This window comes from Pseudorasbora parva, chromosome 1 (assembly GCF_024679245.1).
Source record: "Pseudorasbora parva isolate DD20220531a chromosome 1, ASM2467924v1, whole genome shotgun sequence".
In the NCBI taxonomy this organism is placed as follows: domain Eukaryota; kingdom Metazoa; phylum Chordata; class Actinopteri; order Cypriniformes; family Gobionidae; genus Pseudorasbora; species Pseudorasbora parva.
The window spans coordinates 52,302,404-52,446,582 of record NC_090172.1 but is presented as its reverse complement, the minus strand read 5'-3'; the positions used below and the strand labels follow the sequence as shown (position 1 = coordinate 52,446,582).

Sequence of the window (144,179 nt, the reverse complement as noted above, 5' to 3'; positions counted from 1 at the left end):
TGTGTGACTCCGCCCACTGCCAATTTATCCAATAGTATTTCAACACACTGGGTTGTCAGTTCGCGGAAAACACAGTGTACCGCTGCAATGGAAGCCAGCAATCAAACTGGGTCAGAGATGGCAGGTTCCACTCAACCTAAAAAGCCTTGGCATCCATCTAAAAATCTCTATGAAAGGAAGCATATTAAAACATGGATAAATCAGCCCATAAACTTACATGTTTCCTTACCTTTTAGATAAAATAAATAACCATCTTAGAAGAAAAGGTTCTATCGGCGCTACGTAGTTGGAACCCCTAAAAGGTTCACTGATTTTTCTTACTTAGTATTTTTGTCTCGTTTCTAATTCAAACATCTAAACATTCTTAAAACAAGAAGTATTTACTAGATAAGCAAAAGTAATTGTATATTTTGGGCAAAAAAATCACTCAAAATTAAGAGTTTTTGCTAAGATAAGAAATGCATTTTTTTCTTTGATAAGAAATGCATTTTTTGTTTGCAGTGTTCTATATAGAACCCTTTTAGCATAAAATGTTATACTGAACTATACTTCTATATATAAACTTTTAAGGGTTCCAAATACGTAGCGCCAATAGGAACCTTTTCTTCTAAGAGTGATTGTGATAGTGATTTTGTCGTATCACCCACCCTTTTTTCGCTGCTGGAAAATTCATACATTGTCCATTGTGGTTTTTTTTATAGTATTACATCCAATTTGTGATTATATTTTTAAAAGCTATGACAACCAACAAAGCACACCAAAGCTTGGATTATTAATTCAAACTGAACCAAGTTCAAACTCATGATCAAAAGCTCACAGCAGAACATGAGTCAAAATCATGTTTGTATGCATTATCTGACAATTACTCATCAAGAAAAAACTGATCAAACTCAAAAGTTCTTGTGTTCTCTCAAGACCAAGTTCCCTCAAGCCTATGTGCTTGACTAAAAATATGGAAGCTGTCTGTAAATAAAACATTAGAAATATCAGCTGTCCTCTTCTAGAAAAACAACACTGCCTTTGTAACAGGAACTGCTAAATGAGTCTCTTAGTCATGGAAAAAAGCACAACATGGGGAAGAAAGCAAACAGCAGGACCGTATGAATTAGTGAACGTGGCTTTGAACTTAAATTTAAGCTAGCAGGATGTAGGTTAGTAGGCAAGGCACTACATGCAACTGCGAGATTCTTATGAACTCACAACCAAGAACACTTCTCTCATTTCTGACTATAGCATTTCACTTCATACATGCTTCTGACATAATTAGACAACATCGTAAAGACATTAAAAATGTTTTAAACTGCATTACTAAAAATTTAAAAAGTAACATTTACATTTTGTGTCAGTCAACTACAGTGGCTCATTATCATGATAGAGCAAGTCCCTATAATTCAACTTGTGCCTTGAAGCGAATCTACTGCTGTGTAGACCTGGCACAATTACGTGCCATAAAACGTCAGCTGCAGCCCAGGATCTTGCTTTCCCTCGACTTCAGCGCATACACCTGCAAGAAACCGTCTGGTTTCACAGCTGTGAAATCCTTCAAACAGATTCATTTCTGGTAATCCTAGCCCTTGTTTTCCGTCAACATAATAATTAAATAAATGGAACAAGGACTTTCTCACAGACAATTCAAAATGACTTTGGGTGGGATTCATAACTGGTCTTTATGGGAAAGTTGCCATGTACAATATACTACATTAAAAGTAAAAAAAAATATATTCAAAAAACAACAAAAAAACAACAAACAACCATTCCGCCATGACTTGGCCCTAGAGCGTCTGTGAATTATGATCATGAGGGAATGAAAGCAAAGATAACTAAAATGGAACAGATGTCTCCATCTCATATGACTATCTTAAAGACTTCACTGTGAAACCATTGATGCACAATGGCTGCCTAAACTCCAAACACAGGGGGAAGTAATAAAATAAATCCTGACCAAGCAACCATCAGGAAAATAATGTGATGATGTATCTGGATGGTGTCCAGGACCTAAAGGAATCCACCTCTAACCCACATTTTCTTTGCAGACTTTGCAGTGCTTATAGTCTCTCTTAATACATCTAATAATTGCACCCCTCAATAACATAGCTAAGACATATCATTTATTAAATCACACCAACTTAACAGAAAATCATTTGATTTTTTAAGCAATAAAGCTGCATTTAGTTTAATGTGCACATTTCTGATATTATGAATTGGTATTTTTTCTGCAATTCCATGAACTTTTGAAATGATTCGGTCTCTAGCAATGGCTCAAACTTCCTTCAATGCAAATCTTTTGGATTCTTCTTCAGCAATCGCACACGAGTCACATTACCTGAGGTACAGGTCATGTTTGTAACACAAACAGTGTGAGATGTTAAAGTTTAATACTTACTCCTGGAAGTTTGCCTTTACCATTAAATGTATATGAACATAATAACAAGCTCTTTAAAATCCTAAAACGGTTAAATGTTTAAAAGAGAAGAAATTGAAAGGAAATTCTAAAGTATTTTGACTACTTATTTGACAACTTTTGAACCTGCTTTCTAAGTTAAATGTTACCACGCTCAAGAGCACATCAACGGCTTATTCATGCCTCTCATTACATCACCTAAGAAAAACAGGAGTGAGGGGAAAAAACTACACAAAAACATCTTCAAACGCACAAGAAAAAGAACAGGTACTGTTTGGATAAATTCAAAGCTTTTCTCAGTCTGTAGAAGAAATCCTCCACTTGGAACACAAATGAGACATGTTTAAAACGTTAAGCCCACGGCACTGGTGTAAACCAAACGATACGCTTTTCGAACTCTGCCAACAGTGCTGTCAGCATGTCTCATCACACAATGTGGGTCTGGGGCTCGGGCCAGGTGTGATTTCTGTTCAGTGGAGCTGGAGCAGTCTCACGATGAGAAAAACCATGCTACAATCTTATTACAAAAGATCACAGGTGATTTACAGTGATCCATAACAGCTCGACAGTTTGACAAAAACATTCTCAGTTTCAAGCTCAAATGCATCCTGTGGCTTCAGGATTATTCCCCTTCTTACGACCATGGCCAACAGTTTCAAAGAAAGCTCACGGCAACAAATTGCAAAATGGAATTTTAATGCAAGTCAAAATTACATGTTTAGTTATTTAACATGAATCAAAGTGTTCTGGTAAAGTTCCAAAAAATCCATCAGAAACAGATTTCAAAATAAAACTTCCATGCACAAGCCTATGATTTTCTAGTCCTACCTATTGCTCAATATATAAATCTATGTGGTTTTTAACCCATTTATGGAAACACTAAGCTTGTAAATAGTATAAATAATAATGGCAATTAATAGTTATAAAGACAAATATTCAATGTTGTATTATGAAGCAGACACGCTTGTATACGCTTGCACTAAAACACAGCTTTTTTTGGAAACTTTGAAGCATAGAAACTGGTTTTCAACCACTGTCCTGTGTTAATCATAAAACAGCTTCAATATTGAAAGCATTGTATTTCTCAGCAAGGAGATAACTTTGCAGTTTTTTTAACTTCAGTAAACTAACAAGCTTCACTATTCAATACAGACGCATGCAGGTAATGCACACTCAAAATCTCGCTCTCATAGTTTAAAATCATTAAAATACATTTTACCATGCTACTTTATTTCACTTCAGAATTCTAGATCTAAACAAAACAGCAAACGAAAAAGACAGCCATTTTCCAGTCTATATCGATTATATTCACTGCAAACATCCATGACAGCTTTTAAATTATCCATGTTGGCAAAAAAGCAATGGCTACTCAATGTAAAAATTTAGTTAGGGCATGTAAAACTCGAGGGTCAACCATGGTGCATAGTAAAGTGATCACCAACGAAATCATTTTGGGCAGGGATTAATGTAAACATATAGCCTGACAAGCCAGACCCAATCAAGATGTTTGGTCTGGAAACTCACCATTGACGGGGCTCAATCCGAGGGGCGGGATAAACGGTTATCTTTCAAACTCCCTCTGCACGCGATAGGATAGCGCTACAACCAACCAGAGCAACGTGAAGCGGAGCTCGTTGATAGATTAATGAACCACCGACTCTATACACAATGAGATTGGCCTGACCAGAATTTGGTTTTTACAGCTCAGAACTGTAGAGTTGTAGAGCATTAAAATATTTATGTCCGAGCCGACCCGAGCCCGACAGTTAAAAATGTTTTCCTCATATACTAATGACACATGTAGCTACGTTTGTTTGTGTGGAAAGCCCGCTTTTATTAAGCAACTGTAGGAAGGCATTCTGAAATGTTTACAGACGAGCGCATCAGCGCGCACACGGGGCATCAAACGGCACACAGAGCCCAATCAAATAGCCAACTGAAATTAAATGAACAAAGGTCTGCTAAAAATGGCCCAAGCTAACAGAACAAAACATTAACGTAACACAATTGAAATGCTTATTAAAAATCAAAGTCATCTTACCATTTTTCTCAAACTTTATGGTTAGCTACTAAACTGCAATATGGGATCTATTTACATAATCTATCCATTAAAGTTTAGGCTAATCTAGGTTTTATCCAGAAAAAGGACTGCATCATCAACTGTGGATGGCTTCAAGGCTGTCCTCCTGCCAGCAGCTGAAGTTGCGCTCGCTGCTACTGCTACTGGCTGGAATGACAAGGATGCCGCGGGCAATATGCACGCAAGTGGTGCACGTTGTCATCACGGCGACATAGACAAATTTCCGCATGCAGACGGATGTTAGGGTATTATTTTACATTTATTTAAATCACAAAAAAAAACATTGCATCAAGTTAAACAGGCCCATTGGCTACTTGCATAATAAACATTTTAAATTTAAAAGGTTCAATGCCTTATTGAGCTGACGTGACCGAGCCCGACCCGAACGTCATCTCTAAATATCTGTCCAACCGGCGTGACCCGTCGGGCTCAGGTCAGGTATCCATCCTCTAGTCGTGTCTAAAGTGAGCATGAACAGGCAGGACGGATTTTTTTCAGGGGGGATATAGTCAAAAGATCAGATCTGGGCATTAAGACTTGCCTGGGTGACAAGTCATCATGAATAAGCCATGAACCTTAGTACAGAAGCTGCATTTAAAAAACTGCACACGTGCTGCCTCACAAGACTAAAAATGGCAGCGTTATTAGTTCATCTCGCTAGAGACACAGGACTGAATGCCAGCATGGACCCTGAGGCATTCATTTTCAGCAATTACTAACCGCAGCATATTCAGTGCTCCCTACAAAGTGTGCAGGGATCCATTCATCACCTGGCTTTACAGTACCATCTGGACACAAGGCTGTTTGCATTTTAAAGTGAACCCATTACTGGAGGGTGGACTGTAATATACATCTAAATTAATCATCTAACCTAATGAATTGACTATTGAATGCTATAATGTGCTTTCAATTACTTATTGGGAATGAAAAATTGGATTAGTTTTGTTCAAGAGCAGGACGTTGCAAAAGTGTCTAATCGGAGTAAAACCAGTTGTGCATGTGTTAATAAAAGCATACCTAGATCAGGAAGTGAGGTAGCAGCTCATTCCACACAAGCCTACAGTCAAGGGCCTGTTACAAGTTGAGAATATCAAATGACAACCGGAGAAAGAGGAAGATGTTTTATGCATTCCTTCAGAGAGAGCCAGAGCATTCAGACGTAACATGCAGGAAATTTTCAAAATTCATGACTTCCACAGAATGGGGTATTGAGAGGAAGAAAAGGACAAATCTGCATCTTTACAAATTAGAATCTCATGGTGCAGTGGCAATGTGCTTTAAATGTTCACTTCAGAGTCACATAAACAAAAAGTGTTTGAGAATGACAACCATACCTTATAATTGTACTAACAAATTATCCTGATCATACAACAAAAGCAACACAAACATTATCAATATAACTGAAAAATACTCAGCACAGATGTATTAAATCGATAATTTCATTAAATTAACAGTAAAGACATTTATGTTACAAAAGATTTCTATATAATTAAAATGCTGTTCTTTCTGGTCATTTAAGAATCCTGAAAAAAATGAATCAACGTTTGCACCAAAATATTAGGCAGCACACCAGTTTTCAACACTAAAAATAATAATAAATGTTTTTTGAGCAGCAAATCATCATATTAGAATTATTTCTGAAGAGTCATGTCACACTGAAGACTGGAGTGAAGATGCTGAAAATTCAGCTTTGCATCACAGGAATAAATTACATTTAAAAATATAACCCATTACACAATAAAAAGTTATTTTATATTGCAATAATTCAAAATGTAACCCTATTTACGATCAAATAAATGCCGGATTGTTGAGCCTAAGAGACTTAAAAAAAATGTTTTGAATGGTATTGTATATCAACAGAAAGCTTTATCATCACGAATGACACAACATAAGCCCAAACGAGGAACAAGTTTCTCTGTCAAATCTTAATTTAACAACCAAGCACCCAGACAAAACATTAGGACACTGACAATATCTACAACTTAGAGATGGGATAAAGAAGTTTTACAATCTTTGACTCTCTGTGAGAGGAAAAAACATACAGGACAAGCATGTGCAGTGTGTGACGTGACAGATGATTGTCTAGTCCTGTTCAATTTTCAAAGATTCTGAAATTCAAGTGAATCATTTTTTTTATACAAAATGTCCCTTGTTCAAAGTAGAAATCATGAACTCAAGCCTGATCTTAGAGTGTGAATTTCACGTCTGCAAAGCAGTCATATTAAAAGAAAGAAAGATAAATGTTTCAGCTAAATAATAATTAGATAACAGTCGAGATTTTTACGTCACGCCAAATATGCACATAACCAGCCCATGTTCAGCCAGGCAGTATTAAAGTGGATCTGCACAGCCGAAAACATCAGAACTTCTGCAGGTATTGTGAAGATGAGGACAATATAGTGAAAATGGCAGATTATGGATATAAATGTTATGTTCCAAGCTGTGCAGGGGATGTAAGCACTTTTCATAGCCTTCCCACAGAACAGAGCTGTCAACAGGCATGATTGATGTTTATCTGTAATAGGATACCAAGCACCACTTGAATTCAAAGTTGTTAGTTTGCTCTATACATTTCGTTAACGAAAACAAGACGAAAAATGTTCACTGATGACCTTTTTTCCATGACTAAAGCAAGACAAGATGACACGAATGCCCTTAAACAATTATTGGGCCTCATTCATGAAACTTTCGTAAATATATGAGCAAATTCTAAATAATTTGCACATAAAATGGACCATTACTAAAACTCTCCTCCAGATTCACAAATGCTTCGTATACCACGGATTCATTAGTTAAACGTGTGTATATTAGTGAATTTCAAAAATGTGTAAATAGGATGCGCGTGCATGCTCATTCATAATTAACATAATCCCCGCCCAGGAGTTACAACTGCGAATGACGTGAACAGGAATGCTGTGGATTCTTCTGGACTTCTTTCTCGGGTTTGGCTTCAGGATTTTTCATAAATGTTGAAGAGACTAATTGGCCATATGACTAGCAATAAATATTAAATTATCGTGTGTCCACCAAAGCATGTTTTAGCTAAACACCTAGTGCTCTTCTGAGAACGGCCAGCTGGTGGCGCTTGAAAGCCCTTTGCAAGAGCAGTGTTTTTCCAGCTGAGATACTTTGGTTGCTATGATACAGAATATCCATGGCAGTATGTGTTACTACTAGCATCTCATTTTGAAGAATATTACTGAATTTAAAAATGCAGTAAAAAGCAGTATTTACTTCTCTATTATTGTTGTTCGGTTGGTGTACAAGTGGGATGATTGGTCGGTGCAGTTTTTGTCCCGCCCCTCCTCCAGTGTGATTGGACGGCCTGGTAAAAAATGACAGTGACAAGCACTGCCTATTGCCCAACGTTAAACAGTAAAAAAATGGGCAAATCAACTCTTAAAATATTATTATGGTAGGCCTGCCCTACATGGTGCATCAAAATGTAATGTCATCAGTTTGCCTAAATTAGAACAGAACGTTCAAATGTTTTACGCACCATTTACTCATGGTAGGGAGCAGGTGTAAATTTCTTTCGTACCAACTAACATTTTGAAAATACGAACATTCTTGTGAATCCGAATATTTACGTCAGAACGGCTTTACAAACGATTTACACACAAATTCGTTCTGCTCGTGTTTTAATGAATGTGGCGCATTGTGACTATATAAACGTGCAATATCATTGACAAAAAAAGACGAGACTAAAACGTAGTTAAAAAAAAAAGCTTGAATAAAAATCCCTATTTGGTTTTGTTGGGGGAAAAAGAGGAGCGTTCGTGCTTGCGGTTGCAAGATTTCAGTCATTTAAATCCCCCAATCAGAGCTTTTCTGTTAAAAGAACATATTCAATTCAGTGTTTTACTTAGCACATAGCAGTGTTTTAAAAAATATCAATAATTCGATATGTATCGATACCTGAAACGATACCAATACTCCTTTCTACATTATTGATACACCGATACCAGCTACACTCGCCGAACGGCAGCGAGTTGACACACACCCGCCTCTTCTCATTCACTCTGGTTAACCCTCTGAACACAGCGAACGTGTCAGCGCATTCTGTTGAATTTTTCCTCATGACAGCGTGTAAGTGTTGCATACATAATAGTGTAAATGCACACACATACAGTAATTAAGCCGCCTCTGACAAGTGCAAAAATGCTATTTTTTTTCAGCTTATTAATGGTCAAAAACACTCGATATAATGTCACAATGGCCATCTTGGTGGGTATTAATGTAAACTCAGTCGTAAACAGTACAGTATTTTAATTCCATGTGTGCGGCAGCTCTTAAAGGGACCGCAGCAGATGTTATCCAAACTACAAAAAGACAAACTATCACTTACTGCTCTTCACTGATTAAATTGTGTAACTTTAATGGTTTAAACTTTATTGAATTTATTTATTTTATTGAATTTTTTTGTGCAATTGTTAATAATTTGTTTTAGGCAATTGCATTTTTTGTGCAATTGTTAATAATTTGTTTTTGTTCTTATTTTATTACCATTTACTTAAATTACCGTTCAATTTACCATTTGAAATCAAGCTTCCTTGTGCTGTGTGTAAACTACTGCAATAAAAATTACCCCATCGTACAAGAAATTTAGTAAGCAAATATTTGTGAGATAATTGTAATGGAATTGATTGACGTTTATAAATGGGGAAAAAAGCTTGCAAGTTTTATCCATATAAAGTGATCTCTTTTTGAGGTGAAATATGACCCAATATTCTCTTTGTAAACTCTTTCACCTCATATAGTCTTTGCCGACAAAACTGAAAATAAAGGCAAATCACTAAGCCATGACACCTCTCATTTTAAAAGGAATGCAGATGCACATAAATGAGCAACCCAACCCAAATGAGCCAAACATACAAGAATTACTTGTCTGAACATAACACTTACATTCCCCTGGTTTACAAAGCCATGCTTGCTGGCAATCCGGTTAGCTTCCTGCACTCCCCCTGTGATGTGGACGGCCCATGTGTTGGTGTAAACCTTCTGTCCAATGGATGGCTGTGGCCCAGAGGTCACGAGAATCAGCAGTGTACAGAGCGTCAATGAGGCAAGCTTGAGATCCATTAGACACAATGGAGGGAACCAAGGCAGGAGTTCCTAATGTCACCAAGTCCGTCAGCACAGAGGCCCACTGCTATATCCGTGCTTCCCCAGGCACATGTAGAGACGGAGCCGAGAAAGAGAGATGCACTCAGAATGGTTCAGGAATCACCTGGGGAGGGAACGAGATGAAGATGGAAGATTGCAGAATTAGTCATTTTAGTTGCAGTTCCAAGAGAATAATAATTGAGGATATGAATCACAGATAAGCTTTTATACTATGGAACTGACTAACTAGTTAAAAATTAACAGCACACCTAAAGTTTTGCCATTGGCAGCTAAGTGCAGGGGCTTGATTCCAATCAGTTAAAAGAACAGTCATATTTAATTCAATGCAAATGTAAAAGAGGCTATGAGGAGGAGGTAAAGTTACCGTAAGTCAATTTTATATCAATGTCTACCTGGAACCGCAGACAAAATATCTAGATACTTCTTTCCAAAAACATTTCCAGAGTGCAAACACACTCTAACAGTGAAAATTAAAGGGTGTTCATACTGACAGAGATTTGCAGATATCAAGGCAATTATTTTCAAACTGAGCTGACAATTTGAGGTGACTTGAGCAACAGCTAATTTATGCAACTGTACAGCATAATGTCACATGATCTGCCACTTGATACAGCTGCAGGGCTCCAGACTGCAACCAAATGGTCACATTTTGCAACCCTTTTTTCCTGCTGGTGAAACTAAATTTTAGCCCAACTGATAAGAGCTGCCAAGCAGAACGGAGCAGCGTCTTGTGAGAAGCATAACAGGCGCAGGATTCTGTGTTTTAAACCATATCAGATCAAACAGCGCTGATGTAGAAATGACCAACATTCAGCATGGATTGTAGTAACACCCCATGGCATTGTGGCAGGAAAAGTCAAATGTTGTTTTTGTCTTACATTATTTAACTCAGGGTTCATACAACCTTTTGAGAGTGAAATTCAAGCACTTTTCAAGGGCTTCACAATTTTTTTCAGCACTTCAAAAAGCTCTAACTATTATCCAATTTTAATGTTATTTATGATGTTTGAACTAAAAGTTTAAAGTATAAACACTTTGTGGCAAACAAGCACTTAAAAAAAGAAGAAGACATGAATTAGCTTTCAGGCATGAAAACGGTTCAGGGGTGAAAAAGGTGAGAAGGATATTACCCCTCTAGGGGGGTCCAGGAGCATGCTCCCCCGTAAGAAAAAAATAAATATTCCATATTTTAAAGCATCAATCTGATGCATTTTGAGATGCTTTTTTTTGCCAACACGGAGAGAGCTGGAGAAACTTAACTTCAGCCATGAGTCAAAAATTATAATGGCCTCCTTACTAAGCATTATGCGAGCCATTTCATGCCAGCCTGTCACTGGGTATAACATTTACAGTATATGAGGTGGTAAGGGCACAGCAAATGGCTTAATGAATAACCCCCACAAGAGATGGTGGACATGCTGTAACTTAACTTGTCTACTCTTCCATCATGATTGACAGCCAATACAATGTTATTTAATTCAGATTTTAATACATTTTGTTGGCAAAGATAACAATTTACATTACAGTTTGCAATACTCTCATAACCAGATCAAATTTTTTCTTCTTTGCCTGAACCACAAGTGTATGGCCCGCTTGCGCTATTTTGCCGTAGAAATTTTAAATTTAAGTTTTATTGTTCAGCATTACTTGAGCATTTTATAATTTGCGTGGCTGAATGATGTCTTCCTTTTATCTGAGGGAACATAAATGAAGGAGTATTTTAAGATAATCCATGCGTTCCGTGTGACTATCGAATCCAGAGGATTAAGTTGCGTACAGTTTGGCAAGTCTGTTTATTGATAGAACGGTGGACCACTTTACCTTCTGCCTCATCAGTACCCTCACCTAAAAAACGGTAGCGTTAGCTTATAATTTTACACCGGAGCTTTAGCTAGCTGCACAAATAACAAATTAAGCTAAACACAAATAGCATCTAACATTGGTGCACAAACTATTCATTGAGAAATTGCTAAAGTGTTTGTTTTCCAGCAGATGGTAATCTCCCACTAAACTATGCACATTCATGATTTCACTGAATTAAACTTAGAAATTTAGATATTTAATGTGCATTTTACCTTTTTTTTGCTATTTTAAATAAGTTATTTTACAAAATCACACTGAGTACCCAGATCAGCTGCTTGTGCTTGCATAAAGTTTAAGGTAAAAATAACTGGAATTAATTAGCGTAAATACAAAAATCATATTGTACTATGCAATTAGATAAACTGTTCATTCATTCATCACTTTACCTCTGTCTTTACCCCCTTATTCCTTATCATCCCTGCATCAAAAGGGCTTCTGTCTTTTTGACACTGTGAATTCACCATCAGTCATAAATAATCAGGCAAGTTACAAGCGACCCAAGCAAACTAAAAACCGTTAAACTGATCGCGCGATCTATATCTAACGCACTTAAGCACTCGCTGGGCAGGTTTTTTTTTATATATTTCGAATGAATATAAATAAAATAGTATCAGTAATAAAACCAGAAAAATAACTAATTTTGGCGCCCCTATTCCACGGACCGGACCTGCGACTCGCACTCCCTTCTGGCACGCACTCCTGTTCGCAGTTCACTTAATATAAATATATTTTTACTATAATAAAAATTTATTTGATCTGCATATCAATTCACGCTCAGTGCTTCACAGTAGGGATGGCTCGATACCACAATTTTGGATTCGGTACGGTACCACAATCTAATACCGAAGTACCGATATTAAATCGATACCACAAGGTCTGATATTAGCGCGGGTATATTGCACGCGAATGAGAACAATTATGCAAGTTTTGAGTTTATAAAGTGGGAAATTACCACAAATCTTTCTTAGTAAATGAATCAGCAAAGCTTATCACATCAAATCAGTCATTTGAAAACTTTCTTGTGAGAAATAATTTCAGCAAAAATCTCTCAAAATTAGCAAATTGCTTCTGGTTTCAAAAGACATCGCTCAGTGGCGATTTCTTTAAGACTGCAAGGGAAGCTCGGCTTCCCTTATAATGTCACAAAATTAATGGTCAAATATGTACTATTATATTAACATTGTATTGACTAAAAATGCGTTAGAAAACGTTTATCTCAAAGACGAGTTCGTTTACATATAGCAGGTCGGCTGACTCGATTTCCATCCCATACATTCCCGCAGCGTCACAGTGCATTTCCCTATTGAAGCCCAGCGTCCATTGACTTCAATGGGGCTGCTTTGAACGGTTTTTTTCAGCGCTTCGAAACTAGACGGTCATTGGATAAACGCTGCGATTATGTCCCGCCCACGGACGCTCAGCGTCTCTGGGAGTGAATGGGGAGTGGGCTGGCCCGGACTCCGAGCTTCTGCGTGTTGATTGGAGGGTCTGCATCTCCTTTTGACTGACAGCGATTCTGTACTATAAGGAATCACTGAAGCTATTCGCGCTCAGTCCCATCGCGAATTTCTCAAGTTCATTCGAAATAAAAACTGCTGCAACCTATTTCTTTGATATTTGCTTGGCGAAATTGCTTCATTTTCATCATACATTTCACACAATTATACACCACATTCCTTGTTTCAGTTTTACAGAGTTTAATATTTTTTTAGATCGTTCATTCATTCACAGGGTAAAAGACCATTTTCTTGAAAAGGAACGTAGGGCAGAATTTACTTTTAAATAAATAAGACAATTGGCCGAAAATGAGCTTCCCCTCTCTGACAGACCAGTAACTTAGCCGCCACTGATCGCACTACACTAAAGCAATCTGCATAATCCTATTCAACATTTCACGCTGGTCTCGGGATGGATAACGGAAATCATTTGAACATGCAAGTGATTTTATAGCATTTCGTAATAACAGTTACAGGAGATATGAGCTCATACGACACACACACACACACACACACACACACGCCTGTCACTTAGTCACGCTCGCACATTACACATTAAGTTTCCTTAAACAGTCAAATACACAGAGTTATGTACAAATGTCCGTCTTTAGTGAGTAAGTTATTCACATAAACACAGGCGGTTGTGTCTAACGGGAATATAAATAGTGCAATAGTACGCGTGCAAATATAATGAGATCTAAATGTCATTGGTTGAAACGAACGCTGGAGATTGTGATATTCGATCTTATGTTAGGCTGTGTGTGTGCGTTGATCAGTGTTAAAAGAAAATAAATGTCTAAATGAGATGGTTTGAATGATTCACTGACCTATCGATCTCTTCAGAAGTCTTAAAGTCAGAATAGTGACAGATATGCTTCTTGGCTAGGTTTGATGGTTCTTCATCAGTTTTATAAGCAAAGTCATTACAAATGTCACTTCTACTCCTCTCTTTATTAATTCGTTTTGGGCATCTTGAGTGAGATTCAACTGCTTTATCCATTTTGTTCGTCTATGTTGTTGTCACATTTGCCGGTTGTTTCGGGTCAGTTTGGGTAGCGCGCTGCCATCTAGCGGTGAACTTCAGAACAGCAGCATATACCGAAATGTGCCAAATCATGATATCGTACCGTTTTAAATAAAATATATACCGGTATTTTTCCAGTACCGGTATATCGCGCATCCCTACTTCACAGTTCAATTTCCAATAAACAATCGTAATATTAGCAACTGGTATTAACAAAACAATGAAAAACAATAGTAATTGTATTATTAAAATAACTTTATGATACATTTTCCTCCAGCACCGCCACCAGTAGACCTTCTCAAATGTTAGTCTGCAGCTGGATATCGTAGTCGAGTACGAATGCCCAGGGCCGCGTTATCCTAATGGGCAACATGGTAAATGGTAAATGGACTGCATTTATATAGCGCTTTTAACAGACCCTATGGCCATCCAAAGCGCTTTACATATCGCCTCACATTCACCCATTCACACACCGACGGCGATGTCAGCCATGTAAGGCACCATCCAGCTCGTCGGGAGCAGCTGGGGTTAGGTGTCTTGCTCATGGACACCTCGACACTTGGTCAGATGGAACCGGGGATCGAACCACCAACCTTCTGGTTTGTAGACAATCTACATGAACCACTGAGCCACTGCCGCCCCATGGGCTGCAGCCCAGTGCCCCGAACACCAGGGGGCCCCAGAGACAATTCTCTTTTGCGTTATCCTTTTTTCTTTTTTGGATCGAGGTAATTATGCGTATGCTGAGCATCGTTGTCACACACCCGAATCGAGTGTTGAGAGAGTGTTGACCCCAATTGAGAGAGCATGGGCCCCGCAAAAGCTTAGCCCAGGGCCCCGCAAAGGCTTAAAACGGCCCTGCGAATGCCTATGACTAAGAAACAGTAAATATATTTCTGCAACCTCCAATGATATAGTCACTATTCAACTCCAAGACATAATAAAATTATGCAGAGTCAAATAACACCAGCAATGTCTTGATTGCCCAAAATAAGCCAACAGTTATTTCACAAGGTATTTTTGCTGAAAATGGGGGGGGGAAAGGAAGCTTTCTGACTTTCATAAGTGATGTGCCAAGTCATCATCTTTGCTGGTAAGCCACCAGTAAACCAAAGATTGGAGAGAGCACAGCTGACTTATTCTTCCACAGAAATATTAATCAACATCCATGTTCAGTTATTAAATGCTGTCGTCTCGCTGCAAAACCATCGTCCTGCTTCTCCTCTCTTATGACTAAGCAAACTCTGATGCAAGATTTCTTGTTGACTTGAGGCTCAACTTGCCAGAAACTTAAGCTGTTGCATTAGGGAATAAAACAGCGTATTCAATTCACCCTGCGTTTCGTTTCGCCCATTAATTTGGTAGATAAAAACATTTTTTTACGGAAACCATTTTCAGTGACTGGCAGGATACCCTTGGCTTGCAATTTATTTAATCTTATAAGGGAAAAAAACTTGTTTGTTCTAAACAAGTCTGGTTTGCTTCAGCAGAACTGTATAATGATTCAATGCATGTACTGCAGGTGGTGCGATTCGTGTCCAGCTGACCTGTCCACACTAAGGCTGCGCAATATATCGAAATATTGCAAGTTCGCAACGGCACATGCTATCTGAATGATTGTAATAGGCTACTTCAACATAGTGAAAAGTGTATGTTTAAGGTCGAAGCTGCGACGCGTATAGCAGAGAATAGAATGGGCACACGAATGTTACTTATGTGACTTTCCTGACGTTAAAACAAGTTATTAAACGCAATAACTTGCAAAAAACAACTCCTTGTAGTCTCGTGCTGTCTGACACACACACCCTGAAATGTGTGCACAAGCCATTTCTCAAAAAGCATGATACCTTCAGTTCAGTTTTGTCTACATTACATTTTTTGTTTGTTTACATTGATGTTAAAGTTATATCAGATTTGTGACATTAATTTTTGCTAAAACACCGTTGGCACTTTCAGAAGTTGTAGCGATACTTTCTTTTCCCAGAAAGAATATGAAACACATACATTTTATCAGTTTTTAATTTAAAAAAAATGTAATTTAAATAGATTTTACACACTAATTGCAATATCGTATCACATATTGAATATCACATTATTTAACAAGGTATTGCATATCGCATTTTTCTTCAAAAATCGCACAGCCCTAGTCCACACCCTGAATGGCCTATTTTCATAATCATATTGCTTGTTACACAGACTCATTGGACAAAATGTGTTCTTTTCATCTTTTAAGCTTAAATAAGAGGGTCAATAAAAAATGATGTCCCACTATCTGATAAGAAAACTCACTTTTTTATTCTGTTTGACGTGAAGGGCAAAAAAAAAAAAAAAAAAAAACTGGTGGTGGTATTCCCTTTCAGGACAGAGCTTTAACTCTATTATTTTACCTAACAAACGTGGAGCACATTGCCTTGTTGGTTCAAATGACATGTCATTCTCACCATAACAATGTCAAAAGAATGCAGTTAAGAAGGCTGTGTTAAACTGCACTTCATTGAAGTCCAGAGTCCTGTTCTACCACAAAATGTGCTACTTCCCATCAGGAAATAAATGCTACTGTAAATTCTGAAACACAAGATTTTCCACAACAACTACTTTGGCCATTTCAAATTCACTATGCTGTATAAAACCTTATACTTGTTTTAACCAAACTCAGTGGAAAGATTTTCAATGGAAAGATGCATGTATTAGGAAATCATTCTGCAGTGTTGTTGCTTTTTTTTCTTCAAATTTCAGATTTTGAAAGCACAACACTGAAAAACAATCTAAATGACAGAATTCAGGCTACATAAAGCCTGTAATTGTGTTACGAGTTTAGAAAGACTAATTCAGATTTACTGTAAAGTAAACAGCTTATAGCAGTTTATCACCACAAATCAGTAAACACTGTTTATGAGAACACAAAAATATTGCTACAAATGTTTGACACCCGAGCCAAATAATTGACCTAGTAAGATCAATTTACAACACATGCATAAACAAATTTAGACTACATATTCTAAGACCATCATTTGCAAGCATCAAACAATGCTTCAACAACCCCAAACCTTTTGTTAAAACCATCTGTTATTGGAAAGTAACAAATTAAAATACTTAACAGGAAACATGCAACAACAAAAAAATCTGTTTACACGCAAAACATGGATGGTAAATTACTTTCACTTAGCAATAGACTACAGGTCATGTTACACAATGTTTTTTTATCAGGTGAAGAAAAGAAGATAAAAAAACAATACTCACTTGAACAGTGAACGTGTGTCTAACCCAGATTAAGCAGGCTAAGCTCTGAGCAAGAAGTGCGTAACTTTCCTGACAGCAATTTAAAGCTGTGCCAGCCCTGATCTCAAAGTACACCCACTCATGACATCATAACATGGTTAACACTTAACAGGGAGAGGAAACCGGCTCTGAGACAATTGACAGTAAGTGCGGACCTCTTGGAAAAAAAACTCGAGACAGGATGCAACTTGTGGGACTTTAAGAAGCCCATTTTATCTGAAAATTAATGGGAACTTAAATGTTATCAGGCAGCTGTGCATATGCAATCCATGCTTCATTTCAAAACACAAGTGAATGCGTTTTCCAAAGAAGAGACAAACTTCGTTTCCTGGCAAGCATGTAACTGGGATTGGGTAATGGCTGAAACATTAGTCTCATGAGGAAAAAACTTTTTAGTTCTGAGAATCTGGGCTAATAAAAAATTAAAATACAAAATAAAAAGGAAAACTCTAACTTTAACACACCGTGCACTTAATAACAGCACTTTGATACAAATATTGCTGAATACTCCACCTTACAACAGAACAAAACAGAACACATTGAAAAAAGACAATACAGAGCATTTCCACATTATATGGACACTTAAAATAAGAATTAAACTGAAATATTCATCAAACCATCTGCAAACAAATTATGCTTTTCCCCTGAAATATTTTTCTGAGATTTTTTTGTGATGTGTCAAGGTTTTAGCATCAAAATCAAGTTTTAAACTTGTATTCTTATTTTATTGTCAAAAGCCATGTCATCATCAACAATCACAAAAGACAGTTATAAATTAATAATATAAGAACAGCAGGAAATAAGTAAAAATGACAGCACTATAAGTTGTAAAGCAAGTTTTACACACACACAAAAAACATTGGTATCAACACAAAAAAGCATAAAACAATATGCAGAAATTGTAGGTGTGCAAAACAGATAACAAAATGTTGACTTAAATGTGCTTATATCGTCTGTCCTCGTTTAAATAATAATAAATAAAAAAGGAAACCAAATAAGATCCATATCGCAATGAAATTACGTTGAGTGTGTCTTAAGTGTCCAGAAAACTTTATAGTACGTTTTATTTATAAATGTATTGCAGCTGTGCAAAGTGTAGTTTGCAACAAAAAAAAAAGTAACGTTATATTCAACAGAACGTGATAATAATATCAGACAAAGATAAGCATTCAAATGGTAACGAGTTAGTCATAAAACATTCTTATGCGGTTCACACAAGTTAGTTACTTAACGTTAGTTAAGTTAGTCAGTAAAGTTAGACTAAGGTTACTTACTCTATTACAGAACAAGTCACAGGACTTAGTCACTAAACCACCTTCTTGGTTTTCTTCAAAACTAGTGAATATAACGTTATATCTTACCTCAACAGCATCAGCTTCTAATCTTCCGTTTCCTTGGACACGACGTAAATCCACTAAACCTGTCCACGAACACGACGAAAAGTCCTCGGTGTTTGACTGACGACAAACACAGTCCCAGAAACAAAGCTGAACTCAAGACACCGACGAAGTAGTGTTGTCAAGGGGACAGAATGAAATGTTCTGGCGTCCCGGACTGTCCTAAAGTCCACGCGCACTCATCTACTGTACAATAGGGAAACTTTGCTATAGGTTTGCTCGCTCTGTCGCACGTAACGCGACGCTAAGGCATCACAGAGACCCGGTTCGTCTGAGCCACCTTTGGAATGATACGCCAACATAGTTACGTACGCATGCTAGAACGTTTCAAAACGGCAGAGTGAAGTAAACAAACAAGATATTAAAAAATACACCTCTATCCAGGGACTGGACTAGAGAGATGTCTACGTACTGCTTCTCAGGAAATACGTCACACATATACGCAATGAGATGCGACGTCAGGACGCGTCCACTTGAGCGCGTCATGCGGTAGTTGATTTTCTGAGGCCATCTACTGGAAGCGTATGCGCAGTTCACTTTAAAAACGCGACGTGCTGTGTTGGAAAATATTATACATGAAAAAAAACATGTTATGTGTTCTTTCAAATTCAGAAGCAAAATGTTTGAATATTGAATCCATAAACAAAAATGTGCTAAATGCATAGGCTACTTAACTGTAATATATTCTTGAGATGGAATCGAAATAATTTCATCTTGGAATAGAAAGTAATTCAAAGTTAATTAATAACAATAAAAAATAATTAAATTTTGTTAAACTTTATAGAGAAATTATTTATATTGTAATGTCCTCACTATAGCCTACCAAATTATATGAATCTTGACTGTGTCCAAAGGAAAAAGGAATAAATATGTTGCTTGTTGTTGTTGTTTCCTTTACCATGAAATGTTTCTCTCTCTCTCTCTCTCTCTCTCTCTCTCTCTCTCTCTCTCTCTCTCTCTCTCTCTCTCTCTCTCTCTCTCTCTCTCTCTCTCTCTCTCTCTCTCTCTCTCTCTCTCTCTCTCTCTCTCTCTCTCTCTCTCTCTCTCTCTCCCTCTCTCTCTTATTTATTTATTTATTTTCTAATTAGTTTGAGGATATGTGAATACGTGAATAATATAATAATAGGCTAATAATAATAATAATAATAATAATAATAATAATAATAATAATAATAATAATAATAATAATAATAATATAAAAATGTTTACAATATAAATATTGCTGTCATTTATTCAAAAAATATTAAAAGTTTGCAGGTTTGTGTTTAAACTGTAATTTTTATATATCGTGATTTAACACTGTAAAATTATACAATATTATAATTATACAAACAGTTCACTGGTTAACTTTAATTGAAGGGTAATATAACCTTACATTTAATGTAATTTTACAGTAAAATACTGTTTTTGGAAGTGAAAAAGAGCAAGTCATTGTGTAATTTACAGTAAAAAATTGTATTGACTTGTGAACTGACATTCCCAGAATCTCTTGCGTGACACTTTGATGTACTATTTTCGTTGAAATAACTGTTTGTTTTTTTCTTAGCTTTTCCTATTTTATTTTTCTGATCAGGGTTTTATGTTATATGTAATGTTGTTAAATTACACTCAACTAAAGGATTATTAGGAACACCTGTTCAAATTCTCATTAATGCAATTATATAATCAACCAATCACATGGCAGTTGCTTCAATGCATTTAGGTGTGGTCCTGGTCAAGACAATCTCCTGATCTCCAAACTGAATGTCAGAATGGGAAAGAAAGGTGATTTAAGCAATTTTGAGCGTGGCATGGTTGTTGGTGCCAGACGGGCCGGTCTGAGTATTTCACAATCTGCTCAGTTACTACAAACAACCATTTCTAGGGTTTACAAAGAATGTTGTAAAAAGGGAAAAACATCCAGTATGCGGCAGTCCTGTGGGTGAAAATGCCTTGTTGATGCTAGAGGTCAGAGGAGAATGGGCCGACTGATTCAAGCTGATATAGAAGAGCAACTTTGACTGAAATAACCACTCTTTACAACCGAGCAAAGCATTTGTGAAGCCACAACACTCACAAACTTGAGGTGGATGGGCTACAACAGCAGAGGAACCCACCAGGTACCACTCATCTCCACTACAAATAGGAAAAGGAGGCTACAATTTGCACAACCTTACCAAAATTGGACAGGTGAAGACTGGAAAAATGTTGCCTGGTCTGATGAGTCTCGATTTCTGCTGAGACATTCAGATAGTATAGAGTCAGAATTTGGCGTAAACAGAATGAGAACATGGACCCATCCTGCCTTGTTACCACTGTGCAAGCTGGTGGTGGTGGTGTAATGGTGTGGGGGATGTTTTCTTGGCACACTTTAGGCCCCTTAGTGCCAATTGGGCATCCTTTAAATGCCACGGCCTACCTGAGCATTGTTTCTGACCATGTCCATCCCATGACCACCATGTATCCATCCTCTGATGGCTACTTCCAGCAGGATAATGCACCATGTCTTGTGCTGTCAGGTCAGAATTAGGTCTAAACCTACACTAGCTTGTTAAACATATACCAGTGATCTAGGTGAATGACCTTCTACCCTTTATTGAACAATACAAAATCAATAATCAGCCAATAACCATTTGAATGAATTCATGCTTACCCTCCAGCAGATTCTCTTATGGATGGTTGGTTGACCTTGGCCTTGTAAGATTCACTATAATGCTCTTTCTATTCTTATAGAACTTTATAAGCTGAAGTAAAAACTGAACAGTACTTTGTCTTTATAAAATAAAATAAAACATTTATACAAAAGATAAAAATACTGGTTACACAATACTCAATAGTTATTAGCAAAATTTCAAAAGGTTACAGATTATAATACTTCAGCTTTTCCAATCTCAACAGGGCAGTCTTGTATGAGTGGAAGAATACAAAGGATAATTACCTTATGCAGTTCAAAGCAATAGATGTAAAAATAATTAATTTTCATCTGAGCAATTCAAGTTAAAATTATACAGCAGAGCATTTAGCAAGTATTCGTAGAGATACATTTCTCTACGAAGATACATCAATCAAATCAAAAGATGAACACCCAAGAGTGAAAAGGCATAGGTATATATACACAGTCTGGGTATTTCCAGAGGAACTTAAACTGCTGACTGATTTATTAGTTAAGCTGCTGACTGGCTATCAGTTGATTTTTTATCAATGAGCCAGGTTATCAGGTGATCTTGTCAGAGGTTGCTGGTTTTCTTCATGTTCTTTCTTCCTTTCCGCTTGACGTTCTTTCTCATATGTGTGTGCGTGTAAAAGTCTGCAAGTGTATTTGTAAGTTCACGATACCTTTTATTTATATTTGAATCTTCCCTTACATAATAGATAATAGTATTTCAATAGGTTGGTAAAGTAAGATTATAGTTAATGACAAACGGTTATTTACTGTAAAACTAACTTAAATCTGCACATCTCAACCTGAAATGTTGAAAACCTACCATATTTTTACGGTTAAGTTCTGGCAACCGCAGCTGCTGGGCTTTTTTACAGTGGGGAAGGAAAATAGCCTAACTGGAATATATAATAAACCATAGAGACTGTAAAAAGTAATATTGGCCTACTGATTTTTTTTTGTTTTGTTTTGTTTAATTTTATCTTTCACGTTATGTAATTCACCCTCTATTTAAACCCGAGTGCAGTGTACTGGGATTTCTAGTTTTAAAATAGTGATTTTATTATTTTATCTAATATATTACGATGATAGGACCATGTCAAATGTAGACAGAAATGACTCATAGGCCTACAGTAATCAAATGTTTAAGAAATTCACAGGGCAACTCTAGGAATTTTACATTCTATATTTTATCTTTACAGCTTCCCTAAACAAAATAAGAATATTATGAAATCGTTTTATGTATGAACGTGCAGTGTTATGCAACAAAAAACGTGCATGCGCAGTTCACATTCAAACCCAAGACGTGTTGGATTGTTTTTACGAGAATAGACCACATTGATATTTGATAATCCTTTATTTTAAACGTGATCATCAGACTCTGAGGGGTTTTTTTCCTCCAAAACTTAAAATGTAAATTTTCTTATTAAGCAAAACATCAGTCTTACCACTCCTTGAGAACGAAGAAGCTTTAAAGTTGGAATGCAAATTATGCCTGTAAGTGCTTCCTCTCCCGCGCACCCATCAATTAGATTGGGAGCATCTACCCAAAGCTGACTTAATGATCCAGCTAATGAAGCTCCTGAAGCCCAAACTCATTATGTTCACGTTTCAAAGTGTATATTTCATATTTCCCTTCTTGCTTGCCATAATGGTAATATTCAAACATTGTTGGTTTAATGACCAAAGGGTCAAGCTGTGTTTTATTTGTCAGTAGTCATTGTGAAAGGCAATTTAATGGACTGACGATTCAGTGTAGATGGACAGTTTGTAGCTAACTGTATATTATTATGACTGCATTAGAAACTTGAAATGCGTTTGCCCTTTAACCCAAAAGCTACATTTATGTCTGCAACTATGAAAAAAACACTCATATTAGATTTGTTTGAAAAAAGTCTTGGACATAAACCCCAAATCGATATTTTCTCATATAGTGCACAGAAGAAGAAAAAAATATGGCTTGTTTATTTGTGCATTACTGAAGTGTCTGATGAATCTGTGTACAAAGAACCATGCAAATGACAAAATGATTGGAAAAGTCCTGCATATATCATCAGAGTGAAGTATGTTGTTTTACAGGAAGGACCCATTTTTAAATGAAGCAAACAGATGAATTGTTCACAATAAGACATAACATGCATTGAGAAAATAAGGTACATTTTCATTTGATGCTGACTTTAAATAATGATTAATGTAAAATGTTAGCTTTGTGCTTGAGTTGACATTTAATTATTAATGTAAGAATTGAATAAAGAGAAACAAATAAATATATTTAGGGTATAATCTTTATAACAGAATCCACAATGTACAAACAAAAAGTAATGAACATTTTGTAAAGCTGTTAGCAAACCATAACGATGGAGCCTGGTTCCTGCCTGCAGAGACAAATATATTGCGTAGTAAAATGACAGATTTTTGACAGACCAGACCAACTATATGCAATTAATTCTAACAACAAACATATATTTATTTATGGATTCAAATATCTACATGACATGAGGTAAAGCTCAGATCTCAGATCTAGCAACTTACCTCTGTGCTCAAGCATGAGTTCGCCTTCATACTGGGCCATGCCGAGTGCTTGCCTTTGTTCACTGTCTAATTCTGCCCACTGCTCCTCTGTCACAGCACACGCTTGTTCAGAGCTCAGCCAAGACAGCTGTGTGGCACTGAATACCACCTGAAATAATGAGACACATGTCTGGTGAACAACTGTTGGCAACAATTTGGAGTCTTACTTGCATTGATCTTTGGTTGGAAGCTCTCAGTTTCAGTTAAGTCATCTAAGAAACACAAATGCTCATTAAGGCCAACTACAAATACTGTGTATATATATTTTTTGAACAACTAGTTGCTGGGTTGCTTAACCAACACTAACTCACTAATTAAGTAATTGACTTTAATTGACCTTATTTTTTATACTGTTATCTGAGGTAAACTTATGACATTTGCATTTGTTTTTACATTCCAAATCTGTACAAAATCTGTACACTCTCTCCTGAAACGCTCGGTTTTTATGTGTGTGCCGCACTGAAGACTTGGAAGTAAACGCCCACGGATTGGATAAGATTTGCATATTTTAATGAGCTTCAGCTCCCCTGTCAGTAGATGTGAAAGGTTGTTTTGAAAGCGTGTGGGGAAATGGCAACTGAAACGAATCGCCCACAGGCCTCGAAAAATATCTTTATTAAACAAACACAATGATTTATCTCTCATCCGCCTGCTATTGATTGGAATGTTTTTTTTTATTATTTGGCCTGCCTGATCTGTGGATATAAGCGCGAACTATACACACACACACACACACACACACACACACACACACACACACACACACACACACACACACACACACACACACACACACACACACACACACACAATACATAATCAATAGATGTCAAATGATCTGTAACAATGCAGTACTATTGCATATAAAGAACATCTTATATACCCACTTTAGTGTGTTGCTTCATTTGTGTAACCTCATCCTGTCAGCAAATCCAGTCTCTTGCTTACAAATGAATCCATGGTGAAATTTATGAACAAACGTGCAATGTCTTCCCAACGTGAGCTGGATATTCATGAAAAATAAAGTTCATCCATGCATTGGAATCTGAATGAAGCTTATGCAGCATGTTTATTGCTGCCTTAGAAGTTGGATCCGGTTTAGTTCTGTGTAGACCTATGTCATGTCAGGTACAAGTCAGTGGGTGGGGCTAAAGAATCAGGCTTTGTTCTTATTCTGTTAGAGCGGTGTTTCACCACACAATGACATCAAGGTGTGGCATATTCTGAGATTGATCATTTTGCTGGGCCTGGTGTCTGTAAAAGCTTTTCTTTGACTAACAAGGAAGTTTTCAGCTTTGAAAGTTACAGGATATTCTTTTATTACCATGACCTTTTATATATCAAAATATGCAATTCATGACACCTTTAACTGGATGATGACCTCTACAATTACACTGGTTTGGGATTCACCTGATTCTGTCAACCCTGTTTACACCTGGTATTAAGATGCATACTTATCAATCCGGCCCCAAGTGGACGACATAAAATGGTGTAAATGGGGTCTAAAACATTGAGCTTTTCAACTTTTGACCACCTCCAGAGATAGTCAAAATCGACTTTTGTGTTCGAATGTGGTTGAACTCTCCACCTAAAAAAGCGCCAATGGGAGCACTCATTTTAGCTATTTATGGAAATGTTTGTGCAAATGTATGTGTTGGTTTTATCTGTCCTATTCTATTTATAAGCTTATTATAAGCTCTGCATATAAGCTTAATAAAGCCTGAACCTCATCATCGGTCCATCTGTGGTATTTTTTTAAACTCCATTGTTGATTCAAATATCACACAACTCACTACACGCACTGCAACATCCTTTAAAAAATGGTGGTTGAAATAAAACACTGTGTTGAGTCAACCATTAAAAATGCTGCATGAACTCAACCAATCAGCATCTTTAGCGCCCAAGTCCTACACCCGAAAGTTCCTTAACTTTAAAAACAATACTACCTCATGAGCAGTGACTTTCTGAGGAGGACCCTAGTCTCTGTGGTAAAGTACCACAAGAGTACCACCCCAAAGTCCCCATTTCCTGGTGAAAGGTCCTGCGATGGAAATGGGGCTTATATGTGAAACCATGCATGGCCTAAACTTTTATCTGAATGTATATGTAGCAGGAGTGCTGTAGATAGGAAGAATTGAACTGTCAAACAGGTGCGGCCATGTTTACCATTTTTCCGGCATAATTTTGCAGGCGAAATAAATACAATCATTTTAACAGGAATCCATGTGATTGAGAATTGCGCTTTTTAGATTTCCCAAAGCAGATTTCCCAAAGGGTTCAAGTATGTTGTGTGTATTTGGCACGTTGACCAAGAAAAAGTTGCTTAGTTTGAAAGTGACGCTTGTATGATCTTTGCTTCAAGCAATGCTAAACTATTGACAATAGACAGAAATGAGAAAGACAAATATAGGAATATACATTATATTCTATATATATAAATATACATAAAACATTCTACCTCCTTCAAGTGTTACAATGAACAGAAGGATGCCAAATGAAAGAAAATAAATGAAAGCATAAATATCTGTCACTTACAGCCAATTTTCTTGGAGGTATCAAGGTTATTGCTGTTGGCGTCAGTCCTTCCACTTGCTCTTTTATAAGTGCAGACAATACCATATCTTCCAGCCCAGCTGAGGAGAGAGAATTGGTTTGTCTTATTCTTTTATGAGCCTGCCCACTTTGGCATGTGTATTTTGTCCAATGAACTGATTGTAATTGAATCCACAGTCAGTACCTGCCAAAGTCCCAATCTCAGTAAAGACCTCAGAGCCCCAGCTGCTGACTGGACCAAAGCCCAGAGGATTTGATAGGCGTGACGTCAACGCCTCGATCTGCTGCTCAGAACATGGCAGTACCATCTCCCCCAGAAACAAAGTGGCCACACTAATGGACACAAACACAACTTCAAATAATTTAGGGTGAATCATATTACATTTTGGATTGTGCACATAGATTTGTCCACTGACCTTAGGTTAAAAGGATCTAGACGGGAAATTTCAGAGGAACTGAAGCCACAAAGCAGATGTCCAAGGGAAACAAGCTCCACTACATCAAGTTCTTCAGGCTTCCGTTTAAGTCGCTTCATTATGCCAAGGACAACTGCTCTCATCTGTAAAAAAAAACAAAAACAAAAAACAAGAAAAAACTAAAAGTGAAAGTGAAGTATCTTCCCTGATTACGATATCCGGCTAACCCGTACTGAAAAAAACATACTTTCTTTGCGTTCCACCCATTGAGATCCCCAAGATGGGCCACCACTGTCAGACTAGACAAGTTGACAGCCTGTAGCTCTCTTTCCCCCATTTCAGTCACTATGCAACCCAGTTCCAACACCTGTTCTGGTTTAAGCTGCCTCACTGGTTTATACACCTGTGATAAAGATTATTGTGTGAGAAAAAAACATTTCATAATCATTACGCTTTAGGACAAGCACAAGTGGCTTAACTGGTCTGAGTTCCATCCAAAGTGCTTCACGTTGGTCTGCATCAAGTGTGTCATCCTGACCAATGAACTCAACACATGTTTTCAGCTCCCTCCTCTTCATTCGATTCAGCTGATAGGACCTCCAGGCCGAGGGAAATGTCCCCTTAATGTCTGCGCAGCTTGGGATGGGCCCTAGTAGGAAACAATATATATTTTGCCTTTTCAAAGAGGTCATAAATAACATTTGATGAATTCTGTACCCAACTCACCCCTTCTCATCCACCATCGACCTTTAACGATCCTTTGGGTCAGACTGTTCATCTTTTCTCGTAGTCCTTTCAGGTCTAAACAAGCCTTACCCACGTCACTGTTTTTCCAAAGCCACTGGCTCATCAGAACCTGTTCAACTGTGTCTCTACCTAAATCACCCTTGAAGGAAATGTTTTAAGGTTTAATGTGATCCTGCATCATACTGAGATTTAGTCTATTGGATAGACTTGTTTCCCTTACCAGTGGTAGGGATCTTATCTGCTGAGGTGAAAGGGTGAACAGTAGTCTTCCCACATGCTCAACATCCCCAACTGTCCATGTTTTTGGTTCTCTGTTGCAAATAACAGGGACTGTCAAATTCCCAATACAGATTTGTATTTTGCTTGCAGAACAAGGAACTAAATTTCAGAACATAGAGGTTGTCAGGAAAATAAAAAATGGAACTACTTTTTCTCACCCCAGCATGCTCCTTTCTGTAAGTAAAGCTGATATTTGTCTGAAGGTGTCAGAGGGCAAGCAATACTGTTTTAGCTCCTCCAGTCGTAGTTTCAGAGCCTCTCTATCCATATGAGCCAACACATCCCTGTCCAGGAATGGGAGAAGAGGGCCGAGCAAGTCCATGAAGGCCCCAGTGAGGCCATCTTCAGAGATGCTCTATCAGTGGAGATAAAAGGATGAAAAGAAGAATTTTGATAACAATGTGTATAACTTATGTCTGCACAATTTGATCATTTGGGATATTTTACTTGGCTTACATTACTGTTCCATTGTTTGGGGTCAGTACTTAGAGATATAAATTCTGACATTATAACTCAATCATTGCGAGTTTGCAACTTCTTTTCTCAGATTTGTGAGATGCAACTGCAAATTATAAAGTCCAACTCTAAGGAATGATGATTTTTTTCTTAGAATTGCAAGTATTTCATACAATTCTGTATGTAAACTTACAATTGCGAGAAAAAAAGAAATCACATTTGTGAGATAAAAAATTGCAGTTACCTTGTTAATTGTTTATTCAGTGGTTTAAACAAGCTTCCATACATAAGTGACTCATAAAAACATTTAAAAAAATAATAATATTAATGCTAATCTTTTGAATGGTAGTCAAAAAACAAACAAAAAAACATCCAAACCACATCCATATAATCCAGATATTTTTTGGGGGGAAATATGTTTCTGCATAAAATGGGATTTCAAGTATTATTATTTTTTATAAAATAAAAAAAAAAAAAAAAAAAAACAGTTGTGGGTGAGATCACTTTCATCTGGGTCACTGTGAAACTTTTAAGAAATCTTCCAACTGCATTCAGTTCACTCATGCCAATTTGAACATCTGCAATGATTTCCCTCTTACAAGTACACTGATGGCTTTCTCTGCCAAGGCCGTTTGCTTATGTCGTGGTAGCTGCAGAAAGTCAATAAAGTGTTGCTGAACATGGTCTAGTACACTTATGAATGAGGAGTTAGACAGGTGCTCCATCATCGTCAACCTGTGAGACAAAATACATCAATAAGACCCTGCAAGTTAAAGAAAGAACAAGTGACAATCTGAGTAGTCAACTACTGATCTTACGGTAATGTTGCAGCAAATGAGGGGTCTAAATCATTTATATCAATATCAGGCTGTTTCCGTAGCTCCACCACAATGCATTTCCTCTGTTGAAAGATAACATAAATTTTGTTCATTTTCTCTCCCTTTGCATGTCTATTGCAGACACGCTAATGTTCCTTTTCCTAGTCAGTTGAGTCATATACATTCATAATGAAAAACATTAGAGAGGCCCATTACTTAACGTACCACAAGCAATGTTAAATAATTTGATTATACGGTTATATTACTTACTCAAATTTTACATTAGGACAGCAAAGGCTTTTAATGGTAATGTGTATATTAAAAAGACTGTTTCTCATATTCTTACCAAACCAGGTCTAAGTCCTCCTGGCAATTTAGTGAGGAACTGCAACAATTCTGAGAAGCCCGACTCGTTTACCCATAGCTTCAGCCATTCACAGCTCATGCCACCTGCAATACGACCTAGATCTCTTCAGTGGGAAATAAACGTGATGTTCAGTTACAGATTAGCATGTAAAAAACAAAGGTAAAGTAAAAAGTAAAATATAGCCAGTAAGGCTAGCTGACCAATCAACCATCATAAAGTTTAATAATGCTTGATATCACTTACAGTAGTGACTCTCTTGTGATGTTTACGGTCCGCTGAATCATTTTGAACAGCATTTGAGCCTGTTGTGTCAAATACAACAAGTGAGTCTGAGAAACTGGATCACCCTTAAGGTTGTATCTGATACACTTTTGGCTGAGACAAAGTCTCTTTAAAGTGGGTGATTATTAATTTATATTCCCAGGTAGAGGCTATTGTACCACATTAAGATCCATTTGCTTGATGGCAGTTGAGGGGCTCAGATTATTAATTTACTGAAAGGCTCCTTTGAAGCATGACAAATAATCCACCAAAGAACTTTGAGAATGCTGGCAAGCGCAGTAGAGGGCACTGAATGTAATGTACAATGTGGTACAAAGCCAAAGGTATGAAATTAGGGCTGTACCTGTTGATGAGACCAGGGCATATGCTTATACAGAGATATGTGTTGAAGAACTGTCTCTCCGTTTAGATCTGTCATTAATTTCTTCAAAGAGACGAATGGAAGAAGACACTGCAGTTGCTGTGTTTTTTGTACAGATGTGCGTTCCAGAGCCTTCAAACAAACAGAAAGTTATCATGCACCAACAGATCAAACCAATCTAATGCATAAGCACAAATGGTGAAATGGTGATTGTTTTGTCTAGAGTACAAGCACAAGAAGTTTAAACCTGTTGTAGTGCAAAATGGACCATTGCTCGATGAGCAGGTTTGAGGTCAGACAGCAGTAAACTCCAACACTGACAATCAGGTGCAGACTCGGGTACAACCAGCTTTCTCAAGAAAGAAGGCCCCAGGCCCGGGAACAATGGCTTCAATCTGCAGAGTGTGTTGGCACTGAACTAAACAAGATTGAGACTGTGAACACAAGACTCACTTAAAGTATCATAATGAGACTGGTGTACAGCTTACATTTGTTTCTTCTGCTATTTTGTTCAGTATCTGGAATGCCTGCATTGAAAAAAATGGAAAATATAGGGGAAATGATGTAATGCACTTCCAGTGAAAATATGCAATAGAATTTACTCATGGTTGTGCAAAATTCAGAATTGAGGAAATTGGCTTCTGCCCAGTGGACCCTTTTCACAGAATGTGATGATGTGAAACCTCACACAGGTACTAACATCTAGCTAAGTTAAAACTCAACTATCTAGCAAAAAATCGACTATGACAACTATGAGCACATTATTTGACTGACAGATGCATTTTTATGGACTTCAAAAACAGAGCAACAATCCCTGCCATTATAAAGCTTGGATTAACCAGGACTTTCTTAATATAATTCAACTTTTATTTGTCTGAAAGAAGAATGTCATATACACCTAGGATGACTTGAGGGTGAGTAAATCATAGGCTAATTTTCATTTTTGGGCGAACTATCCCTTTAAGGCAACATTTAATGTGTCTTGAAAAACTTTGCTTGTCAAGTTAAAAATTAATATAATAAATCCGCCTCCTGTTCAGTTGAATTGGAATTTAAAAGGCCTTTTCAATTCAGTTCTGAATTGTGCAGAACACTGCATTCTAATGCTTACCTGTGCAGGTGGGAAACTTGGCATGTCTGGCAGAGTTACCAGATCCAACAACTCATTTGAGGACAACGGGTCCAAAAATGTAGCGCCCATTTGTGGCAGCATACCATGTAATGAGGCCATTGCCGATGCTGATAAGATGCTGGCATTTAAAGATTTAAGGGCCGTTCCAAGCCAATGCGACAGCTGCGGATAAAATAAATCTACATGAATAACTACATGATTAAACATTATTATACAATGCACAAAATCTAAAAAAATATATATAATAATAATTAAAACAGGCTCACTCTGCCACTTCCACTGATGTGACCCTCTGATACACATCGGGCCAGCTGCTGCCACAGGACGGGCGAGAGATTTGATGAAGACAGTAGCTGCTGTAAGTCCTCAGAGTCCAGGTAACACATAAGAACTCCTAACCTGTTGTGATAAACATGGTGTTTTGTCTTGTACATGTTATATATAAACGTTAAATGAAATTGAACTAAATTTGGACCTCATTATGTTGTCACTCGTCAGGTTCTTCCCCCTGCCGAAGACAGTACGAAGTACATGGCGCCCCCTTGTGGCATCTAGACTGCTGTTCCCCAGCATCTCCATCAAGGGGGTGAGCTGTAGGACAAACATTCAGATGTTACTTTCAGCATGTGAAAAGTGGTGGGGGTTGGGTTGAGGAGTGAAGCAGGAGATGTTACTTACTTGTTGAGATGAAAGCTGCTGAAAGTGACTGACTGGGAGATGTGGAAGTAAGGGTAGAACGGACCTGAGGAAGTAGGGAGGCCAAGAAGGGACATCTCCAGCTTCACTGGACTGCAACAGGCGTTTAACGAAGGCTTGTTTTTGTAGAGACTTCATCTCAGAGCTGTGATCACTAATAGCCAACAGTCTGGAGTGATTGAACGAGAGATGAAATCATGATCATATGGAGAATTGAATTGTGATGATATAATTTTGATATGATCCACTTACACACTTTCATTGACCATGAGAGAGGCAGGGAAGGTCATAATGTCAGAAACAGACATATATGGTATAAATTGGGAGAGATCGATGAAAAGCTCTGGTGTGACACGTGGAAACTTGTGAATGAAAGCAGCTGTCATGGTTTCCATGGCCTCTTGTTCTTTTGGAGAAACCTGTGAATGACACCAGTTATATGTACATATACTCCTAAGTTGGAATGCATGATACATTTTTATTATATTGGTTAATTGATACTGTTGGTTAAGTCATACTGTTCCTTATGTTTCAATGCAAAAATTACTATTACGTACTATAAATGTATCAGCCAGAATCATTTTAATTTCAACTGAATCTTATATTACTTTTATTTTAGCCATAACATGAAAATGATTATCAGTATCATCCAGGTCTCACGCTTTTGGTGTAACATCTGAAATTACCTCAATCATGTCAAATGTTTTTGATCACCTGTATAGTTTCGACTTGAAGTTGATCCCAACTCTGATGAACATGGGAAAGGAATCTTTTCACAGCATCTTTTTCTGCCGACAGAACTACACTGCGAATACTCTCTCTGGGCATCTGTAGGTACTCCTTGGAGTGTATAAATGTCAGCATTAGATAATGACAAATTACTTCAGTTTTTTACTAACTAGCTTCAAGAAATTACAGTATGCATAGTGATAAACAATATTGGGTCTGTATTGGCTTTAACTAAAGGGTTTTAAAACTCAGTTATGAGAAAAATGTAAAATAATTATTTAAAAAAAAATAGGTTAAAGGTTTAGTTCACCCAAAAATTACATTTTATCATTAATGACTCACCCTAATGTCGTTCCACACCCGTAAGACCTCCGTTCATCTTCAGAACACAGTTTAAGATATTTTATATCTAGTCAGAGAGCGTATGCAAGTGTAAGCACACTATGCTGTCCATGTCCAAAAAGGGAATAAAAACATCATCAAAGTAGTCCATATGTGTTATCTTTATTCCCTTTCTGGACATAGACAGTATAGTGTGACTACACCTGCATACGCTCCCAGACTAAATATAAAATATATTAAACTGTGTTCTGAAGATGAACGGAGGTCTTATGGTTGTGGAACGACATTAGGGTGAGTCATTAATGACATCAATTGCATTTTTGGGTGTACTAAACCTTTAAACTTGTAACAATTTGTTCTAGTTTTAGCACAATGATAATTTTGGCGTCAACATGTCTTTATATCACACCACAATTAGTAATTTACTAACTTTCTCACATAGGAAAACAGGTTTTACATAAGCATACTTATAGCTAACTTCATATTTAAAAAATGGGGATTATCATATTTAGGGCTCTCTTGTTTCAAAAAGCTTGGCTGGATTGACTAGATCATTTACCATCCGAGATAATGAGTTATACCTGCATTAAAAATCTTAAAGCAGAATAGTTGCCTTCCCTCTGAATAAGATCCCACAGGACAGGCTGCTGGGGAGAAAAGCCTTTGAAACTGAATGCATCAAACTGCGTATGGTAATATAATAATAAATAATATCAGTAATAGCATGGAAAAACTATGCAATTTTTCAATGCATGACATACACTGAAACAGCTTAAAAGATCTTCTTTTAAGGTTGAGTTTTGCTCTCTCTTCAGGAAGACGCCAACAGTGTGAAGTACACTTAAGGATGCCTCTGGCCGTAGAGTGGTCCAGAAGGAAGCATTGTCCTGGAGGCTGGACAGAAGAATGGCCTGACCAAGGCCCTGACGCACCTCACGTTCTCCCTCCTCCAAACCCGCTGAGAGCCCTACCACAAAGTCCAACACTCGAAGCACGTAGCTTACTGTAGCCAACCAACCCGTGCGTTCATCCATTACTCCTTCACATAGAGTAAGCTTATGAATGGCATCTTGCAGAACGGGCAAGGGGTTCACACAAAGTTGAGAGGAGTCAAAGTCATACGGCGCTGGCAGCATGTCAAACAACTTCTGGAGGACGCACTTGGCATCCTGTGTTTCTTCAGAGTTTAAACAGTAGTCTAAGAGTGAAGGCTGCTTTTGAACTAACGTGAGGTACAGTGTGGTGTTTTTGCAAATATAGTCCTTCAAACTAGCTTTACTGCTGCAAAGCTCAAGGGCGGTGGAGTTCATAAATTGTTCTGCCTTCCAGTTCGAGTAATCGCAGGTGTCTTTGGGGGCACCATGAGCGTGATTAGGGACTTTGGAGCAGTACTCCGCCGCCCAGCTCCCATCCTGTGGTATTTGAGATGACTCATTTCCACACAAAGAGGCAATAAGGGCTGTGTTATTGGGCAGAAAACACCTTCTAAAATCATGGGCAGTTAGAGTTTTACTGCTTAGCAGTGCTAAGCAATCCTCTGTGGCATCTGGAGGAGATCCCCCAGAAACATCATTGGAGAGCTGAAGACACAGGTCATCAATACTTGATTGGTTGAGGAAATGGTAATCCCTTGTAGATTCTACCTGAGAAAATTTCACAGAAAAGTGATTCAGGCATTTATTCACACATAACACACATACATTGAGCGCATCAACACAGAAGCGTGTGTGTGCATTATGTGCGTCGCACACTAGAACATCATTGGTCCTCATGCAGCATGTACGTTTGAGCTTCTATGTTTATTATATATGATGTGCAGTGTTGAACACTATTTAGATGTAAATAAAACTAAATTGAATCTGTTCATCATATAAAGCAGTTGTGTCTCTTTACAAGACTTGGAATTAAATCATTAAAAAACCTTTTTGGATCTTCTAAATGTTTAGTTAACTGGGCTTTTGATGGAGGGACAGAAACCTGTCAGGTTTTTATTTAAAATATATCGTAAATTGTGTTTCAAACAATATGAGGATGAGTAAACAATGACATAAACTAAATGTAGCTCAGTATACCTGATGTGTATGTTGCAGCCAGAATGTAGAGTTGGCACACACAGTTCTGTTAAATTCGTGAGTGAAGAATTCGCTGCAAACGTGAACCCAAAGAAAATCTTCCTCTGCTGCCGAGAGGTACCAAGCAGCATCGGAGCAAGTCGCGTGCAGGTCTACCCCAAAATGGTTGACTTCGGGGTCCTGTGAGTCATCATCTCCATCGAAAAGATTACAGTAGAGGAAAACAGTAAAATTTGAGACCCCAGTGAGACCAGGGATAGAGGCATTACAGGCAGCTTCTAGAATCTCTGCTGAGGGTGAGGGGTTTGCATCACTCTGCTCATTGACTTTTGGCTGGGATTGGTGAAGACTAAGCCTTCTAGGTGAGTGCTGAGGTTTCACAGTCTTTGTTTCTGGAGAGGGGCAGGTCATGAAAGACGGCATGCTGGGTAAACCATCTGACCTGAAACCCATCGCTTGAGCGTTCCATGTCAAGTTATGTCTAATTCCCCTACAAAGAGGACAAAAAAAGATAAATGTATAATAATCTTCTTTATACACTTTATACACACAGTGTTTTGCTGATTTGTATGACACTTACCACAATATCAACTGCCTTAGGTCACCTTTACAAAGAAACAAAAGTGAATGGAAAAGTTCAGGGTGAATAGTTTATTGATACAAATCACAGATGATCGCAGAACACTGTTGATTAATTGTGGAAAATGGAGAGCCGGCCACTGTATTATACAATTGGCCTTGATGTAACAGCATAGCTGTGCACATAATACCAGGGGTATACGGTTACCAGCATAAATGAAAGAGGAGATTATACAGGCTATAGGATTTAGAGTAACAAAGATCTGTTTAATGACTAACAATGCCATTGTGATTTCAGTCAGTGTTGTGAGACATTCAGAATTGAATTGAGAATGCCTTTTAAAATCAAATTTCATATCTGACATTTGAATTGAAATATCATAAAGAATGCAGAACAGCATCAAATTTGAATTTAGAAAGTTGGAATTAAAACAAAATAAAAAGATGGCTGCAATTATTTTCTATACAAGCAAAAATGATGCTTGTTAAAGTCTTGCTTGAAAGTTTTGAGGTTTGAAGGCTTATAGGCTTTACAGACAAAACAAGATAGGGAGCTTATGAATATAGATTCATTAGGTCATGCATAAGTTGTATGCATTATAGATTTAAAAATCAAGCAGTACAATACTTGCCTACTGAACATCTTCCATGATGACTGTACTTCGATTCGCCCACCATGATGCTTACATCATCCAGCAGTGCCTTGGTCATATGTGACACTTTTCTTCTCAGATTACCATACACACTGCGGCCAACATTGTGCAGAAATCCACGTCTGAGGTTATCCAAGCCCTGCAGGAGGGCGGGATTGCGCTCTGCAAACTGTACTGCCCTTTCTCCTGCGTTTGACCTTGACAAAGCCTGAAGAAGCAGAGCCTGCATAGAAACAAGGCTCTCTGAATCGGTGCCCGATTTGTTCGACAAGAGCGGCTCCTCACGAAGCACCTCAGGTGGCACGAAGAAGGGTTTAAAACGTCCTGTAGAAAGTGTGGCATCCCTCTGATTGTTTTCCACACTCACAGGGTGTAGACTGACCACAGGTTTCCAGTTCCTGGTCTCCATAAAGCTGATGAGCTGATCAAGCCAGCTCAGGTTGAACGCACAATCATTTCGTCCTTTCAGGACACAGATGAAACCCTGGAGACCTGCAACGGCCTGGCCGTACGTCCCGCTGACCACAGCTTGAAGGACAGTTTCAAACAAAGCGCTGATGGTCTTCCAATTCTGAGCAACAAAAGTCAAGATGGGCTTTTGAGGCTGGCGTTCAGTAAGGGTCAAAATACTCTGTATTAACCCAAGAAGTCCATCCCAATGTGGGCTGCCCCTTAGCGACAGAAACAGATCCTGAAGCCTGAAGGTGGGACGAGGGGGAATTTTCCCGTCCCAAATTCCAAGTGATGTTTCCCTTCCAGTCTGAATAATAGAATAGAGCAGATTCTCCCAAAACTGGTCATCACTAAAAGGTTGCTGATGATCATCTATCTCAGCGCTCATCTCTTGCAGATACATGGAGATGTTATAAAGGAATCCTGACAGTCTGTTTCGATTTAAGGCTTTGTTTAAAGATGGGAGACTCTTGCTTTTCCTTGGCAGGACACCTAGAGACTTGAGACCACCCATAATGCTCCTCACTATGGAATGAATTTGTTGATCCTTTTGTCTTTCTGCTGGTGGCTGTACTCTGTGTGGATTCCATCCTCCGGCCTTCCTCCATATCTCAACAAGCTCTTTCAAAATTCTCTCCTTCTGGTCCTCTTTTTTGCTCGCTAACATGAGAGAACCATTCATATAAGTTAGACTGTGAAACAAATTGAGTCAATGTAGTAACATCAGCCAGAATTGTCTTACCTCCAGCAATGGTTGATACTTGTTCCAGTAAAAGCAAAATCACAACAATTCCCAACTTGCCCATCCTAAGTTCCTTTGCCTCAAGGTATCATGGACAAAGTCATTTTGTTGTCCTTGTAAGACGACATTTATGTTCCTTTAGGAGCTGACAGAGACATTCAGAGAGTAAAGTGTCACAGTGTGGCGTGCACATGAAATCTTAATGACTATCCGCTGTCACTTGGCTAAACTTTCACAAAGAAAAGTTAGCCACTTCAAGTCTAAAATAATAAATAGCAAAACCAATTATTGTCAATTTGTTCTTTTTCAGTTGTGTCTTTAAAATATTTAAATAGTAGGATTAAATGTGGATATTTTGCATGCTATTACAAAACAGACTGAACAAAGGGTTTTGCAATACTTACCCAAATGCATTTTGTCTTAACAAATAAAACATAAAATGGTGACATATCCTATATTTGTAAAACACCATTAGATTTTTTTTAGTACTTACATATGTACAGTTGTGTCTGTTTAGTCCTGTCCGTATCTGTGAAAATAGATTGGATGTGTCTAGGATTGCGAGTGTGAGCCAATTTTTTCTCAGTCTTTCTCTCTATATCCCCCTCTCTCACTTTCTCTCTCAGCATTTGTCACTTTTTGATCCGCTCCCCCTCCCAGTCTTTGAGATTCAATTGGATCCTCAAAAGCTAAAGCTTCATGTTTCAGCAACATCGTCCCATCATGTGCCAGCTGACTGTGTGCTGGAGTGAGAGGCCAGAGGCTCAGGGATGTAATATGAGAAAAGAGAAAGGCCAAGGAACTTTAAGAGGGTATACTCTTGTATCACAAGGCAATTTCATAGTAATTAAGATTAAAGGAGTTACAAAGGTAGGTCATTACTTCGACTGAGGCTAAAATGGCACACAGTAGATATACAATTGATAATGCACACTTGCTGCATAATAAACAATCAGCTGAATAAGATATTTTGATGGTGATATTCCCAAAAATCACTTATTCTTTATAGTGATAATGACACATACTGCCAGTGTTATTTTAGCATTATTTAGTTACTGCTTATTATTAATAGTTTTCATTTTAGTAATTTGATGTTTTTATCCAATTTGATCAACATATTGTTCCCTTTAAAAGCTTATATAAAGCACTTAATCATAATTAAATCCGTATATGCACCCACTTTTATTCCTCAATCTGACATCTCATGAGGTAATTTTCACCTGTGCCAACACTGACATAACACAGTACCCTTGTCCTTATGGGTATTGTTTTTCTTATGTGGCAGCCAGCAGGTCGCCTACAGCTGTCATAAAACAAAAGTGTCCCTAAGCCACCGTCGACACACAATCAGGCCCTTCACTGATGTTTGAAATCATCTCTCTCTTGTCTGAGGTCTGTCTACAGCACCTGAAACCTGAGTGGGTTGAGTGAAAGGCCTAGTACAGCCTCCCCACAAGCCTTTTAATTCTGTGTTGCTGTCGCCTGCAGCGGAACAATAACTTCCTCTTGTATTATTGATGCCTGAGGGAGCGGCGGTCACTCGGCAGCATGGAGCTCAGTTGGCTGCAGGAATATTAAATGAGAAACTTTACTCCTCACGCCTTTGACTAACTCAACTCAAATCGCACACAGCAGTCAGCTTGTTTGTTTGCTCTGACATTCATATGACTAAAACAATGCTCATATATATATATATATATATATATATATATATATATATATATATATATATATATATATATATAATTATATATAATAAGTATTAGTTGCTGGGAATTGAAATAAAAAACTGTTAAAAGAGTTTATAGATCCAAAGTAGACTGACTCAAGACAAGTTAACTTCAGTTTATTCAAGTGTTCTACTAGTATACTTCTCTTAAACTTAGGTTTAAAAAAATAAGATGTAAATTTTACATAATTATTAAACTTAGTTTAGTCTTATTAAACTTACATTGTCTGAAAATGTAGATTAAAATATTGAAACAGATATGTTCCTAATTCTGCGTATCTGAATTTTTGTGTAGGCTAGCCCTAAAAGTGTACATAGGAATTTACTTAAAATCTACTTTACTCTTTAAGTTACAATAAAATGTTTTTTAAAATTAGTTAAAGTACAGTTAAAGGTATATTTAAAATCTCTCTCTCTCTCTCTCTCTCTCTCTCTCTCTCTCTCTCTCTCTCTCTCTCTATATATATATATATAGCTGTAAGTGCACAACTATATATATATATATATATATATATATATATATATATATATATATATATATATATATATATATATATATATAGTTGTGCACTTACAGCTCTTACAGCTGTTACACTTATAGTACACTTTTAAATAATAAAATTGGGTCACTTTAGTCCCAAGCAGTATTAAAATGGTACACTTACAAGCTTGCTACTAGTACACATGGATATTAGTATACTTTCTACATAAAGTATACTCAAAAATATACTTGAACATTGCTTAAGTTTACTTCATAAAATTAACATGAAGAACTTTTTTGTAAGGAAAGTCTATCAACTTAGACTAAATAGAGTACCAAAACATCTTTTAGTCCAATGTGTGACATCCCAGGATGTCCTTCGATAAAGAGTAGGGGTGTAACCCTGGTATCCTGATCAAATTTGCCCATTGGCCTCTGTCCATCATGGCCTCCTAATCCCTATATAATGATTGGCTTAATCATTCCTCTCCACCAATCAGCTGGTGTGTGGTAGGCGTTCTGGTGCAATATGGCTGCCGTTGCATCATCCAGGTGGATGCTGCACACTGGTGGTGGTTGAAGAGACCCCCCCCCCCCCCATATGTAAAGCACTTTGAGTGCTATATAAAAAAAAGCGCTATATAAATGTAATGAATTATTATTACTATTATTATTATTATGTGCAAAATATCAAGTAAATTTGGTCCTGAAATGTATAACTTTTGAGATGGGAGAAAAAAATAAATGTCTATTCCTTTGCAAACAAAGTTTATTGAGGAAACATTTTGCGAGTGAAAGCAAAAGCATTGAAATTATAATTTTCCCTTCACATATCTTATTTTTGTTCCTCAAAATAATGTGTTGTCAGACATAGCAGCACTGGCCGCACTTGCAGTGTTCATTTTAGGCCCTTATATTCATGTCTCTAAATCATATGCCTGGTTGAGACCATTAATTCCTGCTTATCTAAAATAATCCTGTAAAAATCTTGTTCTAAGCATCATTTGTTCCAGTGGGAAAAAATGCTAACAATCCACATTTGCTTAGTAATACACTGTTCCATACGTTTTGTTTGTGAGGTTTCAAGCAAAATAAAGGTCCAACCTGGACACTCAGAAAGAGATCAACTAACTTTTGAAAGTGTCTCATTTGTTTTCTTAAGACTGTCAATACAAAACTTAAATATGTCTTAAATCCACCAAAGTATCCAATGTTCTGTTGGGTTGTTTCAAATAAGCATTACAACATAACACTGCATGGCTACATAACACATAATATGAGAAAAACAAATCATATGCAAATCATCCTGTAACTAAATGTCATTAAACTAAATGGCGGAGCTAAATAGCTATTTTGGCACATTTTGCTTTTTTCAACTCACTGATTGGTGTAATTTTCTGTACAGCATCATAGGTCATGTGTTTTTTCACTGGGAATTCTACTGTTAAATATGATTATTTAAAAAATAAATAAGCTGAAATAATATGGGCTAAAGGTGTTAGAGAGAGCCCCTTTGCATATGGTTGCCAGATTGTACGTTTAGGTAAAACACTGGATATAGGCTATACGGGCTTTTCACAGAAAAGCTCTGATTGGGTTAATTATATGGTGGAAAACGTTACGTTTGCTAGAAGGATCGAACTGTAAGTAACATACATAGCTACCATTATAATTTGTAATGTTTTGTATGGTACTTGGAGTTTCCTATTGTTACTGCAATAGGTTAACTAGCATCTTGCGTTACAATGCTGTCTCTCTAAGAAACTTTCAATTTAATCAGAAATTGTTTGAACAGTCAATAAGTGGATAAATCACTACTTACTGCTTGCAGGAATTAAGTTGTAATTGCCACTTTCTTCAGTTTAAGACGCTGAGCAAAGCTTGATTGAAATGGGCCGAGCAAACGAACGATTTTGAAGGTTGTGGTATCCGAACATCAACCATGACTGTTGACATGTTTTATCTGTGGGAAGAGTATGAAAAGTCCTCACGTGCCATGCACAGCCTGAATCACTTGTGTCCATGAGAGCTGCCGTTTTTGCTGAGTGCCTTGTCTGCAGTCCCGATGATTCGGCTGGGTCAGTTCCGCCTGACAATGAACATGTTTGGGCACATGCAAATGTTGGGGGCGTACATATTAATGATCCCCAGCAATTGCGTCACCGGTGGCATTATGTTGAAAATCACTTATTTTTCTGTGGTGTTTTTAATGCACGAGATTAACATAAGAAGTAGGAAGCAATGGTGTTTGAGACTCACAGTATGTGATGTCCATACTGAACTCTTATTATTTCATCATGATTCTGTTAGGCTGCATAAATTAGATAATTAACCGGAACCAGGAACACTTAACACCCGATGTACTTGTTACATCATAAGAAGAATGGCATCTATGCTGATATTATTCTGTCCGTCTCATCCTTATCCTAAGCCAGAGTTATATACCGTAATCAGACAGATCCAGTCCGTATCCAGCTCAGATGGTGGCCGCCTGCACCTAGACCACAACGCAGCCCTATGTCAGCAGAGAGAGACGTGTCAACTAGACAATCCTCTGCGAAGGCCTCTTCAACACGATATCATCACTGATCCACATGCAGCCAAGACCACAAGAACCAGACAGGTCCTCCGCAAAGACCAGGTCAGCTTCAGCTCCTTACCAGCATGATATCATGAATCTAAGCTTGGTTTCTCCCAAGGTTTTTTTTCTCTATTCTTCTGTCACCTGGAGTTTGGGTTCCTTGCCACTGCACCTCATGGAATGCTTAGGGACATTTAATATGACTGACTGTTGCCTGCTGTTGAATTAGAACTGAACTGAGCTGGACGGTGACATTTTTTCCAGAACTGCTTTATAAATTAAATTAACTAACTTAATAATGATTTTTACTGAATCAAACGGAACTGAATCAACACTGAATTGATTTCAGATGAATAATCTGCCAACTTGACTTGACTAACGTTAGTGAAAAGTCTCAATGCTATGAAACGCTGCTCGGATTTGGGATTATTGTAGGCTATTTAAAATAATAATAAATATTACATCCATCAGTCAATTGGGTAGGAGACGAAAGAGAACTGGCTTTGACAAACAAAACGCAATCAGTAAAGTTCCGCATCTTCTCTATTTTCCTCTGTAAAATAAATGTTAATGGAACAGAGAACACACAGCAACCAACATTGTACATCAATGCTGATATGACTTTTTTTTCAGTCACAAGGCAGTCATGTGCGGTTTAGTCATACCGGGAACCTCAGCTCTATGCCGTGGCGTGCAGGCAAATCACTGACCTTACTAAATACTCTCATGCTGAAGTTACAAATATTTCCACAGGGGGCGCTCGGTGGCACAAAAAAACTAAATTCACTTTTTAAATATCGTCATGTATTATATTCTAAACATGTAAATTAATGATAATTATTGATAATAAATATTAAACTTAACTTGGAGATGTGGATATTTCAGTAGCATTAGACGTTAAGTTTGACGTCGAGTGATTAAATCAACCCGGAAGTAGAGGTCATAAAAACAAGGGGCGGGACGAACAACTGACAAACATGCATTGGCAAATCGTCAGATGTTAACTTGATCAGAATGAACCGCTGAACTATCATGAACATCAAAATCATGGGGTTCATTATTCAAAGACAGCGCTATACGTTAAAATATTTATCTATATTATATTAATCAGAGTTTGGCAGAGGCGCCTGTCCTCTCTTTACTGTTTGTTTACATTTAGTTTAAGATTTATATGATCATTTTGTCGAGATGGATTACCTGCTACAGGTGAAAGTTGGAGCTCTGGTTGGGCTGCTGTTCTTAACTCTATTTTTTGGTTTCATCCCAGCGCGGATGAAATGGTTTCATGTCACTAGTGGAACAGGTAAATAATAATTTAAGTGCTTTGGTGCTGTCATCGATTTTTCACTATCCCACACATGATGTTTTCTTTCATTTGTCGTCTTATCGCGGCACAATATTTATGTGAATGCATTATGAATATTGTGCATCTGTTCACATATGTACAAGTGTGTGTTTATGTATGTATTGCTTATGTATTTTTGTGGAATTTGCTCAGTCTTTATGAATTTGCTCTGCTTTAAAGCAAACACATCAGAGTCAGCTGATGATGAGTTTTTTTTAAAACGTGCATTTCAGTTCACTCAATGTGGAAGTGAAACTGGTGTTTGAAGTCGAACATGCTTAAACAAGCAAAACTGCTACTAAACATGAATTTTGACAGTGATCTATAGTAACCCAAATGGGTTATTATATATATATATATATATATATATATATATATATATATATATATATATATATATATATATATATATATATATATATATATATATACATGGTTATGAGTTGTCAGAATTATAGTTGAGTAAAATGCCATCAACGCTTTGGTTAGTTTGTTTTTAAAGTTGCAGAGCCCCACTTAATCAAATGGCAACAGTTATGCCTAAAACATTAGGTTGTGAGTAAATAAAATGATTAGTAATGATGTGTTTTTAATTATTTCTAGGCTCCTGATTAAAATCCCTTTTGGCGAAACTTGTTTTACTTTGGCTGATAAGCTAAAAGGAGTGATTAGAGAAGGATTACACCATTCATGTCAATCAGCGTCACCATTAATCAATGTAAGGTGACTTTGATTTGTGTTTTTCTTTGTTTCTAGCAATCCACAGAGCTGTGCTGAGTTTTGTAAGCTGCTTTGCAGGAGGGGTCTTCCTGTCCGCATGTTTATTAGACATCATCCCAGACTACCTCTCCGACATTGATGAAGTGCTAAAAAAACAAGGCCTTGATGTGAGCTCACTGAATGTTAAAGTAAATATGTTCCTGTAATTTCCATGTTTCTGATACCAATTCTCCTCATCTTCTAGGGGGGCTTCCCGTGTGCAGAGTTCATCATGGCGTGTGGCTTCTTCACAGTCTTAATCTTAGAAAAAATGGTTCTAAGCTGCACAGAGGACCACAGAAATGAGGAGACCGCTCCTCTTTTAGCTCCGGCGGGTCACGGACATGCCCACGGATCGAACTCTCTGAACGATCTGGAGGGGAGCGGTCACCACATCCATGTGGATTTTCATGCGCACTCATCCTTCCGTGCCTTCATGCTCTTCCTGTCTCTGTCTCTCCACTCTGTGTTTGAGGGTTTGGCCATTGGCTTGCAGACCACGGACACTAAGGTGATTTTATTGAGCTTTGTTTGACAACTCCGTGTTAAGTCACTGTGCTGACCTTGTTAGAAAACTGATAAAATTTGAGGTCCAAAGGTTTATAGTTCGGTTTAGCATCGTGATTTAAAATCATGCTTTTTTTTTTTTTTCTGGCATGTCCTAAGGGTGCTAAAGCACTGTAGTCTTTTTATAAATGTCAAAGGATTAGTTCACCCAAAAATGAAAATTCTGTCATTTACTCATGCTCAAGTTGTTCCAAACCTGTATAAATTTCTATGTGCAGCTCAACACAAAGGAAGATGTTTGGAAGAATGTTTGTAACCAAAGCAGATCTTGGGCCCCATTGACAACCATAGTAGGGGGGGGAAATACTATGGTAGTCAATGGCTGCCGAGATCTGCTTGGTTACAAACATTCTTCCAAACATCTTCCTTTGTGTTCAGTGATGACAGAATTTTCATTATTGGGTAAACTATCCCTTTAAGAAAGCCATGATGAGGGTGAGAAAAAGTATAAAATTGTTTGGAAATATTTAGTCTTTTGAATTTTTGCTTTTAGTAATTGTAAAGTGCATAGAAATTATACTTTACTAAGTCTGCTGACAAAGCAGAATTCCCAAGATATTTAAATTTCTTAATATGAAACAGAATATCCGGAATTGATCTGTATAAATAATGAAAAATAAGAGCGCTTGGTGACATCAGCCAAAAAGGAAAGTGATGAATGTAAAAGAGACAAGTTTCACTTTCTCCACTCCTCTTTCTGCTCAGGTGTTGGAGATCTGCATTGCTATCCTGGTTCACAAGAGCATCATTGTCTTCAGTCTGTCGGTGAAGCTGGTTCAGAGCGCGGTCAAGCCCATGTGGGTGGCGCTCTACGTGACCGTCTTCGCTGTGATGTCTCCTCTTGGCATTGGCATCGGCATTCTAGTGATCGAGGCTCAGCTGGAGGACGGTGCTTTAATACAGGCGGTGTTGGAGGGGCTGGCAGCTGGGACGTTTGTCTATATCACCTTCTTAGAGATCCTTCCCCATGAACTGAACTCCCCTGAGCGGCCACTGCTCAAAGTTTTCTTCCTCCTCTGTGGCTTCTCAGTAATGGCTGGTCTGTGTTTTATAGGCTGAAAGACACTTTTCATTTGTTTTGCCCTCTGGCCAGAAACCTGGAGCCTCGAGGTAATCACACTCAGTCAGAGAAGACTTCCCAAACTGCACATTATTTCAGGAAAAGGAAAGATTCCCTGCTTGTTTTATAGAGGAACTGAGAGTTAGAATTTTTTTTTTTTTTTTTTTTTACAAACTTTTACCAGATCATTTCACAATGAATTTTTAAAAAGTGTTTTAAATGAATTTTATAGTGGGGAAAATGTATTTTGATGACCAGATTTCAGCATCGAAGAACATAGTATCTCGCATGCAAATTGGGACATTTACAAATATTTTTACTTGAACCTGTTTTGCCTTTTTCTACTGGTCAGATTTCATCAGTGAAATTTTCATGCCACTTTAGTGTTTTCCTTTGACTTGCATAACACTATCCATAAAAGCACCAGTTGTCTGAACAAATATGTATACTGAAATACTAATAACATTATGAACATTAACTGTCATTTTTCTGTGTGTGTATATATATGTGTGTGTGTGTGTTGTGTACCATGTACATACTGGTTTTTCACCCTTTATGTGCCACATTTCCACATTTTAAATTTGCTGAGCAGCCAAATGTTTGAACAATTTGCACCCGTGATCATATAAAACATTTTATGAGATACCACAGTAAAATGAGTAAAAATGTGGCGTGTTCATTAAATTACAAAAATATATATATTCCATAATCATAATAAATGTATGATTATGCAGACTATTAAACCTATTTTGCCTTATTAGAAAGAGAAATAACAAACGACATGCATTTTAATGTTTCACATTGAAAAACAAAGGAAAACTGATGCAGGGAATTGGAAAAAATTAGTTCTGTGATTCAACATGCTTTATTTGTAGTAGCAGAAAAGCATACTAGGATCTGAAATATGGTTCAAACATGACTATCTTGCAATACCAGATTCAGCCTCTAGATGTTAGACTAATACACACAATGTCAGTAAAGTATTGACTTGTTTAAAAGTTGAATAACACTATGCAGTATGTATATATTTTTGCAGTATATAATATTTCAGTATGCAAACTGTCATGCAATTAGTTGCAACTTTTGGCAAATTGTACAGAATATATCGAGAACATCCTGCATGAGATATCCCACCATGCAGTGTGCTCGACCTCCCTTTTCCAGTGTGATGAATGAACCCATAATATATACAGCTCTTTTGTGTTTTTATTGAACACAATTTCTTAAAAGTATTTTTTACTGAAATTAAAAATGCAATATTTAATATTCCAGATGATTACTGGACGCCACTCATTATCTCAAATGTTTAGCATAATATGGAATGTATATGGCTGCATAATTCATACTGTTTCACATACTATCTTTTAAATAGTGTAAACTGTGCAGTATAGTATTAAATTCCAAACACAGCCGTGCCATATTCAAAATAAGTGACAGTATTGCTCTATGGGAGAATTTTGTTGGTCTTTATTGTGTATCGTGTTTTAAATTTAACCCACTGGTACTGTTCTGTTCTCAATGAAATGATTGTACTATATTTTAGTATTTTTAGGGGATTTTATTGTACTAAATTATATAAATGCTGTAGTTATAATCCATTTATTAACTTTTTGAGCATGGATCTGTTTATGAAATTTGTAAACGCAGTCATTGTCAGGTAATCAGAGCTGCTAACAGGAGCTCTTGAAGCACTGAAGGGGGTGGGAGGCAGCAGCTCATTTGCATTTAAAGGGACTTATTATTTATATATTATCATTTAATAGAGACTTATTATGCATATTGTAAAAGGGGGCATTATAAGACCCATTTAAGGCTGCTCTGCCTGCTCAAAATTCACAATGCAACATAAAAAGCCAGTCTAAACTATGCCTGCTCTAACCCACTTCAGCCTCTAATATAACAATATGGAGTTCAAATTGTGTAAATGCATTTATGCCAACTCTCAGCAGCATTAAACTCTGCGTAAAGATACCTAATTTCCACTTCAGAAACACATCTGCGATGCGCCACCTTTGCAGTGTAAATTTGGCATTAGAATGTTACAAAAAATGTTTTACAACAAAGTTTACTAAATGAGAATGAAAGAAAATATGCGTAAAACAATGACGTGATTGACTTTTTAATTATAAAGTTGACCTTTTTGCTGCTATTCGGCTGCTATAGTATAAAACCAGTGTAGTGGGCCCAAAAAGTGTTTAAGGAGTCTTAAAATAAATGCCTTTGCATAAGGTATGGCTTATAAATGTCCAATACTTGTTGGGGCCACTGTATCTTTGAAAAGAATTACAAAATAAAATGGTCAGTAACAAAGTCCAGCACTAATGAGTGAATTGCTATGTACTGAGGAGATTTTCTGTAGACAATGACACGGGCTGCCTGGAAGGTCGTTCATTTGTGCCTGTGCAGCAGAGCAGCAGGGTTTTGTGACGGACACATACGAGAACTGTTCCTCAACTGCTCATTATCGGCTTTTTGCTCACATGCCTGAATGGATGGCATCTGTGCAGAGCTGTCGCTTGTCCTAAATTCACCCCGCCGCCATGAAGAAAACCCCATTCACACTGAATCGTTAGTAGGACTGTAATTATGAATGGAACAAGGGCAAGCAGGAGCGCAATTTCGTAAATGGTAGCTAAGTCGTTTCATTTTTTATTACGGCTTATTTTTATTCATAATATATTTTTGTTTGCAAGACCAAAACTTTAATTACAAAAAGTGCTCGCTGCATAATACAGAGGTAACCACATTGAGGATTATAAAGTGTAAAACCCAATGCACTACAAAATGTGTTTAATAATGTTATTGTGAAACTCGGTCAATGGTCACAGGATTAGTGCCTTTCTGATTACAATCCGTCTGTGTGCTTGGTTTGGGCGGCCATAGTTTTAACGGAATCAAGAATTAACTGTTATTTTGTTATAAAAAAATAATTTTATTGAATTTGCACCTTGTACCTGTTGATCTAGTCTAGCCTGGGACTAAATCAAAGAGGAGATTCAAGGCTATAATCCAGATCACCAGAGCTAAGTCTACATTCTTGGGGTAGATGGGATGGTCTCTGAGGATTTGACTTCCATCTTGCTCCTTGAAATGACATTTTAAGCACTAGCTGCATCTGTTGACTACTTCTGGTAGCCTAACCTCAAACACTCTCGTTTTGCTATCCACAATGTTTTTAAATTCACCATGAAATCAAAATTGACGATTCATATTTATTATGCAATATTGCAGTAATTATTATAAATTATTTACGGTATCCGTGCACATCATTATTTTGAAGAAATCATAATCTTTAACCCAAATAGCTTCCCCTCCCTCTTGTAGCTTATGACGTGTTTACTGGTGTGAGCGGGACAACCGCTAGCAAACCACAACATCCAATAATTTCCCTATAGACAAAATAAAGACCCACCTTAAACTTTTTCTTGTTCGAGAAGCCATTTCATATAAGTCACAAAATGGAAGAAAAGGCTATCGCAACTTCAATTTCATGCCGACAATATATAATGTTATATACGTTATATTCGTTTCCAGTTATTTTATCTGTACAAAATTGTTTGTGCTTGATATTGCATAGTGGTATTTTTGTTATCATATAATTTTAATTTATTCAAATTAATCATTAACACACTGGCACATAAATTGTTTTATCTTTTACTGCACTTTGTCATTCTTCTAGTTCCCTTTCGAGAGAGGTTCCTCGTTTTACGTATGGGGAAAAACTCCTTTTCTCGAGAATATGAAGCAAAACTTTATTAATAAAGGTATCCATGTAAAGCGTAGTGCCGCTGTACGGCCATAGCCCAGCGCGAGGAGCGCTCTGATTGGCCGGGCCGCGGCAACTGCAGGAACCTATGGTGAGGCGGCTGAGAGGAACGAACCAATGGGGGGCGTTCCCGAAAGCCTGCCGTAAAAGGTGCTTATATTTGCATACAGGAGGCTATATAAGACCCTGATTCGCCATAGGTGTCAGATTTTATCTCCTTCAGCGACACCTTCGCTTTCCTCCGGAAGAAGCACCGCCGTTGAATAAGCACCAGCGGAACCTGCAGCTGAGGATGACGGATTCCCTCTCCGCCTTCTCTGCCGTTCCAGCTACGCCATCCGGCGCCAGTATCCTTTTATTCTCTCTTCCTTCTAAAAGAGCGTGAGGCGTTGTTGCAAATGCCTCGCATTTCCTGCGGCTCGTGCAGAGCCCCTCTCCTCGCCGGCAACCGTCACATCCTCTGTGTGACATGCCTCGAACGGGACCACGCGCAGCTCGCGCTTTCCAGGGGCGGCTGCCCCGAGTGTGATGTGATGGCGCTGCAGACCCTTCAGGCTCGCCTAGCCACCTTCGACCAGGTCCCCCCTCCTGCCGCTGGGCCACGCCGTAAGAAACGCCGCAACCAGAGGCTGCCAGACCGGTCGGGCGACTGCAAGCCGGATGATTCCCTGCGTGCCTCGCCTTCGCCGGTCCCCTTCACTCAGGAGGAACAGCGCCCCTCTCATGCACCAGCCTGTTCGGTTTCCTTCGGTGGCCTGTCGCCAGAGAAAGACGAGGACAGCCTCTCCACAGCCGCTTCGGGTAGCGAGTGGTCAGTTTCTGTCTCGGAGCCCCCCGCTTCAACGCAGACCGCCACAAGCTCCAAAACCAATGCTGACACAGAGCTTATCCGCCTGCTCTCTAAGGCCGTGGAAGACCTTGGACTCGAGTGGTCCCAGCCTGAAGAGCCAACGCGCAGCAGACTGGACGAGTAGTACCTAGAAAGCCGCTGCCTCTCTTCTCCTCAGAAGCCGTGCCTTTCTTCCCTGAGGAACACGACGAGCTTACTAAATCTTGGAAGTCGCCCTAGATCTGCTCTGCTCGCGCGAGATCCGCCCTCAGCGCTCTCTACAGTCGAGAAAAGCGAGCACTTCTGCTGTTTCGCATGAGCGTGCGTCGATATTTCGGACGGCACACCAGTTAGAAAACACCGACCACTTCAGAGTATAGAGCCGCCTGGTCGTGGGGGCTCTAGCTTCCGCAATAGTGTTCATAACTCTGTCAGAGAGGTTTCCCGATACCAGTTGATGGGCCATATGTGGAGGGCCCATAGTTCGGGACTGGGATGCCAGATCATGCACCATGAAAAAGGAAAAATCATGCACCGAGAAAGAGGAGATGGTCAGGTCTCGCCTCGGCCGGACCCCCATCTCTCCCTCCCGGTCTCCCAGTTCCCTGCACCCAGACGACTGCCGACCTCAATTTGGCAGCCAACGAGCCCGTTGTCAAACGCACTTGCCTGCACACAAACGCCGTTATCACGGGGACCCAAATAAATCTCAAAAAGAGCTTTTTCTCTGTAGTAAATGTGCCCACTTATCAGTCTGCATTCCTGCACTCATATACCCCTCCCACCCATGCTATAAATGTCCCAGCGCCCACTCCACAGTGCACACCGCCACACATAAGCATTACCCCCTCTATGTCACAAGCACAAAATGGCAGCGCTACCGAGTTCCCTCTAGTAGGCGACCCTTATCTGCGCCGGCTCCAGCCACTATCGCTTCGGGCTCAGGCCTGGCAAGCCATGCCCGGTGTATCAAATTGGGTTGTGAACATAGTGAAAAGGGGCTACTCGCTACAGTTCGCTCGCAGGCCCCCGCACTTTCGCGCCGTGGTCGAGACCTCGGTGAAAATCAGCGTCAGTCACGTGCTTCGCACCGAGATTTTCGAAACTGTTAGAGAAGGGTGCGGTGGAGCCCGTTCCCCTATCCCGAAGTAAGTCGGGCTTCTACAGCCGATACTTTCTCTTTCCGAAGAAGGACGGAGGGCTCAGGCCCATCCTAGATCTAAGGCATTTGAACAAAGCTCTAATGTCTCGCTCTTTCAAAATGCTGACGGTGAAACAGATCCTCGCACACATTCGCCCCGGGGACTGGTTTTTCACGATGGATCTGAAAGATGCGTACTTTCACGTTCAGGTAGACCCCACCACAGGCCATTCTTGAGATTCGCCTTTGAGGGGCAGGCTTATCAGTACACGGTCCTGCCCTTCGGGTTATCCCTGGCGCCCCGCACGTTTCCGAAATGTATGGACGCGGCATTAGCCCCGCTCAGGCTGAAAGGGATGCGGGTGCTCAACTACCTCAACAACTGGCTAGTGATAGCCCAGTCTCGAGCACAAATACTAACACACAGATCCTGGCTCCTCAACCACTTAGACTGTTTGGGTCTCAGGATCAATGTTGCCAAGAGCTCGCTGTCCCCCACTCAAAAGATATATTTTCTGGGCATAATTTTAGACTCAAGACTCATGAATGCGCGGCTAACGACACAGCGCGTGCTATCCATCCAGAACATGGCGGCTTCATTCAAAGCCGGGACTCGTGTTCCCCTGAAACATTTTCAGAGGATGCTCGGCCTTATGGCCTCGGCATCGTCAGTGCTCAGGCTGGGACTGTTACACATGCTTCCCCTCCAGCGTTGGCTACATGCCCGTGTCCCTCCTTACGCATGGACATGGGTCCGTCTTCCCGTCAAAGTGAACCACAGCGGTGTCAAAACTTTGGCTCCTTGGACGGGGACAGAGTGGTATCGGAGGGTCGTGCTTATGGGCACGGTTACGAAGTTGAAAGTGGTCTCGACAGATGCCTCCACTCGAGGGTGGGGAGCCCTACACGAGGGCAAGCCGATCTCTGGCCTGTGGACAGAAACAGAGAAACGGCTGCACATAAACTGTCTAGAGATGAAAGCGGTCGCCTTATCGCTGAGAGCTTTCCTTCCACACATAAAGAACCACCACATCTTGGTTCGTACAGACAACATGTCGGTGGTAGCGTATATAAATCGCCAGGGCGGCCTGAGATCACATTCTCTTCACCGCATGGCGAAGCATCTCCTTTTATGGGCAGAGCACAACCTGAGCTCCCTGAGGGCGGCTCATGTGCCAGGTATTCTGAATCTGGGTCCGGATATGTTATCCAGGGGACCCATTCCCCCAGGGGAATGGTCTCTTCACCCGCAAACGGTTCTCTTAATTTGGAACACCTTCGGCAGAGCGAAGGTGGATCTCTTCGCCTCAGAAGACAACACTCACTGCCCAATATTTTTCTCCAAACGCAGGGACGCCCTGGCCCATGTCTGGCCCAGTCTCCCGCTATATGCTTTCCCCCCGATTGTGATGCTGCCGCAAACCATCAAGAAAATCAGGGAGACAGCATTCACGGTGCTTTTGATAGCCCCGCTCTGGAGGAACTGAACGTGGTTCTCCGATCTGATCCAGCTGTCAGACACAGCCCCATTCCCCTGAGGAAAGACCTCCTCACGCAGACGAAGGGGAAGATCTGGCATCCCAGTCCCGAACTATGGGCCCTCCACATATGGCCCATCAACTGGTATCGGGAAACCTCTCTGACAGAGTTATGAACACTATTGCGGAAGCTAGAGCCCCCACGACCAGGCGGCTCTATACTCTGAAGTGGTCGGTGTTTTCTAACTGGTGTGTCGTCCGAAATATCGACGCACGCTCATGCAAAACAGCAGAAGTGCTCGCTTTTCTCCAAGAGCTACTGGACGCGGGTCGTTCCCCCTTCACGCTCAAAGTTTATGTAGCCGCCATAGCAGCTAACCACGCTCAGATCACGGGACATTCACTAGGGAAAAGTGAGCTCATTGTAAGTTTTCTTAAAGGGGCTAGGAGATTGAACCCCCCTCGTCCTCCCTCGGTCCCTATTTGGGACCTCACGGTGGTTTTAGACGCTATGAAGGGTCCCCCCTTCGAGCCACTCCAGACCACGACCATAAAGCTTTTATCATTTAAAACCGCGTTTCTGCTGGCTCTGGCCTCGGTTAAACGTGTGAGTGACCTACACGCACTCTCAGTGAGCCCGTCCTGTCTCGAGTTTGGGCCCAACAACTCAAAAGTTGTTCTCAAACAGAGACATGGTTTTATACCCAAAGTGCTTTCTACCCCTTTTAGAGCACAGGTTATTACTCTGCTTCCATTACCCGCGTTTCAGGGTGAACAGGACGCGAACCTACTCTGCTCAGACAGAGCTTTGAGACTGTATCTGGAGCGCTCCTCCCCCTTCAGGCAGTCGGACCAGCTCTTTGTCTGCTTCGGCGGCCGCACTAAAGGTTGTGCTGTCACGAAGCAAAGACTCTCACACTGGATATTGGACGCGACCTCGCTGGCATATGAGTCTAAAAACCTGACTTGCCCTATAGGCGTTAAAGCCCACTCCACCAGAGGCATGGCCTCATCTTGGGCTTGGTCGTGTGGCATTTCTTTGGAAGATATCTGTGCGGCGGCAGGCTGGGCCTCTCCATCCACTTTTATCAGATTCTACAAATTGGAGGTTCCAGCTCTACAAGCAGGGCTTCTCTCCATCTAGGCTCTATCTTGACCCTGGCAAACAGATTGCCTTACGTTTTGGCCTGTACACATTAGTCCTTAAGCCATTCATTCATCATAAGATCCGACTATGTCCGATTAGCTGTTCAAACGAACCGACTCTTCCGGTTCTTCATTCCCCTTATAAGCCGCCTCTGTCGGTCTCTCAGGGGTTTATTGACATGTGCTTTGGGTATACTGGGTCAGTCAGCACACACGGCGCTTTACATTGTGTTCCCCATACGTAATACGAGGAACCTCTCTCGAAAGGGAACGTACTTGGTTACTTTCGTAACCTCGGTTCCCTGAGAGAGAGAGGAACGAGTATTACGTTCCGTGCCGTGTTTATGCTTCTCAGGTATCGCTTCAGTCGATCTTAAAACCTGACACCTATGTCGAATCAGGGTCTTATATAGCCTCCTGTATGCAAATATAAGCACCTTTTACGGCGGGCTTTCTGGAATGCCCCCCATTGGTTCGTTCCTCTCAGCCGCCTCACCATAGGTTCCTGCTGTTGCCGTGGCCTGGCCAATCAGAGCGCTCCTCGCGCTGGGCTATGGCCGTACAGCGGCACTACGCTTTACATGGATACCTTTATTAATAAAGTTTTGCTTTATATTCTCGAGAAAAGGAGTTTTCCCCATACGTAATACTTTTTCCTCTGTCTCAGGGAACCGAGGTTACGAAAGTAACCGAGTACGTTATCTACATATATCTATATCTATATATATAGTGGCTACTGAAATAGAAGTCACACATTCACAGAAAACAGCTTACTATAACATGTTGCAAAATAAGATGGATAAGCTACTTGAAAAAACTCAGAGAAAGAATAAGAATATTGGGGGGGGGGGGTGTCTTGCCAATGCAAAACTTTTAAGGTGTTATATAGTTCATTTGAATGTTTTAAATGATGGAACAATGCTAAATTCTACTGTTTGTAGTTCTAATCGAATCCTCATCGAACTCGCAATGGGTTGTGGGTAATATCAACCGTTAAGAGTGTGCATTGATCTGTACTTCGAATTCTGACTGGAAATAGTAGACCATCCGGGTATCTTTGGAATACTCTTTTCAGCATACTACGATTTGGGACATACTAATTCTATTTTCAAATAACCCTCATGTTTACACAAAGTTTCTGCATTTACGTTGGCAAAGTAGAGCTGTCAGTCAATAAATAGAAGAAAATAACTTGCAATACTTATTTGAAAAAGTAATCTGATTAGGTAATTCAAATTACTTGTAATGTGTCACCCCAACACTGTTAATTAGTATGTAGTATTTGTTTTATTGCTAATGTGATCAATTTACATATTCTTTTTGAACAATACCAATGGTACACATCATAAATGGAGTGTGACATGTGTTCAGTGCTCATTGTGCACCGCATCACTGCTCTAGCTGCTCCTGTGCATCTTCATTCAGTGGACAGAGGCTTCTGTATGAAGGGCTTATGTAATTCCATAGGTCACTAGAACAAATGACTTCATCTTATTTCTGGAAGGCATGCAGAACATCCTAGCAAGCACATAGCATTTTTACTCATTATTTTTCAATATCGAAACATTCATAAAGGTAACTTTTTGTTCAAAAATAAAAAAAATTGAAATGATACATCAACCCTTCTTCCAAAACATGTTTTGTTGTACCCTGATTCACTATGGAAGCCTATTATAATTGTCTATATTTTAGACCTAATAGGCAGGCCTTTTTTCTGGGAAATTGTGTACATGAGTCACTTGCCCGTGTGTTTGCACTGTAAAAAAGTATGTAAAAATAGGGCACAATGTACTGTATAAATATAAAAGATTTTTCCGTATTGGTTATTTAAAGGTGTATTTTAAATTACACATTGCATTGGTTTGGGTTTTAAGGGTCAATGGAAATTTCTCTAAAATTACTGGATAATGTACTGGCAGAAAATTACCAGTACATTTTCCGTTTTTATTTTTTACAGTGTGATCATTTCCGTAAATAGATAACAGTTACTCTGGCTGCTTTGACGCTTGTATGGTGTGAGAGTAGCATTTAACAGAGTTCCTTGTAAATCATTTTCTACTGTGAAGGGTCATTTATGGAATAAAATTCCCTCCATAGTCATTTCATTGTGATTGTTGTAGTGCTGGAATTTATTTTCAAGGAAGTACCACGTCTATTAATGGTTATAGCTAACGTCCTTTCTATCTAAACTGGTTACATCTTAAGCCTAAGAATTTTTTATGAGCAGTATAATTCTCTCTCTTCGGTCTAATTTTTGTCCACCAGATGATTTTGTTGTTGGTCCCGTTCGGCCCCTCCCCTTACGGATGTTTATGATGTAGATTAGATGAATCTGTTGTGAGTTATGGGGTGTGACAGGTTAATCTCACAGTAAGCAACGCCTCACCCCTCTGTGCCGCCTGCAGCCCTCATCGCCCCTCTCCTCTCTGAGCTGTTCTCCGAGTCACTTCTGAATCCCCCACGGCTGAGGTAAGACAGTCTTTGAGTGTTATTAAAGTTGCCGGCTTGCTCTGTCCCTGAGCTGACAGGCTAAAAGGATGCTGAGCTGGATTCAGAATCCACTGACTAATACTTAAAATGCTTTTATTGCTTCATTCATTTATCAAATGGCAGAATGCAGATCTATAGCTTAATCCATTAGAAGCCATTTCAATTGTTTTTCACAGGAGGAATTCACAAAAGTGAACGATCTCTGATCAGGCAAACTTCAAGGCTTTTTCAAACAAGGTTTCAAACCAATATTAAAATGGAGTTTGAAATATGACTAAATTACATTTGCGGGTAAACTATTTAAATAATTACTTCAGATGTAATGGCATCAGTAAATCCTGGAATGTTCTATTTTTATGTTTACATCAATCTTAGCATAGACTTAAACTTAATTCATTAAATTAATATACTTTTTTTTAAAAGTAACTAAATGATGCTCACATTGGAACTGAGTCATAAAAATATTCTTAACACATAAAGTAAAGATTTTTGCAGCAAATATTGAAAAACTTGAGCTTTCCCATGACCTTTTTTCATAATAATATGTTGCTTTAGTAAAAGTTAAAGAATCTACATGCTAAAGTTGTAGACTTCTCAGAATATTACATTCTATAGTTTCATTCTCAAATATTACATTTAAAGCAATATTATTATTAAATCTAAAAATGTACAATGAAATAAGTTAATTATTTTTTTATTTTACAGTTTCCGTTCAGCCACTGGAGGATCTCAGCATTATGGCTGCTGTAAGTACATTATTATTTCCATTTCCATAATAATTAAGCACTTAACAGACTGCATTAACCTCCACTGTTAAATGCACTGGGTGGGATGAACTAATCTCTTGTTTCTCAAGGTGTTCTTGTAGGTCATGTGATGGGGATTATTAAATAGTCACTGATTTACTGAGAGTTGTGGGTCTCCACAGCAGGGTCATGTAGACACAGGATTAGTTTTCTTAAACCCTCTTGTCTGTGCCCGGCACATAATATAATGCTTTCTTTTCATTTTCATCCCATTAGACCGGAACATTTCGTATAGTGTCTGAGGAGGAGCAAGCATTGCGTGCTAAGCTCGAACATCTGACCGTTAAGGACCACGGCCCTGTGTACGGGCCCTGTATGAAAGTGCCGGATCACACAAAACAGAAGGTATCTCTACACTACATGCTGCTATAAACACATTTATCTTTTAGTTGCACATAAATGTAAATTCACCTTCCTATCTCAAAGGCTAAAGACGAACTAAATGAAACAGAGGAGAGGAAAGTGTCTTCTATAAAGGAACTGAGGGCCATGATTAAAGAAAAGGCAAGTGATGGGGACGATCTGGCCAAAGCTGTGCAAGAAAAATTCAGGGACAAACCAGATTCCCTTCTGCTGAGGTTCATACGCGCACGCAAGTTTGACGTGATGAGAGCACATGAGCTTATGAAAGGTAAAACGCTTTATATTACCGTGGCATCATTGCATTTACACATTTGCAAAATGACACAGCTTCATTGTTTCCCTGCTAGACAGTGTAATTGCAGCCATCTAAACATGCTTTTGTCTTTATCTATGCATCCTCAGACCTGCTCTTCTCTGGGACGGAAAAATCTCTGCTTTAATTGGGGCTTTAACGAAACTTTCAAAGAGACCCTTTGTGCACAAATAGGGCAGGTTCTCTTTCTCAATCAGGCTGAGAACAGGCAGACAGGCTGGGCTTTGATGTTCTGCGTATTTCACACAATCTGGCATTTCTAATACACACACAGCCCACAGAAACACTTGCACACATGACTGAACCTTTCAATGCATGAGAAAGAGGATGGAATACTGCAAAAGAGCAATGCTGCAAAACACATTAAGAGAGCTTGATGCTTGAAAGCTTGATGGAATGGGTCTTCCAGCACAATTTGGCATGTTTCACTGGTTTATCAGAAGTAAAAATTATATGTTCAACAAGTTACAACAACATATGTTTTTACATTGTTTTAACTCATCAAAATTAGTTAAGAAATGTTAAACGTTTTTTATGAGTCAGTTTAACATAATCTAAGTTGAAATGACTTAAACATCCAAGTCGATTGTACTGCAAAAGTTCAAAATTTGCCATTTTTTACAGTGTAGTGTATTTGTTGTTCTCCCTCTTTGACAGGTTATGTGCGTTTTAGACGAGACTATCCAGAGTTGTTTGAGAATTTAACCCCGGAGGCCGTGCGTAGTACCATTGAGGCCGGTTACCCACGAATCCTCTCCACCAGGGACAAGTATGGCCGAGTGGTGCTGCTTTTCAACATTGAGAACTGGGATCTAGAGGAGGTCACTTTTGATGAAGTATGTGTGCTATTTGAATAGCCTAATTTCCATCCACTGTCCAGTTTTAATAAATAATGATGACTAGAATAAAAGCTGAGTTTGCATAGGACCATTCTCATTGGATTTTTAATGAAATATAGGCTTGTATAAAAAGCCAAAGTCCAATTTTCATATTAAGAGTGAATCCAGGTAAATAAGGCTGCTTTCGTAGTGAGATGAGTGGCAAAAAGTGGCCTAGTTTAATATTCAAAAATGAATATTCTGTCATTAATTAATCCTGTAAGACCTGTATTAACCTGTATTAACCTGTAAGACCTTCGTTCACCTTTAATACACCAATCAAGATATTTCTTATGAAATTCAAGAGCTCTCTGACCCATTATAGACTGTAAAATTATTACCAAGGCCCAGAAAGGTATTAAAGACATCGTGAAAATAGTCCATGTGACTACAGTGGTTCAACCTTAATGTTATGAAGCGACGAGAATACTTTTTGTGCACACAAAAAAACAATTCAACAATTTCTTCCCTTCTATGTCAGTCTCTGATGTTGTACACACTGTAAACACTTCCAGGTTGCACCGCAGAACGTAGTGGCCGACTCCTGTGTCGGCATCACACACATGCGTCGTGGAGCTCACATGAACAGTGTCAGAGGCTGACACGAAGAGAAGAAATTGTTGAATAAAGTCGTTGTTTTTCTTGTCGCTTCATAAAATTAAGGTTGAACAACTGTAATCAGAAAGCTCTCAAATTTCACCTGTGGTAGTTCTGTGTTTTTTTCTAGGCTTGGTATTTATGGGGTGCAATATAACATGTCTTAATACTTCTTTTCTTTAAAACGCTGTATTTTTCTTATATTTTACCTTTATTTCACACCGCTGTCTTCACTTTGCTTTGAACGGCTTGTTTGCTTCTGTAAAGCCCATCCCTCCGAAAAACGCAATGGTCTTAGATTGGTTAGATGGCCAAATGTAGTTTCATGTATTTTTATTGGCTGAAGTGCCAAGCACAGGTTGTCTGGAAACGCCACGCCCCTTACCATTACCGGCCAGAAGTCACATCTGCGTATAATGTTACCAACCCGGGAAGAAGCTGGCTGTAGTCCAAACCGGTCGTTTTTGTAGGCAATAAACTGCCATAACTTTAAAAGACAATATCTCTGTTTGCATTGAACTTTCAGCGCTGTAACTTTGCAGATACTGTTTATCCTCAAGCAGCAACATTGCACACTATCTAAAGTTAAAAAAGGGAAATTGCATGCAACCACCCCTTTAATTTTCATTTTTGGGTGAACTAACCCTTTAAAATCACCTTGAATATTTGTTTATAAGTTAAAGGTATGTTTAGACCACAGTGAATTTTTCTTTTGCATTTTTTTTGCGTAAGGGCAGAAAATCCATTGTCAAAAAGATTACACAGATCCACAAAAATGACTAAAATGTTGTATTAATCATGATCAGGTCAGTGGCGAAGTCACATTGTAAAGAAACACTATGTGCCTATAGACTGAACACGTTTTCACAAATTTTTGTTTTTAGGCCCCAAAATGTAAATGAATAGCCAAAACGCATAAAAAGTCTCACGTTTTTAGAAGAACCAACACCGTCAAGTCAAGCCAAAAAGTCATTAGACAACCCTAAGGAATATTTGGAGGTCATTCATTATTACATTTTGCTAGGAAAATTAAAGATCACACTTGTCAGATTGTTATAGTCGCTAAGCTTATCTAGGCTAAGCATAAAAAAGTCTTGCTTTCTGGAAAAGACACTGAAATCTGAAATTCATCTGCAAGCTTTATGCAGATGTAAATTTAAATGAAACAGATTAATCATTGAAAATGAAAGAACGTTTGCACTGTGTGGTGCTCAATAACAAATAATTTTTAGTTCGTTTTTGTTAACAATTAGGCTAGTTAACAATAGTAACCCTGTCTTAAACACGAATGCGTCTTTTCACAGACTCTGCGTGCCTACTGCATAATCCTCGAGAAACTTTTAGAAAACGAAGAGACCCAAATCAACGGCTTTGTCCTCATTGAGAACTTCAAGGGCTTCACGATGCAGCACGCCTCTGGCATCAAACACACTGAGCTGAAGAAGATGGTGGACATGTTACAGGTAAGAGCTTACACTGCCTTTCAACCACAACAATATCATATAACAAAGATCATGAAGTGCTGGCTCACATAAAGCTTGTGCTGTCCGTATGGTACAGGACTCTTTCCCGGCCCGATTCAAGGCAGTGCACGTGACCCACCAGCCCTGGTACTTCACAACCACCTATAATGTGGTGAAGCCCTTTATGAAGAGCAAACTGCTGGAGAGGGTGAGTGGAGTGAATGGTGAAGAGAGGATTATGAAACAAAACATGAATAGTGCACACAAAAGAGCTTTACGATGTGCTAAGATGTTCACTATTCTGACAAATGAACTCAAAAGGAGGTGATTGAAGTAATATTTTCACTTTATATACATTGTAAACCTGAATAAGTTGGCAAAACTGAAAAATCAGAGTTGTGAAAAGTTATAAAAAAATGTAGAGTTAAAGCAGAACTTGCAGATTTTTATTTTGCAATCATACATTTGAATTCCTCTGAACCTTTAGCTGAAAAACAGTGTTGGGAAGGTTAAGCTTTGGAAATGTAATAGGCTATAAATTACAAGTAACCTTATTTAAAACGATAATAATAATACAATTTATTAATAACGCACTTTTCATTTTGAAGAATCTCAAAGTGCTAAGTAAGGGATAATGTACACCCAGCCGTAACCTCCGCTTCGCGTCGGGGTCTTGCATCACTCTGTCGGGGTTTATTCTGCGATAACAACCGGCTGGGTGTACATTCTCCCGCTTATTACACGGCTACTAGTCTCAAATAAATAATTATTAGACACAAAATATTGTCTTGAGATTAAATATTTTATTAGCTCTTACGCAAAGCTTCCGCGAAGAAAAACAGTTCCAACCTGCTTTAAGCCTTTATCTATTGCTGAAGATTTGCCATATGCCCTTGCTAAATGTTGAAAATGAATGCTGAAAGGGTAAGTTCACCCAAAAATGAAACCAGCTTATGATTTACTCACCCTCAAGTTATCGTAGGTATTCTTCTTTCAGACAAATACAATCGGAGTTATATTTAAAAAGTCCAGGCTAACGTTAATCCAAGCAGTTGTTGTAGTTGTGTTTGAAGTCCATAAAAAATGCAGCTGTCTGTCAAATAACATGCTCCACACGACTCCGATGGGTTATCAGAGCCTTCTGATTCGAATCGATGCGTTTGTGAAAGAAAAATATCTATATTAAAAACGGTATAAAGGAAACCTGCCTTGAAGTCTTCCATTGTAACCCACGGCTGTTTAATCCACAAGATGGCGCCAGCGTTAAGCATAGAAGTAGTACCGGTCAAGATAACTCGTAGTACCCGTATGAGCGGGTGTTATCTGGAAATAACGTACCGCTGGAATGAGCGATTGACCAATCAGAATCAAGTTTTTCACAGAGCCATAAAACATAATATAGTTATAGTTAAATCATAATATAGTGTAACTTTTCAATTAACTGATAACATTTGATATTTTCTATTTTCCAGCACTGAAACACAATGTTATCACTCACCATGGTGGCAACTCTTAGACGGGTTGTAGCCTAAAGATTTCAGTGGTGATGTGGAGTGATGTAATTGGCAGACAAGGTGCACTGCAAATTCAAACAAGAGCCAATCAAAAGCATCTCAGTAACTTTTACTGAATAGTTACATTTATTTTTTAATTAAATTACGTAATGTAATTACATGTAACTTACTCCCCAACACTGCTTAACAATATCATGTAATCTCACATTTTTAGTAGTGGAAACTTGACTAGCTTTAACTTGCTAATTCAATAAATGCCACCGTGCTAAATGGTTACACAATGCTTTGGTAGCATTAGCATAGAAATGAATGAAGGCAGCATTATAAAACATTTAACATACCTGTTCTCATGCTCCACTCAATAATAATAATAATAATAATGTGACACTCTTCTAAACTAGCATAACAAACCATTAAAAAAAAACGACTAAATCTTCTACTTAATGTTAATCGAGCACAAAAAACCTTTATATAACACTTAATTTCGGTAAAACACAAAACTTTAATTCAACTTAAATTAAGTGTTATATAGAGGTTTTTTTGACACCTTTTGAGTTTCATAAAAAAAGCATGCTGGAACATAGAAACCCCAGCCATATCAGATAAATGTAAAGGTCCCTTGCGTGTTTTCGAAGCTTTGATTATGTTTACAGTGTGCAATATAACATAAGTTCATTTTTCACGTGTAAAAAAACACGGTATTTTTCACACAATTTACTTATCTGTACAGCGCTGTTTCCTCTGTCCTAAAAACGGCCTGATGATTTCCTTGTTCTATGAAGTCCCTCCTTCAGAAATACGTAACGAGTTCTGATTGGGCCAGAACTTAGTGCACTTTGCCCGGAAATGTCACGCCTCTTACCATAACGGGGAGATGCATGCGCTGAGATGGAGATGCAATCTTCTCCACGTGGGAGAGCAACAAGACCACGTCCCCTATTTTGCATGTTCTTCTGGGCCGAGGGTTAGTCAACAAACGGTTCTAGTGACGTCATTCCATCCCTGCACTTCCTGCTGTAGTCCAAACCGGCCGTTCGCTGTAGGCTTTGAAAGGGAACTTCTGTTAAATAAAATATCTCGCTTGGCATTGAACTTTGAGCTTTATAATTTTATTCAAAGCTCAAAGTTAAATTTTTTATTATATGAAATTATAAATTTATTTTGAAATTATAAATTTTATTATAAAATTATAAAATTTATAAAATTATAACATTTAAATTTGAAATTATAAAATTTGAAATTATAAAATTTAAATTTTAAATTATAAATTTTGTTATATGAAATTATAAATTTATAATTTCATACTCTTTAATTTTACAGGTATTATTTATGCTCTAACAGCAACATTACACACTAACTAAAGTTTGAAAGATGGAATCGCAAAGAACGGGACCTTTAAATTTATCTTAATGAAAAGAAACAAGTTCATAAAACTCAAAGCAATGACACAATTCAGATTATTTATTGTCAGTTTTGAGAACTCAAAAGAAGAAAAAATGTGTTTAATTTGAGTTGGCTCTGCTCAAACCAATGAATTATTTTGAGCGTTAGGGTTTACATTCTACATGTATCACGCCATGAGATCACATGACTAATCTTGTGCACTTTCAGTGAATGAAAATGTTTAAATGAAAACTTTGAACCTGTTGATCTAGGTTTTTGTTCATGGAGACGAGCTGGATGGCTACTTCAAGGACTTTGGTACTGAAATCCTTCCTCCAGATTTCGATGGGACGGGCCCCAACTGTGACGGCAAAGAGACGGCGATCAAGCTGTTTGGCTCTGAAGATACAGCTCTTTAAAAAGACTCAAGCCAATAGTGTAACACTGGGACAGACAGCAACCTTTTGTTTGCTTGTTTAATAATAAAAATGTTTTATAGAAACTACACTCTTAGAAGAAAAGGTTCTATATAGAACGTTAAAGGCACTTTGTAGAACCTTTTTATGGAATTCATTATAATTCATCATTTAAAAAAAAAAATTCTAATTACATTTGATGAATTAAACAGCCTGTAAACATACTTCATTACTATAAAACATAACTTATTAAATATGACAGTATTATGCATCATTAAAGACTGCTTTATATTGAACCTTTTTGGTCCTAGGGTTCTATATATTAATCTCATGTATTAACCCCAATTATCCCTATTTTTCTGAGAGTGTATAGGAAGTTATTACATGCATAGTTGTATAGTTTAGTAATTTTAACCACTGTATTACAATAAAAAACAAGAAGCTGCTCCTGTTAACAGATGTACAGTACTGTATGGATTAAATATTACACATATCACTGGCCCATGTCTAAAATGTTCTACTTATTTGATATATGTGACCCTGGACCACAAATTCCTGTCATAACGGGCTTTTTTTTTTTTTTTTAATTGAGATTTATACTTAATCTGAAAGCTGAATAAATAAGCTTTCCATTAATAAGATCATGAAGCCCATAGCAATGCATATTACTACTAATAATACTTTTTTATATATTTACAGTAGGAAATTTACAAAATATCTTCATGGAACATACTTAATATCCTAATGATTTTTGGCATACGATAATTTTGACCCATACAATGTATTGTTGGCTATTGCTATATATATATATATATATATATATATATATATATATATATATATATATATATATATATATTACAAGAAGATTACAAGTCTTCACTAATAAATAATGTGTTTTTGCTTTGTTGTTAGACTGAATGGTTTATGTAGATACAATGTTGGCTGTTGTTTTTAACCCGTGTTGGTTCTTCTAGACCCAGAGTGTTAGCCTTGTGTCAAGTGTAATGGACATTTCCGAAAATAAACACATATTTTCAATAATAGAAGCAGATTTGGTGTCTGAATAAAGGGTCATCACAGAACAAATACATATGTGAACTAGTATAATAATTTTAATAATATGCACTATCGAAGTTTGGGGTCAGTGTGAAATAAATGAATGCTTTTATTCAGCAAGGATGCATTCAATTGATCAAAGTGTCACATTTATAATGTTATAAAATTCTGAAAAATATTAATCACGGTTTAGACAAAAATATTAGGCAGCACAACTCTTTTTAACATTGATAATATTAATAGTAATCGTTTATTTTCCATTATAATTATATTATAATGCTTTCTGAAGGATCATGTGACACTGAAGACTGAAGTAATGATGCTGAAAATGCAACTTTGCATCACAAAAATAAATTAAGTGTATTAAAATAGAAAACCATTATTTGAAATAATTATATATCTCCGTTTTAATCAAATAAATGCAGCCTTACTATATATATATATATATATATATATATATATATATATATATATATATATGCGCGCACACACATGCACTATAATATTTAAAAAGTGGGTTTATCTGAAAGAGAAAATACCAATGTAACAGCAACTTTTTTTTTTTAAACAAGAAAATAATTTATTTCTGGAACACAATAACCATTCTCATAATAATAAATTATTCAATCACACACCATTTTTTTTTCCAAATCAAAAAGCACACCAGTGATTGAGATATTATGCTGCATGGGGTTTTGAGGTCATAAAAATGACATTCAAAAAACATCCATCAAACGCAATAAACCGTAATGAGAATGTGGGTCAAAATAGGAAGATTTAGTGCTCTTCGGTGAAATAATCCCTTCCAGTGAGATTACAGGGGCATTGGGCAGTGTCAGTCTAAAATCTTGAATACTCTATATTCTGCAAATAGACAAATATTTTTTTTTTAAATATAATTATATATATATATGGCCTTTCACTTTCTTTTCATAATTCCTATGTGTGGTGACTGCAGCATGAATACATTTTCTCTAACCTCCATTTGACACAATAGCTAATGATCTCGGTTTGGCGTGGAGAAAAAGAGAAAATAATTCAGTGTTATTGCTGATCATCAAACAAATTAATGTTCCTTGGTTTCCATAAACAATACATTTCAACTAAACATTTATATTTTTACCAGCCAATGCAAGTTTGTTGGTAGTTTTCATAAGCAGACGTGGTGATATGATGCAAACATTAACGTACACATTTACAATCATACTTTTGTACATAAAAGAATAAAAACAACAACATAGAAATTAATGTAAAATACAAATCAAACAAATTTGGTTAACATTTGCTGAGGATGTACAACATAAGCATGTGGTTTTTTTTTTGTTTTTGTGCAAAAAGTGAGCGAGCGACATTCTGAAAGGCAAACTGGATCGAGCGACAGCAGAGATTGAATTTGTGCTGGTGTAAAAGGCCAAACAGATCCGATCACTGGAAACAGCCGAACACTGACACCCTATCGGGAGCTTTCTAGACTTACAACACGATTTTGCTGTTTTCCAAAGGTTTAAGAAATAAGACAAGAACAACTTCACACAACAAGACCTAACGGAGGGGAGTTTAATGTTCGCTCTAAACCAGTTAATACTAAATATCTGGATGAGATTTTCTAAACTGGAACAGTTGAGAGCTGTTGAGTGTGAAAGTGCACATTCACCTCAGTGCTTTTATACCCGCTAACCCACAGGGGGCGCATTTCAACTGAAAACTGGTAAAACAGTCTCGTCTTTTGACACTTATAACACTAAAAAGTGCTGATACACTTTCTCCTTTAAGAAGATGTATCACTATTGACAACGAAACACTAATAATAATAATAAAGGCAATTACGTATTAAGAAATGCAAATTTTTCACAACATATGACCGAGGGTTTCCGGCAATTGGTGACAAATCTTTACTAAACTGTTAATTAAACAAAATACTAAACACTACACAGTTTGATTATTTTTTTGGTCATCAAATGGCTTTTCCACTTTCTCCCTTGGAAAAGCAAATAGTTTTGTGCAAGATTCGTCATTTTCTTTCACAGCTGCAGCATGACTATAATCAATAATGAAATGTCAAGAAATGGCCAAGTAATATTTCATCCCAAAATAAAAACACATAAATGTTCCGTAAAAGTTTGGAAACTGTACTATTTTGAATGGGTAAAGAAGACTCTAATGCTCACTAAGGCTGCATTTATTTGATAACAAATACAGAGAAGAAAAAAAACTGATGGTTAAAATGAGGGTTTTCTATTGTAACAAACTTTAAAATATAATTGATTTTTGTGATGGTAAAGCTGAATTGTCAGCATCATTCCTCCAGTCTTCAGTATCACGTGATCCTTCAGAAATCATTCTAATATACAGAGTATTTCGAATATTATCAATGTTGGGAACAGTTGTGCAGCTTAATATTTTTTGGGAATCGGTGATAGTTTTTTCAGGATTCATTGATGAAAAAAGTTGAAAAGAACAGCATTTATTCGAAATGGAAATATTTTCTTACAATATAAATCTTTGCTATCCATATCAATTTAACATGCACTTGCTGAATAAAAATATACATTTCTTTCAGAAAAAAAAAATAGGGATTCAGCTTTGATCACAGGAATACATTTTAAAATATATTAAAATGGAAAACCATTATTTTAAATTGTAATAATATTTCATAATATTACTGTTTTTTGTGGATTTTTAACAAATAAATGCAGCCATGATGAGCATAAAATAGTAATGTTTCCAAACTTTATAAATTCTTGGTGAAATATTGAGAACTGCCAAAATGTTTAATTATGTATCATTTTAAATGTCTTTTTTCTTGCCTTTTACTCTGGGGTGAAATATGACCTGGACATTTTGTGAAATTCACCTTTATGTGATGCTTCCCTGAAACAAAACGAACTGCTCTAAACCGTTGGGTTAAAGGTTTTAGAGTCTGGAGAATCGGCAGAGGCCTTTGGAAACAACACTTTATATGCTCCCTTCAAATTTAAACATATCTTATATATTCCCCCCTCTGCATTAGATTGTTCAAGTGGGCAACAACAACAAAAACAAAACAAAAAAAGATTAGTTCCATTTCAGACAGCCTTGATACCAAGAGTAAAGAAACACATAAACGTATCAAGTAATTGCACAAAACAGTGAAATGAAAATAAGATAAAGAAAAGTTTTTTTTTTTTAAACAATACAATAAAACACAAATCCCTTTAAGCAACCAGTTTTCACAGACATGCACCTAGCAATGCACTGTTGTCTCCCACTGGGTCCCAAATCAACACGTTACACAATCTAGTTCTACCAATTTCAATGGTTCTCCACAAACACAGATCAATACTGCAGCAACAGTGTCTGCTGTTCTCCAGCAGGACTTGAACGCAATGGGATTCGCCATCTAAAACTGGGCCGTAGTGCTTGCGGTATCATAGTGGGTTTGTGATCGGGAGGAATCATCAAGGTGTTAAGTCAAGATTTTATACCTCCTTCTTGTTTTAATTTTTAATTTCTAGTTTTAACATGGTCAGCAAGTCTGAAAAGACTCTTAACGACAGCATAACAGATTGTATGGCAAACGTTATATAAAAGTGCTAAACAAAAACTGATCAACTAGGAATGTGACTTGGATTCAACCGACAAGGCCTGGTACATAGAGATTCATACATCTCTGGTATACTTGCGAAGGTCTAGTTAGTTTTAAAATATGAGCGACATGAACGCTAGCCTGTGCTTAAACAGTCACCAGACCAAAAACCGAAGATAGCGCGTAATATCAAACGGTTATATGCACTCAAACAGCGTGCCGGTCATATCCATAGGCACACAGTGCCTGCATAACACTTACTTCCTATAAACTCGCGTGTTGCGTACAGCGAAGTTTCGAAGGGTCTGTTTAAGAAGATGGCTGGCTGGGTGAATCTCACAAAAGAGGTCAAGAAAACACAAGAAAGGAAGGAAATATTTCACTGAAAAATAAACGGCTTATTTTGTGATAGCAATTCTCATTATCTTGGCATACAATCTCCTCCTCTGTAATATCATGAGGGGTAAAAATTTTTTTTATCATTTGAATTCTAATTATAGTTTTGCACTGCCTTTAGTTTATGCTGATTTAAACTATTGTATTACAGTAAAACATTACTGGGAGTAATGTGATATTGCTTGATTTTCCAAAAAACAGTTTTTTTCTACTAAGCAAAATGACTATATTACTCCCCCCAAACATTTTTCCCCCTCTTTTCCTTTTTTGACTTTGGATGTTTTTGTGAGATTCACTCAGCTCTGTTAGATCCTATTTAGCAGTGACCTAATCAGTTTTTAGTGTCCTACTTAGAGGGCAAGAGATAAAGAACTACAAACTACAGTAAATATAAAAGGGTGTCCTCGCTACACAGGTTATTTGATTGTTTTTGGTCATCGAGTGGCTTTTCCGCCTTCTCCTTTGAAAAGTCGTTACGATTCATGTCGTTGATAAACCGTGATACAAAAGAGAAACACATATTCCTCAGTGACAGTGAACGCTTGAAAATGGTCGTCCGATCCCTCGTGTGCACGGTGAAAATGTCTCAGTGGAGGTGAAACGGAGCCGGGGTCGGTTAGGATTTACTGTCTTGGCATTTGGTTTCGCCGGAATGGGCTCCTTGACTTTGGCACGGTGGTTTCTGTTTCTCCCACTGGCAGATGGCATGGGCGTAGCCGACAATGACCTTGTCCATCCAGGTGAGGGGCTGAGGGAACAGCACAGCGCCTTCGAAGAAACCCAGGTGTCCACCGTGCAGCGTCAGTGCGAAGATCACATTCTCTTTCTTTTCTGGAAGGTGACAAATGAACCAGCGGTTCTCAGAATTGCAACAACTCAAATACAGAGAATAGCATCTATCGTAGGCGGTGTGATGACAATCTTATGACAACATGAGTCATTTTAGATCAAGGTAATGGTCAACAATACTGAGCTCTGTCACGCACAAGAAAACATTCAGGTTTCAACCTCTTCCTAAAACAACGAGCAACAAGAGGTTTCAAAACACCAATGTTGACCATCAGAGTTTGTCATAGCTTGCCTTATGGCACATGATATTTATTATATATACGAGGATGTTTAAACATATCTAATGATCTCATCTTATGTCACATGCATTTATGTGGGACTCTGTAGTAATTATGGATGTTTTGGGTATATGAGTCATAATCTAATAAAAGATCACTGAGGAAATAGGCTGTAGGCATGCTGAAGTAGTAGGAGAAGCAATGCAAATGACAAGAAAAATACAGCACATTGAAAAAGATACAAAGGGGAATTAGGTGGTGCATTTAAGGCATGCATCATTTTCAATATTGCTACTAAAAGATATCACCCAAAGTTTAAAATTCTGTCATTAATTACCCATCCTAACGTCGATCCAAACCTGTGTTTTTGATTACATTTTTCTATCCCTCCTCGGACAGCTACATAAGTTTAATCCAAACGAATCCATATGAATCGATTAGTTTAGTCCAAATTTTCTGAAGAGATTTATCGCTTTATATTATGAACAGATTGAATTTAGACTTTTACTGACATATAAACATTCAACAACTCACACATCGGTTGTGGTAAACGAAAACTCAAGCATGTTCACTAGACGTGTGAGAACCAATGAGGTTTATTCTCAATTCAACCTCTCTTTTTGAACTATTTGAAGTGCCAAAGTAGTAGTTGCATAGCTGTCAACCGAGGGACAGAAATATCTCGGATTTCATCAAAAATATCTTCATTTGAGTTCTGAAGATGAAGAAAAGTCTTATGGGTTTGGAACATGAGGGTGAGCAATTAATGACATAATTTTTCTTTTTGTGTGAACCATTTCTTTAAAGATAGAAATGTGATAATATATATATATTTGTGTATAATGTGTATATATGTGTGTATGTAAAGTCTGTATGTAATAATGCCTCAAATCATGCAGCTTGTTGGGGAGAGATGTGCTGTGACTTTACTGACAGACAAAAAAAAAAGCAATAATGTTCTGTGCCAATTTATGCATTTAAAAGTATTTGTTGGGTGTGTTGATTCAATGTATATATAAAATGGAGAAATAAATGTAATCTGCACACTAAAAAATTATATAAAATACAAAATAAGTCAAAAATCTATCAATAAGAAGTTTAACTGAAAATATCAAATATACACAGAGGTAAATAAGAAGACGAACAAAAAAGTTAAGAGCACAATGGGGGGGGGGGGGGGGGGGGGGGGAAGCAAACATTTCAGTCCATTACAGGCTATATTGCATTAAATCACTAAGCAGTCATAGAGACTATGGTGAATTATTTTGGTAAGTAACCCTAGCCACCCAGAACACCCTGGAGACCAGCTAGCAATGCTATAGATACAGCGGTGCAGGGATGACGTCAAAACACAGAAGACTAATTTTACCAGTGGTTCCTTTTTATAGTGTTTTTATAATGTGGCTTTTCAATTTATGAGTAAATTAAGGTCTGTGGAAAACTTAAGTTAATGATACTTATATGAACATTTCCTGCCCAGACTTTTTATTTAATCTTCGCAATCTAGCAACCATGTACACGTGCTCTACCTAACTGCCACAAGTGCCACCATAGATGATCTGAAAACACAAACAAGTAAGCTGGAGTTTAGCGATCTCCATTTGAGATATTCTTCTTAAATAAGTGTAAATCAGCCAGTCTATATTCTGTCATATGACATGAATAAATCTGCCATCCAACCTTCTAGGTGATGAACTGTAATAAATCCAAACATGGATCTCAACTATATCGTTTGTGATTGTTGTCACAGAATAAATGCATTTACACAACCTCTGTGTGTTGTTTTAATAGAAAAACATTCATGTAATTTGTAATTATTGGAACTATTATTAGGAAATTAATTGTTTTAATGCTGTTTAAGAGAAGTGTCTTGTTTTACCAATTTTCATAATGTAGTGTTAATTTACATGAAAAACAGCCCGTTTGTATTTGTGTTTATAATTCTGAGCAAACTGATCATGATTATCAATTTAACCAAATATTATGTATGCAGCATGACGAATTTGAGAGTTTTCATTGGCAGCGATCATCACGAACAGATCATCTCTTCAGCTTTACTATTAGTTATAGCAATCTGGTGGCACATATCTCATGGTCAAGCACATTTCCTTTGGATAAAAATAATAATTTTTCAAACTAATGAACGTATGCAGTTCTGTACCTGCGAGTGTGCGAGGAATGGTGAGCAACGTGTTGTGGACAAGCGGATCATCAGCAGAGTTCACCAGCAGCAGAGGCACATTTATCTGAAACAGCAAGACAAACTTGTCATAAACAGGAAACCAACACACATACACTGTATAATGGTATTTCCTTAGACTCTCTAAAATGTATCACTAAATTCCATTATCATTTTACTCACATTATGAATGTAATGAACACAGCTCTCCTTCTCGTAGTATTCCTTCAGAGAGTTGTGACCATGGAATTTTCTAAAAAACAAATTTGACATCTTGCTATACTAGGAGTATACCGCCTACTAACATACAGCATGTACTGAAACTATATCTGAATATTTATTCCCTCATTTACAAATTGAATACATAAACATCAGATCTCAAGAGCTAATAATATACATTTTATATAATTTATTATTCTAGGTTAATTTATAAATATTCTACTGTTCATTTTTAATTTATGTTCAGAGTACATTAAAGGCATCATGAAATCAAAATTGACCATTTACTTTGTTACCGTACATTACTAGTCTATCAGTGCAAGTTAATACACAGAATAAAATACTCTTTAAACCTCTATTCAATATTCCGGTTCACTTAGAAATACATGACAACACTAAAGTCAGTTGCAACTTCTAGTTCACAGGGACTTTAATGTTTTCAAATGTTAAAAACATATTTGTATATATGTAAAATTTAATATTAACTCTTTTCACGTCATTTATTAAATGTTCCATAATTTATAAGACAACAGCAGTGTCTCATTTCGAAGGCTGCATCCTCCAGAGGCTGCATTTGAAGGCTGCATACGTCAGAGGCGGTCTCATTTAAGAAAAGTAAATGTTAGATTGTAAAATAAGAAGGAAATTACAGTATTTGAAACATTGTATCCCCTTATCAGAACAATTCTTAAATGATCCATCTTGCACTGAAGGCGAACATTTTATTTTACAGGCAACAGGGCTGAGAAGAGATCCTAAAAACCCAAGTGATTTCCTGAATTTGGTCCAAATCCTCAACGAGTGTTTCACCACTGGGCAATCAACAGAAGTAAAAAATAAATGTATTTAGCAGCAAGGAGAGCAAATTCGCTTATACGCATTTATTTCCATTTATGTTCTGTCAATTTTATTAGTTACTTTTTTTTTAAATGAGACCGCCTCTGACGTATGCAGCCTTTCAAATGAAACGTAGCTGTTGTCTCATAAATGAACATTTCATCAATGACGTGGAAAGTTTATATTGACGGAATATTTCGACTTTCCATGTTTTCACTCTTGATTAAATTAAATGTAAGTGTTAAATTCTCTGGGGGGCGCCATTACACATCTTCTGAAAGAGTACTAATTTAAAACACAGATAAAAACACAGCAAAAACAAGTGATAAAATCATTGTTTATATATGGAGGGGAAAAAAATGTTCTAATGATCTCATGTCACATGACTGTATTAATTATGAGTGTTGCATTTGTCATGGAACTTGTTGATAGAGAAAGTGTTGATAGAAAAAAAAGAATGCATTACGCTAAAATAAAACTTTTTTGATGTTGTTTAAAAGCAAAAAGTCTGTTCTTTCTTGATCAGATATTCAGATATCAGGTTCAGATATTTATGCAACAAAATATTCTGGGGGCCATGAAAGTTTGGTAAAAATGATCAAAAATGCTGGTGGTGGCTGGCAACATTTTTCAAAATTGCTGGCAGAAAAGGAGTTAAATTAGATCATGTAAATAAATGTATTGTTTAAATGCCTTGGTGTAATTTGTTAACATTTTCTTATTAAATCTCAGTGATGGCACAGCATATTAGCACAATATTACCGTGTTAACAATAGCTATAGTAAATGTGGTATTCTAAAAATAACAGCACAAAACAATTTGACAATGCTGATTGAAGATTCATTTTCAGAGAATGTGACTTAAAATAACCCGAAAAAAAAAAAAAAAAAAAAAAAAGAGTACATACTATTTGTTCTCAAGTCCCAAATATGTCTTGTCTCGGTTTCACAAGACTGTCAGAAAATGACAACTCACATTTAGCAATTTCCCTGCACTCACCTCATGATGTTGTCATCGATCTGCATGAGGGATGTGGCAGTGTAGAGCCGGCTCAGATCTGCATCCACCATTTTAGTGGAGCCCACACCGAATAAGACGCTCCTGTTGACCCAGAAAAAGAAACGCCTTGCTGACTCTGATAAAATGACAAGTCAGTGGATAGATTTTCATACTCTTACCACTCAGAAGGCAGTAAATTTATCTTGTTTTTGAGTCATCATACTGTAAGTTATTCTGAGGTCTCCTAATGACTTAATTGCAAAAGAACATGTGAGCTCATAACAGTTTCAGGAGAAGAGTGAACATAACAGCCGGACACTCAACACTGCTCTCAGTGACGTCTGGCAAGATTCGATGCAGAGGACAGGACGAACAGTACCTGTGGGACAATATGATCTTCTTCATGTTGTCAGCCATCAGGAAGTTATAGAAACGACGGCACTGATCCCACTGCAGAAACGTCTCCTGAGCCCTGTAATAAAATGCACACACACACGTTTTCAATTTTAAAAAAAAAGTTTTTTTTTTCATACTTGAATTTCATCAAATGTTATGATGCCTAAAATCACTAAATAATATTAACCAAATAAAGTAAAAATAAATTTAAAAAAGTCATTAAATAATAATAACTATATATGTGTGTGTGTGTGTGTGTGTGTGTGTGTGTTAAAAATATAAATACATAAAATATAAACAATTATGATATGCATGAGCCCTACAATATCAATTCCAGCTAAATTCATAAAGTGCATTAAAAGGGATCTTGAATCTAATAATCTGTCAGATAATCTGGGAGAGCAGATTAGCAGAGGCTTTATAGAGTCAGTAATCCTGTCTGAAGGCAGAGCTAGACTGTTGGGCAGTGCCAAGTGTGCTGACACGCTGTAGAAAAACCTAGCTTAGCTGCTGGCAAACAGAACAGACAGCAAAGGTGTGGCTTCAGATTTACTGAAGTCCAAACACATCCACTGCATTCCAGAACTGCTTCTGCTCAGCGAAACAGACCTCGCGAGCTTATTCTCTGACAGTGATGTTCCGTGTGTACAATAATTGTTAGACCAGTTGCTATGGTGCTCTTTATGTTCGAAATGCCAACATTGACATCTTTACAGCCAGTCGGAAAAGTACACAATGGCTTTTTTGTGGGTCTAAGAAGTTATCAAATTAGATTTACATATCATGCAAACTTTAAGTTAGTATTTAACTTATACTGTATCATTACTCCAGTCTTCAGTTTCACAAATCATTCAAATATTTTGAATTAAAAACAGTTGCTGCTGTTCAAAAGTTCAAAAGAACTGCATTTATTTGAAATAGAAATCTTTTCAACATTATATATGAAACTTTCGATTAAATGAATGTATCCATGGTCAATAAAAGTATTAATGTCTTTTAAAAATAATCTTTTGAATTACATAAAGCTTTTATGGCCAGATGATGCTTGTCAAAAAGTTCCTCATTTAATGTTGAAATAAAGGTGCTTAGTACATTTGACTTCCTTTTAGTAGGTCCAAACGTGCCCTAGAAAAACAGTTTACATCACTTATATTTTTAAAGAGTGGTATAATGGAGGCACAATTCAGGCTAACAGACATGCAGACACAAATGTACAAACAGTGTGTGTTGACTTTGCTTGAGTTTCATGCAATATGCAAATGTAAAGCGGAGGAAACAACGTTGACACAATACTGAGACCATCTGTGCTGTGCCTCTTTTAAATAACCAAGTACAATATATACACTGTTAGTTCTTATCTAGAGTTCAGTCGGAGTCCACTGACAGCGGTAGTAAAACGGTCCAACTTGTACCCTAAGCAATCTGGCAGCATTTTCATCTGGGCATTTCGCCCAACCCTGGCTTCATGGATCCCTGTTCCACACCCCTCAGGAGCGACATCAGGTATTATTTTGCTTCTGTCAGAGAACAGAGTGGCTCACCTTAGTGCACTGTAGCCCTGGCACACGCTAACAGCACACAGAACCCGCTCCTGGTTGGTTCGGTTCTCTCCCAGGAACTTGCAGACGATATTTCCCCCCAGACTGAAGCCCACGACAATAAGTTTGGTTTGGGGATATGTCTTTTTGATGAAGCCCACCATTGCTGCAAACTCCCAAGTACAACCTGTGGAAAGAAACAAATATTTAGCCACTATAACATAGAAAACCAAACTACTATAAAATATATACATTATATAACTATAACATATATATATATATATATATATATATATATATATATATATATATATATATATATATATATATATATATATGCGTGTGTGTGTGTGTGTGTGTGTTATAGTATATATATAATAGTATATTATATAATTCTATGATCGTTAGTACACTTGGAACTACAATGAGAGTTCCTTTCATTAGACATGATTTCCAAGCTGACTCTTTTCTCAAAACACGACTTTATTCTCAATATTTAATGAGTTTATTCTCAAGGTTGTATCTTGACTTTTTTTCTCAAAATTTAACGAGTTTAATCTTGTATTATAATGACTTTAATCTCGAGATGCTTTTTATTTTTTATTTTTTTTAGCTTGGCCCTAATCCTCTTCCGTAATAATCTGATCAAATAAAACCTGATAGAATAACACAAATAAAATCAGATAAATATAATCACACCTGATAAAAAAAGAAATTTGAAAAAAAAAAGACTGATCAAATTTAATAAACAAATCATTAAATTAAATTAAAAAACAATAAAATAAACGTATTACTTAAATTAAATTAAATGTCTTAACTGTTATAAAAACACTAAGGTACAGGCTGACATGAAAATATGAAAGCACGCGAAAGATTTTGTGTTTGTTTTGCACAAACGATATCTCAGATTGGTCAAAAATCAAAAGGAGAAGCATTATGATAATATAATATCGGCAATCACAGACACTCTTATTCGGACAGATTCGATTTCTCAGAGGACCGTTGAGTTTGAAAAAGAGTAGGTAATTCGCCCTGGACAGGTTGTGCAAGAAGAACACACACATGGCATATTCAGACAGGATTAAAATCGCAACGTACGTCGGTGAAACATGAATTTCTCAAACATCCCCCGGGAAAAACCCGTCCCAACAGAGCTTTAGTATCACTCTAGAAATATGACGTTTCCTGAATAAACACATTTGTTCTTCATAATCCCTAAAAGTCTCGTACCGTAGGTGAACATGCGAGGGGAGGTGAGCTCAATGTTCGGTAAGGCCCCGAGGTGATTGAGCACAGCACAGCGGTAGCCCTGCTTCTGCGAATGGTCTACAAAGGTGCGGATATAGTGTTTCTCACTGTGGTTCCCAATGCCAGGACAGATGACCATTGTGACGTCCTCTGTGAAACCAACACAAAACATTAAGAGCACTCGCTATGGAAGGTATTACACATGTAGACAAATACATGCAAATCCTTGAGTTGGCAACATTATTAACAAACATATGCAGTGCGTTTATCTTTACTTTTCCAGATAATATCACAATACTGGCACAAAGCAAACAAGTGCAAAATACATTGCTTGTATAACAATATAGCTGCATAAACTCCACTTTCTAATGCATTGACATGATGCAATAGCACATATTGCATGTTTTATTTACTTATATGTTTTATTAATTCAATTTCTGTCTTGTATTTATCATAAAATCAACAAAGCATTTACTTTCTTTAAAAAAAGAATCCTGGTCTTATGCAAGTTCTCTTTCTAAATAATATCCTGTTTTACTCACATTACAGAAGTAAAATGGTTGCAAATGGCATTTCACATTGATCTTTTCATGACTGTTGATTTATTTAATAACTTTTTCAGAAGCGAGATGAGTAAGCAAACTATTCAAATGTCATTTAAGTGATACTTTCTCCTTGAACCCGAACACGAGACTTTCATTTATCAGGTTTCCACATAGCAGTGTAGTGTTACAGAATAAATGCACCCAAATACGTGGCACTGACCTCCGGACTGATGATCCGCCAGGGGTTCAAAGAGGTCAAAGGTTGCCGTGGCTCCGTCCTGCATGGGCAGATATTTGCGCAGGCCGAACGGGTGTGGTGAACTGACCCGACCCAATTTTCCATAGAGGGCCGTCTGCAGATGACCGCTTTTACCCCATAGCAAAGGAGGAATGTACCTAGAATATGAAAAATCTAAGGTTTAGGATTTGATTTTGTGCTCAACTACACTGCCACATTTTTTTATGTTTTTAGAAGCGGTATCTTATGCTCACCAAGGCGGTATTTGTTTTATAAAAGAAAGTAATATTGTGAAATATTATTAAAGTGTAAAAAAACTGTTTTCAATTTTAATACATTTTAAAATGTAATTTATTCCTGTGATGCAAATCTGAATTTTTAGCATTACTGCAGTCTTCAGTGTCACATGACTCTTCAGAAATCATTTTAATAAGATGATTTGCTGCTCACGAAACATTTATGATTATTATGTTGAAAACAGTTGTGTAAAAAAAAATTCTGGATTCTTTGATGAACAGAAAGTTCAAAAGAACAGCATTTAATTTAAACAGAATCTTTTGTAACATTATAAATGTCTTTACTGTTACCTTAGATCAATTTAATGCATCCTTTATGAATAAAATGTTCTTTCCCAAAAGCAAAAAAAAAAAAAAAAAAAAAAATCTTGCTCAATGTTGCAAAAGCTTTCTACTTAAGATGAATATTGTTCTTTTGAACTTTCTATTCAAAGAATCCTAAAATTATATTTTTTATACAACTTGTATCAACATTGATAATAATCATAAATGTTTTTGAGCAGTAAATCATCATATTAGAATGATTTCTGAAGGATCATGTGACACTGAAGACTGGAGTAATGAGGATTAAAATTCAGCTTTGCATCACAAAAATAAATTGCATTTTAAAACATATTCAAATATAAAACAGTTATTTTACATTTTAATAATATTTCACAATATTACAGTTTTTTTATCTTAAAGGGGGGGTGAAATGCTGTTTCATGCATACTGAGCTTTTTACACTGTTAAAGACTTGGATTCCCATCCTAAACATAGACAAAGTTTCAAAAACTAATGTTAGACATTTGATGGAGTATTTCTGTGTCAAAAATACTCCTTCCGGTTTCTCACAAGTTTCGGAGAGTTTTTTTCGAGTATGGGTCGGCTTGACCTCGATAGAGCAGAAGGTCCTTGTATGGGCCGTACGGGCTCTTCTCCCGGTAGGGTGCGCGCGCGCCACTCTCTCAGGTGCAGATCCAGTCGTCCGTGAACACTTCTGTCACGCCGCGCTCCACTTTATTCCTATGGGTGACATCAAGCGACTTCAACGCTTCAGCACAGCATTCCGGGAAGGCAGCGCTGCATTTGAACCCATTTGAACGCAGAAATGACAGGAAGCTTCACAACATCGCTTCAGTCGCGTCTCAAAAGTAGATCTCCACGGTCACTGCTGTCACAGGACTTCACCAAATCAACAGTTACCAAAGAAGTGTGTTTTTGACGGAGCAGTGATGATAAAGGTTCGGTCCTGCTTTGGAAACAGGCGGTGAGTAAAACTGCTTCAAATGTCTATGTTGTTGTCTATCGTCGCGTAATTAAAACATCAGTAAACAGCACGATTGTGTATAACGTTAGTTAATTTATCAATGGAGCATGCGATCTATGGTGTGTGTTTAAATACATTTGTTTAGCTGACTACTATAGGTGTCAGTTTGTTTATTGTAAAACCACCCAAACATAAACCTAGCGTTCTCACAAAGCGTGCTTCGTCATTCAAATGAGCTAACGGTTACTCCCTTGTTGTTCTGTGTATAACGTTACACTAGTCTGACGTGCAAAACCATTTTGCTTGCTACTGCTAAGGTTTAGTCACATACAATAGTCCATAAACCGAATCATGTCCTCATAAACTGTGAGTAAACACACAAATGTTGACAGGCCACTAAATACAGTACATACCACAGAGACGGACGTCCTACTGTTGCTGTTTCTCCTGTTCAATTTATTTCAGCCTCCGGATCTGATTCTGGATCATATATGTATTAGTTGAATCTGGGTAGCGTTTTCTTCTCCACGCTTGAGGACGTCACCGCTTTGTGCGCACTCGTCATTCTTTAGCTCCGTCCACTCGATATGCCTCCAGCCGCTCGTTTTTTTTTTCCGGAAAGACTCGGTACAGCCTATATTTCTTTTATAAATATAATAAAACTAAAGACTTTTCGGAGATATGAAGGATGCAATACTACTCTATAGGTACTCAAGACTGACATGAGATTGACTGAAACTGAGTGCCCCCCCCCCCCTTTAAATTAAATTAATACAGCCTTGATGAGCAGAACAGACTATTTCTTAAAACATAAAAAGTCCACTCAGAAAACAAACAGCATAGGTGTAATAGGTGACATCAGTCATTTTAGGTCAAAAACAAAAGAAACTGCTTTCAATGCAATGGTTAAGATTATAGGTTCATCTTTCATCAAAAGAAAACATGCAGAGTGTGCATATTTTTCTGATGATTATGAACAATAAGTGTAGATTCCCACATCTCTGCAGCGCTTTAGGTCTGTTTCTAGGTCTGTATACTAACAGCAGGCACTGGGACAGGTCACCATGTGGCATGACAGAGCTGCACGCTGCAGTTATGTAACAGTCCCGCCCACCAATTAAGCTTTAACCAATTACACACTGACCCTTTGCTAAGCTTGTAGGTTGTCGGTCTCATAGAAATTAATTGGATGTATCTGTGAACAACACAATTACTGGTGAAATGTGCTCATGAAGTGATAATGGGTATTGCACTTGTGTGGGATGGATGAAGTAAAACAGTGCAAAGCCTTTTTATTAGCTGCCGGTTTGTCTTTAAAGAAAATAAATTATGCAGTTACTGTGATAAAAACACCAAAATAGAGAAAGGTTTTTCACTGACAACTGAAAAAGCCTCAATAGTAATTATATGAATTATACTAAATTGTAAGTAGTTATAATAAGTGAATAAAACTAAGGGCATATTTACTTGCGATCGCCACTTCTATGATCTCAAGTCATGCATAACTAATACCTTACCATACAGTAAGAAATGAATACTTACTACATTTATCAAGTGACCGTAAAGACCTTAACAATGTTGGAAAGCTCTCAAATAAATTCTGTTCTATTGAACTTTCTATTTATTAAAGAATCTTGAAAAACAAATGCATCTCAGTTTCCACAAGAAGTGTTTTCAGCATTAAAGTAAAAAAAAAAATCTTTAGCAGCAAATCATCATATTAGAATGATTTCTGAAGGATCATGTGACAGAAGACTGAAAATTCAGCTGTGCATCACAGGAATAAATTACATTTGTAAATATATTTAAATAGAAACTGTAATTTTAATCTATAACAATATTTCGCATTAGTCCTGTTTTGACTGTATTTGTGATCATATGTGATCCTTGGTGAGTATAAAAGACTAAGCACTTTTTTTTTTTTTTTTTGCTGTACTAGTATTTTTAACCTGATTATTAAGTGATATTGAAGTGATAATGATTGCTTCAGAAGGACTTTATTGATAAAACATTTTATTAGTACCCCGGAGCTGTGGGGAGTACATTTATTATGGATGGATGCACTTTTTTGAGCTTAAAATTTTGGGCTGCCATTATAAGGCTTGGATTAGCCAGGACATTTTTTTTAATATAACTCTGATTGTATTCGTCTGAAAGAAGAATGTCACATACACCTAGGATGACTTGAGGGTGAGCAACTAATGGGATATTAGGGCTGTCAAAATTGCTCAAAAATGACGTTCGAATATTCCCTCTAAAACAAACATGAATATTCAAACTATTCGAACATCTGGGCGCGCATTTTGTCAATAACACGCATTACGTCAATAACAGGACAAATGAATACAAAGAGACATTAACTACTTGTATAGTTTGTCTATTTAAGTTTATACATATTTGACAACGTATTACTTACACAAAAACAAGTAGATTGTTATTATAAATTATATTATTATTATATATAAATTAACTAATGGCCAAGACCGCAGACCATCCATATCTCTCTCGCTCTCTCGCTCTCTCGATAATGGTTTAAATGAACAAACTTTGAGTGCTGATCAAGAGTTTTGTGCAAGCAATTTATGGTCACGAGACTTGCGAGTCTTGTCCCAAATATAGCAGGCTTCATTCAGTGATTGAAACAAATATTATTAATATTAATTGAAGTTTTACAGCATATTGAGCGCTCCGAGCGAGCTGTGCTAAACATGGAGCTTTTTCCATGACATGGTAAATAATCCCACCAGTGAAAGCAGTGCATTTATCCTTTATTCATGCATATCTCTTCAGTCAGTACAGTAGCCTACACTTTAGTAATGTTTCTGTTTAACATTAAAAAAAAGGCATGGCATGCTAACTGCATCTTACATAGCTTGCATATAACTATCTCGCGGCTCAACAATTTTACCTCTTACCGACCAAAATCCAACGTAATTCCAGACATGGCTTTTTAGATTTTGGAGTTAAAATCTCTTTCTCTGCTGCGGTCGAGTTAAGCTCTGCACTTTCTGCCATCTTCCCTGCAAGACGAGTCAACTTCAGCAGTGACAGTGCGACTCCTGTGACCTGTCCCTGAACCCTCAGCCGCGCGCTCACTCGCAAAGCAGACAGCCACGCCTCTACTACCGTGGCGGGCGATTTTTTTCCGCTTTTTTTTTTTTTTAATTCAAATATTAATTTTCACCTTCGAAATTCGTTTTTTAAAAACTATTCGAATATTTGAATTTAGAATATTCGTTGACAACCCTATGGGATACTTTATTTTTGGGTGAACTGTCCCTTTAAGAAGATTTCCTCAAATAACCAAGTGATCTCAAAACCTCTACAATATTACCGTTTGAACATGTAACTTGTTGGAATATCACAAGACAACATTTCAGAATACGACTAATTTCTTTGAGCATCCCTGTTTCGAGCTGTAACCTTGCATAACATTCTCTGATGCCACTTAAACCTTGTTCATTTCCACAAAGTGAGGCTAAAAACAGCAGTAAACAAAGTGCACTGTTCACCTTCCACATCTTTCATTTCTCACTGTCCCTGCGATCAATTCCACACCTCCTGAAGTATTACATAAGATGCTCTCACGATACAGCCTCGAGCGTAGCTACATAACCAGTGTCTATTACATGTGATTATCCTTAAATATCGGTTATGAGATGGGGGAATGAAAGCCTGGCTGGTTTAATCTGCTCACCATGACATGGTCATATAAGAAGACAAGAGGATCAGCACACTTAGCACAGAGAGCTTTACCATAAAAAAACAAGACATTTAAGGTGAGTTAAGTTCAGAAAGCACTGGGGCGAATAAATAAGGCAACACAATACAAACTTGCTTAAAATAACCTGGAATGTTGGCAAACAAGGCTTGAGTATTACCTAACTAATAACAGAAATGTCTAGAAACTGTCTAGTCTCTTTTTTGTTCCGTTTACTTCATCTTGAACCATTCCTCTCTTTGTTGACTGAGCTGCAGTCATCCGCGAGCATGAAAGATAAAAAAACAAAACAAGAAGCATGCAGCAGTAGGGCTGCGTTGGCGTGACACACCTAATAATGTTCCAAAGTCCAGACCCACAACGCAACATCACAGGCATGCCTGACTATCACCAACGCTAGAAAAATAACTCTGAACGGTCTAAAGCTGTTGTTTTCTTAAAAGGCGTTCTGCTGGACAATCCTCTAGCAAGCCAAACAAACATTGGAAAAGTTCATTGTAGCCTGAAGAGATAAGGTTAAATACGGACAATGGGTTGCTTTTGTATGTCGATTGATCTTTTGGGCCCTAGTGTAGTAGCTGTACTGGAAAATAATGATTACATAACCAGCCTAGAGTCACTTTGGATTACAAAAGAAACACCCACCCGCACAGTGCAACAGACATACGTGATGCATATCGCAACTTCGGAGGTCAAAGTGTTCAAAACGGCCCAGAGAAGACATGCTTCTCATTTTAATAGTAGTGCTACAATTCTGTGCTACAAGTAAACGAACGATAACTATCACGTGGAACTGAAACATTAATATTGCCAAGACTAACAGTGCCTTGATAAATCACCCTGTCAATTGTATTACACCACACAATAGCAGACAGAGCAGGTACAAAAACATTTCTGCTGATGTTACTGGAAATACACGCTTTGTCTTGGCCTCAAATATAAACAGTATAATAACCATATGTCGTTTCAGCTCACAATAAATTCTTAAAGCAACACCTCACTGTTTGCACGAAAATGAGTTGTTGTGAGTTCTGACCATGGAAAAGCCTATATTTCATCAAAGTGTGTTTTTAAAATTGTTTTAATAGTTAAAATAAAGCTGAAATAATTAATTCAAAACTTAAAGGGGGGGGGGGGGGGTGAAACACTCAGTTTCAGTCTCATGTCAATCTTGAGTACCTATAGAGTAGTATTGCATCCTTCATATCTCCGAAAAGTCTTTAGTTTTATTATATTTATAAAAGAAATATGGGCTGTACCGAGTCTTTCCGGAAAAAACCGACCGCCTGGAGGCGTATCGTGTAGGCGGAGCTAAAGAATGACGATCGCGCACAAAGCGGTGACGTCCTCAAGCGTGGAGAAACCCTTGCTATCGATCTCAGCTAATAGATATGATCCAGAATCTAATTCGGAGGCTGAAATAGAAAGAACAACAGCAGGACGTCCGTCTCTGTGGTAAGTTATGTACTGTATTTAGTGGCCTCTCAACATTTGTGTGTCTTTACTCGCAGTTTATGAGGACATGATTCGGTTTATGGATTATTGTATGGGACTAAACCTTAGCAGTAGCAAGCAAAACGGTTTTGCACGTCAGACTAGTGTAACGTTATACATAGAACAGCAATGAAGTCCGTTAGGGCATTTGAATGACAAAGCACGCGTTCGTGTCGTTTACTGATGTTTACTCACGTGACGATAAGCAACAGCACAGACATTTAAAGCAGTTTTATTCACCGGCTGCTTCCAAAGCAGGACCGAACTTTTATCGCTGGGACCGCTCCGTCAACAGCACACTTCTTGGAGTGTGGAGATCCACTTTGCGATCAAATCGGTTCAAATGCAGCGCTGCCTTCCCGGAATGCTGTGCTGAAGCGTTGAAGTCGCTTAATGTCAAAGTGGAGGAATGAAGTGGAGCGCGGCGCGGACTATAACTGACATAAGTGTTCACGGACGACTGGATCTGCAGCTGAGAGAGTGTTTATGGGCGTGCATTTCCTCTCTCGCTCTAATCACGCGCGCGCGCACCCTACCGGGAGAAGAGCCCGTACGGCCCATACAAGGACCTTCCAGTCTATTAACGTCCAGTCGAGCCATACTCGAAAAAAACTCGCCGAAACTTGTGAGAAACAGGAAGGAGTATTTTTAACACAGAAATACTCCATCAAATGTCCAACATTAGTTTTTGAAACTTTGTCTATGTTTAGGATGGGAATCCAAGTCTTTAACAGTGTAAAAAGCTCAGTGTGCATGAAACAGCATTTCACCCCCCTTTAAAAAAAATTGATTGAAAATTTCAAATGTTGCATTGCAACCGATTGAAATAAATAAGTTTAAATATTAAAATGACTAAAACTTAAATAAAATTAAACCTAAAAATAAATGTAAAAAAATATATATATAAAAAAAAAGTAATTTGTCCACAACAAAATGACTAAAACAAACTAAAATTAAAGTGGAAACTGAAAATATAAAATAAAAATCTAAGCCAATTCAAAATATTAATGAACACCTATCCTTCAAATATTCATATTCTTGTGTAATTGACGCGTTATCCTCAATAAACCCGTCTCTTGCGTGATACCCAGAAATTTTGAATATTCCGATCTAATATGATTTCTGACCTGTAAGGTTGCCAGAATAATAATCATACACCGTTTGATAATAGGCCAGAGGAGAACTGACACCCTGACTGAGTCTGGTTTCTCCCAAGGTTTATTTTTCTCCATTATGCCCTGATGGAGCTTTGGTTCCTTGCCACTGTCGCCTTTGGCTGGGCTTGCTCAGTTGGAGACACTAACATTTCGATGCAAATTATTCAACTAAATATCCAAATAAAATGTATTAGGTCTTAATTAATTGTATAAACAATAATACTGATCTGCCAACATTGTCGCTATATGATAAATTAAAATAAGTTGATAACATCACTGTTTTATCCAGAATGACCGTACAGCCGAATCAAATTTTGTTGTAATATTTTAACACTGTGAACCTGCTTTGAAACAATCGTCATTGTAAAAGCCCTATATAAATAAAATTGACTTTATTGATTTATATGCTATAAATAAGAAATGTACAGTTAACCATAGTACTGATGCTAACAATATTTATATACCATGATTTTTTTACGAAGAATACTATAATATCACCTTGATACATGTCTAGGAAACATGGAATTACCATGGTGCCATGTACAAAAACATGGCACTTTTTGGTTATAAAACTATGGAAATGCATATTATACTGTAAGTTCGGACTTCAACAAATTGGGTTCGCTAAGATTTTGATATTTTTAAAATAAGTTTATTATGCTCACCAAGCCTGCAATAATTTGATCATAAATACAGTTATGCTATAATATTGTGAAGTATTATTACAAATTAAAAACTAATTAAAATGTAAATGTAATTAATGTGATGCAAAGCTGACTTTTCAGCATCATTACTGCAGCCTTCAGTGTCACATGAACCTTCAGAAATCAGAATCAATATTATCAGTTGTGCTGCACAATACTTTTTGTGGAATTTTTTTAAAAATTCTTTAAGGAACAGAAAGTTAAAATTATAAAGGTCACAACTGTCCCTTCTGGTCAATTTTAATGCGTCATTGCTAAATAAAAGTATTAATTTCAACAACAAAAAATAATCATACTGATCCAAAACTTTTGAACGGTATCATATATTTATGCAAGTGATTCTTGGAGCGCCGCATTAGTCTTAGCAACCACGTGCTAAAAGCAGTGCAGTTACAGGAACAGCCTCTAAGCTATTCTGAGATGTGGTTTACCCAGAAGATACTGAAGTGAAATGATAATCTAAACTGTCATACTCACTCTTTGGTCAGGATAGGACAGGACTTGAGCAGGAAGTGGTTGAGTGTTGTATCCTGGTAAGTGAGGTCTGGTGGAGCTGTGGGACTTTTCAAGTTTAGGCACCGGACGATAACGTACAGAACTGTGGCCACCGCCGCCAACTTCATGCCGTCAAACATCGCGGGCATCTCCGGTGCCACAGTGTACACCTCCGATTCGTGAGGGTTCATGTTTACGCTGGAAATAAACAATAACAGACGACTGATGCTATGCTTGAGAAAAATTCCAAAATAATGAAGAAGAAACAAGGACGATATATGAAGTCACATAACATTATATGAGGCTTTATGTGGCAAGATCTGGTTAAAACTATTTCAATGTGCAGGCAGGCAAGTACAAAATGGCACAGTTGCCCTAAAAAAAAACTTTTTTTTTATAACTCATTCATTTACATTACATAAAGCCTTAAAGTTCTGCATAATTAAGGGTGTGATTACTGAGAGAGGCAGGTGGATAGCCATTTATCCGCCGTCTATAGTAATTGCGCCGCCTAAGCTCCGCCCACATCCCGCCTCTTTGCCCATTTTCTGTTATCTGGGTGTGACTCGCGATGACGCACTAGCAAGATGGCAACGGCCAGCTCGTCTTTACTTTTACGCTTCAGAACGGCTCATCGGAATCCTATAGGTGACGTCACGGACACTAGTCCATATTTTTTTACAGTCTATGAGAAACACTCAGGCACAAACACCTGGATATTATGCACCTAATAATATTGCATATCATTTAGATTAATGTTAGCACGACCAGCCAGGTAAAGTGGCATTAGCCATGTTTGAGGTCAATGAACAATAGGCAAAAGTTTGGATTTCCTGCCCAACATAATTACCACACACACCCAGCCGTGTTAACGAAAATGACTAATTCAAATTTGGTTCTCCTCATCAACTAATAAATCCCACGAAGCCCGATAATTATAACGATAAAGACCAAAATATAGAAGAATAGCAGTCCACAACTATAACGATAATGACAAAGAGAAACAATATCGTTGGAATCACTTTGAGATCGATAAAAACATTGACAGCCAATCAGAATCTATCCTACTTTAAAAGAGCTTGAGCATTTAAAGCAGCTGACGACAAATCTGCAGTGCTCAAGTCGCTTATAATAAACAGAACGATATTAGGGGTTGAGGTGGACACTAAATATAGCCATCGTTATAGTTATCGTTCTTGATGTGAATAGGCTTTTAGGGGGCAGCCATACAAACAACATTAGCTAGTGGATAATAACTGATGGAGTCACTTACTTTATAGGTTAGATGGGTTCCTTGAATGTGATCTCTGATGAAGATTGAGGATATTATAGGCGTGGATTTTAGGTCACAGTGATTGGTCAATTCTTTGAAGAAGGGGAAAGAAAGAACAGTGACACACATTAGAAATGATAAGATTAGATAAGGCTGATTACACTAACGTATACACTAGTGTGACGTTCATAGCCCATGTTAATAACTTAACTAGCAGCTGTACGCATATTAAAGGAATAATTCACCCAAAAATTGCAGTTTTTACCCTCATCTCATAACAAACATAAACGATTTTCTTTATTTAGTGGAATACAAAGGAGTTTAATTAATGTAAGTGCTAAATTAAATTAAAAGAAATGTCTTGATTCCAATGAGATAATCTTAAAGCACAGGGCACAGGGCACATGGTACTTGATCTAGCCCTGCTAACTCAGAAACACTTCAATTTTTAATTGTGAGGAAATGCACCTGTCAACTTGATTCCCTGTGACCATGCTCATTACGGTCTTAAAGGTGTCATGAATTGAGAAATCAACTTTCCCTTGAGCTTTTGATATATGAAAGGTCATGGTAATATAAGAATATCCTGTAAGTTTCAGGGCTGAAAACGTCCTTGTTAGTCAAAGAAAAGCTTTTCTTGACAGCTGGCTCAGAAAACGCTTGATCTGGGAATGTGCCTCACTGTGACATCAGAGTGTGGTGAAACACTGCCTTAATGGCGGATGAGAGATAAATCATTGTGTTTGTTTGATAAAGCTATTTTGCGAGCCCTGAGGCAATTCATTCCGCTTTTTGGTCTTCCACATGCTTTCAAACCAATCCCTCATGTGAACAGACAAGGGAGCTGAAGCTCATGAAATCTTATCCAATCATAACAGTGGCCGCTTACTTCCGAGTCTTCAGTGTGGCACACCCATAAAAACAGAGCGTTCCAGGAGAGAGGCATAAAATCAGGGTAGAAAATAGCCTATTACTTAAAGGGGTGGTTGCATGCGATTTCACTTTTTTAACTTTAGTTAGTGTGTAATGTTGCTGCTTGAGCATAAACAGTATCTGCAAAGTTACAGCGCTGAAAGTTCAATGCAAACGGAGAGATTGTCTTTTAAAATTAAGGCAGTTTATTGCCTACAAAAACGGCCGGTAATGGTAAGGGGCGTGGCGTTTCCAGACAACCTGTGCTTGGCACTTCAGCCAATAAAAATATAGGAAACTATATTTGGCAATCTAACCAATCTAAGACCATTGCGTTTTTCGGAGGGATGGGCTTCATAGAAGCAGGAAGCGAACGAGCCGTTCAAAGGGCAGTGGAGACAGCGGTGTGGAATAAAGGTTAAATATAAGAAAAATATGGTGTAAAAAAGAAAAAAGTATTAAGATATGTTATATTGCGCCCCATAAACACAACCAAGCCTATAAAAAAACCCACGGAATCACCCCTTTAATATTCATTATAATGTTTTTGAATGTAAAAACCATGATAACGCCATAAATTGACCTCAAAAAACAGTATAATTTTTTTTAAAGCCCTTTAACATGCAATAAGTTCTTGTTATTAAGTGTGAAATTAATCTGAATGAATAAAGTGAATATAGTAAACTACAAAGCAACATTCACTGATCAAAGATAATCCAAGACAATCCAAATATGGCATGTAATCTTATAAGAAATGATGTAAGAGCAAGAATCACCTTGAAGTGAAATATAATTAAATATGTATGATTAAATTATATAGAACCATTTTGTTTTACCAAATGTCATTAATAACATCACTAAATCTGATTACATAATGCTTAACAGGTCAATATATCATTCGAACATCAGCATCATAAATCTTTGCTTACTGTTCATACAATGCATATTTAAATGTTTAGATAGATATTAACTATAATACAGCATATCAGCGTAAATATATAATGTTTGTATATACACCCACCTTTTAAAAGTACATCTCTACTTTAATATATATATATATATATATATATATATATATATATATATATATATATATATATTCAATTTATAAAGAAAACTAAATAACATTGTTTTATTGACATTGAAATTATCAAGGTGTTAAATACGAAAATCTGCATTATTATATTATTACAGCATATAAACAGTTAAACACACACTTCATGATGGTGTTATGGTAATCGTGACAGTGTGGTGATAAGTGTATCCCGTAAAATAAGGCCCAGTATCTGCCTTTACTTCAAAACACACTCACATACTGACTTATATCATATGGTTTTAATATTTATATACAGTGCGAATAAGCATGTCTATGGAAAACAAGATTGCATTGCAGATGTCAAAAAGGTAAAACAGGAATTAACTGTCAATGATGATGTTAGTGTGATGGACAACGTTACGTATATATGACATATATACAAACATTTACATAAGACATAGCTAATGAAAAAACACTAGGCTGTTACACTAAAAAAACAGACTGCTATGTTAAAAACAGCAAAATGTTGTTTAGATGAGCAGTGTAAACAGGAAAATGAGACGACACCCCTACAGTAGTAGGAAAAACGCATCTATTCAGTGCAGATGAACGCATCATACCTCGCTCCCCAATCGATCACAAACAGCTCCCTTCCTGTATTGGTCAAATGCAGATTTGTGCTCTCTCGTTAGGACACGGTGTATTTATTTAACGTTGTATTATCCGCGGTCCCCTTTCTAGCATTTTCTTCCTTCTCGTCTCATCTACAGACAGAGTGAGTCGCAACGCACTTCCTGCTTTAGACGAACTCATTTACATATGGCGCGCTCTATTGGCTAAATACGCAGTTGCGTCATGGAGCACCGCCTCTTTGTTATAACAGCTCCTCGAGTGCACGTTTCAGCCGCCGAGCAGCAGTGATGTACTGGCTGCAAATGAGGGGAAGGCAGATCCACATCTGAAGTTACACAGAGTATTTTGTATTTGACCACAATGTCTTCCACCTTCTTACGGTATTGTATTTTCTTGATCATAACATCAACAGATACATTTAGTTGCCATATTAAACATGTTGTAGCAAATATGTCCTAGATATAGGCCTTCATACTTTTTTTTTTTTACCTTTTCCCACCAATCAGACATGTTTCTAAATAAGCAATAATATTAAAAAATAATGTTAAAAATTGTTGTTTTGTTTTGTTTTTGTATGCTGTAGCTCAGTTTGCTGTAGTAAATGTTTCTGATGTTTGGTCCTAACGTTACATACAGTGGCCATACAATGCCAAGGGTTGAACTATCTTGTTTAGAACAGCTGAAGTACAAATTCCAGGCCTTTGATGGTATTGGTTGTTATTGGTTGCAAACTAGCTCCACCTTGTGAAATAAAATATTTTTGAAATGCATAATGGATATTATAGGCCTACTTCTCTTGTTGATAATATAAGAATGTCATTGTTCAGAAGAGTAATGCTGATTTGCAACCATAAGGACTATTGTAAAAAATAATAATTAAAAGGACATTTTTTAACACTTTTTGTCATGTAGCCTATCCATATAAATTACTGTTGCTTTAAAAACTAGAAAAGTAGCCAAATAAAGGTTCTGAATTAACATCTTCTGTATGTTCTAATAGCGGGTGGAGAAAAGTTTAGCAAAATCCAATAAAATCAAGAAACTGTGATTTGTTAATTCTCCTTTCAAATTTATTTAACTGACAAAAGAAAATATTTTAAATGTTTTTACTGAACAACTTAATTGTATTTTTTAAATATAAACAAATTTTGATTATGATTATTGCACTCTGAAAAGGTAGGGTCAGAGACATGTTTCCCACTGTGTCACCTTTCCTTTTAATTACACTTTTTAAATGTTTGGGAATTGGGCTAATTTTTGCAGTTTTGCTCGTGGATTTTTTGCCCAAACTTGCCTGATATAAGACAGTTGCTCCACAGTCTGTGGTCATTGTTTTCAGATTCTCCTGAGGTGGTGGGCTGTATATTTTCAATAAGAGGCAGATCTGGACTGCAGGCAGTCAAGCACATCCAATCTATGGTTTAGTTTAGAATCCACTCTGTTGCTGAATGAGGCCTGGCATTGTCTGGCTTCCCAGGAAAGATGTCATCTTGATACCATTAAATGTCTCTGTACAATCCCAATATATTAGTGGCACCACATCAGTAGCACCTTCACCAGTTTTTCCCCCCAAAAACAAGATTAAACATGAACTCCTCTGACAACAGCACACATTTCCACTGTGTTGGATCATCTGAGAAGAGAACTCGCCGGCATCTCTGCATTGTATAGATTTCTCTTGCGTAACAGAGATTCAAGTTGCATTTCTTTATGCAGCGTCAGACTGTGTTAAGTGACAACGGTTTTCCAGAGAACACCCAAGCCCATGTGACTGTATTTAACAGAGTATGACGGTTTCTCATGCAATGCCGTCTGAGAGCTCATAGGTCACTCACATTCTACACAGGTTTCCTACCTTGCCCTACACAGACTGGGATTTCTCTGGATTCCCTGAATCATTTCACAATATTATGCATGGTGGATATGAAAGACCTAAACATTTTGCAATCTTACATTGAGAAATGTGATTTTTGAACAATTCTCTCATGATATTTGGCACAAAGTGATGAGCCATGAACTATCTTTGCTTGCAAACACTGAGATTTTTTTTTTTTACACTCAATCATGATACCCTCATCCTTTACCAATTCAACTTTTTGTGTTTTTAAAAGAGTTTAACTGTACGATTTTCACATTAATTTTACCTCGGCCCCAACGTTTAAGTGTGATGCAGCCATCAAAATCAACATTTGCTTATATTTACAGAATACAATCACCTTTCGGTGTAACCTACACTCACTCTCTCGCTTATGCTCTATGGTTTCATCCTCACTTCTTGCACCCGCTCAGTTTTCAGCACGGGGCACTAACAATGCTACTGATATTCTTTGCTCCACTCTAACATCTTGCTTAGACAACATTTGCCCCTTTTCATCCAGAACAGCATGAACCACCCCCTCTGCCCCCTGGCTGTCTGATGAATATCACTCTAGACTCAGGGCTGCAGAGCGGAAGTAGCACAAATAAAAAAATAAAAAACAACTACTGACTTAAGTTTGTATCAGTCTCTCCTCATGCTTCCTTGAGAGCATGAAATTGTCCAAAATATCTTGGTATGCTGAATCATTAAACATTCCTTTCAATGGAACTAAGGGGCCAAGCACAACCCCTGAAAAACATACCCCACACCATAATCTCCCCTCCACCAAACTTTACACTCAGCATAATGCAGTCAGACAAGTACCACTCTCCTGGCAACCGCCAAACCCAGACTCGTCCATCAGATTGCTAGACAGAGAAGCCACAGAGAACACGTCTCCACTGCTTTAGAGTTCAGCAGTGGCGTGCTTTACACTAGGGATGTCCCGATCCGATCACGTGATCGGAAATCGGGCCGATCACGTGATTTCAGACTCGATCGGAATCGGACGTTACATCCCGATCAGGACTCGGATATATATGTATATTCTGGGGTGAGAGACAAAGTGAGCACTTGCACCGAGGTTCATCTCACATCTGATGACGCAATAATATAGGTTGTAACTTGAAAATAATGCTTTATGTAGGCGGCTATGTTTCTATAGATGGATACACGTGCTGGCTCCTCAGTGATACATTACAACAGCGCTAATAAAAGAAAAACGTGGGCAAAACGTTCTATCTGTGTAAACTTTGTTCAATTCATGCGAGTGCTGCCGTATGTTTGAATATGAGCAGTCATTTCCACAGTCATCACCCGGGTATATTCGCCAGAAGACGCGAATGAGAACGCGCGCGCTAATCTGTCTCTGTGCATCATCCGAAAGCGCGCACTCGTCTCACAGCGCGCAAATATTGAGTTCTCGTTTAAGTCTTATGGTTAAACGGACCAACTCACACAAGAAGTATGTCAACATGTCCATCTTGATGAGTATCCAAGCAGACATAGTCTGAATATGCCTTAAGAGGACTTTATGCAGTCGAGAAAGACGACGCAGAGCCTTCCATGTCTTAAAGGGGCAGTAGCCTTTACCCTGTTTAAGGTAAAAAAAAAAAAAAAAGGAATCACTCACTGCTCTTGATTTTTGTAAGGATTAGTCTTTAATTTAAACAGTTAAATATGCATTTTACATTTGATTAGCCTACTTTATTCAATTTCTCTACCTAAAAACTAATGCTAGACCTATAAAAACCTGAAAAGCATTGTTAATTAGACTTCAAGCATATTACACTTCAAATATTTTTTCCCCAAAGTTAGTTTGTCATTGTAGGCAGTTATCGTCACGATGATTTCATGTCAAGTGTTCGTTTTTTAAATAAGTTTAGTTTTAGTTAGTTATTTGATGCTATAAAACGGCTGTGATGTCATGATTGAGAGCTTAGATCGACGTCTTGCACTAACAGACTTTTTTTCGGGATTTTTTTGGGAGCAGATTATTTAATTTAATTTCCATAACTGTTTATTTCACACCAACATAATTAATTGTTCTGTATCTGCAACTCCGGTCCCGGACTTTTTTTATGTTTACTGTTGCACTAAAATCCAAAAGTGAAGAATTTATGTTATTTCTTTCTTGATTGTTCAAGCTACCTCACAGAAGTGCTCTGTTTGTTAGAGTTGTTGAGTGTTAAAATAAGGTGAATAAAATAAAAAATAAGGAACATCCTGGTTTATTTTTTTCTCGCTCTTCTTTATTCTTTTTTTAATGTATTATAGAAGTATCGGATCGGGACTCGGTATCGGCAGATACTCAAAATCAAATGACTCGGACTCGGACTCGAGGGCAAAAAAACCTGATCGGGACATCCCTACTTTACACCACTACATCCAACACTTTTAATTTCACTTGGCATTATAAGTCTTGGATTCAGCTGCTCGACCATGGAAACCCATTCCATAAAGCTCTTTACGCACTGTTCTTGAGCTAATCTGAAGGCCACGTAAAGTTTGGAGGTCTGTAGCTGTTGACTCTGCAGATAGTTGGCGACTTCTGCGTATGTGTGCACCTTAGCATGCGCTGACCCCACTCTGGGGTTTTACGTGGCCTACCACTTCATAGATGAGTAGCTTTTTTCCACTTTGTTAAAATACCACTGACAGTTGAACATGGAATATTTAGTAGTGAGGAAATGTCCACTAATTGACTTATTGCACAGGTGGCAACCTATCACGGTACCATGCTTGAATTCACTGAGCTCCTGAGAGCGACCCAATTTTTTTTTAACAATGTTTTTTTGATTGTTGTTTTATTTTAAATACCTGTGGCCATGGAAGTGATTGGAACACCTGAATTCAATGATTTGGAGGGGTGTCCCAATACTTTCAGCAATATAGTGTACGACCACAACAAAATGAACAATTCTCTCTCGCACACTTTTCAAAACCTTCTCTTCTCTTCTCTTCTCTTCTCTTCTCTTCTCTTCTCTTCTCTTCTCTTCTCTTCTCTTCTCTTCTCTTCTCTTCTCTTCTCTTCTCTTCTCTTCTCTTCTCTTCTCTTCTCTTCTCTTCTCTTCTCTTCTCTTCTCTTCTCTTCTCTTCTCTTTCCTCCCCCTCTGATTGCTTCTATTGTTCTCTTCATTTGTAAGGCGCTTTGGATAAAAGTGCCTTCTAAATGATCAAATGTAAGTTGTTCAGTGAAAACATTGGAAATCTTTTCTTTGTACTTTTGTTAAGAGCCTTCAAATTCCCCAATCAATTTTGATCCACAATGAACATCTGAAGCACACATAAAACACATCTCTAAAACGGCATTTTTCCATTTGAGAAACATAGCTCGATTAAGACCTTTTCTCTCTTTTGCAGATACAGAAAGGCTAATACATGCCTTCATTGCAACTAGGTTAGATTACTGCAATGCCTTGTTCTCTGGACTTCCAGCTAAATTGTTGAGCAAGCTTCAGTATATTCAAAATTCCGCCGCTCGTGTGCTCACTCGTACTTCTCCTGTACGTGAACACATTACACCGGTTCTTTCAAAATTGCACTGGCTTCCCAAAAATGTGAGAATTGTTTTTAAAATTCTTATTTTAGCATACAAGGCATTCATGGGACTGCAGCTGAGTATCTATGAGTGACCTCAACAGTCCTTATACTCCATCACACTCTCTTCGCTCTGCTAACTCTCTCTCACTTCACCAGCCTTCATGTAAGCTTAAGACCATGGGGGAAAGAGCCTTTTCATACAAAGAACCCAAGCAATGGAATGTGCTTTCTCTGCCCATCAGAAATGCACGAACGTTGGGTTGAAGTTGATTAAAACACATTTGTTTAAGACTGATTTTTATGGGGGCGGCGATGGCTCAGTGGTTCATGTAGGTTGTCTACAAACCGAAAGGTGGGTGGTTCAATCCCCTGTTCCACCTGACCAATGTCGAAGTGTCCATGAGCAAGACACCTAACCCCAGCTGCTCCCAACCAGCTGGATGGTGCCTTATGGCTGACATTGCCATCGGTGTATGAATGGGTGAATGTGAGGCAAAATGTAAAGTGCTTTGGATGACTATATAGGGTCTGTTAAAAGCGCTATATAAATGCAGTCCATTTACCATAATCATTTGTTGTACTGCTATTGTTGTTTTATTGTCTTTGTATTTTATTTATTGTTGTATTATTGTTGTTTTACTGTAGCGCTTTGGGTTTAAGAAAAGTGCATTATAAATAAAATGTATTATTATTATATTATTTTGTCAGTTAAATAAAGTTGAAAGAGAATTAACATCACAGATTCTTGATTTGATTGCATTCAATTGTGTGTGTGTGTGTTTTAACAGAATTGTAATGCTCATGGGGTGTTGAAGGGATCATCTATTGTCCCCTTAGTAAATAAATATAATCTTTTAATTTTACAATATAATAAATCTATTGTTGATAATAGACAAAAGCATGTGATAACAAAAGGTCAAAGGCCCTAGTGTAAAATTCTATGAATCTTGAATTCGTCAAAGAATCATAAATTACCAAATATTTGATAAGAGGTCAAACTTGATTCTTTGAAAATCCCACTGGATAAATAGAAGACAACTTTTTTTTTCTTCTTCACAGGATCATTTGGATGATCTCTTTAGGATTGGATACAAATTATATAGATTAGCAATCTATCATGATTTTTTTGGACCTAAAAAAAAATTCTAAGTATAAACGATACTGCTGTAAAGAATGGTGTTTATCACTTCACCTCTGCAGCAATGAAAGTGACACCTAGTTCATTCACCCTGAGCGGCTCCAAACACTTGCTGTAAAGAAATAAAACCCACCTCTCTGTCTGCACAAGCAAACATATACACATGTGACAGGTACTTGACCGACGAGTCAAAGACTGTGTCCCTCTCATCTGCATTCTGATACATTAACATGGCAAGGTTGGAGCAAGGCTATACAAACACTGAGTGGAAAACGGCCTTACAGAACATAACCAATCATAAACAGTGCATGTCTAGAATGACTTTTACTTTTACTTATTCATTTATTGCCTGTATTTATCTCAAGACAGCCTAATTCTTTAGAATACTGTATTTCCTGGACGTACATAAACATGTCCTATTTCAGCCCAAGTTCATTTGTACAAAAGAAATTATAGACTAATATATATATATATATATATATATATATATATATATATATATATATATATATATATATATATATATATACACACACACACAATAACTTCAGCTTCACCCATATGAAAAGAATTTGAGCTGCTAACTAACTCCCTCATCATCACCTGAAACATTTCCCTCTGAGTTTATAAGGCAATCAAACTGCCCTATAAAGTGGAAAGGAATTACATGAGTGAATCTCCTCCCATTTGAACTTTGGAAACTCTCTGCCGTGGTAAAGCGTTGTGTACATGTGTAGTCATTCTTTCTGTTCTGTCCCGCGCCTCTGAAGCTGTGCACTTCAGGTGAGTTGAATTTATACATGTTCCCTATAAGAAGCAAAGATCATTCTGTGAAGTATGCCATTGGGTTATTCTTGTCTTAGAATTGCTGATAATAATCACTATTTTAATGCATCTCATCATTTTTGTAAAAACAATGCTCAAAATAGCCTGTTAACTGTCCTATAACATTTAGTAAACATCTTAAATAGTTATAATACGAAAGCAATCAAACTTAACATTCATCCTATTAAAACCGTTTTAAAAACTGACATTTGACATTTTAGCGGTCTTGATTTTTGTGATAACTTCAAATTTTACTTATTTAGACATATAACTTTGTCTCAATTTTAGAGGCCAAATTATTTTGTAAAATATAAATTAAGCATAAAATGTTTTCATTTATTCAATGTAGCATTTCATTTATTCCATTTTTTTTTTTTTTTGCAATAATCTGATTTATAAAGTGTCTTCTTAAAAGAGAGACCACGGTCTGTATTACAAAGCATTCATGAATTAAATCCATATGTTCATATCTATGCTCAAAAAAGGGGATGACAGATAACAGGTTAATATTGTACATATTTCACATTGTTATGACTTTTAATTAATTTATATGTAAACAAAATGTATACAACTACAATGCATAAGACACACAAATATAAAAAAAAAATTAAAGGCATAATTACAAACATATCTATCTTAAGGCGGTAAAACAAAAATGACTGGAATGAACATGTGCATGATTTAAGGGTTTTACAGCGATAAATAAAAGAATAAATAGCTGGAAGGAAATATTTCAACATTGAGGTGGGGTTCGACATCTGGTTTTTCTCAAGGGATGGTATCTCATTCTCTCATTAGGAAAGTTTAAAATATTACACTTTAGTCAAGCTGGCGTTTAGATATTAGGTGGGGGAGGAATTCTGAGAAATGAAAACATAAGGTTAAAGAAACCTTATGTTGTTTTTGAATATGTTTGGGACTATTAACACATGTTCTGGACCTCTGCATTGTGTCTTGTGTTTAAGCAGACTCAGTATTACAGGAGCGATGCTGCTGCTGTGGATAGCATTATCACTCACATGGCCTGGTATAGTATACTCTTAACCTCAGAAAATCAGCTGGGTGAATATTACAAATCCTGTCAGAAACATGTCCAGCGCTGCGTCTCCCAAAAACATTACAAACCTAATCCGAGAGACTATTGGTGATTTCAACGTTCTCTTCAACGCAACCCACTCTCAAATCAAAGAAATTAAATCAAATATATTGGTAAAACTTTACAATAAAGTTTCATTTGTTAAAATTATTTTAATTTTAATGAACCAATAAACAATATTTCTACAGCATTTATTAATTTTAGTTTATGTTAATCTCAACATTTACTAATACATTGTTTTAATTCAACAGTTGTATCTCATTAGTAAATGCACTGTGAACTAAATTTTTTAACATTAACAAATGTAAAAAATAAAAAATCTACATAGTTCATGTTAATCAGTGCATTAAGCAAGTGAGCAGGGCAGCAAGGCCAGAATTTGCCAAGTAAAATGTAAAGTTGACTTCACTTAGAAAAAGTGAGGAAACCGATTGCCTTAAAATTTTCAAGTAAAGTAGCAAAATATTTTTTAGTTGGCAAAGCTTAACAAAATTTGTACAGAAAACTTGTTAATGAAGTATACTTAACTCAAAATTATTAGTTGTGTTAACTTGTTATTAGTGCTCACATTACTAGTAAAATATTAGGAAACTGATTGCCTTAAAATTCTCAAGTAAGCTGAACTTAAGGGGGAGGGGGAGGGGGGGGGTGAAACACTCAGTTTCAGTCAATCTCATGTCAATCTTGAGTACCTATGGAGTAGTATTGCATCCTTCATATCTCCGAAAAGTCTTTAGTTTTATTATATTTATAAAAGAAATATAGGCTGTACCGAGTCTTTCCGGAAAAAAACGAGCGCCTGGAGGCGTATCGTGTGGGCGGAGCTAAAGAATGACGAGCACACACAAAGCGATCAGATTCAGCTAATACGTGATCCAGAATCATTCGGAGGCTGAAATAAATTGAACAGGAGAAACAGCAACAGCAGGACGTCCGTCTCTGTGGTATGTACTGTATTTAGTGGCCTGTCAACATTTGTGTGTGTTTACTCGCAGTTTATGAGGACATGATTCGGTTTATGGACTATTGCGACTAAACCTTAGCAGTAGCAAGCAAACCGGTTTTGCACATCAGACTAGTGTAACGTTATACATAGAACAACAATGGAGTAACGTTAGCGCATTTGAATGACAAAGCACGCGATCGTGTCGTTTACTGATGTTTACTCACGCGACGAGCCAATAGCAGAGACATTTGAAGCAGTTTTACTCACCGGCTGCTTCCAAAGCAGGACCAAACCTTTATCGCTGGGACCGCTCCGTCAAAAACACACTTCCGTATGATTTGGTGAAGTCCTGTGACAGCAGTGACCGTGGAAATCCGCGATGTTGTGAAGCTTCCCGTCATTTCTGTGTTCAAATGGGTTCAAATGCAGCGGTGCCTTCCCGGAATGCTGTGCTGAAGCGTTGAAGTCGCTCGACGTCACCCATAGGAATAAAGTGGAGCGCGGCACGTCATAAGTGTTAACGGACGACTGGATCTGCAGCTGAGCGAGTGCTTATGGGCGTGCATTTCCTCTCTCGCTCTAGTCACGCGCGCACCCTTCCGGGAGAGGAGCCCGTATGGCCCATACAAGGACCTTCCGCTCTATCGACGCCGAGCCATACTCGAAAAAAACTCTCCGAAACTTGTGAGAAACCGGAAAGAGATTTTTTGACACAGAAATACTCCATCAAATGTCCAACATTAGTTTTTGAAACTTTGTCTTACTTAAACCATTCAAGTTGTGTGGACATAATTCTATCTGTGAGCTGAGGAAGTGTACTCCAAGAATTGCAGCACGAATAAATAATCACAGGGCAATCGTAACTCCGTTTTATTATTTTTGGCTTTATTTTTACATTTTATTTGCTATCTTTTGTCAGTATAACCCCAATAATGACAGCAAATGAACTTGTAATGATCTTATTAAGTGTAAAATAAAATAAAAAATGTTACCATGGTTGTGATTTGCATGCTGAACATTGAAGTCTGTGTGACTCAAGCATGGTGAATTGTTGGATATTGTCACAAATGTAGAGGCATTATATTAAAACAACTAAAAGTGTGTTATAAGTGTTTGCAATAAAATGTTAAAAGATCTTTAAATGGCATTACAGTTATATATATATATGTAGATGTATTTATATACGTGTATGTGTGTGTGTGTGTATGTATATATATATATATATATATATATATATATATAACTTCCCTTCCTTTGAAATCAGATAACTGTGATTTCATGTTGCATTGCTACATTAATAGGAAGAGATTTATAGTAATATAAATTAAGTTCCAAGTGGCCAACCAAAGGAAACACTGATCACCATAATGGTGAGAAATTTTAGGAAATCAACATAAATTTATGAAGTCAGCTTATGTGACGCTCTCCCAAAGTATTTAGTTGTATTTTCAATAACATTCAAGATGACTGGAAAATGAGTGAAAGCAACTAAGAAGAACGATGACTGCAGAAGTGGAGGAAATGAGAGAAGTCTATTTAGAATTGACCCGCCTCAACCTTTTGCCCGCCCTCCTGTTTTTTTTTTTTCTTTTTCTGTTTTTTTCTTTGGCAAAATGGTACTCAACCAGTTAAGCAATGTTTACTTGGGTTTTCTAAGTAACAAAGGCATAGCATGCAAACAGTTCAGATTACTAAATAGTTTTAAGTAAGTTCAACAACTTTTGTGTGTGTGTGTGCTATCCAGTGCTATCTTTTCATTTCTGTATCTCAATGACACGTTCTGTCAATAAAATACAGTACAAACAATAAGAGTGTAAATTTAAATCTTTTCCATTCTTTCGCAATTACACTCACACATACACTAAGATGGAACTTACAATTGACAATAATTGTCATCAAAACTTTATCCGTAGTTTCCATCAGAACATCCCTCCAGAGTAAATATTATATTGACAACGACTAAACAATTTGACTGTCTTATCCGTACACAATGACACAAGGACTTGTCATTCTGATGGCACTGACATGTTTATTGACACAGATATTTACTTTTGAGAGTTGAACTAAGGATTTTGAGTAAGAGAGTGGCTTTTGCAGGTTATCCATGGTGTTTTGCTATTTGTACAAATTGTTTTGAGAAATGCACTTACTGTTTTGCAAATTGTGAGTTTGATTCGAGAAATGTACCAAAGCGACTGAGAAAAACTGTAAAAACTGAAAAACTGAGATCATTGCACAATATAAAGCTAATAGTTGGGGGGGGGGGGGAAGCCTGAATGTTTTGTTTTAGTATTGGTAAAATTATAGTTTTCTATCATGTGCAAGACAAAATTCTTGCATTTTCTTTTTTTCCAGATATAAAAATATTTTTCCAGATATAAAAGTATTATTAGTCAAGTAATAAGTCAATTTTCTTTCAAGGCACATTCAGCTTCACGATCCACAACATTAAGGAAGATCTGTGTCTAGAGGACTCGACTGAAGGAGGAGTTGAGTTAAAGACATGCAGTCTGGACTCGGTCCTGCAGCAGTGGATGTGGACCGATCACTGGTTCCTAGTAAACACAGGCACCCTGAGGTGTCTCTCCTCCACCCACAGCGACCCAGTCCACACTGTCAGTTGTGATTCTGGTGAACATATCAAATGGCAGTGCAAAGCTCAACAGCTCATCAGCCTAAAAAACACCCTGGCGTTGAGTTCAGAGAGAGGAAAACTCAGACTCAACAGGGGTGAACACAACATCTGGAAATCTCTGGATGCGGATTCTGATATCTGCCAGAACAAACTGAGTGAGTAGAAGCCGAAAAAACATCGGAATAATTTCATCATTCTTGAATTATGTGTTTACATTGTCACGTTCATTGTATTGTTAAGTACATTCCCAAATATGCATTTATTTGATCAAAAATACAATTGAAACAGTCTTATTGAATAACAGTTTTCTATTTTAATGTTTTAATATTGTATTTATTATACATTTTTAAACAGTTATGCTGCTGTTTTGAAGTTATGCTGCTTAATATTTTGGTGGAAACCATTATATATTTTTCAGTATTCTTTAATGAATAGAAGATTCAAAGGAACATATTTTCTAATGTCTTTACTGTCACTTTTGATTAATATATCCTTGCTGAATAAAATTATTACTTTATTTAAAACTTTTAAAGATCACTAATCTACTGAGTATATATAATATATAATTACAAAATCGTATATACACCAGTATATATATATATATATATATATATATATATATATATATATATATATATATATATAGACAGACAGACAGACAGACAGACAGATAGATAGATAGATAGATTTTAGATTTCAAGCAATAGAAAATGCAATTGTATTATTTAATATTTTTTGCATTACAGTAATGTGAATTATGTGAATGTACTTCATTATCATGACAATGTCTGACTTCACAATTACAAGAGAGAGTTAAAGCGATGTCTGCCACATTTTAAAACATGAAAAGAAACTCCACTGACCTTCTTTGCTTCAACTCTTCATGGACTATAATATCTTCACTCATTCTCACAGGATCCAGAAGAGACAGTGATTTAGAGGCCGATGAGTTTGACTTTGCCGAAGGGCCGCCTGCGCAGGGAATGACAGAGGCACAGATTAAGTTTTTACAGTGGTATTACCGCACAGAGGACCGTGAGTGTGCCAAGCTTGCACTTAATGTTATTTTTATTTCTCATGTTAACAGAATTTAATATCCCCATCCATGAAATGGCTTTTAAGTGCACACCTGGAAATGGCCGTATCACATTAATACTCACAGACTGTCCAAATGCCCTGCTTTTCTTTTTTAACAGCAACATCATGGAAGTTTGGCATGCTGGCATTTGCTTTTCTGGGTCTTCTGATTGGCGCAGTGCTGTTGGTCATGGGCATGATGGCTAATAGGTTAGTGACATACACGAGTAACACAATGGGTTAGTACAGACAAAACATTATGACCAAATAACTGCTATGTATTTGTGTGTGTGTATATATAAAATTGTTTTACTATATATATATATATATATATATATATATATATATATATATATATATATATATATATATATATATATATATATATATATATATATATATATATATACATATATATAATTTAAAAAAAAATGTATAGAAAGGTATTGGTATAAACAGATTAAGAGGAATGGAATATAACTTCCATGTCTCCCATACAGGAACAGGAAGCAAATAGCCAAGATCAAAGCTTCCACAAAAGTCACAGAGGTGGACCCTGAAATGGAGGGTCTGCAGGTCATCGTCACTGATAAGGTTTCACAGGTCAAAGAGGAAAAAGCCCTTTCCATCTCATCCGAACACATCTCAACGCACAACAGCCACGGAGACTGGGAAGAGCCTTCAACCAACACCAAAGCCTCAGAGGAAATGAAGCCTGGAGAAATTGTGGTAACCTGGAAGGATGGAAATGTGTCTACTTTGTATCCTGAACCGGTATCGGAGGGGGAAGGTGAAGAGGACATCCACAACACAAATGTGGAGACTCTTTCCCAAAACTCCCACAAAGTAATAGCTTCATCTGAGGCTATTGCTTTTTAATATAGTAGTACTGTTTGCGTATTACTCTTGATCCAAAATATACACTGTAAAAAAAATATTGTTGGTTTAACTTAAAAAGTAAGTAACCTGGTTGCCTTAAAATTTTGAGTGCAATAAGAAATTTGAGCTGATACAATGAAGGAAATTAGTTTAATAAATATAAGCTCATAATATTATTCTGAACCACATAAAAAATTTGATAAATCATGAAAATAGCACAATTTGGCACGTTAAACACACGATTACGCATTATGCTTACCAAATATTTGAATAAACCTTGTCTATTCTCAAAGATTTTCAGTGTATTAGCTCAATTTTTTTTATTTCAATGAACTCAAAATTAAGGCAACCAGGTAACTTATTTTTTAAATAATTATTTAGAGTGTATGCTTATTATAGCCTTGGGTCAACCAATCAGTGTGAATATATACACATACATGCAAGTTTTATAGTGTATATTTCAAAAGGCAAGTTGTACTATTTGTTATAATATTTTTTTGTGAAAATGCATCAGAATTTTTCCAAACCAAAATAGTGTACCATACAAACTATTTTGTACCATACAAAATGTAAACTTTATATATATTTTTTCTTTCTATGCTGGCCATGCCAAAGCATTTTAAGTTATTCTCTTCTATCTCACTTGTGACGCAATATAATAAACTTGGTAATTGCTCATTATAATGTGTTTAATTAATATTAGCATCTTTTTTTTTTTTTTACAGTTTAACAACAACAAACACAGATGAATGTGTTTATTTTGTGCTGAAACTTTCTTTGGAATATTGTGCATGATTAGGTTTTATGTTCTGCTGTGTAAAAATTCACACAAATGTCCTCATGAATCCTCGGAAATTGGAAAGTGAAATTGGTTTTATCACAATAAAGTATACTATTGGTGCAAAAAAAAAAAATCTAAATTATAACAGAAATATCAGAAATGCTAACAAATACATTAATTGGAGCTCTGTTATATTTAGTACATCGTCCATTCTCATACCGTTACTGCATTCTCAAGTATGTTAGAGACATGGTTCTCCTTCAGGTCCTGTTATATAACATCAAGACAAGCCTTCCATCATGTAGATCCTCTCAAGTATCAGAAGAGGGCGGCATTACATCAGAAGATCTTAAAGCCCTTGAGCAGTGTAAGCGTGGGGGCTCTGCGTTTGCTTTGGGCTCTCGAGGACTTAACCGTAACCAGCTTTGCGGTGGCTGGTGTGGGCAGCTCCTTATAGCAGGCGGTGAGGGGAGGGGCAGAGGACAGGCTGATCGCAGACTTGTCTTCGCTGATGAAGAGCGGACGGATACTCCTCTCTGTCTCTCGCCTCACTTCCCGAACGACTTCGTGAAATATGTGCTGAACGGACAGAAAGTCCAAGCAGGCGGAAACTTCAAAGAACAGGCAGCCGAATCGCAAGGCCAGGGCTGCACCATCTGCTTTGCTCACCTGTCTGATAAAGAGAGAAAGAGAGAGCTTATTGCACAAATGTTTAACCCTTAAATGCATGCATTAAGAAAGCATGTTTGATTGACTTTACTTATGTAAAAAAGACCTCTCACTAAAATCTAAAATAAATTCTGGTACGCCGATGTGCAACAATGGAAAGAAATGTATTAAAGATTTTCTGTTTATTTAAATTAATGTAAATAATAAAAATGAGTGTAGTCAATAAAATTGGCTAATAGTATAACAAATACATTTAAAAGAACAATGCTTATAGATTACTTCAATTTACACTTCTACATTTTTAAAAGTGTGGAGTATGACTTATGATTTATTTTTTAGCAGGATTTATTTTTTGGATAGAAATTAATACTTAAATTGATGAAAAACGGCATCAAAAAAATTACGCTATAAAATATTTAGATTTTTTAAATAAATGCTGTTGTTTCGTTCGCCAAAGAATCACGAAAAAATGTATCACAGTTTTCACAAAAATATTATGCAGCATAATAAATGTTATTAATTATAATAATTGTTTTTTGAGCATCAAATCTGCATATGAAAATTATTTCTGAAGGATCATGGTACACTGAAGACTGGAGTAATGATGCTGAAAATTCAGCTGTACATCACAGAAATAAATGGGAAAAAAAGTAGAAAAGATTCATTTTAAATTGCAATAATATTTCTAAATATTACTATTTTTGCTATATTTTTTATCAAATAAATGCAGCCTTAATAAACAAAAGATTATATATATATATATATATATATATATATATATATATATATATTCATTAAGCCATTTATTTGATAAAAAATACGGCAAAAATAGTAATACTTAGAAATATTATTGCAATTATATTATATATATACAGGTCCTTCTCAAAAACGTTGCGATAAAATTGTGATAAAGTTCATTATTTTCCATAATGTAATGATAAAAATTAAACTTTCATGCATTTTAGATTTATTGCACTCCAACTGAAATATTTCAGGTCTTTTATTGTTTTAATACTGATGATTTTGGCATACAGCTCATGAAAACCCAAAATCTCAAAACATTTGCATATTTCATCCAACCAATAAAAGAAAAGTGTTTTTAATACAAAAAAAGTAAACCTTCAAATAATTATGTTCAGTTATGCACTCAATACTTGGTCGGGAATCCCTTTGCAGAAATGACCGCTTCAATGCGGCGTGGCGATGGAGGCGATCAGCCTGTGGCACTGCTGAGGTGTTATGGAGGCCCAGGATGCTTCGATAGCGGCCTTAAGCTCATCCAGTGTTGGGTCTTGCGTCTCTCAACTTTCTCTTTACAATATCCCACAGATTCTCTATGGGGTTCAGGTCAGGAGAGTTGGCAGGCCAATTGAGCACAGTAATACCATGGTCAGTAAACCATTTACCAGTGGTTTTGGTACTGTGAGCAGGTGCCAGGTCGAGCTGAAAAACCAAATCAACATCTCCAGAAAGCTTTTCAGCAGATGGAAGCATGAAGTGCTCCAAAATCTCCTGATAGCTAGCTGCATTGACCCTGCCCTTGATAAAACACAGTGGACCAACACCAGCAGCTGACATGGCACCCCAGACCAACACTGACTGTGGGTACTTGACACTGGACTTCAGGCTTTTTGGCATTTCCTTCTCCCCAGTCTTCCTCCAGACTCTGGCACCTTGATTTCCGAATGACATGCAAAATTTGCTTTCATCCAAAAAAAGTACTTTGGACCAGTGAGCAACAGTCCAGTGCTGCTTCTCTGTAGCCCAAAGTGGCTTGACCTGGGGAATGCGGCACCTGTAGCCCATTTCCTGCACACACCTGTGCACGGTGGCTCTGGATGTTTCTACTCCAGACTCAGTCCACTGCTTCCGCAGGTCCCCCAAGGTCTGGAATCGGTCCTTCTCCACAATCTTACTCAGGGTCCGGTCACCTCTTCTCGTTGTGCAGTGTTTTTTTGCCATACTTTTTCCTTCCCACAGACTTCCCACTGAGGTGCCTTGATACAGCACTCTGGGAACAGCCTATTTGTTCAGAAATTACTTTATGTGTCTTACCCTCTCGCTTGAGGGTGTCAATGATGGACTTCTGGACAGCAGTCAGGTCGGCAGTCTTACCCATGATTGCGGTTTTGAGTAATGAACCAGGCTGGGAGTTTTTAAAAGCCTCAGGAATCTTTTGCAGGTGTTTAGAGTTAATTAGTTGATTCAGATGATTAGGTTAATAGCTCGTTTAGAGAACCTTTTCACGATATGCTAATTTTTTGAGACAGGAATTTGGGGTTTTCATGAGCTGTATGCCAAAATCATCAGTATTAAAACAATAAAAGACCTGAAATATTTCAGTTGGAGTGCAAAGAATCTAAAATATATGAAAGTTGAATTTTTATCATTACATTATGGAAATAATGAACTTTATGACAATATGCTATTTTTTTTAGAAGGACCTGTATATATATATATATATATATATATATATATATATATATATATATATATATATATATATATATATATATATATATATATATATATATATATATATATATATATATATATATATAAATTATACCAACCCCAAACTTTTGGATGGTAGTGTGTAGATAAATAAAAGACACTAACGTCCATATGATAACTGCAGCCTAAGGTCAAATTGTACTATAACGGGTTAAAGAAAGTCTCTAATGTACTAGGAATGGAACAGCAGCAAAAAAAAAAAAAACAAACTGAGGATGAGCAGTTAGAACTTTTATTTAAAGCATGGCTGGCAAACAGGCACACATAAATCTGTATAAATAGATAGATTTGATTGAGTCCAGCTGTTATATGGTCATTTTATGCACTGTGTTTGCATAATGAAAGGAAAATAAAAAGGCAATAAATGGTAATTTCCTGGACCAATTCAATCCTTCCTTAAACATTTTAGGATCATGAAATATTGAAATCTAAATAACTTGCTGTAGTACAGGGCATAACTGCTGTAATTTAGCTAGTCACAGGTCATTTGTTTTTCCAGTTAAACTAACAAAAGGACATTCATACAAATATGTAAAGGAACTATTTTGCTATGTTTGGTTACTGTTTTGACTAACACTCACTCTGACACAGGAAATTTGACTGTTTAAGATTTGTGCTTAAAGGGGTCCATTTATATTTTCAACTTCCTTTGGTGTGTAAATGTTGCTGTTTGAGAATGAAAAAATGTCTGCAAAATGTAAAGGTCTATAAAGTACAATGCATAAAGTCACTCCAAAGGGAGTCATTTTTTACATCCATAAGCACTATTTCTGAACTCCTTAAAACGCCTCTAATGTGGTCTTGAGTTTTCTTCTGGGAATGTACAGTTCATTTCAAAAGGTTCCCCCTTTAAACTATACCCACCCAAGACATGTATGCAAAAAGGGGCCGAGGCCTGACTGGGTTGCACTGTGTGCTGAAAATGTGGGTATGGTAAAAAGACATTTTCGAAACAAAACGGTTCAAAAGGGTTGACCAATAATACACAAGACACTTCTTCAGCCGACCAATCAGAGCATGGAAAATTATTCCAAATATATAATTATCGTTTTAGTTGGGGTGAGAAATGCTATTCTTTAATATTGAGAATTTTTTTGAGATTTTTAGAACTATATCTTTATCTATATCTTAGGGGACTACAGATTAAAAATAACCTCTTGGCTACTTCTGGCTTTTTTCCTGATGTTGTTTTTTTTTAAATGAAATTGCATTGTCCCCTTACAAATAAATGTATCTAATCTAATCGAAATCTTTATAGTTATCCGCCTTGGTGTGAACAGGCCTTTAACTTCAACGGCTAGAAAAACACCCATAATGTGTTATGAGAGTCGTGCACCAAATCAATTTCTGAATCTCCTCATTATGCTGTGGATACAGCATAAAATCATACTGGTTTAAATTCCTTTTGAATTAATTTTTAAATTGTATAGTACAGGTTTATACATAATTCCAGTATGCTAAGTTTCAAATGATTATTAAACAGCAAGCATAAACAAAAGCGGCCCCCCATTCAATTACTCATGTACTCCTTTAAAGGTGCACTATGTAGGATTTTGCAGTAAAATATCCAAAAACCACTATGCCAGTTTTATATATTTTGTTCAGTTGGGTTCTTACAATATCCAAAATATTTCCAACTATTTGTAAATTGTTAGAATATTTATATTTTAACCAAGGAGCTGGGGCGTCTGAGGGAGTCGCCTGTCAATTGAGTCATATCTGCGTTACCCTCGGTGTCTGGTTTTATTCTGCAGAAATGCTTTACTCTTAGCAGTGAGCAACAAGTGTCACAGCAGCCGCTGAGCGAACGCACAGAGTAATGTCATAACATCCTTTTAAACACACTTAATGTATCTAATATGATAAATAGAGCTGTGTTACCTCATACTCATGGCCTGAAAAGCGGAAAAGGCGCCGGCGACTGTGTCCTGTTATAATAAAAGTCCCCGTGCTCGCGAGGCATGTTGCGTAAAAATCGCTCCAGTGGCCTTGCTCAGCTCCACAACACTCGGTCCTGCTCTGCTTCACACTACAGTAACGTTAATAACCGCATCCATCAACATGATTTCTGCCTATCCTGATTCTTTTCCGCCGGCTGTGAGGTGAACTTGGCATCATCAAACTACGCCTTTGTTTTGAATAGGCGCCATCTAGCAGATGGAAAATTTACATAGTGTAGCTTTAAGTGGAGGAATATTGAATGAGAGAATAAGGGGGCGATATATGTAACACAGCTTGTAGGTTATAAAACTTTTGAAAGAAATCAAACAGGAAGGATGTTTTATTAACCTGTATCTCTCCATGTCCACTTTGTTGCCTAGAAGAATGACAGGAGCTTCTGGCTGCAGGCCTTTTGAGGAAAGGGTCACAGTCTCTATGTACTGCTGGCAGGCCTCAAAGCTATTCCGGTTGTCAATGCTGTAGACAATGATGAAGGCATTGGCCCAGCCTAAATAGCGCTCACAGTTGACTGGTCCATCCTGATTTAAATAAAGATAGATTTGTTTGCATACTCTCAAGTTGCCAAGTTTATACAAAAATCTTCCATTACATGAAAGAAAAACATGAAGCATTATGAAGAGATCTGATGCAAATATCAGGAGTCAATCTATATAAAGCAGAATATTCTTAAAAGAGACATTACCTGATCAGCTGTGTCCATCACTTTGACTTGAACAGGCTGCTGGTCCACAACTTCTTCAGAAGAGTAAGTATCTTCTAAAAATATAATATGTAAAATAAGCATTAAAAAAAGAGAAAAAAATTGAACCTAAAGAGCTGGCATTCACTAAAACATTAAACATTTTGCACCAGCTCAGGTTACATGACAGTAACTTCACATCCAGTTCTTTAGTTCATTTATGTTCCTGCCATCCATGTGCGTTTTATAAACTATTTTATTATTTAATGATTTCACAAAAGAATTACATTTGAACAAGATGAAAATGTGATAGAAATTTGAAAAAAAACTAAATTGTGTGTTGGTAAAAGACTAAAGTCTTAAAGTGGTTTTGGCAAAGCTTACAAGTCTTAAAATGTGGAATACTAAAACTTGTCATTTAGTAACATAAAAGCTGTCAGTATAAGCCTCGACTTTTCATCTTCTTCCAAGGAAAAAACATGAAAATGAGAATAGAGCTTTACATATAACTTTTATGTCTCTAAAACCCTTTTAATTTTTTAAAGTCACACATATTGGTTCCTATTGGTTATAGTGAAACTAATGTTAGCAATAATGCTCCAGTAATTATTGCTGTTTGTTTGATGGGTAAATCACTTTCATATATGTTTTGTGTTAAGACCAAGACCATAACTATCATAGACATAGAGAGGGACACGTCCTCTCCAGATGTTCAATCACTCATTATTGTACTCACTATTTTTCAAATGACTGATTCTTAAACCTTTACCTTTGATCGCCTCAATATTTGGTTACATCCTTGGTGACAACAGTAAACGCTGGGAAACTCACCGAGGTTCGGGTCATATTCACTGATGAAGCGCTTCGTGAGGAATTTCACAGTAAGTGCTGCGGGGGAACAGACAAACTTCCTGTAAGTTTAAGTTCAGAAATATTTTCAATTACATAACTGAGCATCCCAACATGACGCTGGAAAATGGTCTGCTGTTTAAGATTTTGTCTTTAAACTAAATATCTTTATTTTATCTAGGTAAACAAATATAATATTTTTTTTAAAACATCCATTAATAAAATAAATCAGAGCAGTAAAACGCTCATATATATATATATATATATATATATATATATATATATATATATATATATATTCCCTAGAAATGAAAGCCACTACCTTATTTAAAAAAATAAAAATAATCTACCATAAACAAAATGACATAACACTTTCAGTGTATATTAACTATTCTCCTCCAGTGTGTGGTAATCATACCTGACTTTCCAGATCCCAGAGCTCCCAAAATCACTATGTTACACTCCGAGGGCTCATGCTCAGGAACTGTGACAATATTGCAAGTTCTTGCTTTCCCAAACATTAGAGACATCCTGAAGACGTGATAAGACAGAAGAATGAACACATGAGAAAAAGATCCGAGTCCCACTGTCCATATAAGGCACACAGTACACGTGTGTTTAAACTTCTGAGTTCATACCTGGATGATGCTGACGTCTGATTTCTCACCAGCGCTCTCTGCAAAACAGCTGGGTCGCCTTATACTTCAGTATAAACGACATGTCCGTAACCAAAGATGCACGCAAAAAAAAAAAAAAAAAAAAAAAAAAAAATACTGTCTCAGACTACTTTGTCTCAGAATAAGACTATTTTCTTATTTTCTCTGAGCTTTGGTCTCTGTGTCTCTGAGCTTTGGTGTCTGTGTCTCTTTCTTTCGGAGAGGATGTTACGAGAAATGTGAAATGCTGGAATATTTTGGTTCGGTGCCGGTGGGCTGGAGCATGACGGACTGAATATCCTGTGAATCCGCCTCCCTTCAACATAAAAAGAATCTTCAAAGCTCACACACTAGGCTACTACAGCAACTTTAAAATTCGTGTTGAGTTCCTCCCTTTAACAGTGTGCGAGTCAATTAACAGTAGCCTAGCCTACTCAATACATTTTTCAGGGAAATCGTTTTTGACATTCGACGTTTAGCCTAACTTAGCAACGACTTAAAGACGTAAACTCTAATTTTTGAAGTTTGAATCTAAAACGAAGTGATAATAACAACGGTATTTAAGCTATATAAAGCCTTTTTGTGATGTTTAAATCTAAAACGAATTGACTACTTTTTATGTCATGTCAAACTTTTAGGCAAAACAAAAAAAGTGGTCCGGAATGGACGAATTTAGTAGGCTAACCCATTTCACCAGGAAAGGTAAGGCCACATTAATTTTGTGGTTGCTCAAAAAAAAGAAGAAAAAAAGGCACTGTTTACTATTTTAAAATATAATAAAGTACCAGAATGAATAAAAAATTATAATTAAACACAACAACATGCGTTTAACAATTTGCATAATGATCGGTCGGTCATGAGACACTCGACAACCAATGTTTGAAGCCACTGCCATTATAAAGCTTGGAAGTGTCAGGATATTTTAATATTTAATGATTACAATGATTGTGTTTATCAGAAAGAAGAAATAAAGTAATCTACACCTAGAATGGTTTGAGGTGAGTATAAATCATGGGGTAATTTTCATTTTAAAGTAAACTAATCCTTTAAACACAAATTTTGAGTTTTGAAGTCATTTCATTTGCTTTTTAAATGCTACAAAAATGGAGCAAATATTTTTTTTAAATTGTGTAAATAAAATGTATCTATAAAAGGATATGGGAATGTTATTATTTCTATTTTCTATAAGAATTATATACTGTAGTCTATGCTATTTTGGTGTGTGTCTACATATGCTTAGTAAAAGTTAGATAAATAACTAACTCAGGCAGATAATAGAATATAAAGAACTCAAAGAATGTTTTGAGTCACTGGATAACAATTAAACCTGTCCACTATGTGCAAGCTTATGTTTTTGAAACAGGCATCCTCTACCAGTAGGAAACTGGTTGCAATATATGAAGTCTTATTTTTTCCAGATTTTATTTTAAGCAGTCACATGTTCACCTGGAATGCTGACCCACAACAAAGAGTGACCCTTACAGGCATACCATTGTTACAGCTTTGGGCAGTTCACCTGTTCATCAAAGAGAGAAGATGAAATTTTCGGCCTGCTTTTAATGCCTGCCAAGAACAAAAGGTAATAAATAACCATGATGACGGCTGCCCTCTACAGCGATGGCTATCTGCCATTGCTTTCCTAGCTGTATAATGCTACAGCACTTTTCACTTCTATGTATAGCTGATTCTATTCTTGTAGTTGTTAGTAATACAAATGCTGCACACTCAAGCCAAATGCATCTGCTTCAACACTGTCACTTTACAACACATCATGGATAGTCAGTGGTGCTGTGAAGGTGTCTTCAAAGGCAGGTTTGACTGTGTGGGCATTTCCCTGGAGTTCAGATAAAAATAATGACAGGAGGTAACCTGATGGAGACAAGCAGCTGTGCTGGCTCACAGATCGACGTGAGGAAGGAGGTTTACCAGACGATGGGTTTCATGAAGAAAACAGTGACAGTGAAATTTGCCGAAAGTGTTTTTACGGTGGACAGAAGTCTCCTGGAGGAGCATTGCGAATACTTTCGAGCACTTTTCCAGTCTGGCATGAAGGAATGCCAGGAGGATGAGGTTTGTCTTCAGGTGCCGAGCGCTCGTGGATTTCTGCTTGCCCTCCGTGTGATGCATGGCGAAAGTCCGATGCTGAGCAGTGACGAAATTGTTGATGCCATTGAATGTACTGCATTCCTTCACATAGAGCTTCTAACTGAGCACCTCATAAACATTATTAATTCAGACAACTGCCTTCTTATGTATCACACAGCGGCGAACTTTGGGTTATTGAAGCTCTTCAGGAGTGCATCTTTGTTCATTCGAGACATTTATCAAGACCTCAAAGAAGATGTGAAGTGCTTGCCAGAAGATTTGATTGAATACATAGAGTCTCTTGTTCCTAGTACGTACATCATGGTGGGAAGTCATTCGCCAACCATCAAGCTGTTGCAAGACTTCATGAGGACTGTTTGTTACCTTGATGAGGACGAGAAAGACTGGAAGGTTCTCACCCACTTGCCTCTCAACGCCAGCACCACCATGGCAGGAGTTACGGTTTTAGACAACAAGCTCTACATTGTTGGAGGAGTCTATGATATTACCAATAAAGTTGTGAATTCTGGTTTCTGCTATGATGTATCTACAGATACTTGGAGCACATTTTCTAGCCCTCGGCAACTTCGCTACAACTGCACCCTTGTTGGCCATTTGGGTGACCTTTTTGTCATTGGTGGAGAGTATGAAAAGACCATAATGTCCTCTGTAGAGAGGTACAAAGTCTCCTTGGACACCTGGAGCATTGCTGCCCATCTTCCAAGACCTGCATCCGCTGTCACTTGCGCCAAAGCCATGAGAAGACTGTTCATATGTCTCTGGAGACCTAAAGACGCTACAGAGATTTATGAGTACATGGCTAACAAGGATGAATGGATGTTAATCACGACACTTGTTCGGCATCAAAGTTATGGTCATTGCATGGTAGCCCACAGGGACAATTTGTACGTCATGAGGAATGGGCCATCTGATGATTTTTTGAGATGCATGATGGACTGTTACAATCTGACCTCAGGTCAGTGGACGGCCATGACCGGGCAGTACGAGAACAGTAAGGGGGCTTTGTTTACCGCAGTAGTGCGGGGTGACTCTGTGTTCACAGTGAACCGCAGAGCGACAGTGGAATATGCTATTGAGGACAACAAATGGAGGAAAAAAAAAGAAATGACAGGATTTCCAAGAATTGGCTCCATGTGGACTTTCCTCTTGAGACTGCCAATGAAAAGCAGAGAGCTTTTACAAAAGAAAAAGAATGGAGCTGAGATCTCATCTGACCTCAGCTCAAGTGCTTTTGTACCCATGTTGCCAACTATTTTCAATGGAAAGTAACTAATGTCTAAAAAAGTTTGCTAGATGACGTAATGCGGCAACTGTTGGCACTTTGCATTGGTTTTCTCTCCTAATCAGTGTTCACATTCTATATTTTAACACAGCTGAATATCCAATAGAGAAAGAGCTCATTTACAAAGTTTCTGTTAGACAACAGAACAAGTATGATATATTGACAGACATGTTGACGAGCAGTAAGTAATTTAAATGTAAGTAACATTACACTGTCAGAAAACACAGACCATTTAGAGGCAAATGTGATGTGATTGATGGTAAATAAACAGGCCCTATTTATCTTCACCATTGTTTTACACGACTGATGGTCATTAAAGTGCATGTTGCCATGGTTCCGTAAGACCAAAATATAGAAACATTTCCTGTTTTTATATCAAACAAGCCATCTGTAAAACTCAATCCCTGGTGTATCCATACCAGAAGCGCCAGGGTCAGACAAGGCCACAAGGAAAGAGTGCAGAACCTTGAGGACTGGGAGAGAAAGTATAAGATCAGCTGGGAGAAACACGATCATCACAAATGATACTTTATTCATACAATCATTTATGACCTCAAAAATTGGTTAGAGTGTAACCGTGTGGAGACTCTTTGACTGTTCAAACACTCAAATTATATCCAGACATTCCTGCATGCTTTCGTAACTATTGTAGAAGGTCCACTCATTACATGGGAACCTGAAGACACACTGATAACTAATCATGTTACCACAATGAAAACATTGTGTCCAACCTTTGGCAGCCGAACAACAGAATGTATAGATCTTGGCAGGACGTTGCAATTCGCTCATGGTGTCTGGCAGCTGTTTAATACTTAAGTAACATTTTATAGGAACATTTCCAACCATACTATAATGTTCACAAATACAAAAAAGTGAAACAAACAGATGAAAGTGTGTTGACCAACGCAAATACTAGATTTTCTGAAACAAGAACAATACGCGGGTATTATCGTTTAGATTTGGTTTTTCTTCCAAACATTTAACAGAATTATTTTTTTCTCTTTTTTTTTTGTTTGCAGTGGTAAATCTTCACAAATGCATCAGACAAATGCAAAGCTCTCAGGTTGCTGTTGTTGGAACTCAGCAACAATCTGAACACACTGAACCACTTAAATAGGTTTATTACATCCACATTGCGTGACACGTATATAACAAATGCATCATTTATATATTACATAAGGGTTTCCCAAATGGGGGTTTGTGATTTGATGAAAATCAATCTGTTTAAAACCTGCAATTGCGGTTTTTGCAGAGTTATCATCTTTATCTTTACGAGTGAATCTCCTGTTGTCACCGATGACTGTCATTGGAACTTTCTGGATTACAATCCGACATCAAAATGATGGTTTAAATATTCCATCTGCTGTGAGAAAATGCTATAAATGATCCGCCACCTGCAGCATCCTCACATGCCATACTACAACTAGCCAGACTCTTTCCTTATGTATACAGACGTGACCTAATGATGCAGAGACATGCTCGAATTTCCCACGGAAATGCATCATCTCACTCAAATTATAACACAGTGTTATAGGCTAAGGTTATTGCTCAAAAATTTATTTTGGATAATTATTAACCAAAAATAAATAAATTACAGACTGCAGATTAAAAAAAAAAAAAAAAAAAAAAAAACAATGTTTCCTCGCAGTTTCCTCCTAAATATAAGCTCAAGGTTTTAAGACTTGAAAAGTTAAGATATTTAGCATTGTAACATGTTTTGTAAAATAAAATCATTAGAATGATCAAAGATACATTTTATTTAAAGGTACAATTTAATTTTATAATTACAATAGTTTATTTGCCTTAATTTAACTTAATATAAATAGATAAATAATAATAAATAAAAATTTGTTTTATTTCTTATGAGTATATCATACTGCAGTTCAAATAACGATAATATAATACATGCCAAAATCTTGACCAAGTCATGCAGCCCTATACTGTAAATACTTAATTGGAAAATACATGCAGGATTGGAAAATACATGCAGGAAAACAAAAAATATTTGATCTTGTGTATGAGGTGTTGGCCAAAATTATTAGAACACTCGGCATCTGGGAGTCGTCTTATTGGGCCTGGATTTATTTTACATAGGGCCATGACCCGAAAAATTCTTCTAACTATTGCCGGAACAACCTGCGACAGAAGGAACATTGAAAATGATGAACTGGCGTCCTTAAAGTCTGGAACTCATCGAGCACATTGGGCGTCCAAATAAACTGGACAAATCTATTGTACATTCAAACGAAAGCCTTTGGCTTCAGTTGCAGAAGGCATGGGAGAACATTAGTGCTGAAGTTCTCAGAGGAAATATATTAACACTATGCCAGAGATATGTGCTGCTGTAATTGCTGCAAAAGGTGGACAAACCAAATATTAAAGTTAAAAGTGGAGAAAAACGGTACGACTCATCTGCAATTTGATGGTCAGAGCAACCATCTGCATGTTTCATGAACATTATGAAATGAAAGTAAACACACACACACACACACACACACACACACACACACACACACACACACACACCATTCTAATGCATTAAAAAGTTAATTTTATGAATTCCAAGAAAAAAAAATCCCATACTTAACATTTCTATAAATAAAGCAAATATAAATTAAACAAAAGTTTGATTACTATGAAAAACACTATAAAAATGTGTTTTTACAGTGTCATTCTCTGGTGTAGATTAGAACTGTGCTTCTCCCCAAGGCCTCAACACATCATGTCAAGAATGATGAACGAATAAATATAGTACAGCATATGATAAATAAGCAACAGCTATATGAGCTTTGTGAACAGCACAAGTCATGATCGCAGCTATAATTCACGCCATCATATCATTGACTGGATCAGGCCACACGGGTCATGAGTTCTTCCAGGGCTCGCTCTCTGTGGTTCTCATGCACAAGAAGAACTTCTTTAATGGCGTTCTGCTGGAAGCCCATTTCATTAAACTGAGCAAGAAGGTGAAGGAACTCCTCAGCCTGAAATAGAGGAACAATTAAAGGGTTACTTCATTTAAACTGGGTCATTAATGTAGTAGAAATTAATTTATTATTAAATTGACTTCTAGACTGAGAAAAGACAGCAAATGTATTTTTGTTTCCTGGGGATGATAAAAACAATTCCCAGAATGCTTCGCTGCCCTACGAGGCCACTTCCAAAGCCACCGCTACTGGATCACTTGTCCACCGCTGCATCACCCCTACCGTTGTGTTCATTTGTAAACTGAACATGTCTGTTCAATATAATGTGAGTGAGCCGAACGAGTGTCACAGCACAAAGATTACATTCATCACCAGCGCTGAGGTAATGCGGGCGCGGCATTCATTCACAGTGTGTGTTCAGTCTGGAGGGTTTTCAGTTCATGCCTTGGAAGCTTAACTTCCAAAGGAATTTATTTGAACAGTTGAACAGAACAAGAACACTCACTTTGCTCCGCATCGCTCCGGTTTACATGAATGCCCGTGGCTGCCCGAGCCAAGTGCTGTGAGTGCGATCCCACTCCCCATGGACCGGAAAATGCTGAAATAGCTCCTACTGCTGGCTTTAGTCTTCAGCCTCTGGCCAAAAAATCCTCAGATGATGCAAAATGACGATATTTGTGTCTTTGGAGGATTTCCCCAGAAATAAAATACATAAATCTCTTGTTTCAGGGGGATTGGTCATTCGAATATACTCCTGGGTTTCTACTGATAAAGCCATGTGCTAATCGCTGAAGTAACTCTATGCACACTAACGATTAAAAGTGTGGGATTGTTAAACATGTTTTTGAATTGAAGTATGAACAGTAATATTGTGGAATATTCCAATTAAAAAAAAAGTTTTCTATTTTAATATATTTGAACATTTAATTTATTCATATGATGTCAAAGCTGAATTTTCAGCATCATTACTCCAGTCTCCCATGTCACATGATCCTTCAGAAATCATTCTAATATGTCGATTTTCTCTCACAAAACATTTTTTATTATTATCAATGTTGAAAAGAGTGCTGCTTAATATTTTTGTGGAAACAAAATCCTTTTTTTTCAGGATTCGTTGAATGCTAGAAAACTTTGTTTTCATATTTTTCAAACTGTTGAATTGGCTCAATACATACCTTGGTCTCACAGTTTTGAAACATCTCGAGAGCTTCTTCAACCTGAGCTTCATCATAGCCGAGTTCACATAACCGATCACACGCCACCAGATAACTCAAGATCTGTAAGAACACAAGCAAAAATCCTTTGTACTGTATATAAACACAAAAACACAAACAGAGCACATCACTAACACCTGTTTTCATATTCTTATGGGCAGGACGGACATTATATATGGACAGACATTTCATGTTCAGGATCAGAAAATTTTGTCTGAGAGCAACTTCACAAAGATCCCTTTAACTAGGCTACAGGAATGTGATTGAAGAAAAGCCCTCTGAGATTCTCTGACACTTAATGAAAACAAGGCCAAGTTGTAATGGACTTTTAGGGAAGACTGGCTTATCCTGTAACACTAAGTAATTAGATAAACTGATCGTGTTATCAGGCACACTGTTGACGCAACAGTACGCCATCATAGATATGGACTTATGAATGATCATTACATGAATCTGAGCTATCATAAGTCATGATAAGATTCAATGTCAGGTTCAGAGTGGACTGAAAGTGGAGCGGTGTGAAGCGTGTGGATAAGAGCGGCGGAGGACCGGCTGGTCTGATTAATCTGTGCAACAAGATGAGCTTGATTGATTTAAATCTGATCATGATCATCCTTCCCACCAGTTGTCTGATGTTGTCATGCTGAGCAGACCACTGGGCAGCTGAGGATAGAGCCAAATATAAATTTATCAAGACTTGCTCCCCAGTCAGTCAACGACTTCACTGACTAATCATCACACCAGGGATTTACAGTAATCTAATGATCTAGGTAAAAATTCAAGTACGTTTTGGGCAAAGCCAAGTAAATATTGGTAACACTTTGTTGCCAATTGTTACATATATGTTACATGAACTAACTGTAGTATATTACATGCAACTAACCTAATTACGTAGTAAATACATTTTGTTAATTAATATTACTAATAACTTAAATGCATATAGTTAAACTGTAACAATGACACTAAAATAAAGTGTAACCTAAATATTTAACGACTAAAATGCTTAATATTCGGTAAACCTTATTTTTCAAAGATGTAAATAAAGATTATTAGAAAAAAATAGAAAAATTCACTTGGAATTCAATCTGTTACTTGTCATTCAATTTTAATTCATTTGTGAAATTTAAAGCATATAAATATTAAAATAATTTCAAATTAAATCCTACACATGTTTTATTTATTTATAGTTTGTATTATTATTATTATTATTATTATTATTAACCTTTTTAATAAATTAATTGAAATCAATATTAAGACAAATGAATACATTTTTGAATAAATAATTATTTAATAATTAATGTATCCATTATTAATTAAGACATCTACTAATTAAATATCGTATGCAGTCAAAAATGAATGAAGGCATCTTCATAGATAAGATGTGATCATCAGGTCCTTTTTATGAAGACCACATGTAATGTTTTGAGAGCACTTACTTTCTTTCTTTCTTTTTTGAGAGCACTATTTACTTATTTGTCCTTCTGTGTTTTGGAGTATTCTGTGTTGTGCGTTTTTGTTTTTGTATTGGATTCCATAATCATTGCACTGTAAAACAAATTTACCAACGGGTACAATAAAAGTAACCTAACCTAACCTAACGTGATGCAAATATTGAATTTGTATGGTACAAATTATTGAATCAGAGGACTGTGACAATCTATCCAATCACTTTTAAAAATGAAAACTCTTGTCATCATTTACTCACCCTCAAGTTGTCAAAATATCTTCTTTTCTGTTCAGCAGAAGAAAGATATGCATACTGGTTTAGAACAACTTGAGAACGAGTAAATTATGACAATTTTCATTTTTTGGTGAACTATCCCCTTAATATAATTATACACAGATCAATCAAGAGCGATCTTTTAATATCTCTTTAGCAGACTTCTCAGGTTGTATTTAGCTCCACTGTCACCGTACAGCCGTCAAAACACGATTTACGTTAAGTATTTTCTCATGGCCCCTTTTAAATAAATTTCAATGTAATTTTCCCACAATGCCTAACAACGTTAATGATATTGGCTTCATGCTAATGATTAAGTGTCCTCCTGAGGGAACCTTTGTAATGCTGAGAACTAGATGCTAGCACATTGTGGAAACTTCACTGGGATCTGGTGTCTATTTTTGTTGATTTTTTTTTTTTCCTCATCGTAAACAGAATCAGATAAAAGAGGATGGAACCAGATGTTTTGTTGTTGTGACACAACTGAAACACACAGGGATTAAGAATGAAACCTCTGGCAATGATTTCTGATGTTACTTAAAGGGATAGTTCACCCAAAAATGAAAATTCTGCCATCATTATGTCAACCTCAAGAATTTAACTTTTTTGGGTGAACCTTTAAGTTGTCCAGATCAATACAGAATAACTGATAGAACTAATTAAAAATGACAGAGCTGCTGATTTTCAACCAGATCTTCTTCACTGACCTGGATAAATGCCTTCAGACATTTTGTTGGGAAACTTGTAGTAGTGAACTCGATAAAGAATAGAATTTAATATCATAGACTTTAATATAATATCTAAACAAGCTCCAGATGTGAGTGACACAGAAAAGTCTACCGGTTGAATTACACCACAATAAAAATCTAAGAGACAGGTGTGTGCTGAATATTACAATATATCATTCAGAAGTTTGGGTCAGTAAGATTCTGAAGATATTTTTGAAAGAAGAACTCATGCTTGAGTAATATAAAAGTAATCAAAATTATGTAATTGCACAAATGGAAGTATGACAATTATATAGTGACATATACAGTAGATTTGATCTGCAAGTACTACTGCATAACTTAGTTATTTGTGAGAATGGTCTGGTTTTAACCAGGCTAAATTGTATGAGCACTAACACTTTTATTAGTTTTATATATTTTTTATATTTATATTTAATTGTATTCCAGTTTGTATTTTATTTTAGTCCAAACTGATTTTATTTTAAATATTTGCCAATGCAACATTTCTAATTTTCATAAAGTTTTCAATTTATTTACATTTTTTTTATTTTATATTAGATTTGTTTAAATCAGCACTGGGTAACTTTTGCTCTCAGGGTCCCCCTACAGTTGGGAAAAAATAATGTCCTCAACTACTGTCGTAAACGTTGTCATCCTACAACATGGGATGCCATCGCGGGTGCATTTGTTGACATGAATATAATTTTATGGGTTTTATTTTTTTCAAACGCCAAATAATCACGATGCTCACGTTTACAAGCCAGCGTCATTATAGTAGTCTATTGATTACCGTTTTACAGAATCTATATGATACTTCAGTTCAATGTTTGAGTGGTAGGTAATCACCATAACAAGCATGACAGCATCGGTCGGGCACGCCTCCTTCAGCTCACGTCGACGAGCAAACGCTGGTCCAATGTTGATCCTCGTCCTGCCTTTAATCCCATCACTTTTTCGTTTCCTCTTATTGCTTTCCTCCAACAAAACCTTTTCTTTCTTATTTGTCTCTGCTGCTTCGGACATGACTATATTATCTGACAAACAAAGTTGGGCTCGCACGTCCGAATTTAAGGAAGTGTTGGTGGAAGTGACGTATATGCCGTAAAGCAGTCGAATGTTGTAGTTCTTTTTGTTCTCGGGTACTACCCGAAACCCGAAGTTTAAATGTACGATTAAAAACGATACAGACCCCGTCAAGCTATGGCAGACGTGTCATTCAACCTATTGTAAGTCGATGTATCATCACAAGAGTCTTGAAAATATATTATGAAGGTTGAAAAGTTACCTAGTGCTGCTTTAAATTAACAAAAAAACAAAAAAAATCAATGACTCTTTGTTTTATAAAGGTTTCAAACCTAGGCTCAACTTATATTTATCTAAAAAAACGATTTTCAAGCATTTATGCATAAAAACTAAAAAACAATTAAGATTATTAGAAAAAAAAATGTGGTCTGTTGTGTCCAACTGGTGCATGTTCTTAACTGGTGGCAACCCAGCATGCACTTCAGTGACCTTCCCCTGTGACACACCAAGGATGTTGGAGAGAATCTTGAGCCCCAAACAAATCCCAGCTCACATTTCTCAGTGAAGCACAGTAACAGATCTCCCTCACTGACCTGCTCTGGACTTTGCTGGCCAGTTTTCTGGAGGGCGATGATGGCCGTACGGAGAGGGTAGCCGTGTTCGGTCACGGCCGCCAGCAGCTCCCTCTCTTCTGGGCTGAGAGCGGAGAGAAGCTCGACCGAAGAGTCCAGGACGGCAGCGTGGGAATTGAGTGGCCGTGATGGGGCCAAGGGGGAGGATGAACCCTGGGCCTGGAAAAAACAACAACAGTGCCTCATGGTCACAGTACCCTTGAGAGATGAGGGCAGGAAACACAATACTAAGAAAATCTAGAATGATAAACACACTTTTGGTGGTGCAAGGTTTAAACCAGACAAAAACAATGCTTTAAATATGTTCTGAAAACATTCAGATTTACTAAACAGGGCAAATTAGAGAGAGAGAGGAAAGTTCTGCAGGTGCTTTACTGACACACATTAACGAACAAACATAGCCAGATCTTTTGCATAATCTGCCAAGAGCAGTGCAAATTAGCATCTGGTTTAAGATTTTATTGAGTGTTAAATAATGGCACAAATACCAGTTGAATAGTGCAAACCTTAGTAAATCGTGTTGCATGATTCATTTAAAGGAGCACTATGTAAAAAAAAACCTGTAAAATATCCAAAAACCACTAGGCTAGTGTTATATATTTTGTTCAGTTGAGTACTTACAATATCCTAAATGTTTCCAACTTGTGAATCGTGAGAAAATTGCCATTTTAACTGTGAACCGGGACGCCTGAGGGAGTCGCCTGTCAATTGCGTCAGCTGCATTACCCTTGGTTTCCCGGATTTATTTGGCAGAAACGCTTTACTCTCACAGCAGCAATCGAGCGAATGCACGTCATAACATAATTTTCAAAACATTAATGTATTGCGTTAATCTTATTAACAATCGCTCCAGTGGCCTTGCTCAGCTCCACAACATTCGGTCCTGCTCTGCTTCATACTAAAGTAACGTTAATAACCGCATCCATCAACATGATTTCTGCCCGAGTCCTGTCCCGATTCTTTTCCGCCGGCTGTGAGGTAAAGACCACATGTCCCAAGATTCTGAGCTCAAACTTGGCGTCATCAAACTACGCCTTTGTTTTGAATAGGAGCCCTCTAGTGAACTGAAAAGTTACATAGTGCACCTTTAAATAACCTCCTCCCATACTTTTTGCACCTGAAAGGAAAACACCTACAAATGCATATGTAATAAGGTCAGCGGAAAATAACTGTCCACTTTTTTTCAGGGCAAATTTTTCAGTGTGTGTGTTTAGTAAATCCTGACAGTAATTTTTATTAAAAATAAATATAAAAAAACAGCAAGCTTTTAGTAAATCTGGCCCTTAATGTATTCAAGATATCCATTTTATCAGTATTACTTGGGAATCAATCCCATGACCTTGGTGTTGCCATTCTCTAACAGCTGAGCTACAGGGACATAAACTAAAAAAAAAAAACGGAATGAAATAAAGCCTCAAATAAATAGCTAACCATGGAATAAAACAACAGAAAAGGCCAGGAAACTTTTCTGGAAAATAAGTTTCATTCTCTAAAACTCTGAGTGTAATGAAAAACTACAAGCCCCCAGCCGTATTCAGTGCACCGTGACCATAAGCCTCGCAGGAGGTGATGTCATGGGCATTAATAAAAAGTTGGATTAGACTGTCAACAAAGGCGTAACCTTGAATCGTAGCTTTGCTGAGAAAGACATTTCCCGAGCACTTCCACTCGCTAATCCAGACGAATTTGTTGCAGCTTGGGAAGATTCCAGGAAAAGACTTAGCACTCACTATTATTAGCTAGTTCATCTTCTGAGACATTAAAGAAATGTGCACCAAAAAACACTCAGAAGTACTTTGGTTAAGTAATTCATGTCTAATATCTGAATGAATTGAGAAGCTCAGACAGTCATTTCATGAGGAGCAACGAAATACCTCGCAGACACAGTGTGATGTATCAACACAGGATTTTCAATGAATCCTTATGGAAAGTGGTGAGAAACGGACTAAATGCTTCTGGATCACCAGAAGGACTTTGATGTCTATTGCTCAAGTGATTAAAATACCTTTCTGGACTTGGCATGCCAGTTAAAGCCATTTATAGTAGGGTCTACAGATGCCTTCTAAGGGCAACTTTAATTGTGGGCTCTGGACTATTAAAAGCTTCAGTAAATTGACAACTATGAAAAGTTCTTCTTTAGACATGCAAAATATTTTGCGAATAGATTACCAAAATTAGTTGTCTGTGTTGGACTCTCTGTATTTATAGTCCTAAAGAAGAGTACAAACTGTAATTTCTGGCACATCAAAACTTATCCAAACTAACAAATCCAGTAAAGGGGATGGTTGTTTATTTAAAGTGTTTATTGCTTCAGAGCCACTAATGACCTGCTATTTGCGGTCAATTTGAACCACACCTTTTGGCATCTAGATGAACCACGTTTCTGTTTTTATTTCATTGAACTCAACTATCAACTATGCATTAGCTTGTAGTAAAATCTCTAAGCTGAGAGTAGGGTGTATCCGTATGTATCCAATGTGTCATTGATAGATAGGTGGGTACAAAATGCTGTCGCTTGAGTTTACAAAGCCACAATCACAAAAATAGTAGCCATTTTCTCTCTGAAAGATAATTAATGTTAAAGTTACTGTAAGCTATTTAATTTGGAATATAAACCTGGGCAAAAGTGCCTGCCTTTAATACTACTTAAGGTACCAAATGGTATACTTGATTTGCGATCATGTGGCCTTCATGCATCTGTGAAGTCTACAAGACCATGAGGTGACCCATTTGTAATTTCCGGTTTCAAAAAGGGAGCTCACAAGCCTTCCCTTAGCATTAACTAACTATACTCTGCAAAGTTACAAAGCAAAAAATATCAGTATGCACTGTTTCCAAAAAACCCTGAAATGCCTCGATTGTATAGTATTGTTTTCTCTTCCAGGAACGTATACATACTTTAAAAAAAAAAAAATATATATATATATATAATTATATATAATCATTTTAAAATGATATATATTATTTTTTGCACCCCAGATCTAACAGGGTTGGCTGTCAACTTGGCTCATGATGCTTTTGAGAAACGCAACCAAGAGTGTTACTGACAGACTGGGAAGAGAGGAGTTGCAACATAAGATGTTTTAGGGAATCAAGCATGAAAAACGATTATAGTAGACCCCCAAATTAAAATGAAAAACGGGCATAATAGGCCGCTTTTAAAATGAAAGATGTTAGAAAGATGTACCTTAGGGGTGTGTCTGTTGATGCATTCAGATGGCAAGCAGTTGGTGGAGCTTGCGGGAGATGCATTAGTATAGCCAGCAGAACTCTGACTCCTCTGGAGGTTCCTTCGGGATGAGTTAAGCCTGCAGAGAGAAGACTGTCTGACGTTCCCCTGACGCTGTGCAGAGAAGATGCAAGATGAAGGCAAGTTGAGGAGGTTTGATGATGCACAACTTTGCAAGTCTTTCAAGCCTGGTCCTTGTCTTGGCAAAGCAAAATCACGCCGTTTGGGCTGTGGTTCACCATCACCAAGAGCAGCCCCATCTTCTTCTGTAAATTCTTCATCTTCAGAGTCAGAAATGGTGAATTTAACCCGACCGTTCATTGCGCGGTAGTGGGCCGCGTTTAAGCTTCGGCTGCGGGGACGTGGGTTGGGTTCCCAGAAGTCACTGCTCCAGCGGCTGGCTAACCTGCTCTCCTGAGGACTGCTGAACATCATCCAGTATGGAGGACAGGTCGCCGTCAGCTCACAGGATGAGTGGGGATTGAGGGTTGGATAGCCACCCTGGAGACCTGTGAGAACCCAGTTCTCCAGGCTGAACACATACTGAAACATCAAAACACAAAAGAGACAACTTTAGGTATGAATTTCAAGTATTGTCAACTCAAGTTCCATAGTACTTTATACATTATAGATTGTTTCAAAACAGCTTTAGAGTGATAACAGGAACAAAATGCATTTAAGCTGTTGTAATGAAAGTCACTTCAGTGACTTTAATAGACATCTAAATCAATATTTTAACCTTGCAGTTTGCATGCTAGGTCTACATCAAAAATGAGCCAAATGGGAACATTAACCCTGTTCTGACTTAAATAAAAAACACCATGTATATTTAACTTGCAACCCTATTATCTATATATTAAGATATCACATTTTTTTCTTGAAATTTAAAGACCAGACATCTTTTTAAATGTTTATGACAGCATCATTCTAGACATTATAAACATTATTGAAAGAGAAACCTTCTTTTTGTTGTTTTGCATTGACCTTTGCTTTCTCGATTGGACACATTGTAAACCCGCAAGTTTGGCAAAACTCCCAAAATTTGAGGTAAACATCAAACCTTTGAATTCAAGAAATTCAATTAAATAAATAGATTTAAATGTTGTACTTGTACATTTTAATTGTGAATTTAATTAATTGTACATGTAATCTGAATTCAAATATTATTAGTAGTGCAAATGTAGCTACCTAAGTAGCTGATTCAGCAAATGCTAACTGGTAGCACAATGCTTTTATAACATTAGCATAGAATTGAAATTGCTGAAAGAGTATGACAATACAGAACTTATAACATATACCACTTAATTTTAGCATTTACTCTCCCTTTCGAGTGCCATGGCAAACATGCTGGAAAATAACCCAGTTTCGAATGAAAGTATTTGTTTAATTTGAGTTGGTCCTCAAACCAATGCATTATTTTGAGTGTTAGGGTTTACAGTGCTTAAACTACACTTACAAGTCAGTCATAATTTGTTTCCCCTTAAGACTTGGTCTAATTTGAATCCGAAAAGTCAGACTGATTGGTTAGCTTGCTGCTAGTTAAGCAGACAATTCTAAGACACAGTCTTAACATTGTGGCTGTTTATAAAACTGACCCTATAACTGTTATAGATGTCAGACACTTGTACACTTTACAGTTAAAGCTACTTGACTTGGTAAATAAATAAATCATGGCTGACTGCGCAGTTCACCGGTACCAGACCACTAGGTGTCAGTATAAAAATCAAGACCACTAACATTAAAATAAGATAAATGCGTACAAGTTTAGGTTCAACATTACAAGGGATATTTCCTCATAACTGCATAAATACTGGACTGACTAGCCCCAAGATTTGACTAAAGCATCATCTAAATATATGCTATGAGCTATTGCAATGGGAATCCCAATGAATATTGGTAACATTTGCCATTATCAGCATTATGGATCATAGAGAAGCATAAAACAGATGTGCAAAACACTCCAGCCAAATATTACACAACAATTTGCATCCGATTCAAGTCCTTAATACAAAATTAAGCATGCAATGCTCCAAGGAAGGTACACAATATTGTTCTTGGATGGCCGTGGGACATATGACTAAGAATTTACACAAACTCAAGTTCAGCACATAGCCATAAAAGGTTCACGTTAGCTTATTTCTGATAAGATTGTAAAAACCTTTGACAGCAAATACCTTGACCAAAAAACACACAAACCCTTAGGAATTTTAGGCATTTTATCCCAATGGATCTACAGTACAATTTACATTAACAATATTACATAGATTGCTGACAGCCAAGAACTCTTTTAACCCCTATTATTTAGGTTTTTGTAATCAGAGATGGAATTACACTATATTTTTGACATGGTCATGTTGACCGCACACCACCAGGATAAATTAAGAGCATACTAGAAAGTTCATATGTCAGTGTAATTAGAGAGCAATCACAGATGTGAATGGATCAGAGGTAGCAGGGATATGCTTACACCAAGTGTCTTTGTATTTTCCCATGACCTTGTTAGTAATAGTGACAGCCAGCACTCAGTGGAAATTACATTAAGTAATTATACACTGTAATCACTGGATGCTATTGGCAAATTACATTGAACCTAAAGTGGTTTATGGAAGTCACAGATGCTCCGTTGGGAATGGTCTTTAAGATCTCAGAAATACGTACAGTAGTTTAGTATTAGTAAAGAGTTCCTGTGAGAAGTGCCTCCTTTCTCTCTGTTCTGAACATCTTTAATGTGATACAGACAGCAAAAAGCACACTATTTAAAAAAAAAAAAAAAAAAACGTTTTCTTAAACACATTCATACTTTTATTAATATTTAATATTAATTAAAGAATCCTGAAGGTTCATGGTTTCCACAAAAATATTAAACAGCAATTGTTTTCAACATTATAATCAAGCAAACAATATTAAGAACTATTTATCGAGTAGCAAATCACCATATTAGAATGATTTCTGAAGGATCATGTGACACTGAAGACATGTATATACTATATAGATATCATGTAGTAATGATGCTGAAATTCGGCTTTGTATCACAGGAATACATTACATTTTGAAATATATTGAAACAAATAAATGCTCTCTTAAATTGTATACATTTTAAGATATTTCTGTTTTCACTACATTTTTTATTAAATAAATGCAGCCTTGGTGAGCACGAGACGACTTAAAAAATATTTAATAAATCATATCGACCTCAAATATAAACAGCTAGCTGAAGTAATCCCAGAAAATGCTTGGGAAAAGAATAGGTGCAATTGTTTGAAGATCCTTAAAGTGTAATAAATGTCAAGAATTAGAGACAGAAAGTATCAGACCTCAGTTTCGTGCAGTATCTTCAGGTAGTTGGGCAGAGTGATTTCTGGAGCTGTGAGGAGCTCAACCTCTTCCTTTGCATCCTCAAGGATGCCGAGAGGGATCTTGAAGGGCACCTCATCCAGACAGGACATTTCACCCAAATCTGAAAAAAGAAATTGCATGCAAATAAAGAAACATCTGAAACCAAATTGGCCAATTTCACACTGTCCACTTTTTCTAAAGAGTCGGACTTGTAACCTGAAGGTCGCGGGTTCAATTCTCAATACTGGCAGGAAACGACTGAGGAGCCAATGGTTAGAGTCTGACTTGTAACCCGAAAGTCGCTTGCTCGAGTCTCAATACCTCCAGGAAATTACTGAGGCACGAATGGTATAGAGAGTGGGACTTGTAACCGGAGGTTTGCAGGTTTGATTGTCAAACCATCTAACCCCCAAACACTCCCTGGGCAGTGAATGGCTGACCACTGATCTAGGTGTGTGTGTGTCCATGGTTCACTACTCACTGCTCTTAATGTGTGTGTGTGTGTGTGTGTGTGTGTGTGTGTGTGTGCATTAACTTGAGGACACATTCCGAGTATGGGCTGTCATACTCCACTCAACTTTCGATCAAAGTTAGTTTTTTTTTATGTTTTTGAGGGAAGTGTCATGTTCACCATGAATGCATTTAGTTGAAAAATTCAGTACAACAGTATTATTGTGAAATATTATTTAAATTAAAATAAAAACACTTTTCTATTTGAACATATAATTTATTACTGTGATTCGAAGCTGAATTTTCAGCATCATTACTCCAGTCTTCAGTGTCATATGATCCTTCAGAAATCATTCTAAAATGATGATTATGGTTAAGTTTTGCTGCTTTTAATTCATTAGTTTGGGGTAAGTATGATATTTTCTAGAAATTAATTCTTTTATTCAACAAGGATGCATTAAATTGATCAACATTGAAGTTTCAAAATATTTACATTTCATTAAGCTTTTTATTTATTAAAGAATGAAATGTAATACCTTTTATACAAAAATATTAAAAACAGTTTTCACCATTGATTCTACCACCATTATTAATAGTAGAGGACAAATAATAACTGAGCACCAAATCAGCATTGGATTTCTGATGTATCATGTGACTCAAGGCTGGAGTAATGATGCTGAAAATTCAGCTTTGAATCACAGGAATAAATTACATTTTAAAATATATTCAGAGAGAAAACAGTTATTTTAAATGGTAATACCATACTATACTAATACTATTACAAACAATGGGTAGTAACAATGCATGACAAAAACAGGAGGTTTTTTTTTTTTTTAATTCCATCTTCTTAGAAAACATCTTGTTCCTCTACGTTTGACTCAAACTTCTCTATATTTGTTTACCTGTTACCCGATAGTAAGGAGACTAGAGGATTAGGGATTAAAGATTACTGAGACTTGACCACCTGACTGTCTCAACGTCACCGCCATGTGCCATGACATATGTATATGTTTACCTGTCAGAAACCTCAGTGGGCAGAAGTGCATTTTTCTCAAGACTAGTCATGGTTCATCTGAGAGTGGTTATAGAAATGATCTGCATAAAACCTAGCCCAACAATGTTGAAAAGTAGTCTGATGTGTCCTGCACCATACGGCCTGCTGAAGCCCTTCACTGGGACAGCTGCTCAGATCTGATCCTAATATGCTGCTCCGCACCTTTTTCACCAGATGGTTTTAGATTTTTAAACTGAGAAAAGTCTTAGCAACCAGATGCTTAAGCTCTTAAGTTGTTTTCCATCGCGTGTAGGAAAGAACAATGAACAGTTCAATAGGTTGCGATAGAACAGACAGAATATACTGGGTGTGAGCGAGTAATCCGTTATAATGCTATATGAGGTCTTTTGTACAATAAAGATGAAAGATCTGGACTAGTACAATGTACTGTCCTGATACTAGAGGGCACATCTTTCAGTCAAACAGCTATTGAAACTTTTTACTTTAGTTTTTCCAAACCTGTATGAGTTTCTTCTGTTGAACACAAAGGATGTTTTGCAGAATCAAAAAATATGGCTACCGTCAACTGTCTAGTTACCAACATTTCTCAAAATATCTTGTTTTGTGTTCAACAGAAAGAAATCCATATAGCTTTGGAACAACATAAGGGTGAGTAAATGATGACAGAATTGTCATTATGTAAGTATATACAAACATATTTCACAATTCATGTAAAATGTAAACAAATAAATAATAACTATTCATTAGAAATGTGCACAATTGTACACAAAATTGTGGAGTTTTAAAATATGTACTTCTACTGTGATGCTGTAGAAAAATAAATTGTTGTAAACCTTTATTATGCTAAAATAATGATGCGGTATATTATAGTGGTTTAAAAATGTTTGTTTTATATTATATTTGAAATGTTAGATATTTCTTTAATTAGTATAAAACATTCATAAATATAAAAAAAGAAAATCATATATCAAATGTATATTATGTACACTGTAAAACAATGTTCAAAATTGTTAATTGAAGTACGTTTCACAAGAAAATATTATTTCCATCTTTTAAAAATTCATAGTTACTTCCAAAACTTTGTAATTATTACTAGCAGTCTGAGTGAAAAAAATGTCAAAATCCCACACCAAAATCTCCAGAGTAAAAACAATGACATTAAAAATAATGCATTCAACATCATTATAACATACAAAGAATTGCACATTAATTGAATAAATCATTCGTTTTTAAACAACCATCCACATTAAACTAGCATTGAGTATATAAAACATTCTTTAAAATAACACATTTTTACATATTAGCCATTTCACTAAACTCAAAACTAGATGCTAACAGAGTTTTAATAATGTTTCCTTACCCGTCTCACGAGTGTGTCTCGTCTCAGTGGTTTGATGAGGACAGTGTTATCGTCACTCTGTGTTTCTCCACTAATCCAATGGCACAACACATTGACATTGGCTGTTAACCTGAGACGCTCACACCTACAGGAAGTCAACCTGAAGCATCCACATTAAAAAAAAACATCATGGGAACACTTTATTTTACTCTTAACAAGTAAAGAATTTTGTCATGTGAAATATTACACACAGATAAGGTATCAGAAAATATTTTAATATGTTCTCATTTATAAACACCAGTCAACATGGCTGTATTAAGCAGATCAAAGGAAATCACTGTGATGTAATTTGTATTTTTGTCAAGTCAACATGTGATGTCTTTTGAATAGACAGCCAAGTAAATTGGTGAATCTCAGTCAATACCCTGTACAGTTCATACATCACCCCAAAATAAATAGTAGTTGCTCAATTGCTTTTTTTCCACATAAATTCCATAAGTTTGTGTTTAAATAATATATGTATGTGTGTGTGTACTGTGTATAATTATTATGTATATTTAAGGAATATCATGTATATTTAGGAAATGTTTGCATGTATATACTGTGTGTATACACTGTGTGTGTATATATATATATATATATATATATATATATATATATATATATAGATCTATATATATTATTTAAACATAAACATATAACTATATATATATATATGTATATATATATATATATATGAATTATAGTAGTATTTGTTCTAATGTATTTAGTAATTTAGTTTTAAGGGCATTTACATTTAATAAAAATCATATTAGAGTAATTTTGCAGCAATGGGAATCTAATCAAAATTAACACTTAAAATAATGAAAAGAAAAAATACGCAGACAAATTACAGAAAAAATATCCAAAATGACAGAAAAATATCCAAAAACATTCATGGGAACATGGGGAAAATGCACTTAACTGTTGTGAAAAGATATGTCAATGTAAAAAAAAATCTAACTGGTCCTCAAAAAAAGCTTTTCTTAATGCAAAGTATAATTTATTTGGTTTTACGGTGAAATGTTTTCATAGAATTCAACAAAATTAGCATCACTTAATCTGGCCAAACTCCAAATGTTTTTTTCCCAGATGAATGAACAGTCTTTCGGGTTAAAAGTGTCATTTCTCCAGGGCCGTGGCCCAGACGTCATCAGCCGGTTGGTCGGGCAGAACCCAGCCTTGAGGAACCGATGTACCGTCAGGGTGATCGACAGAAACCAGGAACTGATCCCACTCTCTCCTGTCAGGACAAATGCGATATGAACTTTCTTTGAGTTTTCACATTTAGTTATTTTTAGAGGTTACTTATGATTTGAAAATAAACCTTATTTGAATAAGAGCAGGAAGGGAGCGCTCAGCCTGTGTGTAGTAATCATGGAACGGTGTAAGAGGGTGATCAGGTGGCAATTCAGCTGAAGAAAAAGAGAAGAACAGAGATTACATACATGGAACTGAACACTTGAACCTAGGTCTTCCTTACTGCGCTTCAGTGTTTATGAAACAGCATTTACTGACACTATAAATAGGGGAACAAGCGCCACAGAACAAAAAGATCTACATAGGTTTATTCTGTACTATTTCAAGATGTGCTGCACTATTTATACACTGACTGTACATACAGTGAAGCACACCTTGAAATAGTACAGGGACTGAAAAACAGCTATACTGCCAACTTGTGGTGTCCTCAGAGAAAAAAAAACAATGGATTAATGATCAGGAAACTTGCTTTGGACCTGGATGTGCAGATGTCCCATAGCAGATATATTATACTTATACTCATCATGGCTGCATCTATTTTATCATAAAAGTAAAAACACTAATATTGTAAAAGATGTTTACAAATTAAAATAGCTGTTTTCTATTTTAGTATATTTAAATGTAATTTAATCCTGTGAAGCAAAAGCTGAATTTTCAGCATAGTTTCTACAGTCTTCAGTGTCACATGATCCTTCAGAAATCATTCTAATATGCTGATTTGATGCTAAGGAAACATTTAGCGCCCTATTTTAACGATCTGAGCACATGGCGCAGGTGCACTTAGGGCGTGTTTTTGTGCACTTTTGCTAGTTTAATGAGGGGGAAAAAAAACGGTCGGCATTGTCCAAAAGGGTCGTCTCTATTCTGTTAATGATTAATGGGTGTGTTTTGAGAGTCTCATCACCCCTTGCGCTCACGCCACGGTGGATTCTCTACTTACATGCTGAAAATTTGCGAGCAGAAAAGACTGATCATTTCTCCAGAGAGGAATCCTTTTATTTGTAATATTTAAAACTGTTTGTGTGCTGCTGCGTTCATGAGTGTGTAATAAGCAGAGTGTACGCACATTGTGCAAGCCACCAATAGGCGCATATTACTAATGCGCCCTTTAAAAAACACAAATTTAGTATAATAACTTTAGACCAGGTTTTGTTGGTCAATGGCACAGGTAATTTCAATTGACTCAAAAAAGAAACGCGCCAACAATCCATTTGAACACACATCGCTTTCAGACCAGCATGCCCATGGGTGCTGGACATGAAAACGATAACTGCGTCAGGCTGAAATTAGCAACTGCGAAAAACTTTTACATTGCGATTGCCGTTGCATTGTGCTGGGTGTACGATAAGGCCCTTATTATTACTAATATCAATGTTGAAAACACTGCTGTTTTAGCTGCTTAATATTTTTTTTTGTGGAAAACGCAATACACTGCCATTCAAAAGATTTTAAAAGTTTTCATTTTATTCAGCAAGAACCCATTCAATTAATCAAAAGTTATAGTAAAGTACGGTGCCCGAGAAGTGCCAAACAAATAGCAATAATGAAAACAAATTAACAAATCCAAAAACAAAACAACAAATCATAAACACAATGACAAGTCTAAAAACAAATAAAGCAGAAAACAAAATGATTCTGTGTGCTTGGGCATGGGCATTTTCCCCATATCTGGAATTTTAAGGGCATTAACTGCAGTAATAATTCTACATGCAGCATCTCAAGGTGTTTTTGTCAGTTTTTTTGCAAAGTGTATTAAACTTAATAACGTCAGCTTGAACATCGTTAAAACAAATATTATCGTATTATTAGCTCTAATATTTACACATTCATACGCAAATCTACTTTCTACTGCAGAGGCCTGCTGTATTTTCTGCATGTCTTGATTGACAGATGTCTCGTCCAATCAGTGGTAAGTATTCCACTCACAAAATACACCTCCATTCTCTGGTTTGTCTGACTTGTGGTTGTCTCTTCTGACTTTTCGGAATTGTGTTTACAATTTTTTTTTTTCGTCATTTGTTTTTATAATGGTTATTTGTTTTGCAATTCTTGGCCACCGTAGTAAAGACATTTATTTCAAAAACATGAAAAAATAAAATAAATAAGGATTCCAAAAACTTTAATTTGTCTGTCTGTCCTTCTATCGGTCTATCCTCAACCCCAGTATTACCTCCAAACAGCATTGCGTCCACCTCTCGTTTCTTCTGGAAGAGCTTCTCTTTTTCTTTCTTCAGTCGTTTCTCGCGGTCTCGTTTGCGTTCCTCCTCCTGCTCTCCCTCCAGCATGACTCTCAGAGCTTTCTCCTCTGCTGCGTACACAGCCGTGCGTTTACAGATCAGACTCCTCAAACGCTCCAAGTGACCCTCAAATATGTCATCACTCGCTTTTCCTGGAAACATGCCTGTTATAATAGGAGATGAAAGGAAATTAAGCATTAAAGATGAAGTAATCAGTTTAACAAACAGAAACAACTAAAAGTAAGCAAAACCTTGACTGATTTCTCCAAAAGTTGTTAACTAACTATATGTTTATACAAACCATAATCTGCCAAGATCAATTTCCCAGGGATAACTTTTACATTAAAACATGCAAACAAAATCTTATTTTTATGCTTTACCTTTCCTTGACGCAGCCTCTTTCCTGAGTTTCCTGAGTTTTTCCAGGGACTTGAGGATGTCCAGCATTCTTTTGGAATCTGCTTGTTTCTTTCGGACCTCTGAGAGAACAGCATCTGCGGCCATTTTCAACTCTTTCTCCTGGACAACAATAAAATAATTAGATCAGGCATTACTGGATGACAAACTCACAAATGTTCAAACAGTCAAGGAAATTCACATAATATTGAATTATAAAGCCTCACTAGAGAAATAAACATCAAAAACTAAAATTAGTCAAAATATTAGAGGCGTCAAATAGCTATTTTACAGAAACAGGTAATTAAGAAACGCAATTTCTAGTGATCTATTAGTTAAAGAAATATTAATAAAGACTAGCAGGAGGCATTTTGTCCGCATGACAATAATGGCAACATCCATTTATACCAAAATAAAGTAGAGAAATTATTTAAAATGCACAATATATTTTATTTATGTTCTATTAACTGAGACATTGTGATAAAATAATACTACTTGCCTAATGTTTTAAAATATTTTTAACAATAATATTATTTATATAATAGTATAATTTTAGCAATTGATTAATGCTATATAAAACAGAATTTAATAAATCATATATATATATATATACATATATATATATATATATATATACACATATATATATATATATATATATATATATATACACACACATATATATATATATATATATATATATATATATATATATATATATATATATATATATATATATATATATATTTTTTTTTTTTTTTTTTTTTTTTTTGATAAAAGAAAAGTACTTAAAATTATTTTTAACAATAATAATATGTATATAATAGTTTACATTTATAAATTAATTTTTAAATTATCTTTACAACTGTTTTAATTATCCTTGTTTTTAATTTTACACATGGTATTTTTTTCTCATGCATATTTTACCACTATTTTAATTAATTTCTATGTAAAGCACTTTGAATTGCCATTGCTTGGGTATGAAATGTGCTATACAAATAACAAATAAACTTACCTTGCCTAATTATTTCTTATTTATTAATTAATAACAAAACGATTAATATAGCATAATACTAATTCATCTTAAGTATAATATTTTGTAATATAATATATTACATAACAATATTTTATGGGACAGATTTATGAATTTCTTTCTTCACAAAATAAAGATATTTTGAAAAATATAGGAACCAAACAGTTGACGGCCACTGACTAACTTACCATATAATGAAAATAATAATAATTATATTATTAAAGTCCATGGGGTCCATCAACTGTTTGGTTACCCATATTAAAAAAAATCATTAAGGTTTGGGTTGAGTAAATGATGAGGGTGAGTAAATGATAAAATAAATATATGAAGACGCAATACATAACGGATAAACAAAACTGGGAGTGTAGCGCCCCCTACTGGAAGACACTGATATAATGTGTCAGTTTTCCTTACTCTGTTCTTCTCCTCCACTTCTTGAATGCGTTTCATCTGCCATTTATCAACCACCGCCTCTCGTTCAGCACGTCTAGCCTCCTGTTCCAGCTTTTCCTCCTTTTGTTCAATCTTTCTTCTCCTCATCCTGGCTCTCTTCTTGTTTATCTGCAGTAACTTCCTCTTGATGCCGCTGACACAGTCCGGCTCCTTCAGCTCCGCCAGGCTCTCCTGAATGTTGTTCTTTAGTTCTGCTGCTTTTTCGAGCGCATCAGTCCAAACATCTTCATTCTCCAAATTATCCTTCAGCATCTGACACACGATATTTAACTCAGACAGCATTTTAGCAGTGCCATACAGCTTTTCTTTAAACTGAGAGATCGATGGGTTGGATTCGGTTTGTTTTGGTGCATTGGGTTTACGGATTCTCGAAAGCAAGAGACTTTGAATCCACTGCTCATCTCTGAACCTCTGCTTTGACTCCTCATCAGAAGCTGACATTTGACTGCTGTTTAGGTTGTCATCTAGCCAGGATCTATTCGCAGACTGGTCGGTAAATGAGTAATTGTGGCGGTTGGAGGTGTACATATGAGCTGAATTATCCGGCCTGACGTTGGACTGATAAGATGGTGGTGCTGGATTTGCAAATTGTTGTTGATTTGGTGTGAATTGTCCCCTGAAATTATGTTCGGCTGGATTCCACTGGTTCTGGCACCAGGGTGGAGTTGGGTTCTCATTGTGTTGTGGAGGTTCAAAGGGGCCTGGAGGTGGTCTGCTCGGGTCGAAGGGTGGAAATTGGGACCAGTGATGCTGTACTGGCGGTGGTGGAAGTCGATACATGTTCCATGCCTGTCCCGCTGGAGCTGGAGGAGGCATCGGTGGTGGTCCTGTGCCTCCTCCTGCATAAACAGCGCCGTCTGGACACGCAGGAGCATTGAAAGGAGGAGGCGGAGCGCCCATATATCCGAACTGCTGAGAGTTATCCATTATTTCACGCTAAGCGGGGGCTTCTGAAGCGCGCAGTTGTGAGGATAAGTCCAGAGAACAGCGTATAACCCCATAACCGGAAGTTATGGAGAAAGAATTTCCGGCCAGCAAGTCTTCAAAATAAAACCCCCTTCAAACTTAAAGCATTTATTTACATTTAGGACACAGGGAAAACGTTTTCATAATCTGATTATAAATTAAGCAGAACAACTGTTTTCAACACTGATAATAATAAATATTTATTGAGCAACAAATCACGATATGATTTCTGACGGATCATTAGACACTAAACACCGGAGTAATGATCCTGAAAATTCGAGTGTTCAGTTTTGACATCACAGGAATAAATTACATTTTACATTAAAATTGAAAACGTTTTAAATTGTAATAACATTTAACAATATTACTGTTTTTATTGTATTTTTGAACGAATAAATGCAGCCTTGATGAACATACAATACCTTTTTTTCTTCTCTATTCTACACAAGAAAAGCTTATTTAATAAAAATGTTATCCATTGAGATATTTGTTAGTATATTTAATTGTACATTTATATATTTAATTAAGTCAGTAATATCCCTTTCTTCGTTTAATAAATTACTAAATAGTCTAGGCCTATTATTCTAACATTTTTATTGTATTAAATTAATATTTATCTACAACTAAAAATGCAGGCATCATTTACTCACCCTCATGTTGTCTTAAACGTTTAGTTCTTTCTTTAGTGAAACACAAAAGGAGAGCTTTTGCCCAATGTCGTACAGTGAAAGTATGGAAGTTCCATGGAAGAAAATAATGCTAGTTTTAAACATGAGTGAATATAAGACAGATTTTAGATTCTGAGTGAACTATGCCTTGAAATAATACTATATTTCATAATACATTTTGTGCTGTGTTGCATGTATTTAGTTTTTATCTAATGATCTTTGTGTTCACTGAAATACAACAGAAGACCTGCATTGTTTAGTGATAATATTTACATTTTATTCCTACATATTTTTTTGTACACAATCCTTTTGACTTGAGGGGGTGAAAACATACATACAGGTCATGTTTCTACTTCCCATTTTGCATTAATGGGGATATATACTTACAATGCAGATTAAAAGAAAAAGAAATCAATTTCTATGAAGTGATTAAAAATGAATTACACTGGGAATTCAGCACAGAGCTTAAATCATTGTGTAACCATTGCATTTGCTGATTTACAACTTTCTCAAAGAGACAAAGTCACTTGGTTGTTTCAAACTAGCCAACACATATAAATCTTCCATTGCTGGGCCACTTTGTGAATAACAACAGAAATTATGACGACACATTGCCAAGTTCCAGCCCGTAACTGATTTTCTTGTCCCTTAACATAATGCAAATAGCAGCTTGAGTGTAACTGCAAACTGGACATCTAAAATCTAACTTTAAACCACAGCATTGAGTGACAGAAAAAAAAATAATGTCCCAAATTTAAAGTCAGTTGATAAAGAGGCATAAAGATACATATTCTGGTAGGGTTCTAATTATTATTCATGTGGTTCAATTACAAATATTGATTTACCACAGTTATATTGGAGACTTTATGAAAGTTGTCAGGATTTATATCAATGTCTGCTACAGTAACTATAACCAGCACATGACCAGTGTGACTAATGTGTAATTTTATTCCAAGCAGGGCAAAGAGAAACTAAAATGAAATAAAATAAAATAAAATTCTTTACATTTCACATCTCTTTAGAGGGATAGTTTCAGGGGAGACTTCCCACAGACTTGGTTGACTTTAAACTTATTTCTCTAAGCCATGATTACATAAAGTCAGGGTAGAGATGGCATAAGTTCCCAGAATATGATTTTCCAAAGCGAGAAACCAATCATTACAAGCATACAGTGAGAAATGGACCCTTAGGAGAACTGAGGAGGCAAACAATCAGCTAAAGAAAAGTCTTGAGTAGGTTTTAGTTTTTGGCGGCATCAGCTTGTCTTGTCCAGTTTTCCTCTTCGATTCCAGAGTCATACTCTTCCTCAGAGGGCTCTTTAGCTGCAGCTCTGAGTGAAGAGAGTAAAAAAGTCAATGAGACTAATTCAAATGACTACCAAGTGCCATTAAACTAATTAGGCAGTAAATTCAAAAGGAAAGCAATTAAGACAGTTGAGCTATTAAGTGTGTTTATAGATTCTCAATATGTACAAACCTAACAACAGTTCACTAAGCAATTTAATGAACTTACAATGAGGAACCAGTATTTGTTTGCATTAAAAAAATGATACTGAGCAGATTAAATACTTACTTGATTTTAATTATAGATTATATATTAAAAAAATATTTTGCAATGTGCATTAAAGTTCAAGTACAAACCCAAATCCATAAGCAATGGGAATTTGTAAAATGCTATAAAATTAAGAATCTGTGATTTCTTTAACCTTCAAGTTTTTGCATTTATCATTTTCAAACAAGAATAACAAAGTAGGTAATGTGAGCTCTCACCTTATGTACTGAGGTGGTGCTTTTCCTTGAACCACTTCCTTCTTCACTTCCACTGCCACAATATCTGAATGTGGCACCTCAAACATGGGATCAAGCAGCAGTTTTTCCTGTTGGGAAATCGTGGCAGCTTATGATATCACAAGACCACACGTAATTATACCAGCATGCCGTTGAGGAACTGAAACTGAATACAATACAAGCAACAAAAACAGCATTCTCCTACCATTATGGATCTAAGCCCACGGGCCCCGGTTTTACGTTCCAGAGCTAACCTGGCGATTGCTCTAAGGGCATCAGGCGTCACGTTGAGTTCACACTAATACAAAAGAAAGACAA

At 37.0% G+C, this 144,179-nt stretch overlaps 11 protein-coding genes across 14 annotated transcripts in view; 4 read left to right on the top strand and 7 right to left on the bottom strand.

Moving 5' to 3' along the window:
• The window catches only part of furina (furin (paired basic amino acid cleaving enzyme) a), a 130,126-nt gene extending 111,040 nt beyond the window's left edge, over nucleotides 1-19,086 (bottom strand). The window contains exons 1-2 of one of the 2 annotated variants that reach the window (XM_067445170.1): nucleotides 18,632-19,086; nucleotides 9,387-9,711 (exon numbers count right to left, since the gene is read on the bottom strand). In XM_067445170.1, the coding sequence (XP_067301271.1) occupies nucleotides 9,387-9,563 (177 nt within the window). In that variant the 5' untranslated portion in view covers nucleotides 9,564-9,711; nucleotides 18,632-19,086. Of the gene's footprint in view, nucleotides 1-9,386; nucleotides 9,712-17,231; nucleotides 17,341-18,631 lie in introns of those variants that run through there. The other variant, XM_067445169.1, reaches the window with a different exon arrangement.
• A 4,469-nt stretch (nucleotides 19,087-23,555) lies between these two features.
• On the bottom strand, nucleotides 23,556-38,218 carry LOC137085611 (stereocilin). The gene is made up of 30 exons (XM_067451954.1): nucleotides 38,047-38,218; nucleotides 37,554-37,698; nucleotides 36,338-37,471; nucleotides 35,707-35,731; nucleotides 35,127-35,616; nucleotides 33,816-34,697; nucleotides 33,636-33,698; nucleotides 32,698-32,823; nucleotides 32,236-32,402; nucleotides 31,966-32,152; nucleotides 31,763-31,878; nucleotides 31,554-31,686; nucleotides 31,267-31,449; nucleotides 30,644-30,682; nucleotides 30,403-30,573; nucleotides 30,138-30,287; nucleotides 29,756-29,814; nucleotides 29,492-29,615; nucleotides 29,146-29,228; nucleotides 28,927-29,062; nucleotides 28,030-28,226; nucleotides 27,813-27,903; nucleotides 27,572-27,731; nucleotides 27,325-27,494; nucleotides 27,093-27,248; nucleotides 26,846-26,988; nucleotides 26,614-26,762; nucleotides 26,412-26,509; nucleotides 23,838-23,985; nucleotides 23,556-23,680 (listed from the first exon to the last, which is right to left on the bottom strand). The coding sequence occupies exons 2-30, from the start codon at nucleotides 37,615-37,617 to the stop codon at nucleotides 23,592-23,594; spliced, it is 5,733 nt and encodes a 1,910-aa protein (XP_067308055.1). The 5' UTR covers nucleotides 37,618-37,698; nucleotides 38,047-38,218; the 3' UTR covers nucleotides 23,556-23,591.
• A 5,075-nt stretch (nucleotides 38,219-43,293) lies between these two features.
• slc39a1 (solute carrier family 39 member 1) lies at nucleotides 43,294-47,612 on the top strand. The gene is made up of 4 exons (XM_067451953.1): nucleotides 43,294-43,647; nucleotides 44,446-44,576; nucleotides 44,654-44,959; nucleotides 45,721-47,612. Exons 1-4 carry the CDS (start codon nucleotides 43,533-43,535, stop codon nucleotides 46,072-46,074), a joined length of 906 nt encoding a protein of 301 aa, XP_067308054.1. The 5' UTR covers nucleotides 43,294-43,532; the 3' UTR covers nucleotides 46,075-47,612.
• Nucleotides 47,613-48,462: 850 nt separating this feature from the next.
• On the top strand, nucleotides 48,463-65,424 carry rlbp1a (retinaldehyde binding protein 1a). Of its 2 annotated transcripts, none has more exons than XM_067451952.1 (8): nucleotides 48,463-48,703; nucleotides 57,631-57,671; nucleotides 57,948-58,076; nucleotides 58,158-58,362; nucleotides 59,065-59,243; nucleotides 61,187-61,345; nucleotides 61,443-61,553; nucleotides 64,515-65,424. In XM_067451952.1, exons 2-8 carry the CDS (start codon nucleotides 57,663-57,665, stop codon nucleotides 64,659-64,661), a joined length of 939 nt encoding a protein of 312 aa, XP_067308053.1. In that variant the 5' UTR covers nucleotides 48,463-48,703; nucleotides 57,631-57,662; the 3' UTR covers nucleotides 64,662-65,424. The 2 variants fall into 2 exon arrangements, with proteins under 2 accessions (XP_067308053.1, XP_067308052.1); XM_067451951.1 differs by lacking the exon at nucleotides 48,463-48,703 and adding an exon at nucleotides 56,752-56,904.
• An 838-nt stretch (nucleotides 65,425-66,262) lies between these two features.
• Nucleotides 66,263-92,079, bottom strand: abhd2a (abhydrolase domain containing 2, acylglycerol lipase a). Its single transcript, XM_067445168.1, has 11 exons — nucleotides 91,902-92,079; nucleotides 89,334-89,425; nucleotides 88,043-88,258; nucleotides 78,927-79,102; nucleotides 78,144-78,311; nucleotides 76,917-77,100; nucleotides 75,359-75,451; nucleotides 74,980-75,081; nucleotides 73,108-73,177; nucleotides 72,907-72,991; nucleotides 66,263-70,509 (listed from the first exon to the last, which is right to left on the bottom strand). Exons 3-11 carry the CDS (start codon nucleotides 88,249-88,251, stop codon nucleotides 70,295-70,297), a joined length of 1,302 nt encoding a protein of 433 aa, XP_067301269.1. The 5' UTR covers nucleotides 88,252-88,258; nucleotides 89,334-89,425; nucleotides 91,902-92,079; the 3' UTR covers nucleotides 66,263-70,294.
• Nucleotides 92,080-99,138: 7,059 nt separating this feature from the next.
• si:cabz01068815.1 (solute carrier family 51 subunit beta) lies at nucleotides 99,139-106,595 on the top strand. The gene is made up of 6 exons (XM_067445165.1): nucleotides 99,139-99,236; nucleotides 100,247-100,305; nucleotides 103,742-104,110; nucleotides 104,871-104,990; nucleotides 105,152-105,242; nucleotides 105,533-106,595. Exons 2-6 carry the CDS (start codon nucleotides 100,266-100,268, stop codon nucleotides 105,909-105,911), a joined length of 999 nt encoding a protein of 332 aa, XP_067301266.1. The 5' UTR covers nucleotides 99,139-99,236; nucleotides 100,247-100,265; the 3' UTR covers nucleotides 105,912-106,595.
• A 144-nt stretch (nucleotides 106,596-106,739) lies between these two features.
• Nucleotides 106,740-114,625, bottom strand: rasl12 (RAS-like, family 12). The gene is made up of 6 exons (XM_067445166.1): nucleotides 114,004-114,625; nucleotides 113,784-113,896; nucleotides 113,348-113,404; nucleotides 112,520-112,593; nucleotides 112,165-112,355; nucleotides 106,740-107,365 (listed from the first exon to the last, which is right to left on the bottom strand). Exons 2-6 carry the CDS (start codon nucleotides 113,893-113,895, stop codon nucleotides 107,032-107,034), a joined length of 768 nt encoding a protein of 255 aa, XP_067301267.1. The 5' UTR covers nucleotide 113,896; nucleotides 114,004-114,625; the 3' UTR covers nucleotides 106,740-107,031.
• Nucleotides 114,626-115,670: 1,045 nt separating this feature from the next.
• kbtbd13a (kelch repeat and BTB domain containing 13a) lies at nucleotides 115,671-117,545 on the top strand. The gene has a single exon (XM_067451949.1). It carries the CDS (start codon nucleotides 115,876-115,878, stop codon nucleotides 117,394-117,396), a length of 1,521 nt encoding a protein of 506 aa, XP_067308050.1. The 5' UTR covers nucleotides 115,671-115,875; the 3' UTR covers nucleotides 117,397-117,545.
• A 2,412-nt stretch (nucleotides 117,546-119,957) lies between these two features.
• ubap1lb (ubiquitin associated protein 1-like b) lies at nucleotides 119,958-135,643 on the bottom strand. Its single transcript, XM_067451948.1, has 6 exons — nucleotides 135,044-135,643; nucleotides 132,197-132,339; nucleotides 128,841-129,425; nucleotides 125,615-125,812; nucleotides 121,512-121,613; nucleotides 119,958-120,393 (listed from the first exon to the last, which is right to left on the bottom strand). Exons 2-6 carry the CDS (start codon nucleotides 132,326-132,328, stop codon nucleotides 120,259-120,261), a joined length of 1,152 nt encoding a protein of 383 aa, XP_067308049.1. The 5' UTR covers nucleotides 132,329-132,339; nucleotides 135,044-135,643; the 3' UTR covers nucleotides 119,958-120,258.
• A 399-nt stretch (nucleotides 135,644-136,042) lies between these two features.
• pdcd7 (programmed cell death 7) lies at nucleotides 136,043-141,468 on the bottom strand. Its single transcript, XM_067451947.1, has 5 exons — nucleotides 140,402-141,468; nucleotides 138,939-139,077; nucleotides 138,492-138,722; nucleotides 136,389-136,476; nucleotides 136,043-136,304 (listed from the first exon to the last, which is right to left on the bottom strand). Exons 1-5 carry the CDS (start codon nucleotides 141,365-141,367, stop codon nucleotides 136,184-136,186), a joined length of 1,545 nt encoding a protein of 514 aa, XP_067308048.1. The 5' UTR covers nucleotides 141,368-141,468; the 3' UTR covers nucleotides 136,043-136,183.
• A 1,527-nt stretch (nucleotides 141,469-142,995) lies between these two features.
• Nucleotides 142,996-144,179, bottom strand: part of clpxa (caseinolytic mitochondrial matrix peptidase chaperone subunit Xa) — a 15,973-nt gene continuing 14,789 nt past the window's right edge. For both annotated transcript variants that reach the window (XM_067445163.1, XM_067445164.1), the window contains 3 exons: nucleotides 144,067-144,159; nucleotides 143,844-143,950; nucleotides 142,996-143,404 (listed from right to left, as the gene is read on the bottom strand). In XM_067445163.1, coding sequence (XP_067301264.1) covers nucleotides 143,314-143,404; nucleotides 143,844-143,950; nucleotides 144,067-144,159 — 291 coding nt within the window. In that variant the 3' untranslated portion in view covers nucleotides 142,996-143,313. The remainder of the gene's footprint in view (nucleotides 143,405-143,843; nucleotides 143,951-144,066; nucleotides 144,160-144,179) is intronic.

Bases quoted from the DNA above. Each gene is read 5' to 3' on its own strand.
- abhd2a (XM_067445168.1), bottom strand. From the start codon at position 88,251: ATGAACCCTCACGAATCGGAGGTGTACACTGTGGCACCGGAGATGCCC. The intron at 78,312-78,926 runs GTCAGTGCCACG...TTGGTTTCACAG, and splicing joins GGCGGATCATCAGTCCGGAG to AGGACGTCACAATGGTCATC. The intron at 70,510-72,906 runs GTACAGAACTGC...GTCACCTTCCAG, and splicing joins CATTCCTCGCACACTCGCAG to AAAAGAAAGAGAATGTGATC.
- rasl12 (XM_067445166.1), bottom strand. From the start codon at position 113,895: ATGTCTCTAATGTTTGGGAAAGCAAGAACTTGCAATATTGTCACAGTT. The intron at 113,405-113,783 runs GTATGATTACCA...GTTCCCCCGCAG, and splicing joins TCTGGGATCTGGAAAGTCAG to CACTTACTGTGAAATTCCTC. The intron at 107,366-112,164 runs GTTAATAAAACA...TCTCTTTATCAG, and splicing joins GTGGACATGGAGAGATACAG to ACAGGTGAGCAAAGCAGATG.
- rlbp1a (XM_067451952.1), top strand. The intron at 58,077-58,157 runs GTATCTCTACAC...CCTATCTCAAAG, and splicing joins CGGATCACACAAAACAGAAG to GCTAAAGACGAACTAAATGA. The intron at 59,244-61,186 runs GTATGTGTGCTA...GTCTTTTCACAG, and splicing joins AGGAGGTCACTTTTGATGAA to ACTCTGCGTGCCTACTGCAT.
- pdcd7 (XM_067451947.1), bottom strand. From the start codon at position 141,367: ATGGATAACTCTCAGCAGTTCGGATATATGGGCGCTCCGCCTCCTCCT. The intron at 139,078-140,401 runs GTAAGGAAAACT...ATTGTTGTCCAG, and splicing joins AAGTGGAGGAGAAGAACAGA to GAGAAAGAGTTGAAAATGGC. The intron at 136,305-136,388 runs GTTTATTTTCAA...TTGTCCTGACAG, and splicing joins CCTGCTCTTATTCAAATAAG to GAGAGAGTGGGATCAGTTCC.
- LOC137085611 (XM_067451954.1), bottom strand. From the start codon at position 37,617: ATGGGCAAGTTGGGAATTGTTGTGATTTTGCTTTTACTGGAACAAGTA. The intron at 29,229-29,491 runs GTAAGAATATGA...ATCTTTCAACAG, and splicing joins GAGGACTTAGACCTGGTTTG to AGGAAATGCATTGTGGTGGA. The intron at 26,510-26,613 runs GTACTGACTGTG...CTCTCTCCTCAG, and splicing joins TGAGATTGGGACTTTGGCAG to CTGGGCTGGAAGATATGGTA.
- ubap1lb (XM_067451948.1), bottom strand. From the start codon at position 132,328: ATGTCCTGTCTGGATGAGGTGCCCTTCAAGATCCCTCTCGGCATCCTT. The intron at 125,813-128,840 runs GTACATCTTTCT...TGTTTTTTCCAG, and splicing joins TCAACAGACACACCCCTAAG to GCCCAGGGTTCATCCTCCCC. The intron at 120,394-121,511 runs GTATGTATTGAG...CCTCTATTTCAG, and splicing joins TTCAAAACTGTGAGACCAAG to GCTGAGGAGTTCCTTCACCT.
- si:cabz01068815.1 (XM_067445165.1), top strand. From the start codon at position 100,266: ATGCTGCTGCTGTGGATAGCATTATCACTCACATGGCCTG. The intron at 100,306-103,741 runs GTATAGTATACT...TTTTCTTTCAAG, and splicing joins ATTATCACTCACATGGCCTG to GCACATTCAGCTTCACGATC. The intron at 104,111-104,870 runs GTGAGTAGAAGC...TCATTCTCACAG, and splicing joins TATCTGCCAGAACAAACTGA to GATCCAGAAGAGACAGTGAT.
- slc39a1 (XM_067451953.1), top strand. From the start codon at position 43,533: ATGGATTACCTGCTACAGGTGAAAGTTGGAGCTCTGGTTGGGCTGCTG. The intron at 44,577-44,653 runs GTGAGCTCACTG...CTCATCTTCTAG, and splicing joins TAAAAAAACAAGGCCTTGAT to GGGGGCTTCCCGTGTGCAGA. The intron at 44,960-45,720 runs GTGATTTTATTG...CTTTCTGCTCAG, and splicing joins TGCAGACCACGGACACTAAG to GTGTTGGAGATCTGCATTGC.
- kbtbd13a (XM_067451949.1), top strand. From the start codon at position 115,876: ATGACAGGAGGTAACCTGATGGAGACAAGCAGCTGTGCTGGCTCACAG.